The following is a 134079-nucleotide window of genomic DNA, read 5'->3' as shown; positions in this document are numbered from 1 at the left end:
CTTAAAAATACCTGCAAATTTAATCTTGATATATTTATTTAAATAATACAAAAATTTAAATTTTTTCAACAAATATTTTCATTTTTAACATCCATGTATTTATTTATCTTTTTTTTTTTAAATAATTAAATAATTTTTCGAGATTTTTTTAAAAAGAAAATATAAAAATTTTACTTATTGTTTATTTATTTTATTATTATTTTTTTTTGTTGTGTCTCGTTGGTGAAGGTAGATACTTGATTTTATGTTTGCAATAAAAATAAAAAAAATAAATAAATATGAAAAAAAAAAAAAAAGAGTTAATGAATAATTGTAATGTATGAAGGTATGAGTGTAATATAAACGTCGAGGAAGATAGCAAAATAAAAAATAAAAAAGGGGAAACGAAGAAGCATTCGAAGAGGAAGTGGAGAATGGATACCTTGACGGTACGGAGCAAACAAACCACGCATCCAGTCGATTATAAGCCAGAACACGTTCCGCACGATTTCGTTTGTGTTCCGTGCGACACACTCTGCGTTTACCAACAAATTTATATATATAGATAATATTTAAAAACATTATCAACAATTGCATTGTGAAAATTATATTTTATAAAACTTTAAATTTTTACTATCATTAATAGTGCATTATTTATGTGTTGAAATAATAAAATTTATTGTTAAAAAACAATATAGTGTTTTGTTAATTCAGTGACAGCAGGAAGTTGATAAGACAAATCGAAATGTGTAACCTTTATTTAAATATTTGTTTTAAATAAACTTGATTTTTATTTCTCGTATTTTTAAATAATTATTTGCGGAAACACGTGAGTTTATTTTTGACATACACGTGTGCTATTGTGCAAAGTATTTCTATTGACAGCTGATTTGTGTGTATTTAATTGAACTATTTATTGTCATTGACATCTGTCAAAAAAATAAACAAATATAGAAACAAATAAACATATATATTAATAAGACACCATTTGCGAAAGTAAATGGTGAATCCGTGTGGATGACCTTCCACGACCCGGCATCGATTGAAAGCGGCTGCGTTAACACACGTGGTCGCAATCACGAAACACACAAAAGGGAAATGTATTTAAATAATTTTTTATTTTGGGTCACAGTACTTGGACTCCAAACACTATGCACTGGTAAGTTGTCTTTTTTATTTTTTTTTTTTTCAAATAAATTAACGATAAATATATTGTGAATTTATGTTTCTTTTTTTTTTTTTTTTCATTATTTAATCAAATAATAATCAGGCAATTAATATCACTGATAAACCATGCTGATGATGATAATGATTAATTGCCAAAAAATAAACATAGATTATTGTTTGATAAGCACTAAATTTTAAATAATTATATTTTTTTTACATCAGCTTGAGTTATTGACTGGCACCAAATTGCCAGACTTTGTTTCTTTTTCTTTTTAATTAATATATGTTTATAATCATAATGTTTTTTTTTATTTTTTGTTAAACACATGTTGGGATAGTATAATTTTTATTATTCAAATGTTTAAATTGCTCTTATCAATAATTCACGAGTTTGTTTTTTGATAAAATTATACATATCATTGTCCCTAACAAATAATTAATAATTTTTATAAAACAAAAAAGACAACAAATTAGTTGTTGAATTAAAAAAAAAAAAAATAAAAAAGACTCATCTCGACAAGTCACAAGCACAACAGACATTATACTTACGTCATTTATATATACCACTGTATGGATTAGAGTGACTAATTTTTGTTTACGTAATAATATACAGGATGCACGCTGTTTTGCGTTCTTGAGAAAATTCTCCCATTAAATGAAAAAAAAAATGATAATAATTAAATAAATAATTGCCATAGATATTTAATTTATTTTTGATATTATTATAGAATGACAAGTTGAGGCCCATGAACCCAAAAAATAATAATAAAATTCTGCAGATAATACCACAAATGGTTAGAAAGACGAAATGAAATGAAATACAAATATATTTATTATAATAATAATTTATTTGATATATAGAATGAAAACGCGTCACGAATTCAAGCCAAAGGCATTTAAGATGGAATCTTGTAACGCCTTGGGTCAGTATTATATATATAATATACAAGACACAAACCGAAAGAGGATCCGCATCACATTCCCGCGGTACAATCTTTTATTCATGGTCCAATAGTCTATACACTTGGGAGCATTAAACGAAGGGGCTTTATACACACATGACAGGACTGGTCGGACGATCCTCAAAGCCAAATGCAATGTCTGGAATTTGGCGATACTTATCCCACCTGCATTCTCCATCTTTTTATTTAAATAAAAAAATATAAAAACAAAAAAATTGAATATACATTCTATATACGCATACATTTTTCATTTTTTTTTTTTTTTTCTTTCAAATTTCAAATAAATATTGATCAGGTCATAAACCCTTGATGCAAAATAAATTTCATTCATTTTTCTTTCATCTTAAAAATTATAACAATGAAAAATTTTTATTAGAATAGAAGGTGTCTTTTTAATAATTATATTTAGGCCATATTTATTTGCAAATAATATTACCCAATATACTTGAAGTAATATTTCAAGTAAAAAGAAAAAAAAATAATATTTTATTTTGTAACATGAAATAATAAAATTTAAAATATTTAAAAGCTGTTCCAGATGATGTTAGTAGTTTCAACCTGACGGAAATTAATTTATCGCTGAATAAATCAATAAATTCTATAAAAAAAAATAATGAAACAATATTATTATCATCATTAATAAATGATACATCAATAAATACAGTAAAATTTTTGGACGTACCAAAGCATACTAGTGCAACACTTGGTAAATCAGTACTTTTAGAATGTCGAACAAGTGAACCGGTCATTGACTGTCAATGGTCCTGGAGGCCACTTCCGCCAGTTCATCTTCCCCTTCCTGATATTAATCCAATGGAGACAATTAATGATACATCAACAACGACAACAACAGTCATTGACACTGTATCACAACCAACACAACAAACAACACAATCATTACCAGTTAGATTGTTTCCTGCATTTGGTAATAATAATAATGATTGTTCAGTTAGATTTACTGATACACAACATGAACAAATGGGATATTGGACTTGTGCTGCTAGAAAATCAATTGATCAATCATTTGTCAGTACTGAACCAGCAATGCTTAGTATCATTGAAAAGCCTGGTTAGAAATTATTATTATTTTTAAATTTATCTATATTATCTTTGCCTTTTATTTTTTATGATGATAAATTAATTGTTTTTTTTATTTCATTTTAAAATTAAACAGAAGTTTCAGTGACATTTATTAAAACTGAAAATGCAACAGAAGCACCTGGTGGTTCATCATCTGAAATAATATGTCGTACTGAAAAAACAGTCAAAGAATGTCAATGGTCATGGAGAATGTTTAATCAATCTGAAATATGGAATTTAGAAGTTAAAAAATTTCCATCATTTGGAATTGATAGTACTGATTGTAGTCTTAAATTTAAAAATGTATTAAGTGAACAAGAGGGTCTTTGGACATGTGGTGCACGTATTAATCAAAATGATATTTTTACTAAAACACATCCCATACGTTTTTTAGTATCAGAAGGTATTTATTTTATTATTATTATTATTTCAAGTTGTAAAATAAATTGTATTTTATTTATTTTATTAAATTACAGTGGAATTTGTGCAATTATCAAGTGGTATACAAACATCAGTTGGTGAATCAGCATTGTTGAAATGCCTTGTGGATAAACCAGTAATTCAGTGTGAATGGTCTTGGAAGCCAATTAATTCAAGTAGAGAACCAACAGTTATCAAAAAATTTGTGCCAAACAATGATAATGAACATGATTGTTCAGTTAGATTTAAAAATGTATTGTATGAAGAGGAGGGTCTTTGGACTTGTGGTGTTAGATTAACAACAAGTGGACATCTTCATGAAGCACCACCAGCTAAATTAACACTATTACCATCAGGTAAATTATTATATAATGAAAAAAAATACAAAATATATATGATTTTTAATTGTTACAGGCAAACTTAGTTTTGTAGAAATATCAGAAAATAAATCAGCACTTGTTAATACACCAGAAACACTTAAATGTTTGGTAAATGGAAAAGTTGATATTTGTACTTGGCTTTGGCGACCATTAACTGTTGATATTGAAGCAACAATTGTACGTGAATTTACAACAACAACAAATGGTAAAAATTGTAGTCTTGATTTTAGTCATATACAAATTGAAAATCAAGGCTACTGGTCATGTCGAGTGACAATAACATCATCAAACACAGTATTAACATCACCATCAATTAAACTCATTGTATCTGATGATCAAGGTAAATAAATAATTGATGAATAACTTAATAATAATTTATATCTTTCTTTCATTTGATGTATAATTGTTTTTGTTGTTTTTTGTTTTAGAAAAAATTGAATTTTCTGAATTATCACAGGACATACAAATAGCATCTGGTGGAAGTGTATCACTAAGATGTGTAACAACATTATCAGTTGAGCAATGCAGATGGTCATTGACACCAGTTAATTCAAATACAACTGTTGTTGTTAAACAATTTCCAGCAGTTGGTCCTGAGGCACGTGATTGCAGTGTTAGATTAAGTCATGCACTTGCTGAACAAGAAGGTCTTTGGACGTGTGGTGCCAAAGTACATGGAAAAGAAAATTATACAAATGCATCACCAGCAAAATTAAGTCTACTAGAACCAGGTACAAATGATTCCTGAACACAAAAAAAAAAAAAAATTAAATAAATAAAATGAAAATTACAAAGTAAAAAAATGTCAGCACTGGTGGTGGAAGTGAACAAATTGTAAATTATTTTTTTCTTTTTGTTTTTCTTCAAACAAATCGACATGATGGCTCTTTGTGTAATTTGTTATATATTTTATATTTTCTTCTTTCTTTAAACTTCTTTCTTTTGATCGTCCATAAAAAAACATTGCTCATTAGATTTAATTTAAAATAAGCTCAGAAAAAAAAAAAAGTAAAAAAAGAGTTTTTAAATTAAGAAATAGAATAATTATTATTATAATAATTTACACTATTGTTTATGTACAATAATTAAATTGCATTTAATTGTTATGTTAATTTAAAATGTCATTTGTTTAATTTTTCTTTTGTGCTTATTTTTTTTTTTTTTTTCTATCAATTTTTTCAAGGTCATTCTTTGTGCATGAACTCGTGTATATTCATTGCACATCAATTATTATTGTCGCACCTATTTATCTGTGTGCTATTATTATTTACACTGTTTTTTTTTTTTTTTATTGTGTTTTTCATTGTGCAACACACGAGTCAAAGGAAAACAAAAAAATATTCATGTATTCATTGCCTTGTTACTATTATTTATTTGACATTTGTTGATTAACTATAAATTAATTATTTAAAACGATAGAAAACATAAGAAAAAATACTTAATCAATAATAAAAAAAAATAAAACAAATTATTGTTATTATCTAGATAATTGTGTTGATTTAAAAAAAAAAAAAAAAAGAATATTCAAAGTAATTTAATATAAATAAATTTTAAAAATAAATCATCAGCAGTTATTTATTTTTTTTTTTCTTTCTATTTCGCTCATGCTACCATTACCTGTTATCATTTTATCAATGTGGAACAAAAGAAAAATTAATTCAACAGGGTAATTGCACTTCAGTTATCATGCTTAAACATATTTAAAAAATGATTATCATGCAATGTGTTTGCACGCATCAGTGACTACATAGTTGGCAAAAAATTTATAAAATAGTCAGCTCGTGTGTTAATATGGGTAAGCAATGTTTGCATGTAAAATAATAATTAATAAAGAAACAAATTAATTTTATAAATTAATATTTAAATAGCAATAGTAATGTGGACAGATGTACATAGAAGAGTTACTTTAGCATGTACACTTGATCCTCAGCATGATCATGAAACTCCAGCTGACCTTAAATGCCAGTGGATACATGATGGTATTGATAGAAGTATTAAAAATGAATCAGCTTCAATCACAAGGTGACTCGTTTAACTACAAATTTTAATTATCAACATCATACTCAATTATATCAATGAAAAATACATTTTTTTAGAGAAGAATTTTTCATGAATTACACAAATGGAATGTGTACTTTAAAATTTATACCACGTCAAAGTGATTTTGGTAATTGGATTTGTCGTTTTATCATTGATGATGATGATGGACTGATTGAAATAAGAAATATATCAGTAGTATTGCGAGATAATTCAAATGGTAAGTTGAAAAACTTGAATAACCAATTTAAAAAAAAAAAGATAATTTGATGTTTTAATTTTTAGAAGACAAGTTACTAGCATGGGCTGTTGGAGCAGCAACGATAATTGTACTTTTTTTTATGATACTCGTGGTGGTACTTGTTGTTTTTCGAGGCAAATTATTTGATAGAACTGAGTTACATATGCTTGAGACAATACCATTTGAGCAGCATCATCAACGAGACAAACATAGAAGCTCACAAAATTCACGATCAAGAAGAGTATCAAAAATAGAAACAAAATCAAATGATAATGATGATAACAATCAATCACAGACTCATACAAATCAAGTATTTCATGACACTGATCAGCATCCTCCTCTTCCAATGTCAACGTTCAATTTATCATAAATATTTCAGTATTGTTTTTTTTTTTTGTAATATAAATATATATTTTAATGAACAAAAGTATTACTCAACATGTATTGATGATGATTATTATTTTATAGCATCAAGTTGTTGTTGTATTTTTTCCAGTCCTTGATAAAGTTCTGTTAGACTTTTTTTATCAAATTCCACTGTAACTCGTTCTTTTTTATCAGCATTTCTTAGTCCAAGTTGAATTAGAGCAACTGGTTTGGATACATTTGGATCATCAGATGTTGATGCTTGGACATTTAATGACCAATTGACGTCTTCTAACTGAAAATAAATAAGTTGTTGTTGCTGTTGTTGTGTTGTAAGGTCAAATAATATTCAGTAAACTTACTTGTGTTGGAAAAATTGATTTCTTTTTTAAATTGTCAATGATATTTTTAGCATGAGTCATCCATGAATTAACAAATATTGTGATTTTATCATGAGATATTGAAAATGATGATTTCATGAAAGATTCCATGACTCCTGGTTTGACAGTATTAAATGCAGCTTGTGAATAAATCAATGTAACTGTATCAATGAGTAAATTTAATTCATCTTGATCAATTTTTAATGAAGTTTGTAATTTTTCTTCTTCCTCAGTGTTGAAAATTTTACCAGTTGTTGATGAATAAAAACTCTGGCAAATTTTATTTACAAAAATACGAAATTTTCCACTGTCTATTTTTTCGACAATTTCCAGTCCTTGCTCTAGTCTAATAAAAATAATTATTAATCATTTAAATAAATGTTTTTGATAAATTAATGTTTCTTTTTTTTGTTTACTAACCTGGGAGTTATTGTTATCCACGATGACATTGTTTATTGTTTTTATGCAAGATTGTTATTGTTTATAATAATACTACAATGTTTGGAATTATTTTTGTTGATCAACAATATTGCAAACGTCATAAGTCATAACAAATAATATAAATAATAACAACAGCTCAAAAACACATGACTGGAAAAATAGGCAGTAATGACATCTAGCAGTATTTTGCTTTAGCTTTGGGGGGCGTTCGCACAAGTTTTCTTCATTGATTTCGATAAAATTGTTATAGATATAATTATTTTTAAAATAATTTAAATAAAAGTTTATAAAATGTTCAAAATCAGACACGTCAACAATGTAAGTATTAAAATTTATAAAAAAGTAATCGGAAAAAATGGTTTTTTGTTTTACTCCGATTTTTCTTCGAAATTTTTATTTAATAATATGTGGAGAAAATCGGAATAATGCGGAGAAAATCGGAGAAATATCGGAAAAAAACTGAAAAATATCGGAGGGAAACGGAAAAATATCGGAGAAAATCGGAGAAAAATCGAAGAAAGTCGGAGAAATCATTTTCTCTAGGGTTACCAAAAAGGAATATATGAATGATTATTTTTTCCAGACTTAAACCTAAACAAATTTATTTATCAACTTAAAAATGGATTATTTCAAAAATCAAAAGATGATGGGCAAATGAATAACAGCATTGTAGAAAAAAATGTAAGATAATAATACTAATAATAATAATAATAATAATAATTTAATTTGTTTTGAAATATCCATTTACTGACAATTTATTAAATTTACATTTTAGTTTGATAAACTTATTGGATGTCAAAATATTAAAGACGTAATCGACAGTGGTTACTACGTTGACAAGACGAATTATTTAAAATACTTAATCGAAACCGGCTCTTGCAGTTTCCTTATAATTCAACAAACGAAATAAAATACAATTACGAAAAATAAAACATCAATTATGATAAGAATGAAAATAATATTCGGACTTTATTACTTGATTTATTCAACGGAGCTGTAGATTTGGAAAACGAGTATGAACCAAACATTGTAGTTTTCATTGATGAGTACGACTTCCCATTTTACAATTGCAAAATAAAAGATGACATCATTCATGTAATGACGCTTTTTTTTGCCAGTATAAAAAAAAACCATATAGGAATCAGCAAACAAATGGTGCTAGTTACGGGGGATACCAGATTTGGGATGGCTGATATTTTCCATGCAGCTAACAACTTGATTGATATCACAAATGAGGAAAATGTCAATGCAATTTGTGGTTTCACTCGAAATTGACGTCAATTTTTAAAGACCAGATAAATAATAATGGATACAAATTTTCCGAGAGAAATGTTGAGACTGTCTATAATCCATGGTCTATAAAAAATGCTTTAAAAAAAAAAAAAATCTGTTCATATTGGGAGGGAAGAAGTTTAAGTGAACACAACAGTTCATTTACTGACATTCAAAGTATGCTGGCCGTTATTAAAAATTCATCATTTTTTGCTGATAATTTTGACCTCACGTACCATGGGGAGTATGAGAAAATGTCATTCAAGTCATTTTTATTTCAAGCGGGTTATTTGACAATTAAAAAATATGATGGAAAAACACAAAAATATACTCTTATGGTTCGGGAAACGGTAAATTCAGATTTACCAGATGTGATCAGACACGCATGCAAATATATATAAACGGTCGGAAAACAATGGCCCAGGGTCCCATCAAACATAGATGTGAAAGATTCGCTAAAACATATGATTAACTGCCCTGGTGGAAATATTATTCCAGCATTACTCCGGCATTTCTCCGTTTTTGGCCCATTTCCGGAGAAATTACTCCGGCAGGAGTAATGGCGGAGAAATTATTCCGGCATGGGATTGATGGCGGAGTAATTTCTCCATCAACCTCATGCCCTAATTCTTATTTCTAAACTTGTTTATATTTGTTTATTTAAAGAAATAAAAAAAACCCAAACGATAAAGCTTGACTACTGATGTCAACCTCCACTTGTAAATATGGCATAAATTAATATTTTTATTGATATAATAAAGTTGTTTAATATTACTTGATTTGTTAATTGTAATAATTATCTACCAATAAAAATCTTTATCAATGATCTTCACTTCAATAAAATTAATGTTCAATTTAATAGAACTGAGATTATCTTGGTCATATTATTTTTGATAATTGAGGTGATATTATCGAATCAAATATACGTCGTAGTTGTTTTTTTTTTTATTTCATTCTATATCCCCACAGTGGAAAAACCAAAGATAAGAAAAAAAAATATATTTAAAAAATATAATTTGTTAGTCGAGTTAGAACAGTGATCCACTCGACATTGAAAAATAAATTAGAAGAAATTGACTTACAAGTGTTAACAGTGTAAAGTGTTATAATATTTTATTTAATTTTTTTTTTATCAATTTTACATCAATATTTTGTGAAAACTTGATTCAAATAAAAATGAATTCAAGTGTGTTGATGAATGGTGATGACAATGAAAAATCATATCCTCAATATATCGCAATTATTGCAGCATCGTTTGCTATTTTATTTTGTATTATTGGTACTTTAGGTAAAAGCAAAGAAAAAAAAAAAAGAAAAACAATTATTTATTAATTAGATCGACATTTAAAATAAACAATGATTTTATTTTTCAGGTAATGGATTAACTGTTATTGCATTTGCAAAATATAAAAAATTACGTCGACAACCAACAACAATATTTATTATTAATTTAACAATATCTGATTTAATGCTGTCAACAATATGTATGCCATCATTGGCAATTGATTTTTTGACAAGTGACGTAATTGATGGTATTTTGTGTAAAATATCTCCAATGTTGTTTTATGGAAATTTCAGTGTGTCATTATTCAGTCTCATGGCAATTGCAATCAATAGGTTTGAAAAATTACTAAAAGCTAATTACTTATAAAAAAATTTAATTCAATTCTTTTTTTTCATTTTTTTTTTCGTTCAGATACATTTTGATAGTCAAACCAGCAATTCACAATAAAATTTATACTACTAAAAATATAATAATAATGCTCGCATCAATTTGGATATTTAGTTATTCACTACTTTTACCAACAATATTTGAAATATGGGGTACTTTTGGTCTCGATAAGAAAACAATGATTTGTGAAATATTGGAAAAAGATGGTGATTTTGCAAGTCCAAAAACAATATTAATTATCGTTGGATTTTTTTTACCTTGTTCTGTTATTAGTTTTTCCTATTATCGCATTTATCAAAAAATCGAAGAAAGTCGTAAAAAAATGTTATCACATTCACCAACTCAAACTAGAACAACAGCAGCAGTCTCAAGTAAAACAGACAGTCAAGAAACAAGAATTACAAAGCTAATGTTTACAATATTTATTGGATTTTTGGCATGTTTTTTGCCAACATTTTTGGTAAATACAATTGACTATGAGGAAAATTATCCAATTTTTCATGTTGGTGATTCAATAACATCATGGGCTTCTGTTGTAATAAATCCATTTATTTACGTGAGTACAAATAAACTCTACAGAACAGCTTATCGAAAAATATTTTCACAAATTTCTGAAGAGAGTGTTGTTACAATTCAACATCATAACAATAATTCCAACAGACAACTTCAAGCTTCCACAATGCATCCAATGTAAGAATAATTTTTCATATAAAAAATTTCTACATATTTAAATGTCAAATTAAGTTGTAATAATTATAATATTTGTTTTAGGACGTCTTCTACAGAAAATAATTCATCTTATGATTCTGCTCCAAGCTCACCAAGTCCCCAAGGTGGTGGCTGACTTAAATTATTAGTTTTTTTTTCTAAATATTATAATAGATACAAAATAAAATACAAAGAAATTTGTTGGTCTTCAATAAGTGACTATGAACTTTTATCTGAATATTTAAACTATTATCAGCTGATAAATATAAAAAAAACTATTTTGTTTTTATTTTTAAATTTGTGTATATATTTGTTTACTACTTCAGGAAATAAAAAAAAAAACCAAAACGATAAGGTTTAAATACTGATGTTTATCTTTGTTTAGAGCAATGTCTAAAAATTAATCAATTTTTTAATTGTAATAATTTTTATTTTATTTTTAATCTAGAAAAAGTATATCTTGTATTTAATTAAAACTATTCTGTCAATAAAATTATTTATCTTTTTTTTTTAATTCACTGTAAATTTTAAATTTAATAAATAAATTATGAATAATTTTTATTCATATACTTTGAAGTGAAGAAATTGAAATTAGATAATTAATTCTTTTTTTTTTTTATAATTTTAATATTCAAAAAAATATTTTATTAACAAAAAACTGAGACTGTCTTGGTCATATTATTTTTAATAATTAAGGTGATATTATCACTCTCTATATATACGTCGTAGTTTTTTTTTTTTATTTTATATTTTACATATAATGAAGAAACAAAGATAAGAAAGAAAATATATTTGAAAAAAAAAAACTAATCAGTCAAATTACAACTGTGACCCACTCGACATTGAAAAAAAAAAAAAAGAAAGAATAGATTAAAAAATGTTAACTACATGTAGTTTTATATTATTTTATTTAATTTTAAATTTAGTTTTTTTTTTAATCAACTCTTCAGCAATTTTTTTGTGTTAATTTCATTCAAATAAAAATGGACACAAGTGGGATTATTGCAGATAATTCAAACGACGATATAAAATTATCTATTGCAATTATTGCAGCGTCGTTTGCTATTTTATTTTGTATTATTGGCACTTTAGGTAAGAGCAGTTGAAAAAAAAAAAAAAAAAATTACTTATTAATTAGATTGACATTTAAAATAAACAATAATTTTATTTTTCAGGTAATGGATTAACTGTTATTGCATTTGCGAAATATAAAAAATTACGTCGTCAACCAACAACAATATTTATTATTAATTTAACAATATCTGATTTAATGCTGTCAACAATATGTATGCCATTATTTGCAATTGATTATTTAACAAATGACGTAATTGATGGTATTTTGTGTAAAATATCTCCAATGATTTTCTATGGAAATATGGGTGTGTCATTATTCAGCCTCATGGCAATTGCCATCAACAGGTTTAAAAAATCATTGGAAAATAAATTAAATCAATTATTTATACGATTTACTGATGAAAAAATTTAATTTAATCATTTTTTGTTTGTATTGTTCATCAGGTACATCTTGATAGTCAAACCGGAAATTTACAATAAAATTTATACACAACTAAATATAATGATAATAATAATATTAATTTGGATATTGAGTTACGCACTGCTGGTACCAATGATATTTGAAGTATGGGGAAGATTTGGTTTTGACAAAAAAACAATGATTTGCAAATTACTAAAAACAGATGGAGATTTTGCAAACCCAAAGATAATTTTAATTGTTGTTGGATTTTTTTTACCTTGTTCTGTTATTACTTTTTCTTATTATTGTATTTATCAAAAAATTAAAGAAAGTCGTCAAAAAATGTTATCACATTCACCAACTACAAGAACAACAGCAACAACAGTATCAAATCGAGAAACAAGAATTACAAAATTAATGTTTACAATATTTATTGGATTTTTGGCATGTTTTTTACCGACTTTTTTGGTGAATATAATTGATTCTCAAGGAAATTATCAAATTTTTCATGTTGGTGATTCAATAGCATCATGGGCATCTGTTGTAATAAATCCATTTATTTACGTGAGTACAAATAAGCTCTACAGAACAGCTTACCGAAAACTATTTTCACAAATTTCTGATGACAGTGTTGGTACAACTAAAAATCATAACAATACTCTAAACATACAACCTCAAGCTTCCACAATACATCCAATGTAAGAATAATTTTTTATAAGTAAAAATATTTAAATATATGATTGAAATAATCAAGTTGTAATTACAATATTTGTTTTAGAACTTTTTTCACAGAAAATAATGCATCATATGGCTCTTCTGCAAGTCCACCAAGTCCCTAGAGTGATGGCTAATTAAAATTACTATTTTTATTTTTTCGGAATATTATATTAAATACAAATTGAATTTTTTTAGTCTTTTAAATTATTATCAGCTGATAAAAACACAAAAAAACTATCCCGCTTTTTATTTTAAACTTGTTTATATTTGTTTACTTGAAAAAATAAATAAACCCAAACGATAAAGCTTAATTACTTGCTTGTCAATATAATGAATGAATTATTATGTGTATATGTTAAATAAAATTTTTGTTGACTTAAAAATCACTAAATTCAATTTATCAAAACATGTTTATTATTTTTTTAATTTTTGTTTATTCCAATGGAATAACAAAAATAAGTTAGACCTGGGAAAACATCAATTTAAAAATACAATCATCAGCCAGTCACATTGTACCTGAGTAACAGTCAACATATTTTATATTTATTGACAAGTGTTAACTATATTTTAATTTTAAATTAAATAATTAAGTAGATACTTAATTTAATCGAAATGGATACAAGTTGGTTTTGGAAGACATCTAATGAAGATAATAGTAATCAAAAATATCCTCCATGTGTTTCAATTACTGTGCTTATTCTTACAGTTTTTTTCGTGATCATTGGCACTCTTGGTATGCACAAAAAAAAAGTAGAAAATTATCCATATATGATTTGATATTTTAGAGTTTTTAATATTTTCTTTCCATACAGGTAACACATTGACTGCGATTGTATTTTTTAATTTTAAAAAATTACGTCGACAACCAACAACAATATTTATTATGAATTTGACAATAACTGATTTGATTATTTCAAGTATAAGTTTACCATTAATGACAATTTATATTATCACAAGAAATAATTTTTTGTGTAAAGCTTCTATAGTAGTGTATTATGGAAATATGAATGTGTCACTATTTAGTCTTGTTGCAATCGCAATTAACAGGTAAAAAAAAATTTTTTTTTTGTATATTTAAACAATTTTATTGAATGTACTATTTAAAATTGTCTTTTAATTAATCGACGGAATTTAATTTTTATCTTTTTCAGATATATTTTGATTGTTAAACCACAAATTCATAATGACATTTATACATATCGAAATACATTGATAATGATAATATCAAGTTGGATATTAAGCTATTCTCTACTTTTACCAATGACATTTGGAATATGGGGATCCATTGGTTTTGATAAAAAAATACTGATTTGCGAAATACTAAAAAATGATGGAGAATTTGCAAATCCAAAAAAAATTATGATTCCAATTGAATTTTTTTTATCTTGTATTGTTATTAGTTTTTGTTACTATTGTATTTATAAAAAAATCAAAGAAAGCCGTAAAAAGATGTCAACGTATTTACCAAGTCAATCAACAAAAACAACAACAGCAGCAGCAGTACCAAATAACAAAGACAGTCAAGAAACTGAAGTTACAAAATTAATGTTTAAAATATTCATTGGATTTTTGGTATGTTTTTTACCAACAGTGTTAGTAAATATATTTGATTCAGAAGGAAATTATCCAGTTTATCATGTTGTTGAATCAATGACATCATGTGCTTGTGTTGTGATAAATCCAATTATTTATGTTAGCACAAATAAACACTACAGATCAGGATTCAGAGAAATTTTTTCACGCAGTCCTGATAATGGTATTGCAACAGTGCAACATCAAAACAATACTTTATACAAACGACCTCAACTATCCTCAATATATCCAATGTAAGATTATAATTTTTTCATATATAAAAATATTTAAGTACATAAGTGACTAATTAATTTATAATATTTGTTTTAGAACTTCTTCAACGGAAAATCATTTATCGTGCTCCCAAGGTGTTGTCTGATTAAAATTAATATTTCTTCTTTTGAATATTACATATAATACAAAATAAAAGTCATTACTAATTGACCACTTTTTTTTTGAAGACGTTTGTCAGTTGTTGGATAAGAAAAAAAAAAAAACAGTATTAATTTTATTTTATAACTTGTATAGAAATCTTTACTTCAAAAAAAAAAACAAAAAAAAAAATGGTAAAAGATAATTTATGTATAATACAAAATAAAAGTCCATCATTCTCTAATACGTCACCACAATTATTTTAAGATATTTATCAGTTTTTGGATAAGGAAAAAAAATCAATATTAATTTTATTTCATAAATTGTATATATATTTTTACTTCAAACAATAAAAAAATTCTAAAAGATAAGAGCCAACTATTGTATTTTATTTTTTTATAAAAATAGTAACATCTTGCTTGTAAATGTAATAAATTAATATTTATAAAACTGTATAAAATTTTTTTTTGTAAATTTAAAAATCATTAAATTATAAATTTGAAATATCAAAAAGGTGGTTCAAATTTGTATACTCGCACTGTCATCCAACTTTTCATTGTCTAGCTTACAAACATATTTATATTTTTTTTTCTAATTTTTATTTTTTACTCAGTGGAAATTGGAATGACAAAGATAAGCGAAAGCTAAAAAAAAAATTTATTTAAAAATACAATTAACAGTCACGTTGTAACTGTGAGTCAGTCAACATATTTTTTATAAAATATCTATTGACACGTGTTAATTGTAATATATTTAATTTATTCAAAATGAATACAAGTTCGTTTGGGGAATCATCTAATAAAGATAATAGTAATCAAGGACCTTCTCAATATGCTCCATTGATTGCGTTTATTCTAGTAATTTTTTTTATCATCTTTGGCACTCTTGGTATGAACACAAAAAGAAACAATAATATCCATATGATTATTTTGATATTTTAAAGTTTTTAATATTTTATTTTCACAGGTAACACATTAACTGTTATTGCATTTACGAAATATAAAAAATTACGTCGACAGCCAACCACAATATTCATTATGAATTTGACAATAGCTGATTTGATGATTTCAAGCATTAGTTTACCATTAATGACAGTGGATCTTTCTTTATTTAATATGACTAATAATAATACGTTTTGTAAAGCTGGTATAGTTTTGTTTTATGGAAATATGAGTGTGTCATTATTTACTCTTGTCGCAATTGCAATTAACAGGTAAATAGAAATTATATTTTTATTTTTTTTATATACTTAAACGTAGTGTCTTGATTAATCAAGTGAATTTAATTTTTAATTTTTTTTTTTCAGATATATTTTAATTGTTAAACCGAAAATTCATAATAGAATTTATACACGTCGAAATACATTAATAATGATGATAACAATTTGGATAGTTAGTTATGCACTACTTTTGCCAATGGTATTTGGAATATGGGGTTCTGTTGGCCTCGATAAAAAATTAAATATTTGCGAAATACTAAAAAATGATGGAGAATTTGCAAATCCAAAACAAATTTTAATTCCAACTGAATTTTTTATATCTTGTATTGTTATTTTTTTTTCTTATTATTTTATTTATCAAAAAATTAAAGAAAGTCGTCAAAAAATGTCAACATATTTACCAACTCAAAGAGCAGCATCAAATCAAGAAGCTGAAATTACATTCCTGATGTTTAAAATATTTATTGGATTCTTGGCATGTTTTTTACCAACAGTGTTGGTTAATATATTTGATTCTGATGGAAATTATCCAATTTATCATCTTGTTGAATCAATGACATCATCTGCTTCTGTTGTGATAAACCCAATTATTTACGTTAGCACAAATAAACTCTACAGATCCGCTTTTAGAGATATTTTTACGCGCAGTTCTAATAATGGTATCGCAACAACTCAACATTACAACAATAATTTATACAAACAAGCTCACCTTTCTTCATTACCTCCAACGTAAGATTAATTTTTCACACATAAAAATATTTAAAAAATAAATATATAAATGACTAACTGAGTTATTATTATAATATTTTTTATAGAAATTCTTCAACTGGAAATGATACATCATCTAATCCAGTTCCAAGCCCTCCAAGTGACAGTTGATTTTAATTATTTTTATTTTTTTTTAATATTATATTTTGTTAGTCATCACTACGGGACCGTAAATTTTTTATCAAAATATTAAAGTTATTATTAACTGATAAAAAAAAAAGATCATATTGCTGCTTTTTGTTTTTAAAATTGTATATAATTTTTTTCTTGAAAAAATAAAAAAAAAACCTAAACGATAATGAGCTAAATTCCTAAAATAGTTTTTGTTATTATAACATATCCACCAACCCCCCTACCTAACATTCAAATTCCTATTGTCTAATTTTTTTTTTTTTTTTTTTTGTCATACTCAAAGAAAGAACAAAGATAAGTTAAGCTTGACAATTTTATTTTAAAATACAATTATTAGTCATGTTATAAATGTGGAACAGTGAACATATTTAAAAAAATATTTATTATCTGTATAGTTACTTTTATTATTCAAAATTTATTATCAATCAAATAATTAAGTAGATATTTAATTTATCAAAATGAATACCAGTTGGTTTTGGGAAACATCTAATGAAGATAATAGTAATCAAGAATATCCTCAATATGTACTCATAATTACGCTTGTAATATCAATTTTTTTTATCATCGTTGGTACTCTTGGTATGAACCAGAAAATAAAAATATCCATATGATTATTTTGGTACTTTTAAAGGTATAATATTTTTTTTTTTTATAGGTAACACATTGACGGTTATTGTATTTTTCAATTGCAAAAAATTACGTAGACAACCAACTACAATATTCATTATGAATTTAACAATAGCTGATTTGATGATTTCAAGCATCAGCTTACCATTAATGACTAAGGATTTTTTTACAACTGGTATAAGTAATAATACGTTGTGTAAAGCTGCTACAGTTTTGTTTTATGGAAATATGAGTGTGTCATTATTTACTCTTGTCGCAATTGCAATTAACAGGTAAATAGAAATTATATTTTTATTTAATATGTATATATTTAAACGTAGTGTCTCGATTAATCAAGTAGGTTTTATTTTTTTATATTTTTTTTTCAGATATATTTTAATTGTTAAACCGAAAATTCATAATGGAATTTATTCACCTGAAAATACATCAACAATGATAATATTAATTTGGATAGTTAGTTATGCACTACTTTTGCCAATGATATTTGGAATATGGGGATCTGTTGGACTTGATAAAAAAATAATGGTCTGTGAAATACTAAAAAATAAGGAGCAATTTGTAAATCCAAAAAAAATTATGATTCCAATTGAATTTTTTTTGTCTTGTGCTATTATTACTTTTTCGTACTTTTGCATTTATCGAAGAATTAAAAAAAGTCGTCAAAAAATGGCAACATATTTACCAACTCAAAGAGCAGCATCAAATCAAGAAAATGAAATTACATACCTGATGTTTAAAATATTTATTGGATTCTTGGCATGTTTTTTACCGACAGTTTTAGTAAATATATTTGATTCTGATGGAAATTATCCAGTTTATCATCTTGTTGAATCAATGACATCATGTGCCTCAGTTGTGATAAATCCAATCATTTATGTTAGCACAAATAAACTCTTCAGATCAGGTTTTAGAGAAATTTTTTCGTGCAGTTCTCATGATGTTATTGCAAAAGCTCAACATCACACCAAGACTTTATACAGACAAGCTCAACTTTCTTCATTACCTCCAACGTAAGATTAATTTTTCACACATAAAAATATTTAAAAAATAAATATATAAATAACAAATCAAATTCTAATTATAATATTTGTTATAGGAATTCTTCCTCGGAAAATGATACATCATATAATCCACATCCAAGCTCTCCAAGTGACAGTTGATTTCCATCATTTTTATTTTTTTTAAATATATATTCATTTTAACATACATTTTGTTAGTCATCACCACGGGACCGTAAATTATTCATCAAATGCTTTTTGTTTGTAAAATTGTATATAAATTTTGTCTTGAAAAAATAAAAAAAAAACCTAAACGATAACGAGCTAAATTTCTAAAGTATTTTTTGTATTATGACATGTCCACTGATTCATATTGCCTGATTAGGTTAACCTGAAGACATTATCGACATTATCTCTCTTTTTTTTTTTTTTTTATTGTCATACTCAGAGAAAGAACAAAGATAAGTTTAACTTAAAAAATTTTATTTCAAAATACAATTACCACTCATGTTAAAAGTGTCAGACAGTCAACATTTAAAAAAATATTTATTATCTATAGTTTCTTTTATTATTTAAAATTTATTATCAATTAAATAATTAAGTAGATATTTAATTTATACAAAATGAACACAAGTTGGTTTTATGAAACATTTAATGAAGATAATCGTCAAAATTATCAACAAAATTATCCTCAATTTGCTTCATTTACTGTGCTTTCTCTTTCTGTTTTTTTTATCATCGTTGGCACTCTTGGTAAGAATAAAAAAAATAAAAATTATCAATATAATTAATCATTAAAAAAATTTTGAAATTAATAAAATATTTAAATCAATTAATAAGTGATGATTTTGTTTTTCATATAACAGGTAACACATTGGCTATTATTGTATTTCTAAATTGCCAAAAATTACGTCGACAGCCAACGACAATATTTATCATGAATTTAACAATAGCTGATTTGATGATTTCAAGCATTAGTTTACCACTTATGACAATGGATTTTTCAACAAATGATATGACTGATAATTTTTTTTGTAAAATAGCTGCAGTAATGTATTATGGAAATATGAGTGTGTCATTATTTACTCTTGTGGCGATTGCAATCAACAGGTAAAAAAAAAAAAATCCATTATGATATTTTTATATATTTAAACAAATTTAATTGAATTAAATTTTTTTTTTTTAGATATATTTTGATTGTTAAACCCCAAATTAATAGTGGAATTTATACGCCTCGAAATATATTAATTATGATAGTATCAATTTGGATATTAAGTTATTCACTACTCTTGCCAATGATATTCGGAATATGGGGATCTATTGGTTTTGATAAAAAAGTACTGCTTTGGGAAATATTAAAAAATGATGGAGATTTTGTAAATCCAAAAAAAATTATGATTCCAATTGAATTTTTTTTATCCTGTATTATTATCAGTTTTTCTTATTATTTCATTTATCAAAAAATTAAAGAAAGTCGTCAAAAATTGTTATCATATTCACCAAGTCAAACAACAGCAACAGCAACAGCAACAAGATCTAGTAAAAAAGACAGTCAAGAAACTGAAATCACATATTTGATGTTTAAAATATTTATTGGATTCTTGGCATGTTTTCTACCAACAGTATTGGTTAATATATTTGATTCTGAAGGAAAATATCCAGTTTATCATCTTGTTGAATCAATGACATCATGTGCTTCAGTTGTGATAAATCCAATTATTTATGTTAGCACAAATAAACTGTACAGAGCAGCTTTCAGAGAATTTTTTTCGCAAACTTTCCGTGCTGTTTCTGGAACCAATCAACATCACAACAATACTTCAAACAGACAGCCCCAAATTTCTTCAGTACCTCCAATGTAAGATTAATTTTCCATGTTAATAATATTTAAATATATAAATGATTCATCAAATTATAATTATTGAATTTGTTATAGAACCTCTTCCACGGAAATTAATTCATCATGTGGATCTTTATCTCTTCAAGGTGGTGGCTGATTTAAATTATTATTTTTTCTAAACTTGTATATATATATTTTTTTCAATAATCTACTTGAGCAATAATATTATGTTACTGATGTGTATATAAATCAAAAAATCTCCAAATCAATTTTAGTATAATTTAAATAAAAATAAAAATATCCTAAATAAAATAAACTAAAATAAAATAAAATCTTCAAATGAACATTATCAATACACCTAAATTTCTAGGGGCTATTGTCGATAATTTTAAAGATTATATAAAATTCCGAGGTCATTCACTTTTTATTTAAATAAAAAAAAAAAAATATATTCTACAAGGTCATATAAAAAAATATGTTCTAATAATAGTAATTCAAAAATTTTAACGCGAGCATTTTTTTATAATTTACAATTCGAATTGAAGAACAAACAAGAGTCACCAACCCTTTGCAAAATATGAAAATATGCATTATTGTTTGACAAATATTTTAAATAAGCTATTGACCGTTTTGACCTTTCTTTATTTTATTTTATTTTTTCTAATATTTTTAGTAGATAAAATTAATCTACTAAAAAAAATAAAAAAATAAAAATGCCAGACGTTGATAATAATTTTAAAAAAAAATCTTATCTCAATTTTTTTGTTTTTCAACTCAAAAATATTTAAAAACTATTGAGGTCATCGGTTTTATTTATGATTAAAATAAATAAGAATTGCAGGTTGCAAAGTTGAACATTCCTTTGTACAATTCTAAAAGACATAAATACATGCAGTTTAGTTTTTTACCTTCATGATCAAGATATATTTAATTTTTCGCTAAATGTTCCGTATTTTCTCTGAAACTTTTTTGTATCTGGTATGCTTTATTCTCCTCTCCTTTTTTTTGTTTTTAAAATTCTTGTGTTTTCTATTATGAAAAATCGTTTTTATAATATGAAATTGTTGGCAACAAAAAAAAAAGAAGAGTAAGTGAGACATAGTTTGTTTTTCCGTTGCTAACTAATAAATAATGAGTGATCTTCGAAGGATTAATAAAATAATGTCAATAATTAATTAATAAAATAATTTGATTTTAAATTTATCATTTTTCTACAATTTCCTACCTTACTTGTAAACTTGACATCTAGCGGTTGAAACAAATATCACAAAAATTAAATGGAGTAACTATTTATTGGTGTGTGTGTGTTTTTTTTCCACACACAGTGTTCAATTAATTTTTTTTTTAGGTAATCACTTTAATATTATATTATTATATATAAATAAATTACAATTAAAATATTTAATAATTATTTATTACATAAAATAAGTTTTTTTATTGAATAGTTGTAAATGAGTTTTGTTGTCTTTGACTTTTAGTGTGTTTATAAAGTTTATTTTTATTTTTCAGTAAATTTATAACCAAACATTTACTGCAAAATGGCTACCAGCTGCAGATTGTCCATCCTTGTAAGTTATTATTTCATATAATTAACAAAACTAATTAAATTGGATAACAAGATTATTAATAATTTAATAAATTATATTTATTGCAGGCTAGGAAATTCTCATCATCCTCAGCCACAGGCCAGTTAGTCAAGGTATTAAATATTTATTTGTCATTCATAACTCAGTTATGTAATTCTTTTTTCATTTTAATAATAATTATAAATATCATCAATAACATTATCTCAGTACTCTCCAATAATTAACAAATTATCATTTAATATTTTACATATCATTTATAATAATCCATTTCATTTTAATAATCAAAAAATAATTAATTTGTTAGTTTTTATATTTTTGTGTCACCTGACAATTTGACACGTTTATTTATTTAATAAAATATTAAATTTCAAATTAATATCAGTAATTATTTAAACAACAACATAACAAGCGTAAATTTTATTAATATTTTCATTTAAAAAAAAAAAAAACAAGTTGTCAGAAATTAAAATTAAACGAATTTTTTATGTTTTTTTTTTTTTAAATAATTTGTTACATAAAGTATTAACATTATTATTATTTTGTTACCAGACACCAATTCAAGTATTTGGAATTGATGGACGATATGCATCAGCCCTATTTTCAGCAGCAAGTAAACAATCTTCCCTCGATGCTGTCGAGAAAGACCTTGTCAAAGTTCAGGTAAAATAAAATAGAAAAAAGAAAAATCAATTTATTGATTAAGTACTTGATAAACAATATTAAAAATAACCTTGTACTATAAATAAATAAACTAATAACACATTATAAATGTTAATATAGGGACTCATGAAGTCAGACACTAAATTGATGGATTACTTGAAAGATCCATCAATCAAACGTAAAGCTAAATCAGAAGGTTTTAAAGCAGTTGGTACAAAATTAAATTTCAATGCTTCAACAACAAATCTTTTACAACTTTTGGCTGAAAATGGACGTCTTGATATGCTCAATCAAGTTATCAATTCATTCAAGCAAATAATGGCTGCAAATAGAGGTGAAGTTGTGTGTCAAGTTACAACAGCTAAAACACTTGATCCTGAAAGTAAAGCTAAACTTGAATCAACCCTCAAAATGTTCCTCAAAAAAGGACAAACAATTCTTCTCACTGCAAATGTTGATCCAGCAATAATTGGTGGTATGATTGTCTCAATTGGTGATAGATATGTCGACATGAGCATTGCAAGTAAAGTTAAAAAATACTCTGACATTATCAAAACAGCTGTTTAAATTAAATATTTAAATTAAAAATAGATGATGGATATTTTTTTTTCCTTTTTTTCTTTTTAATTATACAAAATTAATTTACAATGATAATGTTATTTGAATATTTTATTGTTTGTAGTAACGTAATGTATACTGTGCATTTCGTTTGAGCTAAAATCTCCAACTCAATGGAATAAAATTAATTCACAGTTCAAAAAAGAAAAAAAATATTATTCAAATGACTCAAATTTATTCTGCCCTATTTTATTTTTGACCCAGTATTTTTACTTTTTTATTATAGGCATTATTTGTTTTATTTTTATTTTCTTTTTGACTAAAATTTTCGTGTGGACAATCTTACGCTTAATCGGTCGTTATTTATTGAACATTGACCCGATAAATATTATCAAGCTATACAAATTGTTAGTCAAAGTATAAAAAAATCCATATTTCAACATTTTTTTTTCCTCGAAAATAAAAGAAAAAACATGAAAACGTTTTAAAATAATTTCTAAAGGTAAACTAAGCGAGGCCCTTGAGCATCAAATGTCGTCCCTTGAGTCATCAATCAAGGTTTTCCTCAGATAAAACACGAGACTGAAGGCGAAAAAATATTTAAAAAAAAAAAAAAAAAATAGAGTAATTTTATTCCTTCGAGTGAATTAATCGAATTGAATGTCATCAAAAAAGGGGAATGCAAAGGGCGTCAAGGAAAAAAAAATAAAAAAAAAAAAGAGGGTGGTTTATATGGATTGATGAGAAAAAAAATATATATACATGTGTTGAACCAACGGTCGTAGGTCTCTATTTTAGTTTTATCTAGGAACGAGCGAAAAAAATATAAAAAAAAAGCTCTGATGCAGATCGAATATACCAAGTTCTAGGTGGTTGATGCGCAAGCTCTAGAGTCAACTTGCGCGTTTATCATCTCAGAGCTTTGCAACAAAAATTTCCCTCCAGTTGCCTCCAGTTGTGACTCAAAGTGCGTCCAGTGAACTTGTGAGTGTAACTTGCAATATTTAATCTATAAAATTATTTAAATTAATCAACATTTATCTTGAAAATTAATTAAATAAATAAATAAATAATTTTAATAATTGTTTTTTAGATTGGAATTTAAATAACAACATTAATTATTTATTTTAAAAATAAATAAATAAATAAATATAAAAAAAGCATTAGCAAATAAATAAAATAATAAATCATGAGTCAAAAAGAATCAACAGAAGAAATGCCATCAGTCGTTGAATTAAATGTGGGTGGAGTCTTTTATACAACATCATTATCAACATTAACAAAAGACCAGGAATCACATTTGTCTAAAATATTTAATGGTAAAACAACAATTGAAAAAGATGCAAAGGGTAAATTTTTTTTAGATCGTGATGGAGTATTATTTCGTTATGTACTTGATTATTTACGTGACAATGCAATAACATTACCAGAAGGTTTTCGTGAACGTGAACGTTTACGTCGTGAGGCAATATTTTATGGTTTATCTGGTTTGGATAAAGCAATATTAGAATTTGGTAATGATACCAATACATTGTCATGTTGTAAAAAAAATCCAATTGGATATATAACTGTTGGTTATCGTGGTAGTTTTGCATTTGGACGTGATGGTTTGGCTGATGTTAAATTTCGTAAATTATCAAGAATTTTAGTATGCGGACGTGTTGCATTATGTCGTGATGTATTTGGTGAAACATTAAATGAAAGTCGTGATCCAGATCATGGTATATCTGACAGATATACATCAAGATTTTTTTTAAAACACAGCAGTATTGAACAGGCATTTGATAATTTACAAGAACAAGGATTTAAACTTGTTGCTAGTTGTGGATCTGGTACTGCTGGTAATGGCACTGAACAACTAAAACCTGGTGTTGATTCTGAAGAAAATCGATGGAATCATTACAATGAATTTGTGTTTGTACGAGAATAAGTACTTCAACTAATTAACCAAATATAATTCTTCTTCTTTTTTTGTGTTTTTGTAATTTTTAAATAGAACCAGGAAAAAAAATTAAAAATAAAATAGAACACTTGAATAATAATGCCAATGATAGACATGCGCTTATCGTAATTAAAAATAAAAAAAAAATAAAAATCATAATAATGATAAATTCTTCCATGAAAAATTTCTATATTAAACTTGATACTTAATTGAAAAAAAAAAAAAAAAAATTATTAAACTCAAAGCTCTTCCGGTAATGAAACTGAACAAAAAGAAAATTAAAAAAATGCTTAAAATGGGATCATGCCACAAAAATAATAATGATAAATGAATATTTGTTTTTAAAATATTTTGAATTTTATTATTTATCGATTTAAAAATAATGAGATATATATATTTGTGTGTTGTTTAACACGCAATTTGGTCTAGTCCGACGATTCGGCAATCATACATTCATTCCCAGAATCAATAAACGGGAACACACATTATTCCAATGAATAAATTTGAACGGGTATTAAAACAAATAATAATTATACTATATTAACAAAGAAAAAAAAAAAAAAAAAAGACGTAATTTATACTGAATTTAATGAGGAAAAAAAAATAGAAATAATAGATTTGAATTGACTATGCATCTTTTGCATTATTCAATAAAATAATTACCTACCAATAATGTACCTATAAATGTTTTAGATATTATTATTATTATTGTTTAATAAATAATAATAATAATGGTTTTAATTTTTTATTGTAGTGTGCACATATCTTGATAACTATTTTCAAATTAAACTGACATTTATAATTAATAAACTGTTGAAATTTCTATGGACCACAGTTATGTGGATTGTTCAATAAAAACAATAGAATAGATGCTGAATTTAACGACCAGATAACAAATAAAATCAATCACTATTTACATAATATTTTTTGTTAATTTAATATACACATATACACGTCTCAATTGAGACGAAAAAAAAATTAAAAAAAAAAAATCGCGTGAGTGTTTATTTATTTCAATGTCTATATATCTATTTAAAAGAGAAAATAATAATAATAATTAATTGTTTTATTGAAAGAGTCTATTAGAAAAAAAAAAAAATATATATATATATAATATTAATAGTTGAAAATAATAGTTGTAATGATAATTAAAAATATAACGAATTTATCAATGATTTTCAGGAATTTAAATTTCTGTTTAATCGTTAACAATAAAACAAAAAATAATTTAAATAAAAATGTTTTAAATAATTTATTTATGAGTGAAATACTTGTTAAAAACAAAAAAATGTAGAAAATACTATTTTTTATTGATATTTAAATAATTACAAATTATATTGTGAGATAATCGCGTTCAAGTTGTACTTCATATATCTTCCAGAAGAAAACACCAAGGGTAATGCAACACAAGGTAAACAGACATCCCACTGAAAGAAAAATTAAAACAAAAAATATGTTAAAAAAAATATACTAATTAATATTTAATTATATCTCGAAAATACAAATTAAAATACTGCTAGTGAATTGAATTTACAAGCATCTTGATAACAACAAATAAAAATAAATAAAAAAAATCCAAACAAATAACTTTTGAATTATTAATAATTTATATAATGAATAATAATATTTTTTTTCTTTTAATTAGCTCGAATAATTATTCTGTCGATAAAATAAATATTGAATTTTTATTTTTTCAACACACACAAATGAGTTGATCAAATATAATTATGTAAAATGAAATAAACCAATTAAAAAAAATAACAAAAAACTTTAATAATAAATTGATTAATTGATTATTAAATAAATAATAATAATAATTCTATTAATTTATAAATAAATAAAAAACTTACCTAGAAAACTAACTGTATCAAATTGATCAACAAATCTTGATGATGATGTTGATGAGTGTGTCGTTGAAGATGATGATGATGCTGTTGTTGTTTCAAATTTCTCTTTTTTTGATGAGTCTGATTGATGATCAGGATATTGAGATGATGAATATAATCCACCTGATGGTGTTGTTATTATTTTTTTTTCAGTTGTACTACTTAGAGATGATTGTGTTGTTGTTGTTGTCGTCGTCGTTGTTGTTGATGTTGCTGGTGTTGTATTTGCTGTTGCACTACTAACTGTGCTAGCTAATAAATTGTTATTTGGATTTGCAGTTGTTGTTCCCAATAAAAATGAGTCATTTTTGTTTAATTTATTTTCTGCTGATCCATCATTAAGTTGTTGATAAAATTAACATGAAATGATAAATAATAAAATCAATAAATACAATTTATTTCAGTAAAATAAATAATTGTTTTTTTTTTTACTGAAAACAGAAAAGAGTTTATTTATTTAAATCAATTATTATTAACAATAAATTTTATTGATTATTTATAAAAACAAATTTATTATTGTTTTTTTTTTTGTTATTCAATCACATGGAGAAATAAATTATCAAGTGACAGTTGAATAGTCTAAGGTTAGAATCCTTGACAATTTGAGATGAAATAAATTAATAATTAAAATTATGACAATTACCTTGTGCATTTATTAAAAATGTTAAATTAAAAATTTCCAAAATTGTAAAGAGTATAATACACTTGCTAATTACAATCATTTTAAAAGTATAAATAATTTAATTTGATATATAAAAATAAATATAAATATCTATGCAGGATAATTCCTGGCTGTTTTTTTTTAGTGCCCTTTGGTACGACTGCACTTTACAGTTTACAATGCTTTACAAACACACACGAGTTGTCAGCATAATACATGAGGGGGTGGCAACTGGTAATTGACAGAATAAAAAAAAAATTATAAATAAAAATACACCATCAGCTGTAAGACACCTGATAGCAAATAAAAAAAAAAATTCAAACAATAGTATTTTGTTGTTTTTATTTAAAAATGAAATTTAAAATTTTTTATTTTTTCAAAATAATCAAAAATAATTTACAAATTATTATATCATAAATTTTTATGCTAAAAAAAATTGAATTTTAATTCCTCAAGAATAATGAGTAAATTTAAAAAAATAAAATTAATTTCAAATTAAAAAATTGAAAAATTAGCAAATCTACTTTTAATTATACAATTATCAAAAATTATTTATTAAAATTTTTTTTTCTTTTTTCTCATAATTATTTACATAAAAATACGTTGAAAAATTCATTGTCGATAATAATCATCATTAAGTTTTTCCAAGTCACCTTGAAATTATAATAAAAATAATAATTTACAATAAAAAAAAAAAAATTAATAAGCAAAAAGTAAATTACAATTACAATTGATATATAAATATAAAATAATGCAAATTAGCAAGTATCAATATTTTTTTTAGTCGTTGATGTATTGAGCTCAGCAGTATCATCAGACCTAAGTTGTTTAAGCAATCTAAAAAGTGCAGCAGCTTCTCTAATTCTACTAAATTCAATGCAAAATGCTTGCACCTCAATAACTAATTCTTGAACATCAATTATTTTATTTCTAATAAGTGATTGTAAAAATACACAAACAAGACGAACAAGACGATTTTGCATATATCTATCTTTGATTGTTTCACATGTTGATATACAATTGCTAATATAAAGATGCACAAATTCAGTTGGTAAATCAACAGTTGTTGTTAGTCTATTAACAACTTCCATTGAATGCAGTGACATTTCCATGTTGACCAACACACTGAAGTATTCAGTTATTTGACTAGACTGCATCAGTTTAAGTAATACTTCAATTGCAATTAATGGATTATTTTCAACTAATTCTGGCAATTTACCAGGTGTCAAACCAATATGATAAACAAGCTTTGGATCGTTGTTTAATTCAGTAACAAGATTTTGTTGTTGTTGCAGTGTCAACACATGTTTAAATGCTTTAGCCATGAGAATTCTTGCCTCAGCAGTATTTGGTACACACATACTATAATCATACTCAACATTAAATTGTGTTGGCTCTGATAAACTCATCCAATTTAAACCACCTGGTTTATTATACATTGGTGGTACTAGACGTAAAAATTCTGGACAATAATTTTTATTACAATATGGTGGATCACCTGTTAATAATTTTTTTAATAATAATTTTCTATTTGCAGCATCATCAACAGCTTCAGCATCAGCTGCATCATTGTCATTTTTCATTTGATTATTATTGTCTGGTAAAATTATTGAATTACCACATTTTGATACTGCTGGAAATTCTGAATGATACTCAACTATTTCTAGTTGTAAATTTTTTAAAAAATCATCAATTTGTCCTGGTGTTGGATGAGCATGATCATCAAGCAATTGTCGTGGTGTTTTTTTAATTATATCAGATGAATTTGTACCAATTAAATTTATCAATAAATTTAATTCACATTTTGTTAATTTTGGAGTATTAATTGATATATTTTTTTTGTTATCTGGTTTATCTTGAAATGATAACATTTTACAAAATACACTTGCAAATGGTGTTGATGCAAGTGGTTCACCTTGATAAAGATTAAATAACGTTGATAATGCTATTAATCGTTGAATTGAATTTGGCAGAAGATCTGATTGTTGGAGCATAAGTAAAAGTGTCATTCCAACCTTGAAACGATCCTCTTTTGGAAACTCAAGATGAAATTGTTTCATCAAACTTTCTAAGGGCTTATTTAAATTTTCTTCATCTAGAATTTTTAATAACTTGACAAGTTTTCCTGGTGATAGTGTCATTTTTGTTGTTGTTTATTTATTTATTTATTTATTTATTGTAGTTGATAAAAAATATTTATACCTATTTATTTTGTTGTTGTAAAACCAATTATATTTTTTTAACTTGGTAAATTTAAAAATTGTACTTTTATAATTTATAAAATGTAAACAAACAGTATAAAAAAAAAAAAAAAAAAAAAAAAAATTACAAACAATTTGATGCCTGATTTGACAAAACGCCGTCATTGATTTTTTTTAACTCTTTTTGTTTTTTTTCTTTTTAGGGCGAATTTTTATTGATCTGGATGAAATTGAAGCGATGGAACGAATGTAGCTTCGTTGTAAATTCTCCATACGATTAAAGTGTTTTTACTACTGTTAAAAAAACCAAGCTCATAATTTGAAGCTTATTAAATATTATAAGAGTTAAATAACAATTGAGTTATTTAATTATAAATAAATAATTTGAAAATGGCTACATTAGAAGACAAATCAATTTGGGAAGATAATGAGGTAATTATTTGTATTATTATTGAATTAATATTTAAAGGTTATGAGTCAGAATGACAAGACAAATTTTGTATTTAAACAACATTTTTAAATAAAATAATTTTTTTTTTAATTTCTAAATGTTAAATAAAAAAAAAAAAAAAACGAGAAATAAATTTTAAATAATAATATTTATAAATTTTTTTATTATTTTTCATCATAGGAAACTTTGAGTGAAGATGTATTGCGAATGTCAACAGATGAAATAGTATCACGTACACGACTCCTAGACAATGAAATAAAAATAATGAAAAGTGAAGTGATGCGTATATCACATGAATTACAAGCTCAAAATGATAAAATAAAAGAAAATACTGAAAAAATAAAAGTAAATAAAACATTGCCATATCTTGTGTCAAATGTTATTGAATTGTTGGATGTTGATCCACAAGATATGGGTGAAGAAGATGGTTCTGTTGTTGATTTAGATTCACAAAGAAAAGGTAAATGTGCTGTTATAAAAACATCAACACGTCAAACTTACTTTTTACCAGCAATTGGTCTTGTTGATCCTGAAAAGCTAAAGCCAGGTGATCTTGTTGGTGTCAATAAAGATAGTTATTTGGTACTTGAAACATTGCCAGCTGAATATGATGCTCGTGTTAAAGCTATGGAAGTTGATGAACGTCCAACTGAACAATATTCTGATATTGGTGGTCTTGATAAACAAATACAAGAATTAATTGAAGCTGTTGTATTACCAATGACACATAAAGAAAAATTTGTAAATTTAGGAATACAACCACCAAAAGGTGTATTATTATATGGACCACCTGGTACTGGTAAAACTTTATTAGCACGTGCATGTGCTGCACAAACAAAATCAACATTTTTAAAACTTGCTGGACCACAACTTGTACAAATGTTTATTGGTGATGGTGCTAAACTTGTACGTGATGCATTTGCACTTGCTAAAGAAAAAGCACCAGCAATTATATTTATTGATGAACTTGATGCTATTGGAACAAAACGTTTTGATTCTGAAAAAGCTGGTGACAGAGAAGTACAAAGAACAATGTTGGAGTTATTAAATCAACTTGATGGATTTAGTTCAACAGCTGATATTAAAGTTATTGCTGCAACAAATAGAGTTGATATATTGGATCCTGCACTATTAAGATCTGGACGTCTTGATAGAAAAATTGAATTTCCACATCCAAATGAAGAAGCCAGAGCTCGTATTATGCAAATTCATTCAAGAAAAATGAACATGTCACCAGATGTTAATTTTGAAGAGTTATCCAGATCAACTGATGATTTCAATGGAGCACAATGCAAGGCTGTTTGTGTTGAAGCTGTAAGTATAATAAATAATTATGGGCCAATAATAAATAAACTAATGATTTTTGTATTTTTTTAATTGCCAGGGTATGATTGCACTGAGACGTAATGCAACAGCTGTGACTCATGAAGACTTGATGGAGGCTATCAATGAGGTGCAAGCCAAGAAGAAAGCCAATCTTAATTACTATGCTTAATCAAACACTCAAATATATATTCAAATTGCTTTTTTTTTTTTTTTTTAAATATAATATCCAATAATGTATCCTGGTATTAATTTACATACTTGAAATAAAAAAAAAAACAAATATAACTGTAAATGTTGTATTTTAATTGAAGATTTTATTTATAATACCCTCCACTTGATGACAAATAAAATAAACAATAATTAATTATGAATGTTGATTAAATAAATACAGAATATTATTTTGATAAAGAAGATATTGTTGATTTGAGAATGATCGTGGTGTTGTTAATTGAATAATCATCGTCTTCTGTGACTTCTTTTTTTTAGCCTGGAATTACATGGAAAAATAAATTAATAAATTATGATACATTGAATAATTGAAGAATGATTAAATATATATGTTAATGATTGTTGAGAGTATAACATACTTTTTGGGTCCTTTGACAAAACACCAATCAACAGAAATAGCTTGTCCCAAAATATCACTGCCATTTAGTGCTTCTTTTGCAGCTTGAGCTTCTTTAAATGTTTCATACTCAACAAGAGCATATCCTTTCAAAAAACCAGTTCTTCTGTCAAGATTTAAATGTAAATTTTTAATTTGACCAAATTCTGAAAATTTATCTTGAATATCATCCTCTTGTGCTTCTTCGTGAACTGAATTTATAAATAAAATCCATCCTTCAACAGCTGTGACATAAAATTAATAATTATCATTAAATTGTATTAAATATATTTTTTTTTTAATTTAATTTAACAAAAAAAACGTACATCTTTGTGGACCAGGTTCATTGTCATCTTCCTCAACAACATTCATTGATTCATAATGACCAACATCATCTCTTGTTGACACAAGTTCAGCACCATGTCCTCTTCCTTTTCTTTTTTTTGCTTTTTCCTTCAATCTGGCAATTCCCTCTGTAAAATATCACATCATCATTTTTTAATATACAATAAAAAAAAAACAAAAACAACGAGGTTACGGTAAAACCGGAATGTACTTTGACATATAATTAATGTTGATATAAATAATATAATAATTAACTTACGATCACCCTCATCATCAACTTCAAACTCCTCGGCATTATCAATATCCAAAACATCAGCCATTATTAATTTTTGTTTATTAAATATAATTGTTTATAAATATTGCTGTAACAGACGGCACGCGTCTGGAAATTCACACACACAAAAAATATCTGCCATATTGTTATGAGGGCGCTACTATGCAAAATGGCGAACTGGCGGGAAATACATCAATTGTGTTTAAAATATATAAAAAAATTAGAAAAGTATTGTTATGAGGTAACAAACATATTATGCTTTTGCTTTCTGTTGTCCTGTCTATTTTTAAATTTATTATTATATGAATATAAAAAAATAATCACTCTCAGTGATTCAAACGAAGGTAAGACAAAGCCTCAGGGAATTTTATGATGGATTCTTTAGTAGATTTTATTATTGTTATGTCTGACTTAAAAAGTGCTGTTCTACTTGCCAACCAAAGAGTGCATTAAATATAATTTCAATCATATCTGATAATCATCAGGATACTAGCAGACATTTTTGTTTATAGAGTAAGTTTATTATTATTATAACTTAGAATGATCATACTCAAAAATTTCTTTGAAAAAATTTTTTTTGATATTCCAGTTATTAGATATCAAAATATGTATACTATCTAATTAGAGGAATTCAGTTTGATAATAATCATTTATTTTTATGGTTTTTTACAATTTTTTTCCCCAATTGATTTGACAAGATTCCGACTCAAACAACGACCTGTTATACAGTCAATTAATGAATATAAAGTAGAAGAAAAGTGAAAGACCAATGTGAAAAGTGAAAGATAAATCTCAATAATAAAATACACATGTTTATTTTAAAACTTGAATTAATAATTAATTAATAATTAATACAAAAAAAAAAACTATAAACTATATACCATTCTAGTACCCCTTGCTTTGTTTTTAATTCAACTAAGTGTATACTAAACAAAAAATCCTACGGTAGTAGTGATACAGACTATTCATTGACGTTACTCGGTGCATAACGGAACATGTTATATGTATCAAAGAAAAAATCGTTGCAACTTGTTTTGATGACAACTCGTTTATCTTTGTTCATTGGATTATATATTTTCAAGCATCCCATGTCATTGTGTTTTGTTTCCCAAGCCAAATCGAACTTTATAGATGTTGTATAGAGATCTGCTCTTTTATCAATTTTCAACATGAGCCTTGATTGAAGTATACCCACTGTTTTCACTGTGGAAAATTAAGTAAAAATATTGATAAGTATACTCAAAATAGACCACAATGTAGAGTTATGTAAGATGATTGAAGAATTTAAAAAATACCTGGAAGTTTGTCAGCTGCATAGACCGATAACCAGTTCCAATCTTTGTCCTGAGTATATGTTCCATTGAATAGAAACTCTCCTATCACTGCGACATCTTAGAAATATACAAAACAAAAATTAATGGTGACCTTATATTGTATCAAAATGAGTTTTTAATGTGGATATAAAATATTTCTATTGCATTATATACATGCATATTTAGTCTATTGTATTTGAATATGTTTCTTACTTGTTGCCTCATATTTTTCACATCTTTGTGCAATAATACAGCTGTTTTCTAGATCTTGTGAATTTGCACAAAATACTGGATAGTATTTTTTGCTCAATTTATCGTACATTTGTAAATTTCGTATTTCACTTGATGGACCCTCTACAATTGAAGTTGCCTTAAAATTCAATGAAAAAATTAATAAAAATTTATTGAGTAAATTAAATAAATATTTAAAATTAATACAGATTGTTTTTAATATTTTATTGTTGCATATTTTTTATTATTAGCAAGTTAATTTTAAATAGCCAAATAATGTTAATGCGATTTTTAGGTAAAAATAATTTAATATCACTCACAAAAATACCATTGAAATGCAAGATTCCAGTCAAAATAAACAAATACTGTATGAACATTTTATATTTTTTTTTTAATTCTGGCTGTTGTGGTACGTTGTCACCTTTCACCAATATTAGACTGAACGTGTTTTTTTTTTTGAATGATTTCCCCAGTAACAATAATAAAATCCAGTGAAAACACGATGTAGATTTGTCCAGGCGGTGTGTGTGTGTGTGTGTGTGTGTGTGTGGGGGGGGGGGAGTAACAGAAAAGAAACAGGTTTAAAAAATTACAATTTTCGGGCAACATGATTAAAATTTTCAGAGTTCTTTAAAAATTAATTATACAGGAGCTATGAGGAGTGGCCATCTGATACTTTTATATATTTTATTATTGTTACTGAAAAAAAAGACGTTCAGTCCAAAATTAGTGAAAGGTGACAACATAGCACAACAGCTAGAACTAAGAAAAAAAATATAATATGTTCATAAGTTATAATAATAATAATAATAATAATCTGTAACAACATAATCGATGTAGATATTAAGAAACCATTATATTACTCTATAAACGAAAATGTCTACTAGTATTCTGATGATTATCAGATATGATTGAAATTATATTTAATGCACTCTTTGGTTGGCAAGTAGAACAGCACTTTTTAAGTCAGACATAACAATAATAAAATCTACTAACACGACATGGCAGAAGGATCAACTAAATGAAAAATATGTTTACAAATTTATTATAAAAATCTGTATAATTTTTAGAGCTCGTATATAATTAATTGAAATAATAAAATCTAAAATGTAATAAAATTATATATAAATTTAGTATTTTTATTTTTTTTGTATACAATTTATTGTAAAATCAATTTCAATTAATAAAATACGTATTTAATTGGTGTAAAATAAGTTGTATTGTATACATATATAAGTTCAATTTTTTTTCGCGTTGAGTGGCTCTTTTAAAAAATCCTCACAGTTTTTTGGATTTGCCGTAAGCTTGGCATCATTGATTTGATGGTATATTTTAAAGCAACCTGAGCAATGACGGACACCTACTTCCGTTCCATTTTCTGGAAAATCAATGACTAATATAGTCGCATCAGGATATGGTTGTTTCTTGCATCGAAGTAAACCTTGTATTTCTCCAGTAGCTGGAAAGAAAAATATAATTAATTAATAAAAAAGTTAAAATGAAGATCTATGACTTTGTAATGTTTATAAATATAAATACAGTCTTGACGCATGCGACCACAATTAAAGCGATATTTTTTTTCAAACACCATCATCCAATTCCAATTAATGATACCAGTAGACCGCAACACAGGCAAGACGCAAGTATTATAACTCAGTTTTTGCACATTTAAACAAGCCACTTCACAGTGTACCACTGTATATGGATCGGCGGGCCTTTCGCGATGAAGTATAACGTCATAATCAGCTGCTGAAAGTTCTTCCTCAGTTGATTCTTCACTTGAACTCACCTTAAAAATTAATTTTAATAAATTATAAATATAGTTTCTAAATAAAATGCATGAAACACCATGTTTTTAATTGAATATCATTGACAAAATAATTATATATGTTAAAAAATAATAATTTAAAAGTAACTCACAAGTATCAAATTAAATTGCACAAGTGTCGAAAGTGCAATAAAAAATATAAAATAATATCTAAACATTTTTTTTGTATTTTATCTTTATCGTGGTGATATTCAATTTTTAACTTTTTTCGAAAATATGTCTATATCCTACAACTCGTCAAGTGACTCTGGTCAATTTTTCTTATATACCTGTGAATGGATGTGACCCATAATAATAATACCATACAATATTTTTCAACCATCATATATGTAAAATTAGAAACTTGTATTCTGTTTAGAGTCAGTATAACACGTAAAGAGCTGTTCGAGTTGAAAAATAATATAGCCTTTATTCTTTGAGTCAATTTTTCCCAAATAAGATTTTAGTATATTATTAAGACATATATTTTACATCAGGTGGGGTCAAGTTTAAATTTTTTTTTTTTTTTTTCAATAGTTTAGACTTAATTACATGCGTCAAAAATATATATTTCTTTCTTGAATTTTTAGTGTCATATCTAAATTAAAATACTTACAATTATAGTGACAATTTCGAACACTTGACTCTTTTTTGTATAAAAAAACTTTGTTTTTTTTTTTTTTTGTTGTGATATATTTAATAACAAATATTAAACAATTGAGCCCTTATAATCTTTTTTAAAAAAAATTAATTTTAAAGTTTAAATGATAATAAACAATTTTCAAGTATATTTTCTGTTTTTACTGTTGGAAAATAAAAAAGAATATCAATATCTAATGTCCAATTAAGTATGTGTAAGATGATGAAAATATTTTAAAAATATCAGGAATTTCATCAGCTCCATAGACCAATAACCAGTTATAATCCTTTTTCTGAGTGATAATTATAATATCTAATAATAAGGCATAGATATAGATAACCGTATATTTTTTTTCCTTCTTACGCCCCTCAGCATATTTAACTTATTAATATACATAAACGAGAAAAAGTATCACAGTATAGGCACAACTTATTTAACTTGTGAGAGGCAAGCACGTACAGCAAGGGTTATTTCGACTGAAATCTTGCATTTTAATGTAATATTTTTGAGTTTTTTAAAATTATTCGTACCCAAAAGTCAAACTAATATTATTTGGCTAATTTCACAATAAATATGCAATAGAAATAGGCAACTATTTGTTTTTCTATTATTGTATTAATAACAAATGGTCTCCTATTATAAAAAGAAGAACTGTAATGCCGGTTGTCTTTCGGGTCTCTAGATTGATATTCTTTCTCTCTCTCTCTTTATTATGATTAATAAAATAAATTTATTAATCTTTTTCCTCGTCTGTTTTTTTATCGTTAATTTTTTTTTTGGCAATTTTATGAATATTGCGGTTGGCAACGGTTGCTGTGGGGTAAAACATTCTTTCTTTTCAATGAAATAAACTTATTATTTTGTTTCTTCGTCTGCTTTTCAGGTGCGTGGACCTAGTCTGCATAAGTCCTAGAAAATTTTTCGAAAGTATTTATTGGATGCGTCTTAATTTGTACTATTTTGTTCCGCAATTTTTTTAATTTGTACCTCAAAATTAAAGGGTGAAGAGAGAGTTAAAAATCGACTTTTTTTCTAGATGACCCAAGAAGGGAAAAAAATTTCTGCAAACGCAGAATCATTTGTACGAATTCGTACCTCAAAAAGAACAACAAAAACAAATTATTTACTCCAAAATGTTAATTTACCGCCATTGCATATCTGCTTCAATAATCAACATATTTCGATGTTTTTTTTCTGAAATAAAGAGTAAACTGTGCTTTAATTTGTACCACCAAATTTAAAATAAAAAAATAATTTGGAGGCAGTATAGAAACATTTTGAAGGGAATATTTTTTTTTTTTTTCAAAGGTTGAAAAGGCAGAGAGACGCGCCGTAAGCACGCCATGTTGGCTAGTAAAATAAAATTTTTAAATATTAAGCAATTTTAATTTTTAAGTCAACTTCAATTGCAGAGGATCCACCAAGTAAAATACAAAAGTTAAAAGTGTACGATCAAAGTATTGTGTGAAAATTCACTGCAGCTGTATTATTGTCGAACAATTTGTAGGATTTAAGGGAACAGGTAAAAACAAATTTACTTTATAAATAATAATTATCAGTAAATTAATTCATTATTTTATTCTATTGATGATGCATGAAAAAAAACAAACGAATAATATATAATAACGAGAGAGAGCAATCATTTCACTCATTTAATTAAAAATAGATCATAGACTTTCTTTTTCTTACATCCATGGATATAACATTGATTGATTGCAACATTGATTTTTTTATTGGTTTCAAGATTGATGTAGTTGTTTCATCTCCAAACCTTTGACGAGATTGTCGTCAAGAATGAAATAATTTTGTTTGCACACCATGTCAGTTCGTAAACAAGTTTTCTTGGTCACTTGGTGAACCTCCAATGGCAGCAAGGAAAACATAATCATTCTACAAAGAATTCTTTCTTTTTTTATTGAATTTATTCTTTGTGAGCAAAACGTAAATGGTTTTAATTTTCCATCCTTGATGACTTGAAAATTACTGAACATATTTACATTCACGTGGTACACACAACGGTATTCTACGGTTTTTCCGTCCTGTATCCAATTACATGATCCTTCAACGAAAGCTGGGTCCTCAACTGTAAGCAAAAAAAGTAATAAAAATAAAACAATAAACAATAAACAAAAAAACAATAAAAAATAAAAAAAATATAAAAAAATATAAAAAAATAAAAAACAATAAAAAAATGAAAAAAAAATAAAAAAATAAAACAATAAACAAAAAAAGCAAGCAAAAGAAAAATAAAAAAAAAATGGTTTGCTTCGTACCGTTGACTGGCATAATATAACGTGATACTATCCTATAGTGTGATACCAGATCGACGACGTGCATATAACCATTTATTTCAACTCCTTAACAATGTGAATTTCAATATCTGAAAATAAAAAAACAAAATTTTATATTAGATAAATTAGATATATTATATTAGATTATTGTATAAAGAGAACAAAAAAAAAAAAAACAAAAAAAAAATAATAATAATATTAATAAAAATTAAATGAAAAAAAAAATGATAAATTTCTTACCCTTGTGGCGTGTAAACCATTTGTTTACAAAACCACATAGCCGTCCGTCGTTGAAGCACAAGACTCTGGAAAATTTATTGGACTTCCCCGCTTCATGTGTTATAAATTTTTCCCCCCAATATCTAAGTCTCGGATCTTCACCACCCCATACGACAGCTAACCCACAAAAACCCATGAAAACAATTATACTAAATCTACCCATATTGGTTTATTATACAACTGATCATCATCATTGAAACAGTGGTTTTTATACCCTAATACCTGAAAAAAGGGGATAATTATTAGTTGGTGGGGTAATTACATTTTACAAATTGACTACACCTTTAATGATGTACATATATTAATGATATATCGATAATTATTAATGTATTGACAAGCTGTCATAGTGTTAGTATAAACTAGAGATGACAATTGGTTGACAGAAAAAAATCTAAGCTATAGGGGAAGATTGGTGGGGATAAATAAAATTTAGTTGAGCTTCTAATTAGACGTTTAAGAGGGGATTTGGTAGATTGGTGGGAATAATTTATTATTATTAAATATATCTATGATTTTTTTTTAAAATTATTATTTTATGTATGTAAATTATGCAATTTGCAAAAGAATAAATTCATTATCTAATTTTAAATTATAAAAATAAACCGGATACATAAAAATTTCAGAAAAAATACGAAATATTTGGCGAAAAATTAACCATATCTTAATCATCACGGTAAAAAACTAAATTGCGTGTATTTATGTCTTTTATAATTGTTCAAAAAGGGTGTGAACTTTGCAACCTTGAATTAAAAAGTTTTTAATTTTGATTATAAATAAAAGCTGACCTCAATTATTCATTTATTTTTGAATATTTTTTTGGTTGAAAAATAAAATAATTAAGATAATATTTTTAATAATAAAATTATTATCAACGTCTAGCATTAATAATCAATTTTGTTTACTGAAAGTGTTAGAAAAAATAAAATAATTAAAGACACTGATAAATTCTTAAAATAAACAAAAATAGGTCATAGCGGTCAATAGTTTACAATATTTGTTTGTAAAATAAAAATAAACATGCATATTTTCATACTTTGCAAAGGGTCGGTGACTTTTTTTTGTTTTTTAATTCTAATTGTAAATGATAAAAAAAGGGTTCACGTTTAAATTTTTCAATTATGATTATTGGTACATTTTTTTTTTTATATATTATTATTCTAATTATGTAAAAATTTTGAGATGATGAGGTGTAAATGAAGTTTGCATAGATGATTGTAGATAAGGGATGGTTAATGGCATAACCTTGAAGAATATTTTTTTTTTTTATTTAAATAAAAAGTGATTGACCTCTCAGTTTTATTTAATAATTATAAAGTTATCGACACAAGCCTCTAGCGATCTATTTATATTTATAACTTCCATCTGAAAAATAAACTGATAATAGTTAATTACTGATTCTTAGAATACGAATGAGGGTCACGCGTGATTAGAAACTAATTTCAATTCTTATCAAATTTTAAAAATATATTATTGAAAATAACAAGTCATCATTTTATTCCAGAGAAATTAAAAAATAATGTATAAAAAATAAATTATATAGAGCAATGCAAACGTGGAGATGCAACAAGTCATAAAAGTGGAAGCCAATTATTTTCTACAAAAACAACACCGAAAAATCAAGTGCACTTACACCGTTGAAATCGCGACATTGCATCATTATTTAAGATAGATCAATATTATGACCAACAATATCACAAATTAACAACATGAAAATTTTCTGCACCAAGATCCTTATCTAAAAATGCCATTAACTCAAATTTTTTGCGTTCCTATCTATGCAAAATTTTGCCTTGCCGTAAAACATTTTCCATCTACTCCATCTAACCATACAAAACACCTAAATGTATATTAAAATTATAAAAAAAAATAATTAATAAGCAAGAAGAAACAAATTTATTTTAATTTCATTTATTTCAACAATTTCATAATAATAACGTAATAATGTTAATAATATTACAATGCGGCGATTATGTGTTCACCAGTTAACAGGGATTTTCATTTTTTTTTTTTATCATTTATGTATTTATTTATTTATCTATTTATATTTTATTTTATTTTATTTTATCAATCAACGTACATTTTGATAAACAGCCCAGTCTAGAAACAACAAATAATTATTTATTTTTCATAGATGAATGTAATTTTTAATTATTTATATATTTTTTTTTTTTTCATTGTTATCATTTCGTTACAATTGTTTTTAATTTTTTTTTTTCTGACTGGGCTGTTTGCCAGACTTAATTAGAAGTTTCATGTGAGATTAGGTGAAATTATATATCATCGTCTCACCAGCATTCACTTAATTGAATATCTCACTTGCTTGGTAACATCATACATCATCTTTCTTTTTTTATAATTCAATTATTAATTAACTGAGGAATTTCTTTTTTTTTTTTTTACAATATTTTTCATTATTGTGCCAACCTGATGGCTGGCTGGTGGGACAGTGTCCAAAAATCTACATGATCTTCTAAGTACAGGGGATAAAAGTATGGAAGAATTAGATCCTTATTAATCATTTCATTATTATTATTTATTATTTTCTTTTTTTTTTTTGCAGCATTTCTTAAAATTCGTAGATAAGTTTATTAGATTTATATATATTTTTGTTTTTTTTTTTAAAGGTATAGTTTAGAGAGAAAGAGTTCTCGATAAAGTTTGACCCTAACTTCTAAGAAAATTTCATGGTCACTGTCACAGTACAACTACAATTTCTAATGATTACAGGCTAGTGTTTTTTTTTTTTTTTTTTTCTTTTATTAATTTCCATCTTTTTCGTTTTTGAAATTATTCACTTGGCTTTTTTAAATTCTTTTATGAGTGTAATTTTAAATAGTTGTATTTTTATTTTATTATAAATAATTTCGTGGTAATTTTTAATTAAGTTTTTGGATTGATTATTTATTTTTTTTTTCGGTTTTGTTATTATATGTTGATCGGATTATCGGATGGAAATTTATTAAATTTATTTATGAAATAACGTTAAATATTCAATTCGGGAAACGAGAGTTGCCTAATCATTATTATTATTTTTTTTTTAAATTTTCCATTTGAAATAGCTATTTTACATAATTCATCTACAATTATTTTTCGTAAAAATTGTGTGTTGTATTCGGATTAATATTATAATATTGTTTTTTTTTTTTTTTTTTAAATTAATTATTTTATTTATTAATTTAATATTTTTGCAATTTATTAATCAGCCATTCGTGTAAAAGTTATATTATTAAGCATTCGATACAGTAGCTAAAAGGTCAATTGTGAATTTGTATTTATTTTCACAATAAAATAATATCGATGGATTATCATTAGGGTCACTGAAATTATATTTATTATTCAAGGAATGGCGAGTAGTAAGTCGTGACTTTTTTCCCATTATAATAATAATTTTTAAATTAACTATTATTTCAAAAATAAATAAAACGTTATCGAATTATATTTGGGTGACAGTTTGTAGTTGCAAATTGAGAATATACTTTCTCCATTATTTTATCACTCAAGCTCCTAAATATTGGCAATGCTTATTTCGTACAAGAAGAAATACTTTTTATTTTTTTTTACAAGAGATTTAGGATTTTTTTTTAAAACTTTGCTCGCATTAAATCACTGTTATCGAATCAATCAACTATATTATAATATAATAAAAATTCTTCATCAAATTAATTCATTTTTAATTTAAAAATCATTAGCTAATTAATTTTAAATTTTTCGTTTTTTTGACAATAATATTGATAATAAAATTGACTAATTGAATAATTAATTGTCAAAATCAACTTTGTGTTATCCCTGATGTTTCAAATTTACAAAAACACTAAACCATCGTAATTTTTTTATTTTTATTTTCTTTAATAATTTTTGTCAACTCTGTACTCCATAATTTAATTATTTATTTTATTTATTGAAATTTTTTAAATTTATTTTCAAGCGAAGCGCACAATTTTTTTTTTTTTTTTTTACTAAAATACCATTCGTTAAACTTTCCTAGGGTCATAATTATAATTTAAAAAATTTTTTTTAAACAATTTTAAAATGTGTACATTAATTTTTTTCATGTAATTTATTACGTGCACACTCGTAGATGTTTTATTACAATATATTTATTTCCCCTAGATGAAAATTTTGGCACTTGCATTTGCTTAACTAATTCCAAGTGGAACATTTTTGTTTTTTAAATATTTTTTTCTTATTAAATATATATGATAAATGTAGATTGAAATTCTTGAAAATATTAAAAACTAAATATACAATTTTCTTTTCATCATGCAAAATTAAATTACGGTCATAATAAAAAAAGCAGTTGATTAATTCAAATATCAGAAACCTAACATTAAAACCAATATTAAATTAAAAAAAAAAAAAAAAAATTAATACTGCTCAATGACCGAATTATTTATTACAATAATCACATACTTTACAAATTGTTTTTATATTTTTTTTTCGTTTATTTATTATTTAAAAAAATGTTTATTTATTTATTTTTCTGTAGGTAATGAAATTATCTATAAATTATTTCTAACAACAGTTTTTTTGTTTTTATGAAATGATTATCTGCATCAATGATTAATTGTCTACGTTTTCAAATTACACAAATGACAAGAATAAATCATAAATAAATTATTTTTCTTATTATTATATTTATATTATTATTATTATTATTAATATTTACGAAAAAATTAAAATAAATGTTTCATAATTGAGCTGAACATACTGCCACTTATAGGTATGCAGAATTTGAAGTGATTGTTGAATTTACCAATTGAGTGAAAAAAGTCCTGAGCCAATTGGCTGAAAATCTTTGATCTGTCTTTTATCCCACGATTTTTCATCAGTTATTCTACACGTCCATTTCATCAGCTATTTATTTTCAATGAGGTTCATTAATACCGTAGACCTCATTCATCTATTTTTTATTTTTATTATTAATTATTAATTATTATTTGTTTATTATGTTTTAAATTCTTCACAGAAGTTATTTTGAGCATACGTTTTTGTATCGTACACGATAAAGGATTACGTTTTTTTTTTTTTTTAATTTATTATTAGTTTATATTATTGTTTAATATTATTTTATTATTTATTTTTTGTTTCGTAAATTTTTAACAGCAGTCCTTTATAAATTTCATCGGATTATACAACAGATTGAGTCAAAGTCAGTTTTATTTTCGACACAAACGTACAAGAAAAATTATCAATTTTATGGCAAATACTGTCGAGATGTTGGTGACCTCAATATTTACAATTTATTTATTTATTTTAATTATTTATCAAACGGATGATAATATTTCACTATTTTTGCTATTAATTTATTTATTCATCATGATCTAAAAGATTGAAAATTTATTTTAAAATTTAACTTTACTATTTTGACGACACATTTGTCATTCAATAACAATTTATTTTTTAATTTAATTATTTTTTGTATTTAATTTTTGATAAAATCCCAAGCAGTGAGAATTAATAATCAAATATTTCAAATTACATGTTTTTTTTTTTTTTCCTTTTTTTTTACTTGTTAATATATAAAATGGAAAGAATTTTTTTCATTTTATTATAAATTTTTAATGCAATATATATGTGGTACTTTTATTATTTAATTAACAATTTTTTTTATCTATATTTCTTCTTTTTTTTATAGGTTGGAAATATTATCCACCGATTGAAAAGCATGAATGCAATTTTCGATAGCCTATAACTAATACGTTATTTTGTTATTTAACTAGGCAATAATCTACCAAAATTTTTTATTTATTTTTCATACTATTATTATAATAATTCTTATTTTTATTTATACCGATATCCAATATACGAAATTAACTTTTTTGTTTAATTTTTGCCGACAAAAGAAAAAACACTTTACAATTAATTTTTTTTAAATTTTATTTTCCAATCAGTGTTGTTTTTTTGTTGATAATTATTGTTATTAATTTGTAAAATATAATGTGATTGGTTGTCGCGTCAATGCCATTGGCTAAAATAACATTAAACTCAGTTAAATTTTATTTTTTTATTTTTGAAATTGATTGTTTTGAAGTGTGTCTGTCAATTAAACTTGACCATTAAAAACAAGACAAATAAATTGTATATAAATAATGTTATAATGATTTTAAAAAATGTTTATTTATTTATTTTTCCTGTAATCAATCGAGTCTTAAAGTTCTGTTAATATTTATCTTTTCCGTCGTTATTTATCTAATAATATATATATTTTTTATTTAACGTACATCGACAGAAAAACAATGTTGATAATCCAATTGCCAATGACGAATTAAGGGAATAAGAAAAGTACAAATGTTTTTTTTTTTTTTTCTTACTATTATTATCGTTATTATTTATATTATTGTTTTTATTATTACTAAAATTTATTTTACGTAGTTGTAGTAGATTTATTTCTATTATTATTTTATATTTTTTTTTTTTTTTTTCGTAAGAAGAAATGTTTGCTTATTATATGAGTTGTAAAAAATAAAAAGAGACGAATTTTTCGATAATGAAATTATGGAAAATATAAATAGTTATTTAAACTTATTTCGAATTGAATTGTTTTTTAAATTTTTCATTTTTATTTCAAGTTTTATTCCACTGGTACACTTTAACTTTTAAATTTTTATGAAGATTCTACAATTTACTGGACTCTTGGGCTTTTATTTATTTTTTTTTCGGTAGATTAGCAACTTTACTCGCAATTTTTTTTTTTGTTTTCAAACATTCTTTTCTTCTTTCTTGCTTTTTTTGTTGAGATTTTCTTCAACTTGTCGTTTACTTGAGTTTTTTTTTTTTTCAACTTGAAATAAAAGAAAAATACTGTTATTTTAATTATTATTATTCTCGTTGACCTTTTGAAATTTTATCACTAATATTTTAATAATGTTAATGGTGAAATTATAAATAATGTAAGATGATTATTGGAAGACGCGGTTGTATTTAATATAGACACGTCAATTGCACTTGCCAAATATATATTATTTTTTTTTTTTTACTAGCGCATTTCAATCATATTACTTATCATATATATAAGAATGTATTTTTTTTATTTTGTGTTGTACGATGAATTGTGTGTTTAATTTACAAATTTGTATTATTTTTTTTCCTAATTTTATTTTCATTTTTAAATAATTTTTATTTTTTTGATCTTTAATTTCTTTTCCTCCTTTTTTTTTATTTAAATTATTAAAAATTTATTGGACAGAGAATTTTTTTTTTTTGACGGATAATCCGATTCTGAGCATTTTCGTAGAGTCAATGCGAATTCGGTCATCTAATGAGTTGCGTGTGGTATAAAAATTAGAAAATAAATGTACAGTTTTTTTCAAATAAAAATACCAAGTTGGTATTTTAAAAAAATTTATATATAAATATTTAAATAAATGCTTTAAACATTAATAATAAAAAAATAATAAAAATAAAAATCACGCAACTCAAAATATTAATTCTCCCATAATTTTCTTTGGTTAAATTAGATTTAATTTTAATTTTTATTTATTATTTACGTACTACTGATACGGATAATAAAATTCACTGGCATTTGAATCACCTTGGCAGTTCATTGTGTTGAGAGTATAATATGTGCGCATTGGTATTCCTTGCACAAATGTATCTTGCCTTTAATTATTATTATTAATATTATTAAATCATTCTTGACTTTCTACATGTTTTTTAAAATTATTATTTGATTTTATATTTTTCCTATACCACTTTCATTAATTTATTTATTTGTTTTTTCGATTCATTAATGGCACAAGGAACTCAATTCATTTTTTAAAATTAAATTTATTTTTTTTTCATTTCGTTTATATCAATTGTACATGTTATTTAATTTTTTTTTTATTTTTGTGTTTACTGCTTTTGTGTGTTGTTATCTGTTGTGCATGATAATTTTATTTTAATTTATTTTTAAACTTTTAATATCTTTTTTTTTGTATTAGACTATATTCTAAGGTGGTATTGATTTTTTTTTTTGTTTTTTCATTACTTCTTTCTTTTGTTTATCTGAAGTACTGATAGAAAAAAAATATGGCTGATGAAATTGCAGAACAATAAGTACTTCGTGTATTGCTTTTCTATTAATAACACCATGTCGTCCGTTATTTTCCCGTTTAAATTATTAAATTATTAATAATTCAATTTATTTTATTTATTTCAAAGTATGTTGTACCTAATTTAAGTACATTAATATAAATTATTATCTATATTATATAATATATAATTTATTTATCCAATTTTTTTTTTTTTTTTTTTCATTTTTTAATTATCATTTTAAAGTTTTTTTTTGTGGTTTTATTTGTTTTTTTTTTTTGTTTAAATTTGGCTTTGTTTTACAAGCATAAAAAAAGTGAACGTGACTGCGGCACGGCTACAAACGACGACCCGTAACAACCAATATTCGTATTTATAATATGTGAAATACGATGCTGAGCTTTTTCACGTTATTATAAAACGTGATTATTAATTTTTTATTAAATTTTTTAAATATTATTATATTATTTATATTTATTAATCACGTAACAATGATGTGAGGCGCCGAGAATAGGACGGTGATTGTTGCAATTATGGTGAACAGAGTAAAAATGATTAGGCACATCCTGTCTATCACCATTGCCGCAAATTTCCAGTCATTTGTTATTTTAGTATCTTCATCAGCGGCCTTAAGCTGATCCGTAATTATCTATTTGTAAATCAAACAAAAAACAGCCATTAAATTAACAAATTTACATTATCAATTTTTAAGATAAATAAAAAAAAAAATATTAGAGTCATTCAATAAACTTGGATACATGAAATTCAGTCGAGTTAATATTGACAATTTTTTTTCTTTATAATTCTTTGTAATCCCAGCTTTAAAAAGTAAATTTATGTGAAATTTTCTGGTCTACTTTTCGTCATTTTTTTTTATTTATTATTATGAATCTGTAAATGTGTCATTGCTTGTCCTGTGTACCTTAAAAACTAATAATCCTATCCAAACATTCATATCATATATTATATACTAATAACATTTTGACATTGAGTTGAGTCAGCTGTGATAGAAATAACCCTTTCGTTTTTTTTTTTTTTTATCTTAGCAATGATAATAATGTGTATGCACATCGTCATCGATCGTTCATTTCAACTGCGCATATTCAAAAAATATATCTTGATAGGTCACTTGATGATAAAAATATTAAAAATTAAATGAATGATAATTTTTTTTACCTTAATTTCTTTGAGTATCAATATTAATTCATATCTTGCACAGAAACATGTACTTTGTAGTATTGTTTCAACTTGTGGTGCAGTACCATCTTGTTGATGTTGATGATGATGAGGTGTATGACTTAATGTATGAGATGGATATGATGAATGTGGTAATGGTGTTGAGTGTTGATGATGTGGCGTTGGTGCTGGTGTATGATGATGATGATGTGGTGTTGTATGTATATGACTATGTCCATGTCCCATTGTATGATGATGTGGACCAGGTGTACTGTAAACATTATTCAACAAATTGTTGTGTGATGCCAATGCATTGTCTTCCAAATCTAATACATTTGCTAATAATGATTTACTGCTTCTTTGGGGTAACTCAAGATCACCATATGCTTTTGTTGCACCTGTAATTATATCAATGATTTAATTATTTTAAAAACATTATGTAACCCAATACAAGACAAATAAAAAAGTCTCAATTTTTTACCAGTAACTGGTGATGGTTTTTGTGATTTTTGACCGTCTTCATCTTTGTCAACCGGCCTGTTCATTCTCAATAAACAAGGCAGCCAAGTTAGAAATAATGTTCTGACCTATGTAAAGAAAAAAAATAATATTAATAAAATAATATTTTGATGTATTATTAATTTAAATAAATGAAAATTACCCATTCAGACATTTCATGTGTGTCAGAATTACGATGATGATAATTCAAAATGAGAATTGTGCTGACCACGCTACTGGCAACCATGAACATGATACAATTGAAGTATGTACCTGCAAAAACAAATGATGCATTAAGTGCATACACAGACAATTTAATTTATCATTGTATTAAATAAATATACATAACAGACGAGTTAAATAGTTGTGCTTGACTTGACTAAATTGTTCATAATTTTATTAGTCATGTATACAAAAAAAAAAGAAAAAAAAAAAAAAGAGATATAGTCTTAATTTAATAATACAGTATTTTTTTTTTTTTGAAATTTTAATTTTGTCTTTGTGAATTTACAATAAAATAAAGCTAATTAATTTTAGCACTTAGTTTATCAAGCAACATAAAAAAAAAAATTAAATTTACCTAGTAGTGGAACAGCATCGGACGTTGCTGGCATTGTTTCGGCCACCATGTTTAAAAACACTGTGAGGGACAAGAGAATTGTAACTCCTGTAATACAGAAAAATAGAGAAAAACATGAAAGATTAAATTTCAGATAAAATTATAAATTAATTAATAAAATTGATACTATATTTTTCTCTTTTTAAAAGTAATTTTTTTTGATGAAATTACATTATACGACATAAAGCCTTGATACTCGTCGTTATCTCTATATTATAAAATTAAAGTAATAAAATTCATAAAATTGGCTTCAGTAAGTATAAAGGAAAATAACTTTACTCTAAATCTCAACTAATCTCAGACAAAATAAAATAACCACAAAGCTAATTGTGACTTTTAAGAATTTTTTAAAATTGGATATAGTTATCACAAATGTATACTTAAATATCAATTTATTTTTTATTTTATATATATTGTCTTTTCTTTTTAAATCCAATTACAAGTTGTTTATTTATTTTTTATTATCAAGCCCATCTTTGTTATACATATAGACAATAAAATAAATTAGTTTTTCGTCTTTTTCTTGTTGCTTTAATGGATTGATCATTGACGTCATTTTTATATTAAAAAACTTACCCAATGATAATTTTTCACCAGAATCTGGTGGTAGAGTAAAACCAAGTACAGCCATACTGGCAATTAGTACACACGGTACAATTAAATTGAAGAAATAATAGAGTGTTCTTCTTCTAATTATTACGACAAATGTTATGTCAATGTAAGGCTCTGGACAACAATTGTAATAAATCACGTTTCTTTTACCCGGTACACCTGCAATTTAAAAAAATAATTAATTGTTATTGAAGATGCTATTGAGTGTGTGTTCGTGTGTGTTCGTACACATAATGTGTTATCGTTTTATTAAAAGTATATATGTAATATGGTGCAAGCAATTTGTTGCAATACAGTGAGGATTACTAAAATTGTAGAAAATAAAAACGTGCCTGAGCGTTAAGGACGAGAATGAGATTTCAAGTAGAAAAAGATGCTCTGTTGTAGCATAAAAATAAAAAAATAAAATGTGATATATATTATCGTGTATGAGCTTCACAACTGGAAGATGTTACTCTTTTTCAAATCACGTATCATTCTTGAGGTCAAACCACGTACGTGAAGATTATCGGATTCCTCGAGGCCAATTCATGGACAACCATATGAAGTCATGACTATTTTTTTATTTTTATTTTTTGCAGGTAAAAAGTTATATATATATAAGGAAGAGAAAAAAATAAAAGAAAAATATTTTATAAAATAAGCATGTGGGATTTGCACATGAGGATATAAAAGACAAGTTATGTTTCTAGAATTTCCAAATGTTTCTTTTTTTGTAGTAAAATATATATGGGTTTTTTGTACGTGGTGAATAAAATGTGCACACACCTAGTAAATCCCATTCGCCATTCGTAATGAAACTACTGATGTCACCACCTGCTTCATCTTGAAGCTGTAGATCCAACTGAAAATATACAAATAAAAGTATTTTTAGTTTTTGTATCATGAAAATAAAATATGCTATGTCAATTTTTTATTTGATTTATTATCGGGCTTTTTATTTGTGATCCTTTGTAATACCAAAAAAAAAAATATAAAAACTTTGTAATTAATATGGGTGAATTAATTAGGAAATTAGCAAGCTTTTTTTTAGAAAATTTATATAATTTATTTTGATTTTATTTTGTCAATTTCATGTTTTTCTCTGCTTCATGGTAAATTGATTTTTATAAAAATTTTGTCAAAATTTTATAAACTGATGAAAAAAATAATGGTAAAAAAGAAAAAAAATTGAAAGATGTGAATGGACTGGAAAAAAAAGGGAAAAATATGTTGAAAAATTGGTAAAGACTAACGAGATCGTATTGACTGAATAGGTGAAAAAGGACTTTTGTGGTTGATGCTTGAATATTTTCAATAAACCATATTATTATCTGAGAGAGTGGAGAAGGAAAATCAAATTGGCGGTAAAATTGAATTTCACAAAATATACAGATCGCTTCTCCAAGGTTTTTAAAAAGAAAAAAAAAAAAAAAAAATATCATCAGTTGACTTGTAAACACTAAACTTAAAGCTTTTTCAATCATAAAATAAAAAAATAAAAAAAAAAATTAATAATTGACATATGAAAATAAATAAACTTCAATTTATTTTTCTCAATTAATTTAAAATAAATATTGTTTTTTCTCCATTTCTCATACATCAAAATATATTTACAAAATAAAAAAAAAAATTTTAATAAAGATATTCATATGAATAATTTAAAATAAATTTTAAATATTTAATTTTATTTTTAATAACAAAATTACACTCAAGCATTTATGAAAATAATAATAAAATAAATTTAAAAAAAAGTATCATTTATTTTATATAAAATATTATTTGAATAACCATAAAAAAAAAATTTTGTCATTTTTCATTTTGTTATTATTATTTAAAGTGTTTAAATATATGAATTTACGTTGGCGTAAATTTAAAACCCAGTGAAATAGCCGATAAAATAAAAAAAAAAAAAAGCAGCAAATTTGAATGACGGTGTTCATGAGAGGATAACTCTCGACGTTTAACAAGCACGAATGCCTTCTTCTATCAAGCGTAAATTGTACGAAAGCTATGCGAAGAGGTCTCATTGGATCAAACGATTAACACTAAGCATCAACCATTTGACTAACACAATATATATCAATTTGTAAATGTTTTAGTAATGCATAATGATTATGGTTAATGGTGCTTTATTATCTATCAAATATGGAAAATAAACGACGTGTTTCAAGTAGATACAAATACAACCATCACATTCATCTCGATTGATCAATAATTGTATACAACAGTTTAATTGTCGAGTATTGTGGTCAATAAATAAGACACCACCTTGACAATGTGCTGGCTTGGCCAACTATCAAAATCAATAATTAATATTATCCTAAATATTTAATTGACCGTCTAGACTTTTTTTTTTTAAATTTAAAAAAACAATTGACCAACATTTTATTTAAGTCCAACCATTATTCACATGACCTACTTGCATCAAGATTTTTTTAAATAAAAAAAAAATTGTCCTCTTGTCTTTCAGACAGCTTTAAAAGCTAATACAAAAATTCCGAGCTTCCAACATGTGATTTGTAACTCGAACACAAAAATAAAGTTGAATTAAATTTAAAGTTAAAAAATTCTTTGAATATTAGTAGATTTTTTAAAGTCATTGAAAAACAATTGACAGACTAATAAATTGCATTCAATTCAAATTACTTTTTAGCTGCATCTTTTATTATTCTACGGTTTTTTTTTTTTCATTATTTATTTGATTTTTTTTTTTTGTTTTATAAATCGACTCATTTTTATTTTCATTTGAGTTGAAAATACAAATACTTTTTTTCCTATCGAGTGGCTAAAACAATTTTTCTTTTATTCAAATTCAATTTCATTTGGCTATTTTATAAAAAAATAATATTTCTTCAGATATTTTATTAATTTTTTTCAATCTATTGTAATATTAAATTTAAGAAAAAAAAAAAGAAAATATCAATTATTTTCCACTTGATTTATTATTTTACAATTCATTTGACAGTGAAATTAAAAATTATTAATAAAATAATTAATCTCACCTGAAAACCATCATATGTCCATGAACCAAATTTCATTTCACATCGTTGATCATCAAAAGGAAACCAAGTAATGTCAATTTTACAGGTGCTTTTGAAAATTCCAGGTGGTACATAAAGACACGTACCGTTGTCTTTGACGACAACATTTGTCGGGTAGGTACCATCAAAGCCCTCATCAGCACTATGAAAAAAATAAAAAACATAAAATAACACTCATAAAATTATTAAATTAAATTTTCTTTGTTACATTTTAATTACATTATCATTATTGATTATTCCAATATCATAAATTTTGTTTGTCTTGGTGTATAAAAACAACAAACAAACAAGCAAAAAAAAAAAGCAGCTAGCTTTGTCTCTAGGATCAGTTTAATAGTCGGTTAAATTAACGTCATGAAAACATTTGTCTTGGTTTGGTGTACAAGCCAACGCCTGTTGGTAGACTTCTAATAAGCGTAACCCAACACCTTTCCTTATCAAAGTTTCGTTGAGAGTTGTTGTAAATATCTCACAGTAGTAGCAGCATCACTGTTTTACCAACCAAGCCACACATCTACACAGTTTATGAAGAAGACTCTTATATACAACCAAAAATAAACACTGAAAATACATTATGACACGACGACAACAACCACTACTTGTTATTATTATTTATATGCTCAACTATATAAATTACTCAACTATCATCATGATGATGTAAATTATGGAGCATCTTGATATGCATACCAATTGAACTAAAATAATAGCATACATCATTTTGTGTACTCTCCATTAATTTACTACCTTCAAAAACAACAAAAAAAAATTAAATAAACCCCAAAAATATAATATAAACAATTTAATTTTTTCTTGTTGAAAAATAAATATAATTAATTTAATTAAAATTGAAAAAGACCTCGTTAGTTGATTTTAATGAAAGAAAGATGTTTGATTGATAAAATATTAAAATATCATTTTTTGTTTTTTGAGCAAAAAAAAAAATAGTTGAAAAGCCAACAGAGTGCAATTTTCACAGTTCCAACAAGGGTGGAAGAGGGTTGTACGAAGGAGATGTTTAAAAAAAAAAAAAAAAAATGAAATGAGAGGAAAGAGGTAAAAGAAGCGGATCATAGTTGCTGGGTTGAATGGTTATACATAGCAGGACCAGCCCTACATCCCGGATGACGGTGGATTGGTTGGAACCCGGCCAGTTGGCCACAACCCAATCCGTTATTTCATTCTTTCTGAGAGCGTCCCTGTCCTTTTACCAACTCTCATACCCTTAAAATTTATCTCTCTCTCTCTCCCTCAGTTTATTCTCATACCATACTCATGCCAAATTTTATCCCACTTCATTCCCCTTTGAAAGCCTCTGGTCGAATGCACGCGGTATATTTATCTTTGTCTATTTCAATCCGCCCACAATTTGTTTTTATTTTTTTTTATTTTTTCTATTTATTATTATTATTATTATTATAGTAAATAATGTGAATTTTTTATTTCAACTATTCTTTCATAAATGCCACATACGTAAAAATCAAAACAAAATATATATGACAGAAAAAAAAAACATTCACCTGGTTCATTGTTGGGAAGGGTTGAAGTAGGTGAATAAATGCAAAGTTGGAAAGAGAATAAAATTCCAGGGTCAACATGTGTCGATAAAAAGATACCAAAATGGAAAAAAAAAAAAAAAAAATGTGACAATCTGTTCCTGATTTTTTGTTTTACTTTATTTTGTATGGATTTTTTTTTTTTTTTGTCAAACTCTTTTACTGTTTGGAATTTTTTAAATGCGATTTTTATCTATATCATTTGTTTGTTTTTTTTTTTTTTTTCTGGAAATTGTTTTCGATACTGAGGGATTGTTGTAAAAAATAAAAAGGAATTTTTTTGTATATGGGAAAATGAATAGAGTGTGTATGATATAAATGAAACAGCTGGTGAAGCTTTCATCAGAAGCAAACTCGTTAAATAGAGTGACGGTGTTATCACTTTCCATGAAGACGCAACCATTGCGAATATTTTCAGCTACTGAGTTAACCTGTCATGGTGTATCCAAAAGTTAAAAGAATAAATAAATAGTCTCATTCAAAAAATAAAGTAAATGAGAACACAAAAAAAAAAAAAAAAAATACAAGACAAACTTGATAAGAGAAAATATTTTTTTAAATCAAAAAAAAAAAAAAAAAGATATAGTGATGATAGTCAGACATGAATCTTTCGGTGAATATGTTGATGATGTCTTTGAAAATTCAACGCACGAGTTTGCAAAAGATTGTAACCTTTTTCAACTTATTCTAAAAATTCTATTTGTAATACGAGATCCAATCTACTTTTTTAGCTATATCACAAACAAACGTGTCCGTCATTCCGGCTATTTTATTTTTTACTGTTTATTATTTGTGTGTGTGTGTGTTTCATGTATATACATTTGTCAAAGTGATTTTATTATAATTTACTTTCACAAGCCAACAGAGCTTTACTTCATTTACAATCTAAATTTTGATGTAAAAAAAAAAGCTTTTATTATTTACTCTTATCAAAATACCTTTTTGTTTTTTATACTTGAGCTTTTCATAAATTTATTTTTCTTTTAGACTAAATGAATAAATAAATATTAGTTTATTATGTCAGACTGTTATTTTAAAACAAAAGAAAAATAATTTAAATTACATTTAAAATAAATAAATTTAATGAAAAATTAAATCTAATTTTCTTTTAAATAAATAATCAATGATCAATTTATACTGTATAATTTATAAATAATATATTGACAAAAATAATAAAATCAAAAATCACAGTAAATTAAACAAAAGTATTTATTGTATTTGTCATTTGGTGCTAATTACTGGAAAGTCAAGCGGCAATAGGCGTCGAGCGAATCCGCCACTATAAAATTGATATATGTACCAATAAGCATCGTGGCAACTATCCCGGGGCCGTATTCTACATGTCGTTAAAATATTTCAAACTCATACCACCAAAATTATCAATAAACAATAAAAAAAGACAAGAAAAATAAAACAAAAATCTAAATTAAAAATCATATGAAATCTTTAAATAAAGCACTGAGCTTTTATGATTTTCTCACATTTTCATATACGAAAAAAATTAATTATGATTATTATTTTCGATAAACTAAAACAACGTCAATTATTTAATTTATTTTGATATTCAAATGACCAAATTCTTTGGTATACATAGCTCAAAGTATTTACAGTTAAATTTTCAAGTAATTTGAGTTATGTGTATGGTATTGGCTATCTATGGATCGACGTCAAAACGAGATTGAAGGTCGAAAGTCGACATAAATTTTCACCTATACATAGTACATATACACAATGACTTTGTGTTATTGTATACAAAATATATATGTATGTTTAAAAATGTTATATACAAAATCGAAATAGCGAAAAGCTCTCAGATGGTATCTTGGCATGCATACGCGCTCATTACGTATCGGTAAACACAAATTTAATCTGCTTCAGGCTACAGGACAGAATCACAAATGTATATATAGATAGAACAGGGGGCTAATGTAAGTTGCCCTTGGCACTCATCCAAATACTCTGTCTACCTTTTCAACCCTCATTTCTCATTCCTCTTTCAATCCTTCTCTTCTATATCTCTTATATATATTTCAAAATTCAAATCTCTTCTTTATCATTCACTATTCTCATCTTTAGCTTGCATATGCAGGCATCGTGTCCCGAATGTAAACTCATTTTGTCATGCATCAAAAAAAAAAAAATAAAATCTCAAACTTTTGTTAATTTTAAATGAAAAAAAAAAAACAAAAACAAATTAATTTTAATACCTATGTGTTTTTTATTGTCATTTATTAAATGATATTAATTTTTTTTTTTTTTGCATATAATAATATATAATCGCATTAGAATAGTCAATGATTAATTTTAGTTTAATATCAATCTATCTTTCTCATTGACTAAAATTATCCATAATTCAAACAGCTGTATAATATATATCTATAGATATGTGTATTAGTTTATTGCGCCAAGACAAGAGAATTGTACATGAAAGAGAGAGAGAGAGAGAGATGAATGTAGATTATATATAGATGCACACAATTGTGGCTTGGAATTGGCTGAGAATTCGATGACCGGATATTCAACGTGTCAAACGTGTGGCTAAAGAAAGTACATCTGTATTTTCAATTGTAAATGGTAGTTAGCTACATTGCACATATAGTATTGCATATACATTTATAGTTTTGAATTTTATATGATACAGACAAAGACCTGTATGTGTGTGGGTATATTGAGGGGTTGAAAATGGAATTGTTGGCGGCAATGCTAAAGCCAATCGGACACAGCACGAGTATCCGCAACCAGGTGGTACAAGGCTTTTACTACTGATAGGACTAGAGTCCATCAGACCATAAATGAACATGTATGATATATATATATGTGTATGTATTTCTTGGTTAACATGTGTCTTGCACAGGCCCCTTTACTCTCAAGCCACTAGCTTAGCAATCCCTTGACACCCTTGTAATAATCTTCATCACCTCATGACCATCAGCCACAATGAACACTATAATATACATCAAATGAATTCATACATACATTGATGAATCAAATTCCATATTAATTTATATATTGATGGTTGCATTTAATAAACAACAACTCCAATTAAAATTAAAAAATTATTTTATTTATTTTTAGTGTATAATAAAGTTTAATTTGAAAAAAGAAATTTTTGTTTTTAGTTTAGTTTGATTTTAGTTTTGGTTTTTTTTTTTTCAAGAGGAAAAAGTAAGTGCTTTGGCATCAAAACTCAATTGAAGCTCGAGGATCTAGTGAAGAGTTTGTGCCAAAGAGTTAAGTTCAACTTTTTATGTATGTATGTTTGTATGAAAGTTTTATTTAAAAAAAAAAAAAAAAAAAGCGTAAAAGTTAATTTGTTTTGTGTCTTATTTAAAATTTTATATTGAAATATAATTTTTTTTTTTTTTTTGAATTGATAGATTTGGGGTTTTTTTGAAAATGTATAATTAAATTGAAAAATAAATTTGATAAATATTGTGTTGCGACAAAATAAACGAGGTTTTTTTAAAAAAAAATTTTACTGCAAAGTTGCACGTTAAGGTCATACGTGTATTTTAACATCAGGTTATGTTGACACGACTTGTTTTAGATGTAAACACATGAAGCTGACGTTATGAAATTTTATTTTTTATATCTTATTTATTTTTTGTCTTTTTATTTATTTGGGCTGACCTCATACGTAGTTGTACTACTGTATCAAGTAGATAGTGTGCTTTGTCTCTTGTCAGGCGTATTGCTATTGTTATTATTTTTAAATATTCATTGGTACAACAGTGTAAAGTATACAGAATATCATATTTTATGATAAATAAATATTTAATAAAACATCTGTATGCTGTTTTATCATTTACTTGAAATGTTGTCACATCTTGATTTTAACAAGTTGAAATTAACTAATCAAAATTTTGTTTTATCTTCAAGGTAATGTACTAAGAATTCATTGAAAATTCATGGTAAATTTAATGCTTATGTTTTCAATGTTTCTATGTATTATTTTATATACAATTTATAAAATTTAATGAACAAAGTTTTTTGTTTGTATATTTTACGAAATAAACATCAAATATTTCTTTGAATAATTTTTTTTTTTTTATTCTATATAACGCAAGTATTTTTTTTTTTAAGCTTCAAGGTGATTTTAAAGAAAATAACGAGACATCAAACATTGAAAAAAACTGTAAAAGTTTGAATGTATTATTTGACGACTTTTATGAAAATTTCAATGCTCATTTTGAATATTTTTTTCCTTCGTTATTCGACGTTTAAAAAATAAAGAAAAAATAAATATTGAATCTTCATTTGCTTAGCTTGAAGATGTAAATTATTGTTGACTTACCTGTTGTACATAAGAACATCAGGCTTCCACAATCTGTGAGGTGGAATTCTCAAATCTTTGACTCCACCATACTGTGAAACGTTCCACCTCATATTGACGTCGTTCCATTCCTGCAAAAAAAAAAATAATATAAACATAAATAAAACATGTCTAATAGATAAATAATAATAAAATTAACATGTCATTATTTTTCAATAATACCAAAGCTTATAAATTGAAAAATAAATAAGATAAAATTTTTGTAAAATTGTATTATCTTTATTATTGATTTGAAAAGTGTATGTGTTTTTTCCCTGGGGACATTTTGTCACATCAAATTAGATATAAAAGTTTTGCGACAATTGGATCACGTATACAGTAACACAATATAAATATAACTGAAATGTAATAGGACTATGGAATATTGCCGAAAGGAAAATACTCATGGAAAATTTTAAACTTGGCTCTTGGCAATTTGATCCACTTTGCATCGACTGAATCTCATGTTCATACTGACCCCCATTTACCCTTCTTTTCTCTGTTCGTCTTCTTCATCACTTTTTTTTATTTTTCCTATATCCAATCATTTTTATTTTCTTCAATTTTACTTTAACCTTATTTTTCTTTTTCTTTCTATATGTATAGTTTGTTTTTTTTTTTTTTATTTTTCATTTCATTTTCTCTCGATCCAACGAGGAAGAGTTAATCTTTATTTGCATGATGAATAAACGTGCTATTTCAATTTCAATTTAACTGGATATTCCAGTCTGTTCGTTCAGCTGGAATAAATAAAATATTCAATCCTCGTTATAACAAGTACAATTTTTTAAAAAATTTAATTGTTTTTTTTTTTTTTTTCATTTCGGACCATGTAATTTTTTTTTTTTTCTCACATTAACGTTGTTATATATCAAGCTATTTAATTTATGCACGACGAAAGTTTACTTCACTCTAGAGTTAGCTGTGGTAAAAAATAAAATGAGAAGAAAAAAAAAATAAAATAAATAAATAAAATGGATAAAGGAGATCCCTAAAACACTTGATCGCATTCTCCAGCAGTGAAATGGAAAATTGGAATAGTGCATTGGCAAGTGAACTTTGCCCTAAAATTCCATGAGAAAAAGAGAGAAATTGTTGGCAAGTCCAGTGCTATATACACATATATAAGTATACCAAATGGTACTTTTTTTTCTATCAGTTTTTTTATTTTGTTTTATTTTAAACTTGCATTTGATTTTTTTGTTTGTTTGTTTTATTTTTATTTTTTTTTTCTACACAACCCAATTGCTTTTTATCCCCCTCGTCTCTCCATGAATGATGCTTTATGCAGTCGGCTCACGAAAGCCCAACAAGCTTTAATGGCATTCGCCTGACTTTGCAGGAATCTGCCAGTTGAGAATTCCAATAATTTCGATTACTGTCGAAATCCAGTAATTCCAAATGTCTTTCAACTATTTTTCTTCAACCCCTTTACTCCCATTTTTTTTTTTATCTCTACCAAACTTATTCTCATAACACATTGTCCATAGTCAAATGAAAAAAAAAAAACCAGCTCATTATTATTCCCGACAAATGACTTGAAAACTATTTTAATTTACCAAAAATCAAATATATATACTTGCATATAAATAATTTCTAATTTAAAAAAAAAACCCAACAAATTATCATCGTGACATACTGACATGTCTGCAGAAAAGAGCAGAATACAGCAAAATATAAGAACAATAGTTTGAAGAAAGATAAAAAGTAAAAAAAAAAAATAATAAAACAATCGTGAAAATATAAAAATAAAAAAATAGAGAGTAGTTGGCCTCGAGGATAGTTCACTGCGGTATTTTATACTCACAGAAAATGATAACATAACCGTGGGCGAACATTTGGAGACAATGAGAAACAAAGGTTAATATACACGTTGAGAATATACATGTATATGAGTTGAAGGTAGAGAAAATAATGTAGGCATCATTAAGGAACATAACTAATGTCAAGCTCGGTGGCCAAGTTCACTTAAATATAATTTAACATATTTTCTTGTTGTCCATTTAATTCTCTCTCATCATAATGCAGAATGAGTTAAACACCTTTTTCTCATTATCAATATGTAATCCCTTGTTGAGTGTTATTAAATATTATTATGAAGATATTATTTTTGATATTATTTTTGTCATTTATGGTCAATGTGGTGTAGTCAGTAGGGATTTTGAGTTAAAGTTTTTAAAGGACCTTCATATTAAATGAAACATTATCATTGAATTGTCTTGGTGGCAGAGACAAATGACATAATAGAGTGCTTAGATAAAAATGAGGATAAAGAGGAAAATATAAATTTTAAGGAAAACTTTTGTAAAATATATATAAGATCAAGTGAAGACGGGCTGAAGTTAAATTTTGAAGATGATACTGAGCACGTGGTGCATTTGTTCCGCAGCAATGATTGAGATTTATGCTTTGGGGAATGAAGATATATAAAATGCCAGAGCATTGGTCTAAACTTTAACATTAAAAAACAAGGAAAATATTTGAGATTGAGATGAAATATAATTGTAAATTTCACAGACTTTAAAACACTATTTTAATGTGCTTTTTTTTGTGAAATACTTTGATAAATATATTAAATATTTTTTTTTTTATTTTATATAAAATTATCAAGACTTTATAAATTTATTATTTGGCATATGTTTATCAACTGAAAAATAATTAATTTATATATTTTTGTTATTTATTTTATCATTTTTATGATAAACAAATTATACAGAGTTCATAAATTTAACAAAGAAACATTACAAGTGATAATAAAAATTTTAAAGTCCATATAAATTCAACTAAAATACATAAAACTTATTTTATATACACACAGCTAAAATAATAATAATAATTTTGATCTAATACTAAGTAAAATGACGATGCTAATTGTGTCTATGGTAGAGATTGTTAGTCAAAGTTTTCTTAAAGTATAGCTATATGTGAATTTGAAATAATTCATGTGTTAAATGATTAAAAGTAACAAAATACTAATGAGAACAAAATAAATATTATAATAATAAATAAAAATATAAATACAAAAGAATAAAGGTAAAAATATTTCAACTAAATATATATAAAAATTATTTATCAAAGTATTAAATGAATTGATGCAGTACGTGTAAATAAATCTTTGAGTTTATGAATAGGAAAAGTTTATTAAATCAAAAGTTAGTTGTTGAATCGACAGAACATTAAGAGTATTAAGATTATTGGTAAATGCCTATGGAGATATTTGAAAATAGGATGATTGGAAAAGCTTGAAATTAGAGTAAAAATTAAAAATAGAAGAGTAAGGACCAAAGGTAACACGTATATCTGCAGCAATTGGTATATCTAAATTAAGCAGCGCGAGACTTTGCTTCAAGTTTGAAAATAAAAATTAAAAAAAAAAGGAATGCCAAGACTGATTTCACAAAGATCGGCGATGAGGGATGAAAATAATAAAAGTAAAGAAAGAGAGTGCATGTTCACCCGGAGATTAGGGGAGTTTTCAATTTAATTGGTTTCGAAAAAGTTTCTTTAAGGAGCATTATCAAGAATGAGGGACTATCCTCCACACAGGCCAAATGACTTTGCCCTTTTAACTCATTCGTAACCCTCATTTTCTGGTAATGCACAAAGAGTGTGGAAAGAGGTAAAAAAAAAACTTTTTTTTATTTATTTTTATTTATTTTTTATTCCTCTCTCTCTCTCTCTCTCATGCTTTTTTACAAACCAAGTCACTTTTGTAAATTTGATTAAAAGCCAAAGGATATTGCGGCTCGTGACTTGGCTTTTGTTAACGGATATATAATCGTATTGTCTGGTGGCACAACAATATAAGCAGATTGAATAAATCATATTTTTAGTATATAAAAAGAAATCAAAATTCCAAGTGCTTTTATTTATCTAAAAAAAAAGCTTGATAGAAATTGGAAAAATTTAAATTAATATAATAGGTCTTTTTTTATTTTTAAATATGTCAAAGATATTTCGTTTTGTTTTCTGATAAATTGTTAAAGTTTAATAGAATTACACACTAGGGATTTGTATACTATATTTATTGTCAATTAAATTAAATTCCCCAGTGTATCATTGACACGTGACACACACAAAAACGATTTTACTTCAATACGATTATTTCGATAGAAATAAAATTTCAAAATAAAAATATATAAAAAGTTTTAAAATAAAATAAATAGTTTAAAAAAGTATCAAAAAGCGTGATACACATGCAACTCTTCAAGTTTGTATTTTTTTTTTTTTTATTCTTTATTTATTTTTATTGCTCAAAGCACTGAAATCGAAACGATCTTGGCACTAAGTCGAGTTACAAAAATATATGTACACTATCATTTTTATTTCTGTTTAAAAAAAATTCTCATAGTAATTTTTGTCGATGTGTATAAGTAGTTTTTTATTTGTTATTTTGTACTTTTATATTCTCTTTTGAAACAAAACTTTTCGAAACAATAATGTATATATATTTTTTTTTTTTTTTTATTTATTCTTTTTGCTGACACACATGTCGCAATACGAGTAAAACACAGTTTTGCTGTTTCAACACATAACACAGACGCAATTTCTTGACAATTTTTTTTCAACAAATAAATAAAAAAAATAATATAGATTTCTATTTTTTAAATTCTGAACAATATAACTTGTCGTTGTTGTTGGATAAAAATGTCCAGTAAGAGAACAACATTATATTTTTAAAATTTCATTTTGTTTCAACAAAAAATATATTTTATTCTCTACTTCCTTGGCGACTTTGAGCAAAAAAAAAATAACAAAAAAAAACAACCAGTCTTTTCAATAAAAAATGTAAAACTCTTGTAGAAAATTACCTTATTTTTTGAAGAAGGTTACAGTGAAAAAGAATGAAGAGAAAATAGTGTATCCACATATGGAAAAATAAAAAACAAAAAAAATAATAATAAAGTTATAGAGAGAGTCATAAAAAATTGAAGTTTTTTTTTTGTTATTTTAAGTATGTTACATGCTTGTTACTAAAGTTTGGTATGGCATGTGCCTTGAACACAAACTCGCATCGTTCATCCATGAATTTTCATTCAATTTCATTCAGAATCTTATATACATATATGAGTATGCTGATATATAGTTTCAATGAAAAGTGGAGAGTTTTAAGATAAAATAAAAGGCAAATGGTATTCTATCGGCTTGTCGACAGATTTATTATACTTAAAGAAAACACAACGTAAAACTATCGCGCATATACGTATGATATTTCAGTAACTCATCTTTAAATATTCCATACGTCATTTACAAAAGTTTTTGAATTTTCCAGATATATATTTAAAAAATAAAAAAACAAAATAAAAAGAGAGTAAATAATATTCATATTTCATTGTCTCAAATAAAAAAGAAAAAAACATATCTCAAATTCTACATGGCACGATTGCAACTCACATGAATTTTTCGCCATTTAAAATTTTCCAGTGTGAACACACTGAGGCTGACTATTCGTTTACCTTTCCCCTTTTTTTTATTTTTTTGTTCTCTTGAAACTCTTTTATTCCGACACTCAACACCTGACTCTTGGCCCATATTTTGAATTATCATTCTCTCTCATACGCAAAGCCAGATTCCCATATTAATTTACATTAAAAATTTAAAGTTTAAATAATATTTGTCGTTTTAATGTAAATTATATATATGAAAAGAAAAAATATTATACGAAAAAAAATCCACAAGAGAATGGCCATTTCATATTTAATAACTCGCTTGGAATTTTTTTTTTTTTTAAATTATAAAATGTAAAACGTGTACTTATTGTTTATTATTTTAATTTAATTATTTAAATATAAAATAATAATAATTATCATTTACACTAACAATGTAGTTTCATCATTGGCTTATTATTATTTCTTTTATTCTCGTTTTTGCGTGCGTTGCTAGGCTAACTTTAAACATTGCAATTATTTGAAATTCGATAAAATCATTAAAATCCATTGACTATGTATATCCAATTAATTTTTTTTCATAGAGAATTATGTGTTTTTTAAAAATTAATATGTTTTTAGAATTTAAAATAGACTAAAATATTATTTTTACTCAATTTTTTCTAAAAACGTCTATTTCACTGCGTTAACAATTTTTAATTTTTTTTAATTGTTAAAAACTGTTTAAAAAGATGAAAAATTATTAAAATCAATAGACAACGACGATAACTTGAAATTTTTACAATAAATAAACATTTTTATTTAAAAAAAAATACTAAAAATACAAATGACTCTTGTTGGTATTTAATGATTTGTTTAAAATTTAACCACCTCTAATTTTACGAAAAAAAAAAAAAGCTGTAAATAATGTTCATCAATAAATTAACCAACTAATATTTAATTTGTTTTTTTTTTTTTTTACATAAAAAAATTTGAATGTAACTAATTAAAACTTCTGAACAATAATTAAAAAAACAAAAAGGGGTATAATTTATTAGTAAAATAAAAAGTTAAATAACAATAATCTATGTGCTTTTTGTTTGATCAATGTATGACCTGTTAGTGATTTAATGATAGTGAATTTTCATTAAATATCCACGAGTAAAGAGGCAAATATGTGCTGGGATTGAACTGCACACGGGACACATACACTCACATATATAAATGTAGATCGAAGAGGTCCCATGGTGCCAACTAACGAGGCTTGTTATACATATAATATGTATATATATAAATTTATAAATTACCCTGGCAATACTGCAGCATTTACACAGTGTACGAGATAATTGAAAATCTGTGGAAAATAACGAGCAAGCCGAAAAATTAAATCTGTTGGCTTACAAAATTTGTTGACAGTGTTGAAGAAATATATTTACATATCAAGCTGATGAAAGTTGAAAAATTCAGTGTTAAATATTCCATTTGAATTTTAATTTATAAAATATATCATCAAAAAAAAAAAGATAAATTTGTTTTTTATTTAAAAAAAAAAAAGATCGATGGAATGTGTCAGTCTGCACCATCGAGGCAGATAGACAAATGCATCAGTTGCTTCATCCCCCTTCGTGGTATGCCCTTTCACGTGATAGTCTATCTCACTTTCTCAGTGTCTACCTCTTCTCTCTTTCCTCAAGCGCAATCGTTAACATCGAATTTAGGTCATTGCATAGCTGTCCTTCCAATGAGCTCTACGAGTGCTTAAGCTCCTGAATATTAGCGCAGATATGCCTTTAGCAACGTTAGTCTTTTTCCATCTATTTTTTTTTTTTTTTTATTTATTTCAAGTACTACAAAACACACTCAGTCATGTCTCTTCTCTTTTCTCTCCCTTTCGTATATTTTGATTTTAATTTTGTTTTTTTTTTTAATAAAAAAGGAGGAGATGATTCGATACATCAATATTAGCATTGATTTGTCTCTTTGATTTTACTTTATTATTTAGATATAAAATTGATGAGAATATTAAATTATTTTTACGTGTAATTTATTTGCCATTTTTCTATTTTTTTTTTTTTTTTGCAATTACGACAGTACAATATGTGACGCTTTTTATAAAAAAAAAATAGAAAAAAATAAAGAGAAAAGTAAATACTGTATTATTGATGATGGAAGCATATTCTCCAATTGGTTTTTTAAATTTTATTTTTTACCCCCAATTGCTGGACTCTTGATTCAATATTATTGGGTAGGAAAACAAAGCATTTTTTAATGATACTCGAAATCAATTTGGTAAATCTCTAGCCTACATAATTGCACTAGTTCTGAATCATTGATTCTAGATTTGATTACTCAACGTTTTTATTCATTATTAATTTATTATACCGTATGATTAATTTTTATTTTTTTTTTTAATATCATGACGAGAGTTTTATTGTTAGGGAAATAAAAAAAAGGAAAATCTTAATAATAATAATTTAAAGAATTATTAATAATAGTTTTAGAAAAGCAATTATTTACCAATTTGAGCCACAAGTTGGTGATGAGCAGCTGGTTTTTCTCGTCCTGAAAACAGTTAAACATAATATGCTTATTAATTACAGAAATTACGTTGTGAAATTATTATTATTATTTTTTTTATTTAAAATTAGAACAAAAATTTAATAACAATAATGACAAATTAAATTTAAATGTTTGGCATTTATTTAAAATACATGTATTTAATATTTTTCAAGTATAAATGACAGTAATTTAATATGACAAAAAATTTTTAATAAATTCAATGACGTCAAAACGTCGCAATATTGAATAAAAAATAGAAAATAAATTATTGATGAATTTTCAATTATATTTATTTATTTATAATTGAATCAATATCAAAAATTTAAAAAGAAAAATAAGAAAAAAAAAAAACTTGTCTCCTTGAAAAAATAAATAAATAATTGATAAATAAATAAATAAATAGAAGAAAAAAAAATTGAATAAAATGGCCAAATACATAGTGATATTTGTGACGCGAACAATATCAATACCCCTAGCCTACTTTATATATATTTTACCGCGGAAGTGGGTCAGATCTGGGTTGGTGCATGATGAAATAAAATATACGCAGCAACATGAATAGACATTAAGATACCACAAAGAATTTCAACGAAAGCAAATAAATATACAAAACAAAAAAATGGCAAAAAAAAAAAATTAATTCTTTTATTATTCTCTAATTATCCATAGTGGTATATAGAAAAATAAATATCCAAGTTTTATTTTCTGTTTTTTTTTTTATTATTATTATTCGCTTGAAACATTACTAGGTCACGCCTGTAATCAATAAAAACTAATAAACAAATAAGCCCGATTCCATGTTGGTGTATATTTTATTTTTTTTTTTTTTTATATTTTTATTATCGCTTTTAGTGCGGCCGATTGCCTCGCGGTACAACGCGAGATGAGCTTTGTAGAAAAATAAAAATGAAGAAAAAATGAAAAAACAAAAACGAAAAAATGAAATGTATTTTTTAAAAAGTTTAAACAAATGGACACAAGATGAGGGGTACGAAGCCACGAAGATTCTTTAACGAGGCAATGTAATTACTCAAAATCTCAGTGTGGTGATATTGATGGAATTGAGATTTTACTGGTGCCCATCTGACGGTGAATAAGTCATTGACGTATCGATTGCGCGCGTACAGCTGCAGACAAGAACCCGGTTGGCGCAACCTTGCCCAGTCACTACAATGTTGGCCCTCACCATCAACTCATTTGTCCATTCTCAACGACCTAATTTTCACCAGATATTATGCTCGTCTGACTAAACTTTTACTAAAACTATTTTTTTTTTTTTTTCTAAATAAAGTCTTCAAGTATTTTATAAAATTTACTGTTATTATTATTTTAATATATTTTCCATTAAAAATAATAATTAAATGTATAAAATAATAGCTGAATAATTATAGAATGACCTGTTAGTTAAATAAAATATTTTCTTTTAGTTTAACTGGCTTTTTTCATGACAAAACAAAAAACAATAAAATGTACTTGTTGATCATGGTAATATAATTTAACTATTTATTTACTGAATAATAATAATATAATTTTCAAGTTGATATATAGATAAAATATAGAGTAAAGTGAGTTGATGTCACTCTCTAGGTGGTGTTGAGATGATCAGTAAAATTGTGAGGTTTATAACAACGTTAGCAGCAGCAGCAGTATGGCACAACGACGATCGATATGCTATCGGATGCTGGTTAATCGTTCGTTGGTGTTCTCAACGCGATAACCAATGATTCTAGCTGGTGTTTCTCGGGCTATTGTTCCGGGAGCTTGGTGCTGAAGTACCCTTTATTAAACACTACAGCAGCATGCTTTTTGTTTGCAGGGGAAGAACGAAGTTGGCCGAGGTTTATCGAATCGTTCACGATATTAAAAGCTAGACCATCAGTAGTATAACCTTTCAACCTCTCAACTCACTTAATTATCTTTATCATAATGATAATAAAATGTTCCTTTGTTTATCTATATTTATTTTGATAATTTATATTTATTTATCTATACTTTTGCGTGATTTTTATTGTCGTGTATTGTTTATAATCAAAAAAAAATTTAAGAGTTGGACAATTGAAGAGCAAAGGAAAAAATATTCAAGTTGTTTTCTAGCCACAACGTGTGATGGTCTGTTACATATACTGTTATAATACCTGCGAGCGCAACAGCTGTCTCTTCAGCTGTGTACGACATCAACATCATCATATATACCTAGAGCTTTTATATTTGTTTACAAATGTACATTTTTAATTTTTATTATTTTTTCATTTTTTCAATTCAAATTTTAAAGAATTATTTGACAAGACAAATTTGTTTATTCTTGTAATTTTATTTTTTTTTTCTAATTTATTTTTATATTTGTTTTTTATTTTATTTAAAAAAAAAAAAAATAAAAGCTCGTTAGTTTAACTGGGTTACAGAGAGCCAACGGAAATCGTTAATTTAATCGGTGATTGTGTGATCAATTTTATTTCAAAAAATATATATAACATATGTTTGATTTTCATTTTAAAAAATAAATCATAAAAATAATGATGATGAAAACGGTAAATGGTCGTAACGGTAAATGTCGATTTGTGAATTTATTAATAATTCAATTTTGTTAAATTTTTATATAAAGAAAAAAAAATATATATATATAATAAAATTAATAAAATAAAAAAATAAAAAAAAGTATAAAATTGTTGAAAAGATTTATGATTTGTAACGGTTGTGTAGGTGTGTATGTTATATTTTCGATTTGGCCATGTGTGTCCTTTCAAATCTTCCCTTTTTCCAATTTGACATAACCTTTGTCGTATTGGTCTTGTTTTTTGCTTCATGCTGTGCAATGCAAGCACACGTGTTGTCATACCAGCACTTTTATTTCTCTCTTTCCTCCTACTCAATCTTTTATATTTTTTATTATTATTTTTTTTTTTGCAACTGCTGCTGCTGCTGCTGGTGGGGCTGCTTTGTCCTTTTGCTCTTTTGGATTTTTTTTGTGTTAAACTTTATTCCCTTCCCTTAGTATCGATAGCACCACCAGTTATTGTGAGATATTGTCGAAACGTGGTAAAGTCAAACTAAACGAACCAACGTGCCATACACTTGTGTGCTACGTGTGGTCAAATATTCGATGATATTACCAAAAACCCAAACTCATTTATTGGTTACCGATATTTGCTACTTTTAACCTCATTTCAATCAGGACAACTCAACAACCTTCACTTTGGCTTTATCAAAATTTATTTACTTTATCATTTATTTGTTTTTTTTTTTTTTTTTTTTTTCATTTGGTTTTTTCTTTATTCAAGTTAAACTTGCTGGAAATGAACACTAATATCGGTTATTTATTATGTGACCCAATTTAAAGAATTCAATAAAATCCAAGATTCAATGTTTATTGCTAGGTTAATATGGATTCAATATTTTATCAATTTACTTGAGACGTTCTCATATCTAATATTAAGAAATATAAATTAAATTATTATACAAATGATAAACAGTTATTATTCAAATTTAAGTAGTATAAAAATTCAATAGTCAGACATTTAAAAGCATCAACAATATTTTCTTATTTTTAAAAAGACGAGGGGCTATAAAAAAAATAATAATTATTAATTAAATAAAAGTAGTATAAAATATAAATAGTCAGCCATTTGTAAATAAAAATTTAAAAATTTTATCAAACAAATAAAAATATTATTTATCTAAATTTATATATAAAATAGATTATTTTTTGAATTGAAAATTAAGAGGCTATCTTGAAGAGAAATAAATGTATTATCCAAGAGGAAAACGAATAAATAAAATAAATGAAAAAAATAAAAAAACAAATAATAATAATAAAATTCACAAACTTTAGCAATTAAGAGTAGAAAATTATCTTCTCACTTGAGTTCCTCTTTATACCTAACTCGGTTTTCTCTCAAGAGCAAGATGAAAAAAATAAAATCGAAAAAATTTCTTTTAATCTTTTTTTATTTTACCCTTTTTTTTTTGGACGAAATGAGTGAATCGACGTTTTCCCCAAAACTTTTGAATTTCGAGTGGATAAAACTGACTTAGACACCCGTTAATAAAAACCAGCCTTTTTTTTTTTTGTTAAGTCTTCTTTTTATCGACCTATCCAAGACTTTTCCGGTTTAAATTGAAAATAGAACAACAAAAATACATTCTTTTGGTTAAATCTTTTTTTGTTTTATTATTTACGTCTGTCTGGATTGTACCAAGTCATGAGTCTTCCAAATTTCAACACGGATATCTTGATATTTTAACATGCAGACACACTCGCATTATTTCAACATGTCTTTCATCTTGTCCAGTTCAATTTATTCTCCAGAAAATACATAAAACGAAACATAAAAATAAAACAAATGACCTGCAAAAAAAAATAACTTTATTTTTACAATTTTTGATTTAATTTTTTTCATACTTTTTAAAGATTTTTTTTTTCATTCATGTTTTTCTTTTTTTTTGTTTTTGCATCGTCGTCATCTTCCGCTATTCGTTACCACTTGTAGCAACTACTACAAGATCTTTCTTAACACGGTTTTATAAGACATTAAATTTTTGCTTACTTTCAAAAAAGTTTGTCACACGAAATAAGTATGTCATTCACATGCTAAGAAGTCTTAAATACTTGAAGTAGAAGTCTTCTTATATAATATATTATAAACTATCATGGATGTTTTTTTTTTATTATAATAGCGTTTAATTTATTGCTAACAAATTTGCAGCATATTCGGCAGACGCATATTCAAAAAACACTAAATATTATCCGTACTTTAAATTTTCAACGGAAACGTTCGTTGTCAAATAAATAAATTCAATACGGTCAATTTCTTATACAAGTAGTACAGTTATTATTATATCAATATATTACTATTGACAATAATAAAAAAAATGTTAAAAATGTTAAAATGTAGTAAATGTAGTAGGTGTTGTATTTGTGTTTTTTTTTGGACTACATTTCGCAGACATGGTGTCACTTAATCTGGCCACGAATAGCCTCTTGAGTATATTTTAAAAAGTCAATTATTCATTTTTCTTTTTTTTTTATTTAATGATTTTTAAATTAACTAAAAATGAAATTTATTATTCCATTTACAAAAATTATATTATTAATTTTATAATTTATTATTAAAATTAAGTATATATATTTTTTTTCTTTTCTTTATTTAATATTTATAAAAAAAAAATCCGAGTTGACTTGAAGTATAAGTACTTGTCTCTGTTAATATTTTCAAGTATAAGTAAAATTATTAACGAGTTTTAATGAATTTTCAAAACTCGGTGAATAATTGCAGGTTACTTTGGAAGTATGCTGGCTAAGTTTGAAAATTTAATAAATTAATATATGTTGTTTTTTAAATTTTTAAAATGTTAAATTTTTAAAAACAAATCTCCTTGGAAATTTTATAGCTTTTTAAAAATGATTTTTATTATTATTTAAACTTTGGAGTCATTATTTTAAATGATTTATAAATTTTTATATATTTTTTAAAACCAGTTGAAGATGTAAGTGCAGACAAAAATATAACTCGACCACCTGTAATTTAATTTGACTCGGGCACTCTTGGACCTTATTGTTATTCTCATCCACGTCCACTTTTATCCACTCAAATAATTTTTTATTTTCAATTTTCTCTTTTCACACTAACGTGACTGCCCCATTATGAATATTATAGAATTTAAATTAATTCTTTTTGACGAGAATGCTATTTTAATTTTCATTCAACCACAAATTTATTATTAAAAAAATAAAAAATAAATTTCGACAGATTAATTAAACCAACTGGCCACGAAAAAAAAAAACTAAAATTTTTTTCTATCAATTTTCTAATTAATTATTTAATTGACTTTCAAGTGATTTAAAAAATATTCAATCTATTAACTTCAACTCAAATAAAATATATTCAACCAAAAACAATAATTTTTTTTTGATTCAACACACTTGACATATATTTTTTTTGTTATTATTTCTTATTTATGTCATACTTGAACATTTTTCCGATAAATTTGAAACAACTGAACATGACAAATGTATTTTATTTATATTATTATTATTATTTTTGTTAGCAGTGTCACGTGTGTTTGTCGTTCATGAACACCCGGCAGTTGTATATTACAGTCAAACCCTCATAAATATATTTATTATCACGAGTGTCATGGAGTACTACAATATGACCATTCGTTGTTTTATTTTATCTATAACTTCTCGTATACACTCCCTTATTATTGCCAAGTGATGATGTTACTTATCAAATATACACACGCAACTTGTTAACAGAAGGCAGCTCTTACTCAATATATAAATCGTAATAATATTTTCATGATTTAACTGGATGTACTACAACAACCACACGAAGGGTCAAATTTTCCAACAAGAAAAAAAAGACATCATCAAAAACAGCTATATTTTCAGCCTTTTATTATATACGAAAAATAAAAAAAATAAAAAAAAGAACAAAAGAAAATAAAGTTGAAATAACTAGGGCACTAGCGCAGTTTGATGTATTTTTTTTTTTCATTGTTTTATGATTTATTAAATTGCAGGGTCAATAATGTTGGTAAATTTATCATCAATATTTACACGTGTTATTGCCATGACAACAAGTCACGTACTGACATCTCTCAAACCCGGTAATTCACGTAAACTATCTATATAAAAATATATACAACAAAATAAAATAAAAAAAAAAAACAATAATAAAGAGATACAAATGATGCGATACATTTTCCGATAACCCTCTTTTTCTCGAACCCAAAAGAAATTGAATTAGCTTTATTTTATTTCCTTTTTTTTTTGTCCCCTAAAATCCTTTCTCGGTAAAATGGAATTTTATACTTTGGGATAAATTTTTAAGTTTTTTTTTTTTCTTTTTGTATATTTTTATTTTGAAAAAAGTAATTTCATTTATTTTAAAATTGCTCTTGTGACAAAGAAACAATTTACAATGGTTAAATAATCAAAAGAAGAAATAGATAAAATGAGAAAATAAGTTTATAAATTTATACGATAAATGAAAATCGATTTTTCATTAACACTTTAATTGTATTTAAGAGATAATAATATATAGGAGAGTTTGATAAAATTGAAAGCTAAATTTAAACAATTTATTGTTAACTATTTATTTCAAAGTAACAGTCTGCTGTTGGCTGTGCCAAAGTCTTGTATCTTCCACTTGGCTGATTTTTTATTTTGATTTTTCAAACTATATTTATTTATTTATCCTCCTCACTTGAATATTATTTATTTATTTATTTGATTTTTTATTATAAACGAATGCAATTTTTTGTATTTCTTTTCGATTCATTTGCAATGAGTAAAGTTTGAAAATGTTTCATGCAAATATTGAGAACATAAATTGAATGTCAAAGTTGATTAAAGTCAAATAAAAGTATTGAATTGTGGATTTGTAATACTTGACTGGTCAATATACTTTTACTATTATAAATCATTTTTAAAAATGAAAATATTATCCATTAAAATAATAAACTAAAATATTTTTAATTTAGACAACATAATAAACAAATGAAAAAAAATATTTGAAGTAGCTCAAAGTTGTCTTTGCAAGAAAAAAAAAAGCTCATCTTTAAGTGCATGCATGTAAATTTAAAAAATCAAGATATACAATATGAATTTAAATATTATTTCAAAGTGAATCTTGATTGTTTTTTATATGAAAAAATAATAATTTCCATGCGAGCTTTAAGTACAGCCAAGTTTTGTATAAATTATTAAAAGAATATTAAGTGAGATACACAAGCAGAGTCCTCGAGTCACAGATATTGCACTTGAATATTTGACAAAATAATAATAAAATTAAAGCTTTACGAAAATTCAACAATCACCATATGCAACGAGATAAATATTTAACATATAAATAACACTGGCCCTCAGAATACCAACTATGATTTTCATTTTCTCACAACACCAACCAATTTCAAGCCTTTTTTTTTTTTTTAAATAACAAATTCCTTTTTGAAGATTCAACTCACAAGGACTTTAGATAATTTAAATGCAATCGAATCTACTTTAAAGTAAATAAATTCATATTAATATACATCCAGGCACATAAACTATGTCACATAAATATTCAATGATCCTCATTGTTTAATAAAAAAATAAAAATCATGATTACAAATTGCTTTTTATATAAAAACTAACTATCTCACTTGAAATTATTCTCCTTCTATTCTTTGTCGTTATTTTCATTTTTTTATTTTCACATTAAACGTTATTTTTTTCTGTCACAAAAAGCATTTAACAATTTATAATATTTTTCTATGACATTTAACTCCTCAGTAATAAATAAAAGCAAAAAAACAATTTTTAAATAATACAGATAATATAAATGTGTATTATTTACTTTTTTGTTATGATGAAATGAGAATAAATAAAATAAAAAAATTGAAATGTTGTTTATTGTACGAGTTGTATGTAATCTCGAGGGAAAAATTCAAATTGTCTGACAGTATGTGGATGTTATTCAACTGTGGCATACACACTTAATGATCCTTGAAAATGGTTGGAGGTAAAAAAAGCAACAGATTTATATTCCCAACAAAAAAATGGAGAATTAAAAAAGTCATGAGGTCGGCGCCTAGTAAGTCTCCGGGGTGGATAAAATATTTCTTCTTCTTCCCTTTTTTTTTTTATTTTTTTCATATCTATTATTGTATATTTTATTTATTTATTTATATATTTTTTTTGTCGTTGTTGTGCTAATACATAACGACTTAATTTATCGGAAACAATTTTATTATAAATGGAAATGGATATTAAAGGTTAGACATTGACTGAGTGAGATTTAATTACTCGTGGTTTTATCTTGTTATATATAGTATAAAATAATATCACCTGGAAATAGATCTATTAAACGTTTTATTAATGTGTATGTGTGTGTGTGGGTGTATGGAGAATTCGTTTTGAGTCAAAATCCACTATCGGTTGTCCCAAACGGAAGTCCGTTTCGAAGCTATCTCGAGAATTTTTAAAAATAATAGAAATAAATAAATAAAGGGATTTAATTTTTGTTATTCTCCGTTCGTTTTTTTTTTTTATCCTCTTTTTTTTCTTTCGCCAGTACGTGGGTGTTTTTAGACATAAAATCGAATCAGGTGAGGTTACCGAGGTCTCAATGGATTGCGGTTCAGAGACCTACAAGTAGTATATCTTATTTTATTTTATTTTTTTATATCTTTTTCTAGGCTGGCGTGCATAATCGACTATATTCTGTGGGGAAAACAGATACGGATATAACTTCAATTGATCTTATACTCTTAAAAAAAAAAAAAAATCTTATCATCAAATTATCACCACTAGTTTCCTACAAAATTAAATTCCCTCAAGTCATTTATAGATTTTCAAAATCTTTTTTTATACAATTATTTAAGATTTATTTATTATTTTTTGTAATAAATTTATTTGAAAATATAAATATATAATTGTCATGAAATATTAAACAGTTGAAAGTTGGACTTAATCCAAATGAATTAATTAATATTTAATTATTATTTCTAATGAATCTTTCGGTATTGATTTTAATATTTTATTGATATATTTAAAATGTCAAAATTTGTTTATAAATAATCTATAAATAATATTTTTTTTTTGACGTAAATGTCATTTAATTTTGATAAGAATATTCACAGCTATTATTTTCGTAGGCTATAAATAATATTTTTGATTTTTTCATTGATTTTTCTGGTGAAATTCAAAGAAAAAAAAATGATATGACAATATAATAATATCACGCAATACGTGAATTTTTCCGGTACAATTTATCAAATTCCCAGGGTCCTTTTTATTATTACCTCGACGTTATATCCCCGCACACGACTGGTCATAACTCATGGACCTCGGCTCAACTTTACAATTCCACTCATAACTTTACTTTTCGTATTCCAATGGTTTTTTTATCCTACAGATATGCAAAAATTTTTTCCAGTGAATATTTTAGTCAACGATGAAATATCACGATTACCGCACGTTTTTATTTTATTTGGATTTTTTTATTCATTTAAATCAGTTTATTATATAGATTTTTTTTCAATAAAAATATTTGTAAATAAATAAAAAAATATCAAGATTTTTAAATAAATGCAAATAAAAATTGAATAATTTTCCATAAGGTAAGAGCTTGCAAGTAGATTAGCCTTAGTTAAGTCAGACAAGTCGTACAGGATTTTTCGAATATTTTCTTGATAATTTTATTCTCAACTTTCATTCACTTGCACATTGTTATTTTCATTTTATTTTATCACTTTTCTCATTCATATTTTCACAAAACCACTTTTAACTTTTGTCTTATTTATAAGTTTAACTTTTATTTTACATTGTTGTTATCGTTGACTTTTATTTCAACGGTTAAAGCCATAAAATGGAAAAATAAAATACAAATAAATGTTAATATCCATTTTTAGAATCCATGAAAGTATCAGTTGTATAAACTTGTAAAAAGCAAATTGTTTATTTAATCAAATTTACAATTCTCTTATTTATTATTTTTATGTTGAAATGAAAAATTGTCTTTTTTATTAAATGAAAATCTTTTTTTCATTTGTAATTTAACAATGTCAATATTGCTTTTATACATTTATATATATTTAATTTATGTCAACTATATTTTTAAATAATGAGAAAATTAAAAATCACGTTATCTGGTCTCGAAATTCAATCAATATTGTTTGATAGAAACGACAGTTGTCGTTTCATCGTAACCACTAAATGAAAACACGTGTGGTCTGTTCCAATAATTATTATTTATGTATATATATTTGAGTTTTTGGTTGATATATTAAATTCCTGTATCAAACCGAGACCGTTCTGTTATTTTCAATGAAAAAAAAAATAATAAAATTGAGGTTCACATCAATACGCTGATGGTATTTTTGCAATTTAGTCAATCAAAGTATTTAATGAAAAAAAAATATAATATTAACCATTTTTGAATGAACTTTTTTGAAATTCTGACCAATAAAATTTTAACCAGAAATGAATTTTTATATCAAAGCCTCAATGAATAAACCAAAATTCAATCTAAAAAATTTTTTAAAAACATTTATTAATTAAATTTTTATACAAATCGATAAAAATGATTAATTTTTTTATTAAATTTATAATATCAATATATTGGGTAAATTTATCACGTGTATTTTGAAGTGAAAATCATTGCACGCCGAGTGTCATCAGTTAAATTTATGCTTGTCGATTTATTGTGCAAGAGAGATAGAGCCAAAAATATAATTCATGTGGCTATTGATCAATTTTCGTAAATGCCCAATCGTTACAAACATATCGTTTGTTTTTTTTTTTAAGTATAAACCTTCAATGAACAATATCAAAATTTAGGATCACTAGCAAAATCACCTGCACACACAGAAATTTATTCTCTTCCAATTTTCCAACTCACATATATATATGAAACAAAAACCGCTGAATCGTGGACGAGCGAGCAAAATTAACGATCCCAAACGGTGGTTAGATTAAAATAAAAAAAATAAAAAAAGTACAGTAAAGTAGCGAGCAAAAAAAAAAGAAGGATCACACGATGTGAAAAAAAGAAAAAAAAATATATCTAAACTATCAAGGGTAAAATTGTAGGTAACGAGCAAGTAGAGAACATTTTTGTAAAATGTTCAATTGGTTTTTCGGTACTTTAGATTTTCACCCTTGCAGTATTTGCTGTAACGGCAATGCATCGTAAAATAAGAGTGACCTACTCGTTTGCAAAAGTAAAAAATAGAAAATAAAAAAAAATATATAATAATAATACTGTATGCTGAACGTATATGGAGTTTGAAAAATACATATAGATATCCATCTTTTCCAATCCCCAACAGTGTCTTACACTCGAAATGATTACCGCTCGTCGAGATCATTGGGGTTAACTTATCGATCCTTCGACGATCCTTGAGGTATTACCAGTAAATCTCAAGAGACAAATTGAGAACGACATCATATATACATATATACACAGAAAACGAACGAAAAGAAAAAAGTAAAAGAAAATTCAGAGGATTGTAAATTGTAAGGGTAGTCTTTAAAGAAAATAAAAAAAAATATATATAGAAAAGCAAAGACGACAAGAAAAAGAAGGTAAAAATAATAAAAAAAAAATCGCATTTTTAAATGCAGAACTGGGTGGCAACTGTATAAAGACGATTCGCTTTCACGAATATCACTCTCGGGAATTATTTGAACGATTTTGCAGTAGTACTCTGGATTGCTGAAAATCCCAGAGGATCATAGGCTAAATACGCGACACTGTATAAATGCGAATGTCATCATCACCATCATCGCCGAAAATTTACTAACGTTTGTAATTTTGAGATGAATCTAGATGGAACTTTGAATCGTTGAATTATTATAAATTTTACTGCTGGAAGGACATTAACTTGACCCATCATATGTTAAATTTATATCCCTCAATGTTTTAAGATAATTAATCTCACCATATGACCCTATGTCAATTTATCTAAACACACACATTTATGCACATTGACATTTGAACAATGACAGTACACATACACGCTTGTATATATTGTCATCATGAGAAATAGAAGAGAATTATTATCATCATCAGCCTTACACCATCCCTTATCGAATATATTATTTGTTTGTTATTATATTGAGCTTGCAAAGGGTGTCTTTCAATATATGCAAATTCAATAAATCATTAGACATGCCAAATATATTTTATTTTTGATTTTTATTTGAGCTTCAAGTGAAATACTCGACGTATAGTCAGACACATATATTAGAAAGTTAATTTTTCTTTTGGTTCATCAACGCATTTGTTTGGCTGTATTTATTATACCACACGTATTTTATTTGGTTTATATTGTTCAAGAAAAATTTGTCTTTTTAGCTTTAGTTATTTTTTATTTTGGTTTTGCTCACTCCACACATATGCTCAAAGACACCACCTGCAAGTAAATTGTACAAGCGAACAATGTGCACATGTAGCATAATGTCACACACAGAACAACTATGGGGGTATAAAGTAAAGAGTGCAAGGGCTAATATACGTGCACTGACTACATTTATGTATGTATATTTTACATGTGAACACTAACAACGAGACTCGTGTTTTGTATCATTTATTTATATTGTTTTCAAACTTTTATATATTAAACAAGTAAAAAAAACGAGAAAATTAAATAAAGATATACAGAGTTAATTAAAAATATAATCAATTGTTTAAATAATTTAACATGCAATTGAATTTGAATAATAAAATTATATATATAAAAAAGTAAAATCATAAATTTTAATTTAAAAAAAAAAAAGATAAAAGTAAAATTCTATGGAAAAGTTTTAAGAATTATGGATAAACTTTTCGAGTATTGAAAAATATATTTGAGAAAATATCAAAATGATTACTTTCATATTTTTGATGGATAAAAAAAAGGAATAAAATATATACACACACAGAGTTTATATAAAAGAAAAAGATTGGGGGTAAAGAATAAAAAAGTTTTAAAAAAGGATATTGTATGCTCATTTTCAGGAAGAGAATGATAGATTGCAATGTGAATAGACAAGTAGTAGATGCATGTTCAACGTCCAGTTGTGACTGTGACCGATTGTTTTTTTATTATGTCACATACTGGCTCTCTCTACTCATTGTTTTATTTTCATTTAAACTTTTTTAACTATAAATTTATATTTTTTATTTAAATAAAAAATCAAAATTATTATCAAATTTTTCAACAAATACCATTGTCAATATTCTCGGGTTGAAATTCAATTTAAAAAAAATATATTTATTCATTTAATTATGTCAAGTAATTAATATTATTTAAAATAAAAAATAAAGCTCAGACCATTAATCAAAATTTTCATGACTTTGTATTGTTTCTCAACTCAACAAAAGGAAAAAACAGATAAATTTTAAATTGAAATACAATGATGTGTCAATATTTATTTATCATTTTGTTTATTTGTTTTTTTTTTTTTTTTCAAAAATAAACAAATAATATGTACACAAGTTTTGTCTCTTTGGGAGACGATAATAATTTACATGTGTCGAAGTTTCGATTTGTCAGTCCCAGATGGATCCAATACACTGTGGAATTCTTCTGTCGACATGTATTTTTTTCAAATATATAGGCACTCTGTTACCAAGGACATGATAACACAGTGAATGTCATGGATCGTTGTGAATTGAGTAGGGAATATATGTTTTTCCTCAAACTCTCATGTGACTTTTTTTTTTTTTTTTTCTAGACAACATTAATTTTATCTTTCCATTATTTTTTTCCTCTTCCTTCTCCTCCTTCTCATCATCATCATCTTATTTTTTTTCAATCTTAATTAATAATTTTTTATTTTCCCTTCTATGTTTGAAGAAAAAAAAAATAGAAAAAAGAACGATATTATGTAAGAAAAAACAACTATGAAAAAAAGAAGGAAAAAAAATCACTTAAAAGCCACTCTCGTTGCTAATAAAAAAAAAAAGAAAATATCCCAAAGTTGGTTTTCTAATTTGGTAATTAATTAGTACTTTCAAATAGAGAAAGAAAAACATGAGAAAAAAAAAAAATAAAACCAATATTGTTAAAGGATTTTGTGGTGGATTTTCGTGTGGCTGAATTTTTTTTTTTACTTCTGGTGATTTCAAAAAATTAATCTTCAAATTGTTTTAAGTCTGCTGACTTACACTTAATGCTAGTCACTTTTAAGCTAAAACTTTGTAATGAAGTTTAACCTCATTCCACTTAACTTCCTGTGCCTCTATTTTTATTTTATTTTTTTTTTGATTTTGTGTAACTTGGATATTTCTTGTGAGTAAAAGTTTGTGGATATACTTCAGCAACACACACACACAGTTTTTTCATTGGCACGTTTAGATCTGTCCAGTCCAAAAGTTGCTTTTTGCACTTGTTTGTCTATTTCTCTTTCGTCACTTTGGTTTATATTTTTTCTCACATCTTGTCCAATTTTTTAAAGCACTCTATAAACCTTTCCCAGTCACATGGCGCCAAAGGTTTTATTTATTTTTTTGCGTACATGCATTTCTTTATGGCATGTCACTCATAGCTATCAATATTTTATTTTTATTATTATTATATATTTAATCAAGTATCTAAACCAGATTGAGAAATGCATCTTTCGCTCGGTCAAAGTTGAATTCCATTGACTTTTACATCATGATTTTTTTTGGATTCAAGCCATGACCTAAAAAAATATCTCTTCAATTGAAGCCGTATATTTTTTTTATTTTATTTTTTCCTATAGATAAATATAAATTTTAAAAATATATATTTAGCGAATAAAAAAAAAAGATATATAACAGATATATATTTTTTCATGTAAATACGAATTATTTGAGGTTACATAAAATACATGAGATTATTTGCGTTATTTTTATTTTTTCTTATTCTGATGGATAAAACCGCTTTACTACAATTTAGCTTTTCTCTATATATATTTTATGTAATAGCTTTATAGCAGACCAAAGTCAATTTCGACCTTTTTTTTTTTGCTTCCCTCTGACGCAACCATCGCCACTCATGAACGTGGATGAATCACTTTCAAGGCAAAAAATAAGTGAAAAACTTTTCCGCATTTTCTGTGCTTTTTTTTTTTGTTATATATATTTCTTTTTTTTTTTTCCGGAATTGCTCTATAAACACGCTTCACGTTGATGCAGGTGATGTATGATAACTCAAAGTTATCATATGAAAAAAAAATCTCATCAAGCAAAAAAAAGTTGAGTTTATGTGCAGAGTTTTTGCTCATTCTTAATTATCAGGTGTATATTTTTAAATTTGAAAAAATTTACAAATTGTCTATCAATTTTCATTAAAATATAAAATTGTTTCATGTTATAATAATAAAATTATAGAAAAATCAATAATTGAAGATGAAGTATGTTTTAGAAGATAATTAAGTTGTCAATTACTAAAAATATTTTTGCCATTATTTAAAAACTGTAGTGACGACCCTTCAAGTGACCCTTTTTCTTAATTTTTTTCTTTTAAAATTGATTTTTTTCTAGACAGCCTTGATGTGTACTTACACACAATGTGCAAGTATATTCAACCCTTCACTGCAGGAGTATACTCAACTATCAAGGTATTTTCTAGATAATTGATGTTCACATACTTTTCTCAATTTATAAACGTCAAGATATAAAATTGTATAGATAAAATAACGTAAAAAAAAAAATCTAATATTTTCTGAAAATTTATCTGCTATTTATTGATAAACAATAAAAAAAAAAAGAAAGAAATATATAAATTGTTTTGAACATAGTTGATGACTTTAGATACTTTTGGCAATTATTGTTTTTTTTTTTTTTTGTTCTTAATGTGGTTTGTTTTACTGGCCAAAAAGTGCCAATGAACGTCCAGCTGCTGTGTGTTTTTCACCAAGTTTAAAACAAAGTTTTAGCAACACTCGCTTGTCTTTCTCTCAACCCTCCCATTTTCCTATCAACCCTGCGGTCGAGAAAGATTTAGCTACGAATTCGTTAATTATACTTGGGCTATTAATCTTTTTAGACATGAAATTTATTGTTTTAAATGTATAAAATTTTAACTGGAGACATTTTAAACATACCCCTTTTCATTTTACACACGTCTATTTATTTTACATCGTGTCTTGTCTTATTTCTCTATAACTCTATATACAAATAGTTTCATACAAAAACATACTTCATGTAACATTATACATCTTCCAAGTCGTCTAACATTAATTGCATCTCTCTCTTTCTCTCGGTAAATTTTCTTCTCATGTTTAACAACTTTTTATCACTTTTATAACTTATCTCCCTTCTTTTCTTTTTTTTTTTTTTTCTTTCAACACAAACAACATTACCTATTGATCACAAAAAGTCATTCAAAGAATCACCAAGCTATCGAGTACTTTTCTTGACTTTCTTGGCAATTTAATCCTGCAATTTTATCACCAGAAAATCCACAGGATTATCACTATATTTTTTATTTTCACTTGGAATTTTTCTTCTTCTTGACACCGATGAATAAGATTATTACATTTTTTTTCCCCTTATTTTTCATTTCCAGTATAAAATATTCATTTTTTGGTATTTCTTATAACTCTCTTTGTTTTTTTTTTCGTTTTTTTTTCATCTCTTGTAATATATTTTTCTTCTGTTTTAATATTAACCTTTTTTTTTATAATGAGAAACATAAGGTAAGACACTGTCAGGGGCACTTTGGCCATTTGCTTGTAACGTTGATTTGATGATATGAGTTTATATGTCAGTGTGTTAAAAAGGGCTTGTAGTTAAATATACACATGTGTGTGAGTGTGTGGGTCGGTCGTTGCGCTGTGAATAAAAAGAGGCAAGCTTTTTTTTTTTATTTTTTTACGTGGCTAATTGTCACGGCTTGCAAGCAACCTCGCTTCATGTTCATACTATCACAAATACATTTATAAAAAAAAAAAAAATTGCTTGTTTATAAATGTGTATGTGTGTATGTATTTGTTGGAAGTAAAGAGGCAAAGAAAAGTATGGCAATGTGTGACATATATATAAAAAAGCTCGGCGCATGGAACGGCTCAATGATCTTGCTTCTTCTCTATTGCCCTCTTACTTTTTTTTTTTTATTTATTTTTTCCTTTTTCATGCCTCTGCATCTACTGTCACATGTACCAACAAAGTCATTTGTATCTATGTGTATTGGCAAAACTAGTAGAAAACAAAAAATTAAAATCGAAAAAAAAAAGACATTGAAAATGAATGTCGAGCCACGTATTGTCAATATCAAAACAACCCTTTTTTTAACATGCTAATCAGTGATTAGTAATTATCCTTTTTTGTTTGTTTTTGTTTTTTTTGTTTCATTCAACGTCATGTAATTTTGATGTGTTCATCAATAAATTTCAACACAATGTTTTGTTTTGCAAAATAATACCGACAAAATTTTTATTTAACCCTTTTTATCTTTTTTGAAATGTGTCAATTATTTATGAATAAAATTATTTATTATTTTAAATTAAACATTTTTTTTTTTTTTTTGGTTATAAATTGTTATCACGCTAAACTGGTTTTTATTCTGAACGGGTTTTACCACTTGATTTTGCATATCATCTTCAGCAAGAATTTTAAATGATTTTTTTATTTTTTAAAAAATAAATTTTTTTCTTTTTTTTATTCTTAATCTTTGCAGAATATCCAATGGCCATTATTGTCGTTATATTTCACATGGTACATTTGCATTCAAGAGGGCTCTGCTCATAATAGACTTTTGATAATATTTAATCACCATTACGAAACTAAATTTAATTTAATAATTTTTAACGATAGTTGAATTTGTTTCAATACAAAACACTTTTAATTGTCCATCAAGTAAAATTATTGTAATTATACGCAATTTGATTTATTATTTTTATTTTATTTGCTAAATATACTTTTAAACAAAAAAAAAAAAAAAAATAACAAATTGAGTCTGACACTGGTTGACTTGTACTACTGAAATATGTAAAGTGCTAATTTTTTATTTGATAAATTATTCCAAATAAAATTATTAACAATGAGTAAATCCTCCTAATATAAAAAGGACAAACATCATCGGTCTTCCGGACATTTGATTGGTCATTGTTTTTTTCTCACTTACTCTCATACAAATTTCTTTCTGTTTGCCTTTTTCTATTATTTTTTTATTTATTTCGTTAGCAACGAAAAAACAAAAAAAAAGAGCGCGTAAACAAAATTTTTTTTGATATTTTTGATATTTTTTTTTTTTTTAATTGACATATTAAGCTAGCACAACTTTCTTAATAATCATCGGATCTTAATGCAATTGGGCTCAAAATTTTGTGCGAATTATGTGTTTTTTATGTGTGAAGAAATAAATTTGGAAGAAAATTTTTTTAAATATTTTTTATATTTTTTTTTTAAATTCACATATTAAGCTAGCACAACTTTTTAAATAATCAGTGGATTTTAATGCAATTGGGCTTAAAATTTTGTGCGAATTATGTGTTTTCTATGTGTGAAGAAATGAATTTGAGAGAAAATTTTTTTAAATATTTTTTATATTTTTTTTAAAAATTGACATATTGAGCTAGCACAACTTTTTTAATAATCATCGGATCTCGATGCAATTGGGCTCAAAATTTTGTGCGAATTATGTGTTTTTTATGTGTAAGAAAATAAATTTGAAAGAAAATTTTTTTTTTATTTTTTACATTTTTTTTAAAAATTCACATATTAAGCTAGCACAACTTTCTCAATAATCATCGGATCTCGATGCAATTGGGCTTGAAATTTTGTGCGAATTATGTGTTTTTTATGTGTGAAGAAATAAATTTGAAAGGAAATTTTTTAAAATATTTTTGATATTTTTTTTTTTTTTAATTGACATATTAAGCTAGCACAACTTTCTTAATAATCATCGGATCTTAATGCAATTGGGCTCAAAATTTTGTGCGAATTATGTGTTTTTTATGTGTGAAGAAATAAATTTGAAAGGAAATTTTTTAAAATATTTTTTATATTTTTTTTTAAAATTGACATATTAAGCTAGCACAACTTTTTTAATAATCATCGGATCTCGACGCAATTGGGCTTAAAATTTTGTCCGAATTATGTGTTTTTTATGTGTGAAGAAATAAATTTGAAAGAAAATTTTTTTTTTATTTTTTACATTTTTTTTTAAAATTGACATATTAAGCTAGCACAACTTTTTTAATAATTATTAGATCTCGATGCGATTGGGCTCAAAATTTTGTGCGAATTATGTGTTTTTTATGTGTGAAGAAATAATTCAAAAACAAAATTTTTTTAAATATTTTTTATATTTTTTTTAAAACTGACATATTAAGGTAGCACAACTTTTTTATTAATTATTAGATCTTGATGTTATTAGACTAAGAATTACGCGTGAATTATGTGTGATTTATGTGTAAATAAATTAAAAAAATTTTTCGTCAATTTATTCATTCTTTTTTTTTTTATATGATAATACTTGTGTTTATAAAATCAATGAACAATGAACTTTTTAGAAGGTATAGATACACGCGCGCGTAGCGCGCCAATGTGCTCGTATTTATAAAAAATTCAACAACAAAAATAAAGCTAAACTGTTTGTGTTGAAAAAATTATAAATAATTTTTAAGAGATAATTTAAAAAAAAGAATAAATTAAATGACAATTGTTAATTATTTATAAAAAAAAAATATATATTATTTGATGACTGATGATTGGGTAAATATTTGATGCAATAATAATTCACATCTGTCATTGAAAATATATATCCATAAATTGAGTACGATTTCAAAGATTGATTTGAATGTAATCATGAAACGAGGTAATATTGACAAATATCATACTGAGTAAATATTTTTTCGTATGTATCCATAACTAGACCTTCATTATACCAACATTAAATAATAATATATGATAATCTATTTTCATTTTATCTGATAATTGAAATGTAAATATTTATCATGTTGATTTTAACTAACTAAAATTTATGTTAAAACAGTTTAAATCTCGGATAAAAGTTTTTTTTTTTTTTTTTTCAAAATTACTAGATAATAAATTCAAATAACATGAAAATATATATTCAAATTTATTTCATATTTTAATAATAAAATTTTGTAATATATACCATTGATATTTAAATTTTTAAATTAAATTTTATATCATTGATAAAAATAATTCAATAAATTATATTGACATTTTTTTTTTTTATTTTTCAATCATCTAAATGTATTAGCTGGAGAAAAAAAAATGAATCAATTAAATTGGCTACTTTGATTGATGTCTGGGTTTGTTTTAAAACGTCAAAATAAATTGAGTCACATATAGAAAAATAAAAAAAAAAATAAAACAAAGTTAATTGAAGGAAGCGTTGATATTCCGGCAATTGGATATTTCCGGTTGGTTCCGAAAACTTGATTCGTTCTGGGTTAGTTTGATACGAGCAATGTTTGTATAAATATATATATACAGTAAGCTTAATGTACATTTATACATAGATAATACTAAAGCTCAGAATGACCGTATAACGACATTACAGAGCTCATCACATAGCATGCCTCGATCGTTTCGTTAATCGAACGTAGAAATTTCTCCCCATGGTACTTAAAGTCACCTTTTATACATGTATACTCTCTATAAGCTCCGAACAATCCCCAATTTAACGAAAAATAAATAAAAAACAAATAAAAAAAATAAAATAAACTGATGCATCAATTTTTATTTAATGAGCATCATTCATGTCAAATGTCAGTAAGTTTGATCAAAAATTAATTTAAATTCAGACACATAAATTATGTTGATGATGATGATGATGATCGAGTGATAAATCAATAACTCCCCGTTAAAATCATTTTATTTCACCATCTAATTTATTTATCCTATTTTTATTTTCATTTCATTCCCTAAGATTCTTGAAGATAAACGATTTCACTGAGTTAACGTCAAATGCTGTCGATACCCAGAGGGTCTTGGTGATCGATCCATGATTTCTTCGTCTTGATATGTGCAAGAGATGAAATTTTTCTTGATGGACCTGCTCTATCCAATTACGATGAAAGAAATTATACTTTTATTTATTTTTTTTTTTCTTTACAACCTCATTTTATTTTTTCTCCACTTGAATTTATTTTTATTTTTTTATTTATATTTATTTTCTTTATAACGATATTATATTATTATTCCAAGTTAATTATTATTATTTTATCTGTGATTTATACTCTTTGTATTTTTTATTTTTAACATTTCTTATCTTATGATATTTTTGTCTTTTTGTGTCACGAAGGAGTGCTCTATGGTAGATGGGTTCGTTTGCAGTTCGACAGTGGGAAAACTTTGAAAAGTAGTCACAAGGGGTGTTTTTTTTTTTTTTTTATTGTGGGCACATAACTGGTCACGTACTGAAGCCACTGCCAGTCCGAACCTTATTAACGTAATACGTGCCACAGCATTGTAAACGAAGCTTGAGGCATTTTCACATCACACTCCATATTTTACATTCTTCCAGCGATTCTTTTCATATTTTTTTTTCTTCTTTCCTTTATTTATTTATCCTTCTTTCATTCTTATCTGTTCGATTTGAAATTGCAACTTTGAATTATATAAATATTTTTACATGCGACCAGTAGACGCCTTGTATCTTTTCCCCAAAGAGAGCCAAAATATATGTATACATAGAAAAATAATAATAATAGTAAATAGTAAATAGTCAAAAAAAGAAAGGGTTTAAAAATATAATAATAAAAATGGTAAAGAGTAAGAGAAAGATGCACTTGGGCTTGCCAAAAAGCAAATCACTCGTGCGATGCTTTTAGTTTTCACCGACAGGAACTGCGGGAAAGTATGTTGCAAAAGTGTGGTTTTCGTAGCAAGAAAAATAGCACAGCCTTCTTTCATTACTCGGCTTTTCTACTGACTGCTGCTTTACATGTGAATACACATATATATGTATATGTATATACTTGCAAATCAAAAATGACTAAAGCAAAAAAAAAAAAAGTAAAAAAGAAAACTTTAAAGAATTTTTTTTTCTCAGTTAAAAGAGAAAAAAAAAATTCAAAAAATAAATTTTATTATATATCATCCCGTGAAATATAATTTAACGGGAAAAATTGTTTTTTTTTTTCGTTTTTTTATAAAAGAGTGCCAAAAGTTTTTCGATGTTGATGCAGTAAATTTACCATCCTCTTTGAAAATATATATTTTATAAAATTATGTATACATTTACTTGGCAATTAACGATTTACTAGTAAGTTAAAAACTTTGCGTCAATTTTCATATTAAAACTCTCTATGGATTCTAGTTAATTTGTGGTTGTACTTAATTTGCGGTTAAAAAAGTTGTACGAGTCGATGAAGGCAAGTATCAAGGGAGTAAAAATTCAACTCTCCCTTAAATTCTCCCTCTTGTCCCTCTTTTTTTTTTTTTTTTTTTTCTATTTGATATTTCTGCTTCTCAGCCAATCCTTTTTGTCATCGGCCTCTTGGGAAAAATATTCAAGGGAACCCAGTCAACTAATGTTAAATAAGAGAAAAGTCAACTCTCTCTTTCTCTTTCTACACTTGACTCTCGTCATTGCTCGTTTCTCGTTCATTTATTTTTTATTTCTTTTAAATTTTTCATTTTTATTCTCTTTTTTTAAAAACAAACCGATAAAACTAACGATTGACTGGAGACTAATTAGGCACACTGTTCACACATACAGAAAATAATAAAAAAAACTTTGCTTTTTTTTATTTTAAATGTCCCAAGTGTAATTTTTTTACCCTCACTTATTTCTTTTATTTTTTTTTTATTAATTTCTATTTTTTTTTTTTTTTTCATATAACTCACACTCGAGTGGCTCATACTACTGTACTTTCAACTTGTTTATTATTATGTGTGTTAGAGTTCAGTCTGTTGGTAGCTATTTTTATTATTTTTTTTTTTTTGTTTTTCTTATCCACTGTAACTTGAACTTTGTATAAAATTTTATTATCAAATTGCATAGGTCGAAAGGGAGAGGGGCGTGCATATATGTATTCACTTGAAACTTTATATATGTACACGTATTATTTTATTATACTTTTTTTATTTATTTTTTTTTTTCAATTGTATTTTTGACCTCTATTTCACTATGTTCGTTTGGATTCCACAAAATTTTTTTTACTCGTTAGTTCTTTTTTTTTTTTTTATTTTGTTTTTTGTAGAAATTTTTTTCTTGCACGCGGCGTTTTCCAGCTAATGAACGGACGAAAGTATCGGAAAAAAGTAAATGTAGGGCGTGGTGGGATGATGGTGGAAAAAATATAAAGAGAAAAAAAAAGATGAAAAAAAAAAAACGAAGAGGAATATAACATGAGAAACGTAAAATAGGTTAAAAATTATTAGACTCAAGAAAAAAAACAGTGATATAGCTGAATGAAGAAAAACGTAATTTGGTAGTATATATATTTGTAAGAAAACAAAGTGTGCCATTATCTTTCTATGCCATTAAAAAAAATTCAACGCACAAGAGAAAATATCCGCGATATTACCAACGAAATAAAAAAAACTTTCAACCATAAGAAACAGAATAAACAAAGAAATATAAAATTAAAAAAACCAGGCTTTGCTTATGCATTTTCCAGACGTAAAAAATTAATTAAATTTTGAGAATTAAATATCTGGTTTACAGTCCAAATTTACAAGCCATTGATATTATTTATTTTTTAAATAAAAGCTTGAATAAATATATTTTTTCTATCACAAGTGCTAAAATATTATTTTCATGTCTGACTAAATCTTGACTTGTTCCACTTGTGCCAATTGAATTTACAGTAATAAAAATAAAATTTTAACAATTTAAATTTTCTATAAAAAGTCAAATGAAATTTGACCAGCCTAAAGTCACTTGACCATTTTCAAATGACCAGTGTCCAATAGCCAAAAAAATAAATAAATAAAAAAAAAATAATTTATATTTATTTAAATAATAACAACACAGCTAAATTGATTTTTATCAACAGACATGGTTTACCCACCACCACTACTGCATACATAAAAATTTTAATATTTTCCATTTTGTTTGAATTTTTTTTTCCACACAATATTTCATGTTTTTCCATATTTATTTAATTTTATTTTTGGTGTTTCTTTTTTAAGAATAGAGTAAAAAAAATTTATACTATTTCAAGCATAACGGTTGAATGGAAAAATAAAAAAGAAATATAACCGAGTGGAAGAGTGAGCAACTGTCGAGGACCATGTGCTTTCTGCCGAATAGCCACCACCTCGTGAGTTCCGGGCTTTTCGGAAATTGAAACGACGTTCGAGGCAACGCCTGCTGCTACTGTTACTATTATTTCCTTTCACATTCATGAATAATATATACACACACACATACACACACATGCAAAATATATATAGATTAATGTATTATATGCACAGATATATATTTTGTAGGGTACACACGTGCTTCATATTGAAAGGACAATATTACAACCATCCATCTAAAATAATCTAACCAAGATAAAATAATAATAAAATAAATAAATAATATCATGCATTCAAAAATTCATGAAAATACAATTCTACATTTAATTGAAAATAAAAACATTGATAAAATTTCATTAAATTTTTTATATATAATTATTATCAATGTTTATTTTAATTAATTTTCAAAATTTTTACATTTTAAATAAACACTTGTGATGCTTCATTGATAGGTAATAATAACAAGCAAAAAATTATGTAAACACATGTTGGAATATGTAATTAATCAATACATGTAAACATATATTAAATGATTTAAAAAAAAAATAAAATTTAAAAGTTGTGGATTTATGTCTGTTCGATAACAGCCACAAATAACTATGTAACAACGACCAGACGCCAATCAATACACCACGTTCCCACCTATCCTCGACCGTAACATCGACTGACAGGGATGAAAAGAAAAATAAAAAAAAAGTAATTTAAAAAATAAATATAATAATAATGACATGATGAAACCTTAAATATAGAATTGACGAGGATACACAAAAAAAAAAAAGTTTTTCTGCTGCGATTCTCTCTTGGGTTTCAACATTGTTATACATTTTTTTATTTACTTTTTATGACACTTTGTAACACGTGCTTTTTTAGAAACAGAAAACTACAAGAAAATATGCAAAAAAAAAAAAATAGTTTAGTAACCAAGAATCATTATATAAAAAAAAAAAGTTTTGCGTTTTTGAATAATGTTTCTTTGATTGATCACAACACTGAATATATTAATATATTAAATATTCTATTATTCAAAATGTTTTCATGTACTGTGCGAATAATAAAAATACAAAATCTAGTGTACTGAATTTTTATCTTTTCTCTATTATAAAAACGACAACTGTCATGGGCCTTCTTGTCATTTTTTTTCTTTTTTTTTAAATTAAATAAATGACTCTTCATTTTTCGATGATATTTCATTTTCAAGTTTTAATTGTAATAAAAATTCTCCTGAAAAAACGCATTGATAGATATTTTTAAAACTTGTCCAGTAAACAGAGGTAAATTTCAACTATCTCCAAAAAAATTTTCATCGTTGGCCAAGCATTAATTATTGCTAAAAAAATTAAATTCTATTTTCAAATTTTCTCGAAAAAATAAAAAAAAATAAAAATAGCCAAAAAGCAATAATAAGAATTACATTCAAAACCATGTAATTAGTATTATTAAATTTTAGTATAACAAAAAACTCGCTTTTCAGTCTCGTACATAAAAAAAGACAAGAAATAAAAATAAAAAAAAATAAAAAATTCAGCGCTTAGAAGAAAAACATTGATGAGTTGCACAATGTCGTTGGCTAGCCTTTGTTTATTTAAATGTCACTTTTTCATAGCAAACATTCACATACAAATAAAAACAATCGATCGTGCGTGAATTTAACTTTTTTTATTTTTCTTTTAGCTCAAATATTTTCAGTTCTTTTTCATCTTTCAAATGATTTTTTTGTGTATTTTGTGTGCTAAAAACTTTTTCTCAGTATATTTTTTATATTTCTTCTTTATATTATACTTTTTTATTTTTCCTTCTATCTCGTCAAGAAAATAATAAAGACCATATACGCAAGCTCCATACATTTATCTAAAAATATGAAAGACTGTTGACGACAGTGCTGCTGTTCTGTACAGTAGTACATGTTCCCAACGATTCATTTATAAAATACAGACGAGATACGTCGCCACACTGTTATCATTATAATTTTCTTTTTTATATTTTATTTTTTTATATATTTTTCAGTTGACGCTAGGTGAATATACAGGGGATGATGGACGTATGCTCATCATACCTGTTTACATGCACATTTTTAATCCTCATGAAATTTATTTTCTTCCAACATAATAATAAACATGTATGAGCTTTTTTCCCCCCGACTATGCATTTCATGTGTGATAATAAATTATCCAATAGAAAGCTTTAAATATTTTTAAAACAATTTGCATTGTTTTGATTTTTTAAATTATTTTTTTATAATGGAAATTAATTTGACTTACCACGTCGATTATTTGCATTAAAGTTAGACCAAAGCTCAAAGCAAGAGGCTCAGACTCGTTAAACACTGGTCGCTCCAGCACATTGTAAGGCTCCAGAAGATCATTCAACAATTTTTTCTCGTGAATACCGCCACTTACCAGCCCTGCAAATATAAAATTAAAATTATTAATAAAATTTTTTTTATATTTAAAGCTGTTATAATATTTAAATTTTTATATTGTAACAAAAAAAAAAATGATAATAATATTTTAATCTCTAATTATATATCATTCTATATAGATTCAAGTTTTTTTATTTTTATTAATCTCATAAGTTAAAGTATATTTTTTATTATCAGTTATTTATTACGGGTATCAAGTTTTTATTTATGTTCAATCGAGAAGCTTAATAGTTTTTAAAAGTCTCAATTTTTACACCAACTATTTTTTTATAACAAATAAATTTTATACTTTCTTATTAACTATTTTTTTTTTCTTTTGCTATTTTATTTTCTAATTCTTTTTGTTGTAATTTTGTCTTTTATTTATTTTTTTTTTTTCTGTGTGTGTGTGCATAGGGGTGGAGCTTTTTTTTTTATCTAACTGACTCTAAAACTTTACAATCATCTCTTATCCTACACTGACCACCTTTCTTTCCAATCTTTGTTTTAACCCCAAACACACACAGCTATATATTTTATTTTTCTCAGGGTTTGTTAAAGTTAATGATCGCACATTGATGGCCATCACTGACCTTACTCAAAGACCATGAGGTTCAATCGTTCAGTGAAACAAGAAAATATCTATTCCAACGAAAAAATAAAAGTAAAAAACAAAACAAAAAGTAAAAATAAAAAAAAACTTTTAAAAAACAAACTTGGATGGATGGATTTGATGGGTGATAAAAAGCACTGATGGAATCTTTCAACACCCCGTTGAATACAGAAACTGATAAATATTTATAAAGTGCTTTTCATTATTTTATTTTTTACAGTTCATTTTGTTTTTTTTTTTTTTTCAACTATTTTTTATTTATTTATATATATTTTTTTTTTCCAAACTTTTATTTTTTTTTAGTTTCATCGACCTTCAAAGCCGTCATGATGAATATTTCAGAATGAGCGTGGGTGAAAAAAAATGAGAAAAAAATTGAGAGACTACCCACACAGTGTTTTTTTTTATTTTTTATTTTTCCACAAAACCACGCACTCTTTTGGATTGAGGGTGATGAAAAAATTCGAAATAAAGACTTCCAGGTTTCTGTAAATTTTTAGTCAAACAATTAAAATATCAATTATTAAATAATGACGCAAATTTATCATTTAAATGATATTTTTTTTCATTAAAATTTTAAGTAAAAAAAAAAAAATGAAATAAAAAGAGCTTTTTAAATAAATTGGCAATTTCATTGACCATTACTCGCAATGTGTATCCTCGTTATTTTTCGTTTATACTATACAAAAACAAATTTCTTTTACCTCAAACATAAGCCAACTTGCAAAATGTCCAATAGCTCAGTGTACAAACTACCACTATTCTAACATTAGATAAATTGCTGTGCTCAAGTTACGCCTTGGGCACTTTTCCACCTGGCTTCAACGTAATTTTATATCCTCCAATATTTATTATATTTATTATATTTATTATATTTATTGTCCTGTATATATAACAAACACATCAACATTCTCCAAACTACTTTTTCAGGATCAAGACTCTTAACATTATTGTACACAGCAACAAACATTTTTATTTTTATTTTTTTTTCAACTTAACAAATCACTTGAGACTTTTACGTTAATCAAAAAATTTTTTTTATATTATACAATTATTTTGTTTGGAACTTTTTAAATTTATTTTACATCAAATTATTTGCGAGGAAAAATAAATGAAAAAATTGATTATTTGTCAAGAAAATAATTAACAGATAAATAAAATAATAATTTGATGAATAAATTTATAAAATTATTATAAAAGAAAAGATAATTACTTTAGCTATAACTTTTTGAAAATGTTTCTATGAATAGTCAAAAGTTTTCATCTTTTACTTGGATTAAATGTACATAGTCTGTAACACCCACATCTTAGTACCAAGCACGTATTGCAGTACAATTTTGCATTATATTAACAACGTTCAACCTATATATTTTTAGTTGGATATTAACATTACCGTGTTCTTGTGATAAACTCTCATTTAACACTTTGACTTTAAGCAGATTAATCTATATATATTTTATTATTTTTAATTATTCTTTACACTATATTTTTTATCTAATAAAAAAATATATTAAATGCAATTTAATTATTCTCAATTTTCATTATAAATATTTATTTTACCATTTAAATTATGGGAAAATTATTATTTTTTTTTTTTTGCCTTTTAAAATGAGCAAGTATTTAAATACTTGTAAAATATTTTTAGTGCATTTTATAATATAGATAAACAAATATGTGATGAAAAAAAAATTAGAGGTCATTGACATTAAAAGAGGATTTTTATTTTTAAAATTTATAAACCCGAAAATTGTATAGTTGATAAGAAATCTCGTGGGTTCGAATGAATAGAAAGTAACATTCCCAGAATTCTACTACCTGCTGATAAAAAAATGGGAAGATCGACACATCTAATACGGGATTTCCTTCATTGATTGGTCCATTCGAATTTTATTATCTTTGAAAACCGGAATAGCAGCATTTCGGTAAAGTTCTAGTTTATTGAAAGATTATATTTTTCTTCAAAATATATTCTTTTTTCTCAAATCCATTTGAACCATCTCCACAAAAGTATCAATTGATAGAATTTATTTTTATTTTAATATTATTATTTGTGTTGAAATTTTTTTATTTAAATAATTTTTTGTCGCTGATAAAATCAATTAGCTAGTAAAAAATAAAATAAATATTTTTTTTCCTTTTAGTCAACATTTAAAATTGTCTTTTGAATGAAAAAAATTGTGTGGATAAAAAAAAATAATAAAAGAAAATTGGCGCCATAAATATCTACAATGTTAAAAAGTAAGTGTAATTATTTTATTTTTTATTCTACTCGTAAATCAAGCTATGAATTTATGACAAAAGAATTTTTTTTGTAATTTAAAATAACTCAATTATTATCAATAAATTGATCATATAAAATATTGAAAAAAAAGACTAATTTTCTTTTATTTACTTGGTTAATTGAAAAAATAAAATGTCTTTTAGAAATATCAACATTTCAATGTGGTGTAATGGTACTGCAGATCTTTTCGTTCGTAAATCCTGGAGCCGGACTTCCGCCTGGTTTGAAAGCATCCATACCCTTTGACCCATCTATCGACAACGTAGAAACCAACGATTTATGTTTAACATCCGTGTGCAATCAAACTGGTATGTGAAAAAAAAAAAAAAACATTTACACAAAGTCAACTGAAAAATTGACAAAATAGCCACGACAAAAATATAAAAATCTAAATGAAAAATAAATATTTAAATTCTACAGCTCTGGAAATACTGGATAACATGAATCCCGAAATCCAGCCATGTGATAATTTTTATAATTTTGCATGTGGTAATTTCATAAAGAAAAAATCAATTCCAAATGACAAAACACAAATACATTCATTTGCAATATTGAGAAAAGAAATAAAAAAACAAATTCAAACAGCAATTGAAATACCAATAACTCCTGAAGAGCCAAAAATATTTAAAATAATAAAAACATTTTACAAATCTTGTATGAACACAAGTGCAATTGAAAAAGCAGGTCTTGAACCAATTATAAAAATAATGGATAGCATTGGAGGATGGCCAGTCGTTGCAACAAACAATTGGAATGAAAATAAATTTAGTGTATTAAATGCATCTGTTCAATTATTTGAATTTGGTATTGATTTAGATTCTAAAAATAGTACTAAAAAAATCATAGTACTTGATCAACCAACACTTGGACTACCACGTAAATATTTGTTACAAAATTTTGATGATAAAATTATCAAGGCTTATTATGATTACATGGTGGACATTGCAGTTTTATTTGGTGCAAATTTAGATACAGCTAAGCATGATCTAATGAAAGTGTTGATATTAGAAAAAGAAATTGCAAGAATTAGTTTACCAGAAGAGGAAAAACGTAATATGACTCTTAAATATAATCCAATGACAATTAAAAATTTTACAAAATTATATCCAGCAATTCCATTGAGGCATTGTCTTCAAATATATTTTCCTGGAAGTGTCATCATTGATGATGATGAAGAGGTAATTAATGTTGCAGCACCAAAATACTTTGAAGAGCTTAACAACCTCATTGGTAATATTACCAGAAAAACAATGTCTAATTATGTTAATTGGATATTTGTCAGATCTAAGGTTGAATATTTAAATGAAAAAGTTCGTAATCGTCAATTAGAATTTCATAAAATTCTCAGTGGTGTTACTGAGAAGGAATCAAGAACAGACGAGTGTATTTCCATAATTACACATAGATTTCCACTTATACTAAGTGCATTGTATGTACAAAATTATTTTACAGATGAGGCTAAAAAAAATGCTGTTAAAATTGTAGCTGATATACGTGAACAGTTTGATAAACTTATTGAAAAAGTTGACTGGATGGATGATGAAACAAAATTAAATGCACTTGAAAAATCAAAATTAATGGCTAGTTATGTTGCTTATTCTGATGAATTGAGGGATAATTTAAAAATTGGCAAATTTTATGAAAATTTTGAATTGATGGATAATAATTTTTTGAATAATATGTTTATAACAGCAAGTTTTCATTATAAACATTCACTTGAAACATTTAAAGAGCCATTTATTAAAAATGACTGGAAAAATCGTGTTAATCCAGCAATTGTTAATGCTTTTTATTCACCATCTGGAAATTACATTGGTAAATAAATAAAAGTTTGAAATAATTTGCTAGTATTTTTTGATAATTATTATTTTTTTTTTTATTTAGAAATTCCAGCAGGTATTCTTCAAGGTGTATTTTTTAATAACGAACGACCGAAATATATGAATTATGGAGCAATCGGATTTGTCATTGGTCAGTAATATTTATAAATTTATTTTTATAAAAATTATTTTAATTTAAAATTTAGTTGAGATATTAATTATTTATCATTTAAAAAAAGAATTGGATCATTATAATTAAAAATGAAAAACTTAAAATTGTATAAGAAATGAAAAAAATATCAATAATTTTATTTTTTTTCATTCAATTGGTCAATTATAAATGAAATATTCAAATAAATATTAAATCGTGTTAATAAATAACTAAATAAATTTATTTTAGGTCACGAAGTTACACATGGTTTTGATGATATCGGAAGACAATATGATAAAAATGGAAATGTCATTGATTGGTGGAAACCTTCAACAAAAGCTCAATTTTTAAAAAAAGCTCAATGTATAATAAACCATTATGGTAATTATACAGTTCAAAAAATACAACAAAATGTAATTAATTTAATTTAACATATCCTTTTAATTTTTCTAATTAATTTGTGTTTAAATAATTTTTTTTCTTTTTCTAGTTGAATGGAATTTTAACTCAGGGTGAAAATATAGCTGATATTGGTGGTATTAAAGGTGCATATTTTGCTTATCTAAATTGGATTGAAAAAAATGGACAAGAGCCACGATTAAATGGTCTTGAAAAATATTCACCGAAACAAATGTTTTGGATAAGTGCTGCAAATTCTTGGTGTTCAAAAATACGTCCAGAAGCACTTAAAAATCAAGTTATGAATAATCCTCATAGTCCAGCTGAATACAGAATTATTGGGCCACTTTCAAATATTCCTGAATTTTCAAATGATTTTAATTGTCCAGTTGATTCACCAATGAGCGCCAAAAATAAATGTAGTGTTTGGTAATAATTATTATATTTCAATAAAATTAATTATTTATTATATTTTGTTTTTTATTTTTAAAAATAAAGCTTCCATCTTGTTTACCAAATATAACTCTCAATAAAAAATAGATATAAAAAAAGCTATTAAATAATTTGAAATAGAAAATAAAATAAAAAGAAAATTTCCTAGATGTCAGGGCTCATCAGAAATCAACACTTGCCATGAAGGATTTTGTAGTTTAATTTGTTGAATCCAGCAAAGTCTGACAAATCAAGTTTGTAGTCCTTGTCCTTGACCGTGCTCTATAAATTTCGATTGAATTGGAGTTTAAACAATTCCACAGTGACCAAATAAATCAGCACCTTGTTAAAGTTTAAAACAACGAGTTTTACTTGTTCATTTAATTGTAAACATCTTGAGTCTTTCTCTGTTTTCTTGTCGCCCTCCCTACTCTATTATTATCATCATCATCTTCACAAACATGTGAAAGTCTTTCTGTTCCACTTTGATTTCTCAGCCAAGTAGGCCATTAAACTCTTTCAATCTTGATATGAAAATCAGTTGCCATTCATATTTGGTATCGACAACAACGCCATGACTTTACGAATAGAAAGTTTTAAAATTTATTGAAAACATTGTTCATCAAGTTTTACAGTGTTAATATTAAATGAATAAAATCATCATCATTTAAATTTAAAAATAAAAGTTACATTTTTTTTTTTTTTTCTCTACATAAAACAATCCACAATGAAACAAAGTAAGTGTTTTTATTATTTTAGTATCAACAATTCCAATAGTAAAAAAATAATTTAAAATAAAAAATAAACATCATAAAATTAGTCATTAACTTGTGTGTCATCACATAAAGATTGCTTTTATGTTCAACTATTGTTTATAAAACATTTCTCAAATAATCAACAAAAAAACTATATAGTTAATTGACTAGGTCAAATAAAAGTAAAACTATTATGTCATCAAAAAAATTTACAGTTAGTTAAACTCAAAAAATAAAACACATTCAATCTTTTTATGATGACAACAAGTAAATGCATTTAAAAAAACTTGACAAGCATAAATTGATTATTATTTTTACACAAACTCACACACAGAAATACTGTATTTTGGTATTTTAATTTTACAATCATTTGACATTATTTGTGGACTTCCAAATGAATATAAATTACAATCAACAAATGCACCATGTTCAACATCAACATGTCAACAAACTGGTAATTAAAAAAATAGAAAATAGTATTTATTTTTCAACTTGATAAATGATTATTATTAATTTTTTTTGTTTTTTTTTTTATTGTTAGCCAAACAGGTAATGTTAAACATGAACAATAAAATAGATCCATGTGAAAATTTTTATAAATTTGCATGTGGAGGTTTTCTTGAATCAACAATTATTCCAAAAGATGAAACTCAAGTTAATGCTCGTTCAGAACTGAACAATAAAATTGATGAACAAATAAGAACAATGCTTGATAAGAAAAATTCAAATGAAATAAAATCATTTAAACTTGCCAAAGATTTGTATGAATTTTGTATGAACACAAGTGCAATTGAAGAACAAGGCTTACAGCCATATATTGAATTGATAAAACAAAAAGGTGGCTGGCCAGTTTTAAACAACACAAACTGGAATGAAACAGAGCTAAATACCAAAAAATCAAAAGCTAAATTTTTTACTATTAAAATTGATATTGATGTTAACAATAGTACAAAAAAAATAATAGTTATAGATCAGCCAACACTTGGTTTGTCAGAAAAATATTTTTCCAAAGGTATTCATGATAAAATAGTCAATGCATATTACAATTATATGGTTGATATTGCTGTGATTTTTGGTGCCAATGAGCAACAAGCACAAGTAGAATTAAAAAAAGTATTATTATTAGAAATGAACATTGCTAGAATATTTGTTTCATCTGAAAAACGTCGTAATAGAACATTGCTACATAATCCAATGACAATTAATGAATTTACAAAACGTTATCCATTTATTCCTTTGGAGTATATGTTGAAAAAAAAATTTCCATCGACAATTAGAATGCATAGTAATGAAATCATTGATGTTATGGTACCGAGTTACTTTAGAAATTTAGAAGGAGTGCTAAATAACGTCACAGCAAGAACCATGGCAAATTATGCAATGTGGAAAGAAGTACGATCAATACTGATTTATTTGAATGAAAAAATTCGTAACAGGCAGCTGGATTATTTGTCAACAATAACTGGACAAACTGAAAACAAACCACGATGGAAAAAGTGTATTTCAATTGTTAAAAATTATTTTCCTCATGCAATTGGTGCATTGTATATTAAAAATTACGTTGATAAAAATGTCAAAAGTAATGTTGAAATAATTGTCATGAATATTCGTAATAAATTTGATGAGTTAATTAAAAAAGCTGATTGGATGGATGATGTAACGAGGCAACATGCACTTGATAAATCCAAAGAATTAACTAGTTATGTTGGCTATCCAGAAGAGCTTCAAAATAATTCAATGATTGAGGAACTTTATAATGGTCTTGAATTGACAGATAAAACATTACTTGGTAATATTTTTATTCTAGATAAATTTCGTGAAGAATGTGAGTGTAGAAAATTTCGACAACCTTATGATAAAAAAAATTGGAAAACTCGAATGAGTCCATTTATTGTCAATGCAAGATATACACCGTCTGAAAATACAATTCGTAAGTTGATTTATTTACAAAATCATGGTTTATTATTTTTTTTTTTTTTATTGATTTATAAATTTTTATTGATCTAGAGTTACCAGCTGGAATTCTTCAGGGTATATTTTTTAATAATAAACTTCCAAAGTACATGAATTACGGTGCAATTGGATTCATCATAGGTAAGTTTAATTTTATTTTCCAATTAAATGTACAGTTAATAATTAATGTGCTTGGTTATTTTAAGGTCATGAAATTACTCATGGGTTTGATGATAAAGGAAGACAATTTGATAAACAAGGAAATTTAGTTGAATGGTGGAATCCATCTACCAAAATTAAATTCATTGAAAAAGCACAGTGTGTTATTGATCAGTACAATAATTATACTGTTGAAGAAGTTGGACAAAATGTATGTATCAAATTAATTTAAAGACAATAATAATATTTTTTTAATTATTTTCTATTTTTAGATTAATGGAGTTAATACACAGGGTGAAAATATTGCTGATATTAGTGGAATTAAAGAAGCATATTTAGCTTATTTAACCTGGACAAATAAGCATGGACAAGAAGCGAGAATATTGGGTCTTGAAAATTACACACCAAGACAAATGTTTTGGATAAGCGCTGCAAATGTTAGATGTAAAAAAATGAGACTGGAGGCATTGAAAAATCGTGTTATAAATAATGTACATAGTCCAGATGAGTACAGAATAATTGGACCGTTATCAAACATGCCAGAATTTTCAAGGGATTTTAATTGTCCAGAAAATTCACCAATGAATTCAAAAAATAAATGCAGTATTTGGTGATGAATCATCATCAATAAAAATATCTAAATTATTAAATTTCGAAATACAAAAATAAATATTATAATTTTTTGTTATTTAAATGAGACATTTTTATCACACGGTTGAATGTACTAAAAGTCAATGTGTACTATCTCAAAAAGTATGTGGTTTTGTATGTGGTACATATGTGGCTATTCCTCCACCCTGTTATATCACCACAACATAAAATCTAAATGACGCGTACAAGCACCTATACGAGAGGCAAATAAATTATCCCACAAATACTTACTTCAATAGTAAAAGCTCAAAAAATATATAACCAATCAATTCACGATTACATTGTCATACAAAAAAATATAAAAATAATAATATTGACTTTATGTCTTGTTATACACACGCAAATAGAAAATTGAAAAATTTATTTCATTCGGGTTTTATTTTTATGATCTTCATAAAACACATCTGTTTGGGTGAATAATTTTTTTCAATTATTGATAATTTCATTTACAAAATATTTATAAAAAACAAATTGAAATAAAATATTTTTTAAATTATTAAATTCAACATATAATTTTAATACTTTTTTATGTATTAAAAAAATTAAATATATTTAAAGAAACAAATAAATTATATATTCTTCTGACACTCGGGTGATAACAGTATAAAAGTTTTACGAAATTTTATGTGTTTTCTCTCATATATGACGATGTTTGTAAACACACAACTAAGTAGATATAATATGCAGATGCACACGCAAGTACGAAAAAAAATGTAAATTAATAATTTTAAAAATATGCAAGTAGTTATTTTAAAATTAAAATGTAGTTCATAAAATTATATGTAATTTTTGTTTTAAATAATTTAATTTTTGCATATTTAAGATATTTGTTTAATTTTGATTTTCATATAAAATCCTGTAATTTATTTCTTTGAAGATATTCGATTTTTTTAAATGTAAAAAATATATTTTTTTATACTGCGACGGCGCAGGTATGAGAAAAAAAAAATTACTCGGTGGGTTATAACGTGAAATGTACCAGACAGTGTATACTTTTTTTTTTTTTTTTTTTTTCTACCCTCTTTGTCCCTTCAACCCTCAACAAACTAACGGTTTTCTTTTCTTTCATCGAGGGCAGTGGACGCGATCGATGAAGAAAAAGTGACAGCCAACGTTGGCCGTCGCACATTTCGCTTGAAGTGACACCGATAAAGACAAAAAATATTAAAAAGTAAAAAAAAAAAATCTAAAAAAGAGAAAAAAAAATATATATAAATGAAGATTGAAGACCACATCGAGAACATGTGTTTCTTTTACTCTTTAAAAAAGAAGGAAAAGAATAAAAAAAATCCATCAACTGGTGCGTGTGTTAATTCGATTTTCTACCCTTGCAATTTTTTTTTTTTTTTTTTTCATTAATGTCCTATATTTTACCACTCAATTTTTTATTTTTTTTCATTTAATCGTAAACTGTCTGACACTTGACAAAAAAATACATGTATCAAGTTTTCCCTTTTTTGAAGTATTTCCATTGATCCCCCCAACAATTTAAATTTCCTTCTAAATTTAAAAAACACTGATAGGGTAGATTCAACTAATTTTCATTCCACGTATTATATAACTGATGGAAAAATAAATTTAAGGGGATGTTATATAAATTGGTCTGATGAATAATTATATTTTTATATTTAGGGTAAATTTATAAATTTGAAAAAATATTGTTTGTAATAAATTTTAAATTATGAAAATTGTTATAAAACAATTTTATTGTTTAAATAATATTTATAATTTTATTTACAAGTGTAATGAAATTTGACATAGTTTTATAAACTCGTTGATAAAATAGTTTGACGTTAAACTTTTCAATATACACACACAAAATACTTTTAATATATTTTTTTTGAATGACCATTAAATATTTATAAATAATTTAATATAGATTAAAGTCAATCAATATTTCATGATAATATTTCATCTATTTAGAAGCAAAATTTCGAGTATTTTTTATTAAATGCAGGTGGCTTTTAAAAAGTCAAAGTTTAAAAAATAAATAACGTGGGCAAGCTGAGTTTATCAAAAACAATGTCAATGCCCTTTGGGAATGTACCTTTTCGTCAAAATCTCACGTGGGCGAATTAAGCCTCACGTGATACAAAGCACTATTCACATCTAATTTTTTTTCCTTCTCTTTTTTTTCCTCCGGGTATTTTAGATGACCGTATGAAAAAAAAAATAAAAAAAATAAAACGAAAGAATTTAAAAACACAATAAAATGTCACAAACGTTTCTTTGAAATTTATTTTGAAAAAAAAAAAACAAAAAAATGTATAAACTTACACAGGAGGTCACTCGATTTTATGCAAATCTTTGTCATCCTAAATTCGTTTTATATATTTACCAATATTTTTATTTCTATTCTGGTCCCATGGCAACATTACAATTTTTATTTTTATTTTTTTCCGTTGATCTTTCTGTTATTGTATTATTAATATATATTTTTTTTTTTCATCTAACTTTGGATCATTTCTATTCTCGTCTTTCCGGCTGTCCAAAACACACAACCCCAAAAAAAATATATATTGTAACCTTTTCATCCCCTAGCTTTGACAACAATCGAATATCAAATAATGTATTTTTTTTTTTTGAATCTTCAACTAATTTATTTGCATAAATATATCAATTTAAAATATAACCAGTGGATGAAAATTTATCCAATTAATTTCAAGTGAAAAATCTGTTTATGTGACCAGACTGTGGAGTCTTGGAATGAGAAAAGATTCTAGGCATCTGTGTTCTTGTTGAAGCTGGAATGCTTCAGCAAAACTGGCATTTTCCAAGACTGTAGTTTTTTTTTTATTATTATTCATTCTCAAAACACTGGCCCCTCTCTCAACACAAGCATCGTCCCTTCGTTCAAACTTTTACAAAGGCTTTATATATTATCGTTATTTTTTAAATGTTGAAATAACGTCAAGAAAAAATTATATATAAAATGATAATAAAACAAAAAAATAATAATAATAATAAAGTTTATAAATAAACCGTTTCTCAAAGGAAACAAATTCTTTTCCAAGTTTTTTTTTCAATTTTTTTTTTCGGTATGTGTGTCTCACTTTTAACGGAAAAATATGAGAGACATTTTCCACGTTATTTGAATTTTTAATCAGCTGAGAAGGCAATGTAAAAGTTTTTTTTTTTTTTTCCTGTCATTTTATTCAATTTTTCAAGTTATCAGAAAAATGAGATTTCATGAAATATGATGATAATAATGCTGCTTTTTTTTAGAATATATTGAAAATGAATTTTCATTGCAATTGGAATCTTTTTTGAATATAATTTTTTCTATTTTTGAACGTTTATAAAATCTAAGATAAAAAAAAAAAGCTATGTATGATGTCTTGGGTATTTTTTTTATATTATTTCATTTTTTTATTTTTGAAACATTTAACTTTATAACTGAAGAATTTTATTTTTTACTTTGGCATGGAAAATATGAACACGTATATTTTGAAACTTTGTTTTGCCTTGGGCTTGAAAGAAAATATAATTTTTTATTTTCTCATTTTTTTTTTTTTGCATAAAGCTTCTTTATCTTTTTCGTTTTTTTTTTCTACTTAAATCTTGTATTTTCGTGATGTTGTTTCGAGTCAATAAGTATACATCTAAGGGAGATATTTTCCCCTCGTTTTATTAAGAAAGAAATTTCTCGTCTTTGTTGATATAAACGAATTTCCCCTGATGCCAATGTATAAATCCAAGATTGATGATCAATTTCAAATGAAAAAAAATATCTCCGTTTCAATTTTACGATGATTAATCAATGAACTACGCTGATAAGATTCCCATGAAAATATTTTTCATTGATAAATATTTAATTTAATTACATCAAAGTAATAAAGCAAAATTGTATTAAATTTTTAATAATAAATCATGTCTCAAGTACTCAAACAATATTAAATTTGTTTTTTCATATTTTAATAAAAATTATCTTTATATCAAATATAAATATTTTTTACCAACAAGCTATTTTAATGGAGTGTCAATAACCTCGAAATATGTTTACGAAAAATAATTCATAAAAAAAAAATCCACAATAAATTTCAAGTATTTAAGGATTTATAAATATGTATAGACTATTTTTTTATTTTTCCAACAATAATAATTTAAAAAAAGAAAAGATTATAAAATGTTTTATATTGGAAAATATATGTAATTTATGAAGACAGATAATATTTTTTTATTTTCAAATACGAATAATGTCTAGCTTGAATTTTAAAATTAAATTTTCCATTTTTAATTTCAATGAGAATAAAAAATTAAATAACGAGCTGAAAAAGAATACTTTTTAACACCACGTAGATGATAAAAATGTTTTTTTTTTTTTTATAATCCTTATAACCCTGCATAAATTGTCTATAAAATTTTTATCCAACTGTATATATTATTAAATATTTTCTTTAATTTTTCCAATACTCAAATTTAAAAAAGTAAAATTTGTAAAATCCAACAAGTAGTAAAATCAATTTCAATGTCTTTTGTCTCTTTCGACCCCAAAACTAATCAACTAATCAAAAAGTAAATGGAATTAACAGCATATTTTCTAAAATAAAAGGTAAATAGATTTAAAAAAAAAAAAAAGAAGGCAAATGGCAATCAATCAAGGACTATCAAGCAAGCCACTGAATAACTCTGAGGCTTTTCGTAAATCCTATTTGAGTTTGGTTTGTTGTTGTCAGTGAAAAATAAGTTTGTGTCGTATGTACACCTAGATTAGCCAAAAAGATGCACCAGATTAAAACTAGTTAATACTCTGATCCATGTTTAATGATTGATTTAATCAATGAACTCAAAATATATTTTTAAATGACCCTTTATCAACAATCTAATGGAAAAACAAATTGCCAAAAATTCATTTAAATAAACATAACAAAATCCAATATAAAAAGAAAAGAAAAAAAAAACCCTCTCATCAGAATATACATTTATTTTTTATTTTCCCTTGAGTACTTACGTAAATTAAAATATTATCCAAAAATAAAACTAAAATAAAACTATTGTTAACGTATTTTTCTTTTATTTTTTTTTTTTTATTTTTCTTTGATATACACAGTTAAATCCCCAGGCAAAACCCTAAAAGTAGGTTAATAGACTTTTATCTGTCACCAATGTCCTACAGGAGTTGAATAAAAAACCAAAAAAATAAATAAAAAGTCCCTCAGTGCAATGTATATTAAGAAAAAAAAAAAAAAATAATGCCAATTGAATAAAGTGTATGCGCGCCCCCAAGAATTATGTGTGTGTTTTGTGGTAAAATGTTTAAAAATAATATTAAAAAAAAAAAAAAAAAAAAGTAGAGATATGGTTTTTTAAAGTCAGTTCCAATACTTGCTATTGCGGATAGTGATAAATTTAACTGATCAAAGCCAACTTGAAGAGAACCTTTCGAGCAAGTTTTTCTTTCGACTTTTTTTTTTTTTTTTTTAACTTACTGCCTTTACTGGCAATTTTTTTCAGCTTATTTTTTTTTAACGTATTATTTTACTTGTTTTTTTTTTTCTTTTGGTCCTTAGGTGTGTATATATAGGGAAAAAAAAAAGAAGCAATGCTGAGGACGTTACGAAGGGGCTAAAGTTCGGCAACGAGGTAATGTACTCGAAGGAAAAATAGATTTTTCTTTTCTCAAGTGTATATCTATGTATATATATATCACCACGGTTTATGTTACAATCTATAGATTACTCGTATAAACTTGCCAGTAAAAAATATATATTTTTTTTATATAAAATTGCAACAGCAGGCGGCAACTCTCTTCTCGCCAATAACATGGCCTCCATGCCAACGACAGAAAGAGGTACTTTTTGATGTTGTAATTCCCAAATGGATATGACTTTGATATATTTTTTATATTTTTATTATATTTTTTAATTTAATTTTCATGAAATTTTACATTAGTATAATTTTTTAGTTGAATTACTAGCTTTTTTAAAAAAAAGTCTGCTTTTAAAAAAAAAAATTTCTAATTTCAGCTAGTGATATTTCTTCCTTGCTTAAATATAAATAATAATAATAACAATTTTTTTTATCAACTATTCAATTCACGATCAAAGATGTAAATCTTTAAAAAATAAAAAAAAATATATTTTTTATATTTTAGAAATTTAAATAATTTTATTTTTTTTCATTTGAAAAAAAAAAAAACTTCAAACGTTCTCATCATAAAAATCAGTGAATAGAGTAATTTTCAATACCCATGCACAGTTTGAAAATTGAAGTATACATATCTATTTTTTTTTCTCAATTGAAAATAATGTATAATATTCAAATTTTAGAATATTAAAAAAAAAAAATAATCAAATTTAAATTTATTTAATATTTAATAATCAATATATATTTATAAATATTATTTTCCATTAATTTTTAATATAATTCAAGCATGAAAGTCTGATACAACAGCAAAACACTCTATTTTTTTTTATTATTTCCATCTCCTTATATTTTTCATATCCTCTTCACTCAGAGCCCTCGGTTGTGTGTCATCTTCACCGTCCATTGCACGAGATAACCATAAAAACACCTGAACACACAGAGGTTCTCAACTCCATAAGATTTTTCAAGTAGCAAAGTAAAGTACAAAGAAAAAAAAAAAAATAACCACCACGACGACGACGAAGATGACGAAGACCACAAGTGTTCATTATTAAACACAAGAACAAATAAAATTTATATGAAATCCCTACTTAACAGTATAAATATATAAAATAAATTATCATTTATTAACAAAGACATTTTGTCAGACTCAAACGATGTGAAGAAATCCTTAGCTAAACTAATGCAACAATTATATATGCCTTGAAGCAAAATCCACAATAGGATTAAGAAATGAAAATGATCCTTTTAACTCACTCGCACTGGGGTTAATCATTTACGTTTGGATAAGCATATCACCTCATCATATATTGGATTTAACATTTCAAATTAATTTTCAACTTATAAACATCAAATTATAATATATAAATAATATTTTTTAATTTATTAATAAGCATATATGTTATACTAATTAATTTAATTAAACTTGTAACTTGTTTAATTTTATTAAAAATCAAAATTCAGTGTTGAATTGATTTTATATTTTAATTATTTATAACAAAATTATTCAAGATGATAGATAGACAGGTAGACATTGAATATAACACCTGTGAAACTACTTGAAAATTATCAATCCATCCATCGTGTTTCTCAATTGACACTCTAGTCAAAGTGCCAAAAGCTTCTTGATGGAAATTCAGGATTATACAGCAGTTTAAAGTTTTATTTTTAGATTTTTTTTTTTTTTTGAAAGTTTCTATTAATGACGTGCTGTCATTATTGTTATTATAATATATATGGAGTTTAAATTATAACCAACATGATGATTATGATGATTAACAGGAAATATTGAGTTGAACATGTTGTAACTTTTGGTATATACGGGTGGTAAATTTCAAGAGAAACTTGCACGTTTGCCTTGTCTTTTTCGAGGGCTCTTTGATGGCCTTACATATATACCGATGCCATATCACTCGAGGGTACTTTTGTGATACCATCATCATCGTCATCGTCGTCGTCATCATAATATCAATGTATGTGTATGCAGTTACTAAACAACTTGTGTGTACTCTTTTGCCCCTATATTGCTGCTACAATTGAGACACAATATATTTATTGCCGAGAGATTGCATGATGATCTAATACCTCTCTTGACTTATTGAATAATTTTTTTTTTTTTATTTTGTCTATACAGTAGGCTAACTACCAGACAATTGGGTAAGCTTGTATCTTTATTTTTATTATTATTTTTTTTAATAGAAATAAATTGATCAATAATTTTTTTCTATTTTATTTTATTGGGTTATTTATTTTTTTGGTTTTTGCAGGTTGGTTGATTAATTAAATTTTTGTGATAAATACTGTAAATTTGAGACGACGGTTTTTTATTTTTAAAGACTTCGTTGTTTAAAAATAAAAAAAAAATAATTGATTTATCAGTATTTTATGCGATGATTAAATTTTACTTTATTTTTTTTTTTTTTCTTAATTCGCATTAAATAATATTTTGTCGAGAAAAAAATTTATCTAAATTTGTCATTAAAAAATCATTTGTGCATTATGAGATATCAAGTTTATTTAATTTTTTTTTTTTTTTTTGTTAACTTGGCAATATAAAAGAAAAAAAATACTTAAAGTTGAATTTTAATTATTTTGTTTTTTGTGTTCATCTTTATTTTTTAATCAAAAAACCGATTTTCTATTTTTTTTTATTTTAAATAAACAATATTAAAAAAATTAAATTAAATTTTTATTTTTAAAAAATACGTGTTGCAATTGAAATAAACAAAATAATAAAGCGTAAAAATCAAATGAATTTAAAAAAAAATAAAATAATAATTTCATTTCTATAAAAAAAAGTCATCAAGTTTTATATTTATATATAAAAAAATAAAAATATATTTAGTAAGTGGGACATTCCCAAGACAAATAATTTTTATTGTCATTAGTATACTATCTATGATTTTTCGTATCAAAAGTATAAGAATACAACAAAAAAATATATTAATTAAAATTTCCGGCCTCCCACTAATGAAATCGTTAAGTGATCCATCACGACTATAAAACCTGATACGTTATTGACATAAATTTAGTGGAAAAAAAATTTCGACGAATAGAATACCAAAAATAAAAATAGAACTATTTTTTTTAAATCTTAAATAACGTGATGAAGTGGTTTTTATTATTGTTTATATTTTGTTACATTAATTTACTGCACTGCAAAGAATGCCCAGAAGAAAAAAAATACAACCAACATTGTGTCAATTGTGAAGATTCAAATAAAAATATTTGTAAATCAAAAGGCGGACGTTTTACATTTGTCCTCGATAAAAATAAAACACTGCGAGTAACTTGTAAAAATTCTACAGATTGGATTGACTTTGACATAAATGGATCTGATGAAAATAATAATTTGGAGATGATAATACTTGAAGATTGTCAAGTGCCAAATAACAAACAGCTATTTTCATTGTATCAACAATATAAAATAACAAATGTCAACAAATTGAGAATATTAACATACGATAATGAATATAATTATTGGAATTTAACGAGAAGCCATTTACGTGGTTTTAATAATTTAACAAAATTAAGAATCCAAGGATATTTCATTAATAAAAACTTGGCTAATGATTTGTTGTATGATTTAGAAAATTTAGAACGTCTTTACATGACTAGAAATGAATTACAAAATATTCCAGATAATTTTTTTGCATCACAAGTTAATGTAAAAGTACTTTATGTTGAAAAAAATAAAATAAATTTTATTAAAAAGAATAACTTTGTCAATCTTGTCAATCTCAAAGAATTAAGATTGCGTAATAATAATATATCTGCAATTGAAGATACCTCATTTGACAATTTGAAATTACTTGAAATTATTGATTTGAAATTTAATATGTTAAAAATATTACCAGATAATTTATTTTTACATCAAAATAATCTCACTGAATTAACATTGTCATACAATCAATTTACAAATAATTCATTAACCCCAAAACTCCTAGAAAATAAATATAAATTTATGAAATTTCGTTTATTTAAAAATCAAGAATCATTAACAACACTGGCTAATAAATTTTTATCAAATTTAAAAAGCTTGTCGAGTATTTTATTACAAAAAAATGGTTTTACATATTTACCAGATGATTTATTTTTTAACTCAACAAATATTGAGTCAATTGTTTTGAATGAAAATAATTTAAAAACCCTGCCTGTTAAAATTTTTCACAGTTGTATTAAATTAGAAAACATTGAATTAAATACAAATGAAATATCATTTTTACCAAGTGGAATATTTTTAGGTTTGGCTAATTTGATAAAGCTAGATTTATCAGGAAATAATTTTGAAATAATTCAAACGTGAGTAACTTAATTAATCTATAATTAAAATAAGCTATTATTAATTTATTTATAATTACAGAGGATTGTTTGATGATTTGCCTGCACTTCAAGAACTAAAGTTAGAAAAAAATAAATTAAAAAAAATTATGTCGGGAGCTTTTGTTGGTCTTAAAAATTTACAAACTGCGAATTTTTCAATAAATTATTTGTCATATTCATCGTCGCTAGAAGCTTCACCATTTGAACATATGGCTAGTGTAAAAGTTTTAGATTTATCAGACAATAATATAACACATATTCCCCAAGATTTAAAAAAGCTCCAAAAATTACAAACTTTAAATCTTTTGTTCAACAAACTTGATCACCTATTAGTGAGTATATTCTTCTTTCAATACAAATATTTTTTCTAACACTAAAATTGGCAATTAATTTTAAATTAAATTACAGCTAGATGAGCTGAATTTTGATGACAATAAATACATAAAAATAGATCTAAGATACAATGAAATAAAAACAGTATTATTCAAAGATGTTAGAAAAACATATTGGCCAGAAATAAAACGTAAAAGAATTAATGTTGACATATCATATAATCCATTGAGATGTGATTGTCAAATTCATTATTTGCTTAGGTATATCAAAGGCCGAATGAAACCAAAAGAAAAAAATTGTATGGAATTATTTTTTAATAATGATTTAGAATGTTTTGAGCCACAAGAATTACGAGGATATTTAGTCAATGATTTAGATCCAGAAGATCATCATTGTCCAAGAGAAATAGTGTCATTTAATTTTTATTTATTAACAAATAATTCACGCATGGAAACTCAACCAATATATGATTAATCTAACTGTATTTTTAAATTATTTTCATGGAAATTATATCTTGGTTTCGGGTAAATTTACATTGTACTAAAAATTCATTTGAATTTCAAACTAGTGATGCTACTGATGAGGTCATTTAAATTTTGTATTGTTGAAAGAAAAAAAATACATTACTAATATTATATTCAAATTTAATTCATTCATCCTTCTCATTATTAAAATATTATTAATTGTTAAATTGTTTTTAAATTAACAAAAATTATCATTTTTTTATTTTTTATTATTAATATAATAAAGCTATAATAATTAAACAAAAAAATATATAAAACTTTGAATAATTACATCATTCTCTGCCACAGCAATTTTTTAATCTTTTTTATTTTTCAGACAATTACTTTTTATATTTTTTTGCACTATTTTATAAAGATAAATGCTGATGATATTTAATCCAGTAGTTGGATAATAATGCTCATGAGCATATACTACCTAATAAATAAAATTAAAAAAAAAAAAAAAGAACTAAATCAATAATAGCTTGCAAAAATGATGGATATAAAAATATTTAAAAAAAAAAAATAAAATAATAAAGCATTTCCTATTTGCTGGTATTTCCGGGTTCTTACCGGGAAACAACGGAAGCTTTTTGATAACTCAGCAAATGTATATTTGTGTGTGTGTGTGTTACATGAACAAAGTATATATATATATATTTATTGAATTTGTTACATGAATTGAGGATATATCAACGGAAGAAAACGACGGTTATTGGGGCGTCTCAAGTAATAGCTGGCAATGCGATTAAAAAAAGGGAAAAAAAAATCAGATTGTAATCGATCTATTGACGATAAATATATGTACTTTCAATATTATCAAACCTTGGATAATGAAATACAGATTCAAGGACTATGTACCAATGCTGAGTAGCATCAACGAGTCAATAGCCAATGTGACATTTCCATGGGGAATAAATAAATAAATAAAATAAAAAAAAATAAATTGTAGCTTTCTTTTCTTTTCTCATAAATATATCTACATTTTATCTATATATTTATTTTTCCATTTTATAATAAGCACTAATATAATAATAATAAATAAATACTTTTATATATCAAGACGGAAAATTCTTTTATATATTTTTTTTAAATTATATATTTTTATTTAACCTTCTCTTGTATTATTTTTTTTTTTTTATTAAATTTGTTCTTTTTGAGCTTTTTAACAATGATAAAAGCGTTACAATTCTGAGAGATGACAATAGAGCCAACTCTATGATCCAGTAAAATTAGAAATTCATTGTTTCATTCATTTCTATTGTTACGCGGGGGGTGGGTGAGGGGGAGGAGAAAATAAAAAGGAAAAAAACAGCTGAGCTAGTAATACAGATGTTTTTTAAAATGGACAATTTTATGTCATAGTTGTTTTTTATTATATATTTAAATTGATGAAATATTTTCATTGCACAGTTAATTAATAAATTATGAAATTTATAAATTAATAATTAATTTATACGACAAGCGTATATATGTCGATATAGACATTACTCATCAATTTGATGATGTGTAATAAATTTGTGTATTTAGCAAACTTAAACATGTGTCAATTTTCAATGTTTGATTCAAGTGCAAAGTATTACTAGTTAAATAAATTTAATTTTAATTAAGCACACTTTTACTAACTAATGTAAATTTAATGATTTTTTTTTTAGTCAAATAAATTTAATGAGAATTTTGTTGACAGTTGCAAAAGAAAAATAAAAGAGATTTAGAAATTGATTAATTTTATTTTTAAATTACAATTTAATGGTTTTTTCAATTTAAATTTTTTTTTATAACCAATATTTTTGAAAATTGAAAAATGATATACAATTTGGCGTATCAGATAAAAAAAAAGGTACTATTGTCGAAGAATTTTTATATCCTCTTTAGGAGAAGCCCCTTTTATTGAAGTTTGTTTTTTAAAAAAAATTTCAAAGAAATATTCAAATACCAATGTCGATAAACATTTTTTTTTATTATTAGCATAAAAATTTATGGGCTAAATAGGTTGTTGGCTGATAAAACGATATAGATTTATTTAATTTTGGCACGTTAGCATAATTTCTCGTTTATTTTTTAAATATAATTTACAACTGCCAAAATAATATACCACAAAATTTAAATTATATTTTAATAATAAATAAACAACAAAATAGCAAAATGTTATTTCAAAAAAAAAAAAAAAATATAAATATCCAATTTTCGATCAGTCATAAAGTTTTTTATTATATGTTTTATTTTAACTGTCACACAAAATCACAAAATGATATGAAATAAATAAAAGAAGATGAAAAAAAAAAAGCGCATATAAAGACAGACTCAAGGTGAAAATATTCTTATCAATGTATATATTAAAATAAAAATTCAAAAAGATGCAAGAGTTCATAAAGTATATTCATCCATCAAGGCATCAACATACAGACACCATCATATTCTAAAATTTCAACATGCGGGTTTAAAAATGTAGATTTCAAACGACATCTTGAAGAAAAAATTTCATTCAAGCTATTTAAATTTCCACATGAATGATATAATTTATTTCATCGAACTAAGCAAATTCAAAGGAGAAAAAAAAAAAAAAAAAAGTATACATCAGTTGAAGGTAGGTCATCATTATTTTTAATATATTATTCAAGATGATGATATAGTATTTGTAAAGACAACAAGTGCATAATTTTGATTGGAGCTACCATGATGATGATGACTTGTCATATACAGATAAATTGATAAAATATTTTTTAACATTCTACGCAAAATGATCAATAATAATTATCGATGATTTGTCTTGCGCAATTAGGATGACTGGTCACAGCCCTTTACCCCTTGCCTCATCATATACTAGTCAATCCAACCATTCCAATTCTCGTCTTACAACCAAAATTTGTATACGTCCTTAGCCGATATTGCCTGACTACGGAAATACATATTTCCACTATCGTGGTGTACCAACAAACCAAACACAACACAAATATATGCATGTATGTATTAAATTTATACACATGCATATAAGATGATGATGATTATAATGATGATGATGATGGGAATTCTCAATGTATGTATAGTGTATATACTGTAAGAATGATAATGTCTGTAGTTGTATATTGTCATTTATAAGATTGAATGACACAAGGTGCGCTCTCTTGGCCTCGAATAGTTTGAAACATTATTAATCCACAGACCATGTAATATTTACTTGTTTGCAGGTATATATATAGCACATTGTTATATCAATATTTCTTGATAATGATAATAACTATGTGAATTAATTTTTAAACAAAGTTTTATTTATCTTATTCTTGAATTAGTATAAATTATTAGATATTTTTTTTTTATTTCAATTTTTTAAAAATTTTTTTAAAATTCAATTTGTTAAAAAAAATATTTCTAAGCAAAAATTTTAACAATATATTTGAATAATATTTAAACAACATCTAAATATAATTATTCTAAAAGTTTGAATAATTAATTTTAATTATTTTTATTTTTACATATTTTGGACAAATCAATATTTTTTGGCTAGAGTCATGTTTGTCAAAAAAATATTTCTAAACACAAATTTCATGAAATTATGCTTTTAGAATTTAGACAACACTCAAATATAATTATTCTAAAAGTTTCAAAAATTAATTTCAATTATTTTTATTTTTTTTTCAACTTTATATTTGGCAGTGACTTTTTTTTCGAAACTCGGTATTTTCAATTACATTGCCAAGTGCTAATTTCATGTTATTATAGTTTTAATATTTAAACAACACCTGAATACATTTATCCTACAAATTACAGTATTCAATTTAAATTATTTTAGTGTTTTTTTTTTAAATACACCATTAAATATTAGATCAGTCGATTCCAACTAAAATCATATTCAATGAAAACACGAGTATTAAATTATCAACGCATATTCATTTTAATAGATTAATATTTAAAATTATTATTGTCTTTTATTTTTAACTAATGAAGACAACTATGTTATCATATCAACAATGAAATACATGCAAAATATCATATTCAAAACAAAGTTTTACTGATGATTTTAGATATTATTTGTTGACATATGTTTCCCTTGTTTTATATATATTTATATATTATACCGTGATATCTTTGAAGTGGACTTGTTTTTGTATTCAAAAAATAAAAAATATAAAAAACTCATAAAACTCTTGCAACAATAGCACAAAAACATGAATATACATATATCCCACTCTAAACTTTTATTTTATCTTTTAATTCTAGTCAAAAAAAAAATATATATAAATATATTCAGTATAAAAAAAAAAAAAAAAAAAAAGCAAGCGTTATTTATTTATTTTGTTTTTTAATGTGAAATTTATTTAATGAATTTATTCACGCATTTTCATGATGAAACTTTTTCTTTATAAATGCTAGGCTAATGGCCAACAGTTTTTTTTTTTTTTTTATTTTTTCCACCACAAGCAGATTTACAAAATAAAAATAAAAATAAAAAAATGTCAACTCATGTGAGGATGGCATTTGCACTTTTAGTCCATCCCCATCATCATCATCATCATCATCATCATCGTCATCATCATCATCATTATCATCTCTAGTATAATTTTCTTTTTCATATAATATTTTTTATATTTTTTGTCTTGTTGAGATTTTTTTTATTTTCAAGTTTTACTACTGTCATGCTCGATAATATACGCGGTCTCTGAGGTTTTGCATTACTCATGAGTCACATATATATATGTAGGTATCAAAAACAAGCTTTAGTTATATACTCAATGTGTGCTGTGTTAAAATTTTGTGTCTTGGTCTTGCTTACTAAACTTTGGTTGAGCTGTAAGACGCTGTAGACTTGGGGACAGTCTTTGGGTAATTCCCCCAGGATATACCCCAGTGAAACTTCAATACTATATACTAAACTTTATATACATTTATATGTAAAAGCCAAGATCTATATAGACTAACTCTCTCTTACTCTTTCTATCTTTATCTCTATTTTATCTATAGACAAGTAAACGGTAAAGTTAAAACTTGAAGCGATGAAGATGCAAGACGCGGTGAATCATCAACGAGCAAAACAATTATTCCATCGTCTTATACACAATTCAACATGTATAGATACATCTTTCAACAGTGTATACAAACTTTCAAGTCATTTACATTAATACAAAAATCATTGTTTAAAAGTTGACTCAGCATGTTAAATAAATGTATAATGTAATTATAAATTACAATAAATTGTCTGTATCAAGACTCATAATTTTTTATTCTCTTTTAAATTTTTTTTATCATCAATAAACAAATGTAGATAATTTCTCGACTCGTTAATTATATCAAAATAAAAAAGAAGCTAAGATTTTTAAATTTGTTAATTTCATGTAGATTCAGTGTTAATTTATTTTTAAATTTTTTTAACAACTGTATATTTACAATAAAAAAAAAAAAAAGGAAATATAATTTGATAATAAACAGCTGACCCAGTCCACCACAAAATACATTTACATATTAATGTATTTTTAAAATATTTAACGTCTTTAACGCATCAAGTTTTTTTATATATTTTTTTAAATTTTTTAACGACCATTTTTTAACACAATGATTCTTGGTTTATTTTTTTTTTTCACATTTTTCAAATGACTTTTTAGAACGCGGTGTTTGAACACGCAAGTGTACGGATAACTTTTAGCAGCAGCAAAAAAAAAATAAAAAAGTTTTACAAGGTAAAACACGGACAAGTCATACTAACTAGTGATGATGGTCTGCGTTCGGTCAGACACGGTTATTGTATCTATACTACTGGCGCACGTTACTTGGTCAGACCATCCTTATCGTGTTACATTTTTTATTTTTTATTTTGATTCTACTAAAATATTTAAAAAATCCAATTAAAACAATTTTTTTTTTTTATTCCCTTTTTAAACTATTTAAAGATAAATCTGCAGAAGCGAAAAAAAAAAAAAAAAAAATTCATCACTTCATGGAATACATGTGTATATAATAAAATTTATTTTTTAAAAATTTTTTTTATTTCATTTCCGTTTGCATCGCTTTATTTGGTCGTTTTTTTTTTTTTTTTCATAGTGAGTATTTTATTTTGTTCTATTTTTGTACTTTTGCAAAGCAACGAAATACGGTGTGTTTTTTTATTTTTTTTATTTTCATGTTCAGGCAGAAATTAGAGCATGAGACAGAAGGGTTGCACGAAGGTGACAGTCGGGGGTCATGACTCACTCTCAGCTCTGTTTACATGATGAGACAAACAAATAAAAAAAATAACCTCGAGTGGCCGGAATCAATACTCAGCAACATTGAATAAAAAAAAAATAAAATGACAAGAAAATATTGGCAAGTTCACAAGCAAGTAGTCATTTATGTATATACTTTTTATTTTTTTATTATTATATTTATTTTTTTTATTCCCTCAAGAGTATTTCAAGCGATACTGATAACAAAATGTTGTACAATCAGTTTGACAAGAACAACGCAACAATTGATATCGTAGTTTAATGAATGAATTCTCTAAAATATATACATCTATATTATTCTCTTGATTTTCTTTCTCACTTTCAATGACACTATTGTCGCAATATCTAAATACTGATATATACTTGGCACGTGTTACAATAAATAACAATAGTATACTTCAATCAAAAACTCTTGAATATATATTTATACAAATTGATAATAAAATAATAATATCAATTTGCAATAAAAAAAATTACAAATAACTGTACATACACAACAAAATTTTAAACTTATTTTCATGGAAAAAAAAGCCATATGCATTTGCGTGAATGTGTGTATCACAAGTTGAATATTGTTAAAGATTTTTAATGTCATGGGAATAAAGAAAATAATATTTACACATACACACACACACACACATTATCCCGAGGGAAATTTCCGGTTGAAAATATATTACATGCCTGCACTTGAAGCTTTTTTTGATAAATAAAAAAAAAAGCTCAAAAAAAAATATGTATCAAAAAAAATCTGTCGTGATTTCATAAGCATTTTATCGTTAAAAAAAAAAAAAATTACAGTGGAAATAACTGTGTGCGGGTAGTATTATTATTGATCATTAAAACAGGTAAAAATAATTGTTGATTGAATAATATATATAAATAAATAATGAAAACTCACCGGATGCGGCAAGGGCGATCGCCGCCATGAGGGTCCAGCAACGTTTCATTTTCATCCGTAAACCAGCGTGGTTGGGTGGTGGTGTGGTGGGGTTAAAAGCCTACCCACCCCCTTACCGCCCTACCCGCACCCGTGTTTCTAAACGTGTTGTCACGTGGTCACCCACCTTAACCACCACCTAAACTTTTTATTATAATAATATTAATATTTATAATTTTTTTTTTCAACAATAACAACAAACAAACAAACTGATTTTTTATTTTTTTTTTTTTCGTCAACACTTTAATTATTTTTTTATGTTCAATTTAAAATAATTATTCATTAATATTTGTAGATAGCAACAACCACAACAATGTGCTGTTGTTGTTGTTTAATTTGAAACACATTCAACATCATTATAAATTGTTGATTGTCATCACACACGTGACTATCGTATCACATTTTTTTTTTCTTTTATCAAAACGAAATTCAAAGAGCTAAAAAAATTCATTTATTATTGTTTTTTTTTTCTTCTTTAATTGTCATTTGTTTTGTTCAGGTTTCAGTGGATGAATGCATTTTTTTTTTCTATTTAATGGGGTAAAAAAAAAAGAGAAAAAATTGTCAGATTAATGATTTTTACAAAAACATATTGACAATAATATGAATTACATTGTTTTTCATTAATTCAATTTTTGTTACTTTTGTTGTTGTTGTTGTTACTGTTGTTGTTGTTGGTGGTGATTAAAAGTTTGTATTGGTATACTTGGTATCGTGATCCGTTGACGACATTGTATCCTTGACACGCACTACCACCTGGCAGTTTGCTAATGCCCAACCCGCAACACACTCACTCACTCACTTTGGCTCTTCTCTTTCTCTCTATATGTATATCGCTCTCTGTGTGCTATCGCATATACAATAGATGGATTTTGCCCAGGTTTTTCAATCCCCCTTCCCCATACCAGACAACACATACAGTATATACAGGTGAAAAAATATAAAAAATAAAAAAAAACACAACAAATATATTTGTAGAGACGAAATGATGATTAAATTCAACTCAAAAATACAAATATATATAGAGCTTTAAAGCTTTTACGTTAAAATTATCAAAAAACAAAATAATTATATTATTATTTTTTCAGTTTTAATATCTTTCAGCCATATAAATTGGAGCTGTCATCAATATCATAGTCACTTGTTGTTTATCAGTATCAATTTTTCAATAACACCAAAAAAGCTCACAAATCAGACAACAAAGAAAGCACACAAGTGTGCAATTTATCAGTACTCATCATAAATATAAATATTATAATATTTTTATCATATCAGTAAAAATATTAAATATTAAAAAAAAAAAAGAAAAAAACCATACATCTCAATGAAATTCAATATTTTTCATAACATATGGAGAAAAAAAAATTTACTATTATTATGATTTTTTTTTTCCAAGGTATTTACTTTTGCTCTACTGACCCGAGAAAGGAAAAAAAGAAGAGAAAAAAAAAAAGAGCCACTTTTATTATTTTCGTTTATATTGCACGCAAATATACACACACACACTCACACACACACAGTCACATACACACAATTATTGTGTGAATATAATAATAATTTAAAAAATAAATGAAAAAAAAAAAAATATATTAATTTAATTTGTTCAAGTTTAGATTGACTAAATTGTGTCTAGATGCGCCCTCGTCGGCGATCAACGCTGGACTGATATTCATTTAGCCACAGAGCGCAGCATTTCGCGCTTCATAGTCTGTACCATTTTTTACCTTAACTCTCCGCGCGCGTTATGCTGTACCACCACCATCATCACCACCACCCTCTACCCTCTTTTGCGTTCTACTACCCCTGACTATTTCTCTCTCTTTATTCTAGCCCATTTCTCCCTCCCAATATAATTTTTTATCTCTGTTTTTCACCCAACAGTTGGCTTTGTTGAGTTTCATCTATCCTCTTGGTGCCTCGACGGCCCACATTACCTAGTGCTGTTGTACTGCTGGTGCTGCTGTACTGCTGATCTTCTCATTCTCCCTCTTTGCCACCAATATCAACCAGAAAACTACCCCTATTTCTTTCTCCAACACACACACACGTACATGCATTCAATTCATATATTTTTTTTTCCACGTAAACTAAAGGCAAAATTCAAAAATACACAGATACACATTGAAGATATATATGTGTGTATTTTCAGCCCAGTCAGTTACCATTGGATTGATGATGAAGAGTTAAAAAAGAAGAAAATAAAAATTAAAAAAAAAAAAAAAGAGGGGCAAGAAAAGGAGAAAAAAAATATAGCAAATGAGGAGAAGAGAGAATAGAGGGTAAAGCTCTGTTTAGATATACATCCAGTATATATGTCTGTCTTTGTCACTTACATACTGGCATCACTGGAGAAGAGAGAATCGTTACTATGGCGAGATCAATATGATAAAACAGCGCATGCTTCAAAATATATCCTTGGTGTGCTTTTACCCCAAGCAAACGCCACCAAACCTCCACTGAACTTAGATGAGACACACACCACATTGCAACATACATGACCACATTATACACATACACATTTTTTTAATATATATTATAAAATTATTGTTTATATAAAATATAATGTGGAATTTTTTTTTCCCCCTCAATTTTATTATCTATGAATAAATTTTTTTCCCTTGTAACAAGTCAATGATAATTTGCTTTTTCAGCAGTCATTTGGCTGTTTTTTTTTTTGTTAAATAATTATTTTTTATTATTAATAAAAAAAAAAAAAAAAAAGGATTAAAAATTCAATTAAAAATATATATAAAGTAGACATGTTATTATGTGTTTTTGATAATTACATTGGGTTTAGAAAGGCATGGGGTTTTCCTTCTCTTATCCTCAGTTTTCATTATTAATTAACTATCTCGTATTTCCTACAAATTAGTCTTGACTGAATAAATTATTTGAAAATTTGTTGAATGATTTTTGAAAATATTTAACAGTATTTATCATACAATATATATCATTATATATATTTCATTTTTAATTACCGTCTTGTTTATAAGCTATGTAATTATTAATTAAGATGAAACTCGCTTTTATAATTTTACATTGAGCTAAAAAAATAAATATGTATATTCACGTAATTGTTTTTTAGAAATACATTAAGAGTCTTATTGAATGTAACTTTGAGCATTCATGTTGAAAAATCCTTTGAACAAGACAATCCGTTTGCACTGACAATCGATTCAATATATTCACCGGGTACAAAAAAAAAAAAAATAAATAAAACAAAAAAAAAGCCAGGGCAATCAACGTTGACCAGATGGAATTCCCCTATCTACTTTTATATATCGAGAAAGTGTTGAAAAAAAATTTTAAAATTCTTTTGTAAGGTTTTTTCATCTTTAGCAAAGTGATCTTTAAATTTATTTATTTATTCTTTACTTCACTTTGTAGTCTCAATTTCCTTTATAAACTTCAGAGTTAAATAAATCAAAAAAACTAATTCACCAGTAAAATAGAATTTCATTATAAAATTCTATGTAAATTAAGAAAAATTTAATTAACAAAATAATATTTTAATAATTGGTATAAATGTCGAGAAACATGTTAAATAACAACGATCAATTTTGAAGATTAGTAGATGGAAAAGTTGGTTATATATACCAAGATGGATTTCAAATGAACCGGAGAGTATAATTTAACATTTTGTAATAGATTCACGTAGAAGTGCTGTAATTTTCCATGAATGCTTACAAATATACCTTACTCAGCAAAGTCGTACATTTTTTTTTTTTCATATATAAAAACGATAAAACTTTCATCCAATGTTAATAAATTTTGTATAAATCTATGTGAATTACCTTCACGGCGCCACAACCACACATACAAATTTAAAAATTTAAAAATTTTATATTTCTGATAACGTCTTTTCTATGATTTTCCAGAAAAAAAAACAAAAATAATGTTCATTTTACGATTTATTTTATATTTCAATGATTATTCCTACTGGTTATTTTAGTGTTATCGTTCAAAAGCAAATCTCAACAATGTTCTGGCTACTTGTACTCTTTTATCATATAAAATTCACGGTAACAACTGCCAGAACAAATTGTCTGCGAATTTTCAATTATCTTTCCGGTTCAAATGGCCACGGAATTTTCCTCTGAATAAATGATACAAAATAAAACGAACAAGAATAAATGGAAAATGAAAAAAAATAAAAGATTACTTGTAAATGAAAGACAAAAAATCATGGCGTGCAAATTAAATCGGCTGTTATAAAAAGTCGTTATCTCGTATGGATTATGATAGATCACTTGTTCATTTCGTTGCTTTCACGAGTCTGCAATTTTTTCCGTTAAAAAATGTTAAAAAATAAAATAATTTATTATACTTTTTATCCTTTGCAAAAAGAAGCTTTTTTTTTTTTTGTTGGATATATTCATATTTTTTGTCTTTTGATTACCTCTATTATTCAATGTAATTTCTATCAAGATATTTATTTATTTTTATTACTTTTATCAATGGTATATATTGATGATGAAAAAAGTCAAGTGGATATTTATTCAGAGGTCTTGGGATGTATTCTAAATCACAGTGGATATTATGATAAATAAAATATAAAAACCGATACTATTACTCAGATGAAAAGAGCAAGTTACGTCGACAGTTTAACCACGTATATTTGATACAAGTTGAAAGCAAGAATTATCGGTTGAAAAAAAAATAAATATTATAGCTAAAAGGGGAATTCGGTGGGATCCAGCTTGAGGATTGATTCACTCGAATATTTTTGTTGGCAGTTTTAGGAAAACATTGAGAAACAGTTGGTTATTATTCTTCGACAAGAGTTACACTCAATATACATCATTATATATTTTAACTTCTTGTGAATGTTTAGCTTTCCTCGTGATAAATATTCCAAAAGAAAACAACAAAAAAAAAATAATAAAATGTCGAAAAAAGAGAACACCAAGTTATATAAAAAAAGCTTCAATTATTGTCAACTCGCTTGCATATACTCTTTGTCGTAAATTTATTTCAAGTATCAAAAAAAAAGAAAAAAAAAAATATATTCAAGATATATTTTGATGAAATTAGTTTTTTAATTATATTTTTTTCAAGATGAATAAAAACATAATTAATTTTTATTTTTTTATCAAAATAAAATTAATTATTTCATGATGAAAATCAGTGTGGTCAATTACATGTGTCAATAATAATAATAATAATAATAATAATAATAATAAAAAAGAGCATCATTGCTTTCCGACAAAATAAAAAAAAAGAGCAACAATATAATAAACAAATAATAATTATAAATACATTAAATACCTTGTTGCTGATAATGTTGATAATGTTGATTGATCAAATTAGCAATTGATAATTATTTAACTCTATAATTGCTCCATAATGTAATAGAGAAAAAATATTACGAGTACATGCACTACACTTGATTAATAATTTATAAATATTAAAACACACACCTATTTACAAACGAGTCATAATTAATTAAATATAATATATTTGAGTACTCAATTAATAAAATAATATTGACTAATTAATTAATTATGAGCAAATAAATAAACACACACATCACGTTTTATTTTTTTACTCTTTTTTTTCAGCAAAAGCGGGAAAACTACACACACGATAAACGACATCCACTGCTGCCAACTTGGAATTTAACTAAACCACCAGAGTGCACTTGTGTAGTACAAAATGGCGACTGCGACATAAATTTAAGGTGAATTTTTAATAAACAGATTTGTCGCAGCCTTAATTCTCACCTTAAAAAAAAAAAAATTAATCAAAATATTCTGATAAAAAATGGCGTCAGAAAATTATCACTATAATTGAGTTTGATGTATAATATTTTGCAATTTTTAAAGCTAAATTATATTAAAAAAAACAAAATAAATACAAAAGTTGAATAATTATGTTGTACGTCGTTAATGTGTGTTGTCTAATGATCAAATAATTAAGTTTGGTAAAAAATGAGTCGAAAATTCATGACCCTCAATATGTGTTTATAGTTGTTGAGCTCCAATAAAAAAGTCAAATTGTAAATTAATAATTGTTATTGAATTTTGTTATTGGTGAGTTAATGTCATATTAAAAATTAAAATTGATTAATTTATTTTTTAATAATAGAAAGATTAAAGTTGTTTAAAATACTAAGTTTGTTTTGAATGTACTTTGACATAACCTCAAAGCAATTTAGTTATACGTCAAAATATTAAAATAATTTATATTTCCAATTTTATAGTTAATAATGACGGATTATACGAGAAGTGTTTTAAGAGTTGTGGTGGCACAAATATGCCAAACAATTGGTTGGCATTCAATAAATTCATCTCCACTTGAATTTTTAGTTGATTTAATGCAAGAATATTTTATGAGAACATACAGACTGTCTCATCAATATGCTGAAATTTGTAAGTTACAAAAAATCAATTGGTCAATGTTAAAATAACAAGGAAAAACATGTTTCAATGTTGTAAATTAATTTTTAGTGGGTAGAACAGAGGTTAACCTGGATGATGTTGGTTTGGCATTTCAACAAATGAGTATTGATTTAAATCAATTGGCTGATTATGTTAAAAATGTTGATCCAGTACCATGTGCAGTACCAGTACCAAAATATCCATTAAAATTAAATGAAAATCATTTAAACTTTTTAAAACCGGGAAGTCGTGAAGTTGTTACGAGACCAGTTAGTATACACGAACATCTTCCAGCAATGTACCCGGAAATCGAAGAGCTTCCAGATGAAAATACACCTGATAATTCATTAAATGAATGTGAAATATTAAGTGATAGTTGTTCCCCTATAAAACAATCAATGTCATTGGCAAATGACATATCATCAGAGGGTGTATTTAAACGTCCTGGTGAACCATTATCAGACAGTCCAAATTTAAAACGTCCGAGAATGAATGATGAGAGTCGTCCACTGCGTGAAATTCACAGTGTTATGATGACGACATCTGGATTTTTATCACCAGCAAGAGAAGGAAAGCTACCAGAAGCTAGAACACCAATTCAAGCTAGACCTGATACACCACCACCTCCACCAGCACCGCCTGCACCTGCACCAAAACCATCATCTCCACCACTACCACCACCACCATCATCATCATCATCATTATCACAACCTTCACTAGCAATGCAATCACATGTAAAATCACATGTACCACCAATACAACCAGTATCAGCATCGTCATCACTAGGAATTGCACAAAATTCAGCAATAAATGAAACAACAGGATTACCACAAAATCTAATTATACCACCAGATATTAAAATTGAAAAGAAATCTAAAAAAATAATTAAAAAAAGTCTCGAGGATCGTAAACTTGATAAAGAAAATAAAAAGAAAAATCGTGATAAAGATTTATTTAAACCAGATAAAATAATAACTGAGCCAAAAGTTAAAAAATTATCAACAACAAAAGATTCTAGTAAATTAAAAAATTCAAAAAATAATAGTATCAAAGGAATTGGTACATCACAATCATCAAGTCCAATACCACCAATAAATATATCCAATAAAGATGATAATCCAAAAATAATAAAAAATTCAACAATTAAAGAAAAAAAAGATAAAAATATAACAATTTCAGATGCTAAAAAACATGATGATATTGTTAAACTATCATCTGAGCCAGATAAACAAAAATTAAATATATTTAAAAAATTAACAAAATCAAGAGATGACAATAAATCAATTGATGTCATTGACAATCATAAAATTAAAAATGAAAATAATACATTGTCAATTAATAATAATATACGTGCTGATATTGAAATTAAAAAAGAAGAAAAAAAAGTGCCTCGTACTCCAGATATAAATATGCATAATGACAATGATATTGTTGATTTGAGAAGTCCATCATCTGATGTTTATATGTTTCCTGATATGTCACCACCTGGTACACCAAGTACACCTAAAACACCAGAATTCAATGTTCCGGGTCCAGCTGATATTAAAAAAAAGAAAAAAGAAACAAGAGGACGTAAAAAAGCTGTTTTTAAAAGTCCAGTATTTAATAATAGTCCACAAAAAGTAATTATTTATTTTGTGATTTTAAATTTAAATCGAAATTTTTAATTAATTTATAATTGTTTTTTTATTAACAGGGAAAAATACACCATGATATGATGGAAACTGATTATCTTGGACGTCCTAAGACACCAGAAGCACCTGATACTTTAACTCGTAAAGACATGAACGTACATCCAAGTCTTACTTTTCCATATTATCCAGGTGGACCTGGTCTTATACCTCATCATATAGCTCCTACAATGTTTTCACATTTTCCAATACAACCTGGACCACGTGGTATGACAAATTTTCCAACAGTTATGCATAATTCAGCGACAATAACACCACATTTTTTGCAACCACCAGTACCACCACAATTACCACCAATTAAAATTGAAAATAATTTAATACCAAAAATTGATTCTGAATTATTGATTAATAATGTACCTGGATCAACATTACACAATCATAATTTAACAAGTAAAAATGATACTATTAAAATTGAGAAAATTTCTAAAGCAGTTAAACAAGAAAAAGTAACAGCTATGAATAGCAAACCATCAACATCTAAAATGGATCCTTATATTCCTCCTGATGCTACTGTTGCTCTTGTTGCCGAACAACCAGTAGAAAATATAAAAATCGAAAAACTTGAAAAATTAGACAAGGTAAATATTTTTATTAAAATTATATTTCTAAAAATGTTTTAATTAATTTTTTTTTTGCTTAAATTTCAGAAATCTAAAAAACATAAATTGGATAAAAAGGAAAAATTAAAAAAGAAAAAAGATAAAAAAGATAAGCATAAAGAAAAATCAGATAAAATTAAAGATAAGAAGGAAAAATTGGAAAAAATAAAAGATAAAAAAGAAAAAAAAGAAAAGAAAAAAGATGTAAGTTTTTAATTTTTATTTTTAATGATATTTCTTATATCAATTTTTATTAATTAATAGATTATTTTAAAGAAGGAAGAAAAAGAAGTTGAAACTATACCGAAATTGACATTAAAACTTGCACCATCATCACCAGTGCCATCAACATCAACAGCAACATCAGACAGCCCAGTGATAAAAAAATTGTAATTATACGTTTTAATTGAGTCATTATTACTTGTTATATTATTATTAATAATTTATGTAATTAATTTTCAGAACAATTAAACCATTACCCAAAAAACCAGAGGACGTAAAACGTGAATCTAGTCCAGAATTAGCAAGAATTTCAGCTTTAGTTACAAGGCCACCAAAAATAAAACCACCCAGTAAGAAAAAGAACAAATAAATTTACAAATTTAATTAAATAGTTAGGCATTATTTTAAATATGAAAAATTAATTACAGAAATAAAAAAAGAACCAGTTGTTAAAAAAGAAGAACCAAGAAATCGTTGCATCCCTCTTCCGCCAGGATATCCAGAAAAACGACCACAATCATCGTATATTAATTCAGCAGGAAATGAGATATGGGTTTGTCCTGCATGTGGAAAAGAAGATAATGGAACAGTTATGATTGGCTGTGATAGTCCTAGAGATGTCTGTAACGCCTGGTATCATTGGTTAGTCTAAAAAAATTAATTAATTTATTATTTTTTTCATCATTAATAATAATAATAATAATTTTATTTTTTATTAATTTTTTTCAGGGCTTGTCTTCGTTTGCCAGGTGAAGCACAAGATCGTGAAACTTGGTATTGTTATTATTGCATTGTCGAAAATCGACATTTAATTCCTCATGACAAAAAAAAGAAAAAAAGCAAGAAAAAAGTTGAAATTGCTGAATAATTATTATGTATTTAAATATAATTAAATATATTTATAAATATTGAATTTTCTTCTACATAACTAGGTATTTTTTTTTTTTTTTTCAATTTTAAATTTCAAACAAAAAAATCAAGAAATAATGACAGGAAAAAAATTCAAAAAAAAATAAGTAATTAATTGAATAAAACCAAACGGTAAAAAGCGTATATTTAAATTAAATTAAGACTAGATTAAATATTGAATATAAGAATAATCTTTTTATGAATAAATTCAATATATATATATAAAAAAACTAATATAAATTTTATTTATTTGTTTGTTGATAATAAATACTTTATTTAGAGAATATTATTTGATAAGTTACCGACTGATGTGCTTGATAAATTATGGTCCAGCAGCATCAGTGAATGTGCAGGTTGTCTGAATGAATTTATTTTTTATCAAAATAACAAGTGGTGCTTGGAAGGATTCAACTGATCATCACGATAGATGATAAATCAGGAGATGATAGAAGTAAATTTCTTCCATTTCTCTCAACTCAAAAATACGAATTTAATTTTTTTATCAATCTTATTTTATTGATCTAAAATAGTAAAAATATATTTCTCTAATAGAAAAATAAAATGACTAAATAATTCAGTCACGTAAAAATTAAATAAATTTCGAAAATTGATAATCGAAAAAAAAAAACATAAATAAATTTTCGAATTATCAAAATAACAAATAAAATTGCTTTTACTTTGCCTTATTATAAAAGTATTTTTTTTTTTTTTTAACAATTATATTTAAATTGATTAAAATATTAATATATTATAAATTAAATGAAAAACATTTAAAATACAAAAGTTTAAAAATGATGACAAATCCATGTCTTTGAAGTCACACGATCCTAGCATACTTTGAAGATAAATTTTAAAATCGTTCCCTTCATATATAACACATCAACCCTCGAGGGTTTAAGCTCTTTTTCCCTCAGATAGAAAGAGCATCATTCCCTTTGACGTATTATCACGCAACAATGACTCGTATACAAGAACTTTAAGATATTTAAGATTTAAAAAGCAATTACTCAAAAAACATTACTCAATCATTTGCTAAAAATATCTTGTATAATTTTAAAATACATAATTTATTTAAAAAAAAAAAATATATACCTATTATTAATAATTTTATGGTTCATAGTAATATTTTCCTTTGTGATTTTATGAAAATTATCATCATTCATTTATATAAATAAATTTCAATCTATTTATTCATGTATATTATATTAAATAAGGTTTTGAATATAATAATAATTCACTTTGTTATTTCGAGCTATTTTATTTTGACCATAAATTATTCATTAAAATTTTATATATATTTTTTTTTTAATTTTTATAATGAAATTTAAAAGCAAACAAACGACTATTGTTTCGTTGTCATTGACATGATGCATTGTGTCTATTGATTTTTTGAAATAACTGTTCTCCAGACATCTAGATAAAATAAAACAATTTATTATTTTTAATCATCATAATAATTTCATAATTTTTAAATAAATAGTTAATTTATAAATTCAAAATGACGGGGATTTTTTTTTTGTAAATAAAATAGTAAATTTATATTTTATTGACCTTTTTTTTCGTTATATTTTATTTTTATAAATTGAATTCTGTCAGATACGATAAAGTCCAAAACATTGTCTTGCCCTTTTGTGGATATTGTGCGAATGAAGTTGCCACCTTTCGTGCAATACCCAAGCCAAAAAATATATCGGATAATCTTCATCAAGAACGTGACAAGAATGACAATTTTATTACTTACATATATACACATATTTGCTGGAATAAAAATCATGAATATATGTATATAAACACTGTAAATAACAGCCCTATAGAGATTGAATTTTTTATTTATTTTTTCTTTTTAAATTCATGAAAATTTACTTGTTAATATTTTTCAAATCATCGTTAAATTTCTATTGACAATATTTTTGGTATTTTTAATAATGATAAATGAATTTATAATAACCCAGGTATAGTATAAAAAAATTCTCTCCTCATTTCTCCGCATGGCTCAACATGGAAAAAATTCAGAGTAATCACGGAGAAAATCGAAGTTATCACAAAAAAATTCGGAAAATATTTATATATTAATTTTTACAAATCTCCAAAAACTGATCATTTTATTTTAAAAATAATAATTTAATAAATATTTTCCCTATACAAAAAATAATCTCTAATAGAAAAAAAAAAAAAATCAAAGATGAATAATTGAAATATAACTTTACATACATTTAAAATTGACAATATAAAAAGTATATGGATATAGTTAAAAGTTATTTGAGAAGCATCGTCTTAAAGCACCACTTATCGAAACGTGGGTAGTAGTTGGTATGATAATGTAATAAAATAAATGGATGCTACTTGGCCCATCGTGCAAAAAACTTGAAATCGTTTCTCTTTTTTTCTTACATTTTTTTTCCATTTCAATTTTACATCTCCTTCTTTTATTTTTTTTTAGATATATTGTTATTTTTTTTTTTCCTTTAAAACCTCAGTTTCACTCGTCTAGCCTCGTTATTTTTTTACCCAAGCT

The 134079-nt window shown here is 25.4% G+C and overlaps 15 protein-coding genes across 17 annotated transcripts; 9 read left to right on the top strand and 6 right to left on the bottom strand.

The window, feature by feature from the left end:
* The first annotated feature begins 335 nt into the window (after positions 1–335).
* LOC122858496 lies at positions 336–6694 on the top strand. Its single transcript, XM_044161429.1, has 9 exons — positions 336–1138; positions 2638–3177; positions 3283–3591; positions 3665–3964; positions 4023–4328; positions 4417–4719; positions 5857–6010; positions 6085–6245; positions 6311–6694. The coding sequence occupies exons 1-9, from the start codon at positions 997–999 to the stop codon at positions 6634–6636; spliced, it is 2541 nt and encodes an 846-aa protein (XP_044017364.1). The 5' UTR covers positions 336–996; the 3' UTR covers positions 6637–6694.
* On the bottom strand, positions 5225–7571 carry LOC122858495 (COMM domain-containing protein 10-like). The gene is made up of 3 exons (XM_044161428.1): positions 7433–7571; positions 6995–7358; positions 5225–6927 (listed from the first exon to the last, which is right to left on the bottom strand). The coding sequence occupies exons 1-3, from the start codon at positions 7459–7461 to the stop codon at positions 6724–6726; spliced, it is 597 nt and encodes a 198-aa protein (XP_044017363.1). The 5' UTR covers positions 7462–7571; the 3' UTR covers positions 5225–6723.
* A 2330-nt stretch (positions 7572–9901) lies between these two features.
* Positions 9902–11241, top strand: LOC122856569 (protein trapped in endoderm-1-like). The gene is made up of 4 exons (XM_044158251.1): positions 9902–10013; positions 10099–10342; positions 10422–11087; positions 11169–11241. The coding sequence occupies exons 1-4, from the start codon at positions 9902–9904 to the stop codon at positions 11239–11241; spliced, it is 1095 nt and encodes a 364-aa protein (XP_044014186.1).
* A 6973-nt stretch (positions 11242–18214) lies between these two features.
* On the top strand, positions 18215–19146 carry LOC122856568 (protein trapped in endoderm-1-like). The gene is made up of 4 exons (XM_044158249.1): positions 18215–18258; positions 18355–18537; positions 18631–18996; positions 19083–19146. Exons 1-4 carry the CDS (start codon positions 18215–18217, stop codon positions 19144–19146), a joined length of 657 nt encoding a protein of 218 aa, XP_044014184.1.
* A 461-nt stretch (positions 19147–19607) lies between these two features.
* LOC122856567 (protein trapped in endoderm-1-like) lies at positions 19608–20981 on the top strand. The gene is made up of 4 exons (XM_044158248.1): positions 19608–19737; positions 19851–20054; positions 20455–20842; positions 20921–20981. Exons 1-4 carry the CDS (start codon positions 19608–19610, stop codon positions 20979–20981), a joined length of 783 nt encoding a protein of 260 aa, XP_044014183.1.
* Positions 20982–22099: 1118 nt separating this feature from the next.
* LOC122858494 (ATP synthase subunit O, mitochondrial) lies at positions 22100–23816 on the top strand. The gene is made up of 5 exons (XM_044161427.1): positions 22100–22172; positions 22334–22392; positions 22479–22523; positions 22960–23070; positions 23191–23816. The coding sequence occupies exons 2-5, from the start codon at positions 22363–22365 to the stop codon at positions 23635–23637; spliced, it is 633 nt and encodes a 210-aa protein (XP_044017362.1). The 5' UTR covers positions 22100–22172; positions 22334–22362; the 3' UTR covers positions 23638–23816.
* Positions 23817–24359: 543 nt separating this feature from the next.
* Positions 24360–26150, top strand: LOC122858493 (BTB/POZ domain-containing protein KCTD16). The gene is made up of 2 exons (XM_044161426.1): positions 24360–24612; positions 24722–26150. The coding sequence occupies exon 2, from the start codon at positions 24818–24820 to the stop codon at positions 25556–25558; it is 741 nt and encodes a 246-aa protein (XP_044017361.1). The 5' UTR covers positions 24360–24612; positions 24722–24817; the 3' UTR covers positions 25559–26150.
* Positions 26151–26859: 709 nt separating this feature from the next.
* On the bottom strand, positions 26860–28215 carry LOC122858492 (cell wall integrity and stress response component 3-like). Of its 2 annotated transcripts, none has more exons than XM_044161423.1 (3): positions 28100–28215; positions 27421–27783; positions 26860–26997 (listed from the first exon to the last, which is right to left on the bottom strand). In XM_044161423.1, the coding sequence occupies exons 1-3, from the start codon at positions 28176–28178 to the stop codon at positions 26903–26905; spliced, it is 537 nt and encodes a 178-aa protein (XP_044017358.1). In that variant the 5' UTR covers positions 28179–28215; the 3' UTR covers positions 26860–26902. The 2 variants fall into 2 exon arrangements, with proteins under 2 accessions (XP_044017358.1, XP_044017359.1); XM_044161424.1 differs by having other exon boundaries at positions 27421–27780; positions 28100–28195.
* LOC122858489 (CCR4-NOT transcription complex subunit 11) lies at positions 28100–30258 on the bottom strand. The gene has a single exon (XM_044161420.1). It carries the CDS (start codon positions 30256–30258, stop codon positions 28876–28878), a length of 1383 nt encoding a protein of 460 aa, XP_044017355.1. The 3' UTR covers positions 28100–28875.
* LOC122858491 (26S proteasome regulatory subunit 6A-B) lies at positions 30064–32400 on the top strand. Of its 2 annotated transcripts, XM_044161422.1 has the most exons (4): positions 30064–30364; positions 30522–30750; positions 30950–32083; positions 32154–32387. In XM_044161422.1, the coding sequence occupies exons 2-4, from the start codon at positions 30709–30711 to the stop codon at positions 32262–32264; spliced, it is 1287 nt and encodes a 428-aa protein (XP_044017357.1). In that variant the 5' UTR covers positions 30064–30364; positions 30522–30708; the 3' UTR covers positions 32265–32387. The 2 variants fall into 2 exon arrangements, with proteins under 2 accessions (XP_044017357.1, XP_044017356.1); XM_044161421.1 differs by lacking the exon at positions 30064–30364 and having other exon boundaries at positions 30546–30750; positions 32154–32400.
* A 12-nt stretch (positions 32401–32412) lies between these two features.
* On the bottom strand, positions 32413–33452 carry LOC122858488 (RNA-binding protein 8A). The gene is made up of 4 exons (XM_044161419.1): positions 33304–33452; positions 33026–33172; positions 32683–32944; positions 32413–32582 (listed from the first exon to the last, which is right to left on the bottom strand). The coding sequence occupies exons 1-4, from the start codon at positions 33362–33364 to the stop codon at positions 32552–32554; spliced, it is 501 nt and encodes a 166-aa protein (XP_044017354.1). The 5' UTR covers positions 33365–33452; the 3' UTR covers positions 32413–32551.
* Positions 33453–34217: 765 nt separating this feature from the next.
* LOC122858487 lies at positions 34218–35277 on the bottom strand. Its single transcript, XM_044161418.1, has 4 exons — positions 35183–35277; positions 34845–35001; positions 34614–34709; positions 34218–34521 (listed from the first exon to the last, which is right to left on the bottom strand). Exons 1-4 carry the CDS (start codon positions 35237–35239, stop codon positions 34280–34282), a joined length of 552 nt encoding a protein of 183 aa, XP_044017353.1. The 5' UTR covers positions 35240–35277; the 3' UTR covers positions 34218–34279.
* A 12530-nt stretch (positions 35278–47807) lies between these two features.
* LOC122858486 (neuronal acetylcholine receptor subunit alpha-7-like) lies at positions 47808–123420 on the bottom strand. The gene is made up of 12 exons (XM_044161417.1): positions 121725–123420; positions 94531–94673; positions 67569–67613; positions 59668–59777; positions 53782–53962; positions 51566–51641; positions 50762–50956; positions 50147–50233; positions 49730–49839; positions 49550–49655; positions 49069–49466; positions 47808–48541 (listed from the first exon to the last, which is right to left on the bottom strand). Exons 1-12 carry the CDS (start codon positions 121777–121779, stop codon positions 48374–48376), a joined length of 1674 nt encoding a protein of 557 aa, XP_044017352.1. The 5' UTR covers positions 121780–123420; the 3' UTR covers positions 47808–48373.
* Positions 100932–104253, top strand: LOC122858485 (neprilysin-2-like). The gene is made up of 6 exons (XM_044161416.1): positions 100932–101103; positions 101456–101575; positions 101663–103051; positions 103129–103215; positions 103281–103444; positions 103506–104253. The coding sequence occupies exons 1-6, from the start codon at positions 101094–101096 to the stop codon at positions 103845–103847; spliced, it is 2112 nt and encodes a 703-aa protein (XP_044017351.1). The 5' UTR covers positions 100932–101093; the 3' UTR covers positions 103848–104253.
* A 4093-nt stretch (positions 123421–127513) lies between the features above and the next one.
* On the top strand, positions 127514–131575 carry LOC122858484 (transcription initiation factor TFIID subunit 3). The gene is made up of 9 exons (XM_044161415.1): positions 127514–127795; positions 127966–128134; positions 128213–129765; positions 129840–130412; positions 130482–130637; positions 130710–130822; positions 130896–131005; positions 131084–131297; positions 131385–131575. Exons 2-9 carry the CDS (start codon positions 127972–127974, stop codon positions 131521–131523), a joined length of 3021 nt encoding a protein of 1006 aa, XP_044017350.1. The 5' UTR covers positions 127514–127795; positions 127966–127971; the 3' UTR covers positions 131524–131575.
* The last annotated feature ends 2504 nt before the right edge of the window (positions 131576–134079 follow it).

The sequence above is a fragment of the Aphidius gifuensis genome, linkage group LG5 (genome assembly GCF_014905175.1).
Source record: "Aphidius gifuensis isolate YNYX2018 linkage group LG5, ASM1490517v1, whole genome shotgun sequence".
NCBI classification, from domain to species: domain Eukaryota; kingdom Metazoa; phylum Arthropoda; class Insecta; order Hymenoptera; family Braconidae; genus Aphidius; species Aphidius gifuensis.
This window is presented reverse-complemented; position numbering and strand designations above follow the sequence as displayed.

Excerpts from the sequence above, each read along its gene's own strand:
- LOC122858487 (XM_044161418.1), bottom strand. The coding sequence starts at position 35,239 with ATGTTCATACAGTATTTGTTTATTTTGACTGGAATCTTGCATTTCAAT. Across the intron at positions 35,002-35,182 it reads TGCATTTCAATGGTATTTTT|GCAACTTCAATTGTAGAGGG; the intron begins GTGAGTGATATT and ends TTGAATTTTAAG. Across the intron at positions 34,522-34,613 it reads TGCAGCTGACAAACTTCCAG|TGAAAACAGTGGGTATACTT; the intron begins GTATTTTTTAAA and ends AATTTTCCACAG.
- LOC122856569 (XM_044158251.1), top strand. The coding sequence starts at position 9,902 with ATGAATTCAAGTGTGTTGATGAATGGTGATGACAATGAAAAATCATAT. Across the intron at positions 10,343-10,421 it reads ATGGCAATTGCAATCAATAG|ATACATTTTGATAGTCAAAC; the intron begins GTTTGAAAAATT and ends TTTTTCGTTCAG. Across the intron at positions 11,088-11,168 it reads GCTTCCACAATGCATCCAAT|GACGTCTTCTACAGAAAATA; the intron begins GTAAGAATAATT and ends TATTTGTTTTAG.
- LOC122856567 (XM_044158248.1), top strand. The coding sequence starts at position 19,608 with ATGAACACAAGTTGGTTTTATGAAACATTTAATGAAGATAATCGTCAA. Across the intron at positions 20,055-20,454 it reads AATGTATTATGGAAATATGA|AAAGTCGTCAAAAATTGTTA; the intron begins GTGTGTCATTAT and ends AAAAAATTAAAG. Across the intron at positions 20,843-20,920 it reads ATTTCTTCAGTACCTCCAAT|AACCTCTTCCACGGAAATTA; the intron begins GTAAGATTAATT and ends AATTTGTTATAG.
- LOC122858488 (XM_044161419.1), bottom strand. The coding sequence starts at position 33,364 with ATGGCTGATGTTTTGGATATTGATAATGCCGAGGAGTTTGAAGTTGAT. Across the intron at positions 33,173-33,303 it reads AGTTGATGATGAGGGTGATC|AGGGAATTGCCAGATTGAAG; the intron begins GTAAGTTAATTA and ends GATATTTTACAG. Across the intron at positions 32,945-33,025 it reads TGAACCTGGTCCACAAAGAT|CTGTTGAAGGATGGATTTTA; the intron begins GTACGTTTTTTT and ends TTTATGTCACAG.
- LOC122858496 (XM_044161429.1), top strand. The coding sequence starts at position 997 with ATGACCTTCCACGACCCGGCATCGATTGAAAGCGGCTGCGTTAACACA. Across the intron at positions 3,592-3,664 it reads ACGTTTTTTAGTATCAGAAG|TGGAATTTGTGCAATTATCA; the intron begins GTATTTATTTTA and ends ATTAAATTACAG. Across the intron at positions 4,329-4,416 it reads CATTGTATCTGATGATCAAG|AAAAAATTGAATTTTCTGAA; the intron begins GTAAATAAATAA and ends TTTTTGTTTTAG.
- LOC122856568 (XM_044158249.1), top strand. The coding sequence starts at position 18,215 with ATGAGTGTGTCATTATTTACTCTTGTCGCAATTGCAATTAACAG. Across the intron at positions 18,538-18,630 it reads GAAATACTAAAAAATAAGGA|AATTAAAAAAAGTCGTCAAA; the intron begins GCAATTTGTAAA and ends CATTTATCGAAG. Across the intron at positions 18,997-19,082 it reads CTTTCTTCATTACCTCCAAC|GAATTCTTCCTCGGAAAATG; the intron begins GTAAGATTAATT and ends TATTTGTTATAG.
- LOC122858494 (XM_044161427.1), top strand. The coding sequence starts at position 22,363 with ATGGCTACCAGCTGCAGATTGTCCATCCTT. Across the intron at positions 22,524-22,959 it reads CCACAGGCCAGTTAGTCAAG|ACACCAATTCAAGTATTTGG; the intron begins GTATTAAATATT and ends TTTTGTTACCAG. Across the intron at positions 23,071-23,190 it reads AAGACCTTGTCAAAGTTCAG|GGACTCATGAAGTCAGACAC; the intron begins GTAAAATAAAAT and ends ATGTTAATATAG.
- LOC122858492 (XM_044161423.1), bottom strand. The coding sequence starts at position 28,178 with ATGATTGTAATTAGCAAGTGTATTATACTCTTTACAATTTTGGAAATT. Across the intron at positions 27,784-28,099 it reads ATTTTTAATAAATGCACAAG|CAGAAAATAAATTAAACAAA; the intron begins GTAATTGTCATA and ends ATGATGGATCAG. Across the intron at positions 26,998-27,420 it reads TGATACAGTTAGTTTTCTAG|TGGGATGTCTGTTTACCTTG; the intron begins GTAAGTTTTTTA and ends TTTTTCTTTCAG.
- LOC122858489 (XM_044161420.1), bottom strand. The coding sequence starts at position 30,258 with ATGACACTATCACCAGGAAAACTTGTCAAGTTATTAAAAATTCTAGAT.
- LOC122858486 (XM_044161417.1), bottom strand. The coding sequence starts at position 121,779 with ATGAAAATGAAACGTTGCTGGACCCTCATGGCGGCGATCGCCCTTGCC. Across the intron at positions 50,234-50,761 it reads TGGTGAAAAATTATCATTGG|GAGTTACAATTCTCTTGTCC; the intron begins GTAAGTTTTTTA and ends TCTGTATTACAG. Across the intron at positions 49,840-50,146 it reads CGATGCTGTTCCACTACTAG|GTACATACTTCAATTGTATC; the intron begins GTAAATTTAATT and ends TTGTTTTTGCAG.
- LOC122858495 (XM_044161428.1), bottom strand. The coding sequence starts at position 7,461 with ATGTCATCGTGGATAACAATAACTCCCAG. Across the intron at positions 7,359-7,432 it reads TGGATAACAATAACTCCCAG|ACTAGAGCAAGGACTGGAAA; the intron begins GTTAGTAAACAA and ends TATTTTTATTAG. Across the intron at positions 6,928-6,994 it reads AATCAATTTTTCCAACACAA|TTAGAAGACGTCAATTGGTC; the intron begins GTAAGTTTACTG and ends ATTTATTTTCAG.
- LOC122858493 (XM_044161426.1), top strand. The coding sequence starts at position 24,818 with ATGAGTCAAAAAGAATCAACAGAAGAAATGCCATCAGTCGTTGAATTA.
- LOC122858485 (XM_044161416.1), top strand. Across the intron at positions 103,052-103,128 it reads ACCGTCTGAAAATACAATTC|AGTTACCAGCTGGAATTCTT; the intron begins GTAAGTTGATTT and ends TTATTGATCTAG. Across the intron at positions 103,445-103,505 it reads TTGAAGAAGTTGGACAAAAT|ATTAATGGAGTTAATACACA; the intron begins GTATGTATCAAA and ends TTCTATTTTTAG.
- LOC122858484 (XM_044161415.1), top strand. The coding sequence starts at position 127,972 with ATGACGGATTATACGAGAAGTGTTTTAAGAGTTGTGGTGGCACAAATA. Across the intron at positions 130,638-130,709 it reads AAAAAGAAAAGAAAAAAGAT|AAGGAAGAAAAAGAAGTTGA; the intron begins GTAAGTTTTTAA and ends ATTATTTTAAAG. Across the intron at positions 131,006-131,083 it reads ACCAAAAATAAAACCACCCA|AAATAAAAAAAGAACCAGTT; the intron begins GTAAGAAAAAGA and ends AATTAATTACAG.
- LOC122858491 (XM_044161421.1), top strand. The coding sequence starts at position 30,709 with ATGGCTACATTAGAAGACAAATCAATTTGGGAAGATAATGAG. Across the intron at positions 30,751-30,949 it reads CAATTTGGGAAGATAATGAG|GAAACTTTGAGTGAAGATGT; the intron begins GTAATTATTTGT and ends TTTTCATCATAG. Across the intron at positions 32,084-32,153 it reads AGGCTGTTTGTGTTGAAGCT|GGTATGATTGCACTGAGACG; the intron begins GTAAGTATAATA and ends TTTAATTGCCAG.